Consider the following 144,179-nt stretch of genomic DNA (forward strand, 5'->3'; position numbering starts at 1 on the left):
CGATCCCAGAGGTGGGAGAAGTTTGAAAAATATGTTGATCACAGGTTTGCTGGGAAAATGACTCGTCGTGTCCGCGTTGGAAAGACCTTCGACATAAGCATTGATGTTTTCACATCTAACATGTTTTTGTCCGTGAAGAACGAGACATGGGGGGGTGGGGGGTTCATTTTTGGAAGGCCTCGATAAAATAAGAACTGATGCGATCGGTGTTAAACTGATTTGCGGTTGGGGCGGAGAGCCGGTTGCTTAAAATCTATTTAGCCTCTGTGCTCTCAGACTGTCGTCGAAGATTTGTGTCCTCCAGCGGGTTGTTGGTTGTTCTTTTGGTGCTCGGGTCGCACTTGATAAGACATCCAGCTAAATGTACAAGATTATCTCCTCAACATAGCCGGCTTTATTTCACGAATCTGTCACAGGGAGTAAAATGAGTCCCAAAAGCAAAAAGTCACTCTTCAAAGAGCAAAACGGTGGATTAGCAGCCGCTAAACTCTTCTGGTGGGAGGTGTTGGCGATGGGTAGGAGGGGGGAATTATGTTGTTTATTTATTTATTTTTTTCACTATCAGAAAATACAAGTAAGCTTATAGGTTCACGCTGTGGGTATTAGCAGGGGGGGGGGATTAGCGGCGCCGCTTCTGGACGCCACGGTCTCTGAAGCGCGGCGCCGCGATCTCTTCATTGACGAGATGTTTACTGGATGTAACACGATTACGTGTTTTATTTCAAACGTCGTCGGGGTGATGGAATTCATTTCAGTTTCAGATATCGCTCCCCCGATCGATGATTGGATTTCGGGATGGCGCGAAACCACCTCCCCCCCCCCCATCAGATTCCCACCAACGCGATCCATGCGACCGGATAGAAATAGCCCTTTTTGGATAGCGAGCCGCGCCGTTTACTGTTGTGTTCAACTAATTGAAACTTTCTTTTTTCCTTTTTGTTTTCAGCTGGTGTAGAATTGATTGTCGACGTCTTACGGTAATTGGCGCAGCCCATTAGGCTTTGGATCAATACAATACAGCGTCTTAACAAGAAGCAAAAATATTCTCTTTAACCAGAACAATTACCGACGCGCCGTTACTGTAAACAACTGTTTCATTCTATGCGCTTTAAACGGCCTTACAGCAGCTCATTCAACAAATTAAAATATTTTCTAATTAAGAGTTAACATTAAAAAACACACAGCTATCTTATAAATTATATGGGATCAGAGCTGAGAATAAAGAGCTCCAATCCTCCTTTTAATTTCAGGCGCTATATGCTGATGACTCAGAAGTTTGTGATTAATTTGCCGTTCCAGGAAAGAGAGTTAGTTCCTCCTAACTAAAACACACACAGGAGAGGTAAATCTCTTCCTATTGATCGATTGATTGATTGAATATATTTGGTACAAATATAAATGAACACATAAAAGGTATGATGTACTTATTTCCAGTCAAGATTAAACACATCCTGAGAAAAACTAAATCAAAAAGCTGTGGACGTTTTAAATAATAAATAAATAAATAAATAAAAACTGATGGGAAATTTTAAAGTTAAGCATCAGATCCTTTAGAAAACAAATACGTGTGGAGCCGCATGTGGCGCAAAAAGTAATTTCCTTCCTCTTTTCTTGCCGCAGGGTTTATTTGTATTTACATCATTCATTGTAGGAAACAAGAGGCCCGGCAGACGGACGTCTCTTTATTAAACACGTCCTCTCCTCCATCATCATCATCATCATCTCCAGCCTCTTCCTCTCTCTTCAAAAGGCCGTCGACATCACCTCTTGTCGACGTCGGCCATGTTTGCTCTGGCTAACAACACAATCAGCCTGACACTTTGTTCCTAACAGCCGTGTCAATTGGACTTCAGAGCCGCCTGTCCTGCCGGGAAACGGGCCGGCTTTATTATTTAGGACTAATATCACACCGCATTATAGAAGCTCATATTAGACCTAAAGCAGTCCTCTCAGTCCTGACCCTCTATTTTCTAATTGATAAGTTTGTTGTTAATTATTATGGGCATAATTAGATCTTCCTCACATATTCTCCTCTTGTAGAAATCCCTACGGTTTCCACAGAACAATAAAAACCCGCTTTAAATTTCCACTAGTGTCATACTTAAAGAGAATGAGTGAGGCCAATAAACCACATCCATCCTGCTAAATGCTAAGTATTCAATTGTAAAGACGCAGGATTGAAGCAGGAATGAATCGTCAGGGCTTCTCTGGATGGTTTAGATGTGGAGAAAGGAACCTCAATAATTTTGTTTCTGTTTTTGGGGGCCATCGGCACAGCAATAAATCTTGCTGCTACTGGTTTGTATAATGCATGATGCTACTCCTGCTGCTTCAGTAACCACACACGCTGCCGCTCTGCAGGATGCTCTGTACTTCAGCGCTGCATCCCATCCGTGTCCTGGCTTTATTCTTCTGCGCTCCCGTCACAAATATCACCCTGTTGCATCAGATTTGTCTCTCGCATCCTCAAAGAAAATAACAAGTTGAGTGTTTCACGGCCGTATTGTTTCTACTGTCAGAGATGATTTGATCCTGCTGCTTCGTGTTGATTTATTCAGCGTTAACTAACAAGCTGTCAGCTCTCTGGACAGGAGCTCACGTCTGAAGTCGGTCTGAGTTTGGAAGGTGGTCTGTCTGTGACCTGATGACCTTCCTTCCTTCCTTCCTTCCTTCCTCCCTCCCTCCCTCCCTTCCTTCCTTTCATCCTAACTTTCCTTCCTTCCTTTCATCCTAACTTTCTTTCCTTCCTAACTTTCCTTCCTTCCTTCCTTCCTTCCTTCCTTCCTTCCTTCCTTCCTTCCTTCCTTCCTTCCTTCCCTCCCTCCGTCCCTCCCTCCCTCCTTCCTTCCTCCCTCCCTTCCTTCCTTCCTTCCTTCCCTCCCTCCCTCCCTCCCTCCCTCCCTTCCACCCTCCCTCCCTCCCTCCCTCCCTCCTTCCTTCCTCCCTTCCTTCCTTACATCCTAACTTTCCTTCCTTCCTTCCTTTCATCCTAACTTTCTTTCCTTCCTAACTTTCCTTCCTTCCTTCCTTCCTTCCTTCCTTCCTTCCTAACCCTCCTTCTTTCCTTCCTACTTTCCTAACCTTCTTTCCTTCTTTCCAAACTTTCCTTCCTTCCTTCCATCCTAACTTTCCTTTTTTCCATACCTTTCTTCCTACCAAACCTTCCTTCCTTCCCTCCCTCCCTCCCTCCCTCCCTCCCTCCCTCCCTCCCTCCCTCCCTCCTTCCCTCCTTCCTTCCTTCCTTCCTTCCCTCCCTCCCTCCCTCCCTCCTTCCTTCCTTCCTTCCTCCCTTCCTTCCTTTCATCCTAACTTTCATCCTAACTTTCTTTCCTTCCTAACTTTCCTTCCTTCCTTCCTTCCATCCCTCCCTCCCTCCCTCCCTCCCTCCCTCCCTCCTTCCTTCCTCCCTTCCTTCCTTACATCCTAACTTTCCTTCCTTCCTTCCTTTCATCCTAACTTTCTTTCCTTCCTAACTTTCCTTCCTTCCTTCCTTCCTTCCTTCCTTCCTAACCCTCCTTCTTTCCTTCCTACTTTCCTAACCTTCTTTCCTTCTTTCCAAACTTTCCTTCCTTCCTTCCATCCTAACTTTCCTTTTTTCCATACCTTTCTTCCTACCAAACCTCCCTCCCTCCCTCCCTCCCTCCCTCCTTCCCTCCTTCCTTCCTTCCTTCCTTCCCTCCCTCCCTCCCTCCCTCCCTCCCTCCTTCCTTCCTTCCTTCCTCCCTTCCTTCCTTTCATCCTAACTTTCATCCTAACTTTCTTTCCTTCCTAACTTTCCTTCCTTCCTTCCTTCCTTCCATCCCTCCCTCCCTCCCTCCCTCCCTCCTTCCTTCCTCCCTTCCTTCCTTACATCCTAACTTTCCTTCCTTCCTTCCTTCCTTCCTTCCTTCCTTCCTTCCTTCCTTCCTTCCTTCCTTCCTACTTTCCTAACCTTCTTTCCTTCTTTCCAAACTTTCCTTCCTTCCTTCCATCCTAACTTTCCTTTTTTCAAAACCTTTCTTCCTACCAATCCTTCCTTCCTTCCCTCCCTCCCTCCCTCCCTCCCTCCCTCCCTCCCTCCCTCCCTTCCTTCCTTCCTTCCTTCCTTCCTTCCTTCCTTCCTTCCTTCCTTCTTTCCTTCCTTTCTTCCTTTCCCTTTCTAGGACCTACTAATGCATGAAGACAGACTCAGCGTTCCTTCCACGTCCTTCTTAATTCATTCAGCTGTTAATAGACTATTCAGAAAACGACCATTTTGCCTCTGATATAATTTGGGAGATAAAATATGGCGTATGAAAGTGTAAAACGAGGCCTTCCCCACATTTCTCTTCTGATTTGCTCCCTTGTCTTTTGCAGAGAGGGTGGATTGTCTCAGGCTAATTACTGGAGCCGGTTAGCCTGCGGTGATGAAACAGCGCCGAGCGTTACAGTAAAGTTTGTGCTCAAACAACATCTGAGAAAATCCCTGATGTCATTTTGTAAAACCAGCTGCCACGACGGAACACACTCGCGTGTGCGTAACACAATGTGAGCCTCAAAAATATAAATGTGTTGATTTGCGACGCACATGAAACGTTTTCTCTCTGGCTTCTCTCGGAGGGGGGGGGGGGGGGGCAGCAGAAGCGTGGAGGAAGTTAAAAGACAGGTTTTCAACAGGGGTAGGAAGCGAATAACATCTTAAAGGGGACGAATATAGAGCGTATGCCTCCTCTGGTAAAACAAGTTCAGGAGACGTAAAGGATTTTTATTCTCTTTTGGTTCCATCCATCCACAAATTCTCATCCGAATCCATTCTGAACTTTTTGAGACACGCTAACGCAGAATAGCGGCCATTGACCCAACCTGAGGAACCATGACTTTGATATTAAGTGGGGCTGTGGGTCAGCCTGTTCCCTGTCCCCTCATGTTTATTATTCTCTATGGAACATAACATGTCCAAACAAGCAGACTTTGTTTGAATAGCATATAGCTCGCCCCGCTGCTGCCGTCACACCCCACCCCCCCGGGGGCCACCTCTTTGTGTCGAATACCTTTTCTCTCCTCCTCATTATAAGGAGACGTTGACCTCCCAAGCAGCAGGAGTGGATGATTAAATATGATTTAATCACACGCTGATCAGACCGGGTTTTGCAGGGAACGTCCACATCACGAAGGATTGCTAGAAAAAAAAAAAAAAAAAAAAAGAAGGCCAGCAGTTGCCACGGAAACCATGTTTGGCGAATGTGGGGAGATAAATTGCTGCAGTATCTCCGTAATAATAATTTCTATTATCTGCACAGGATGTTTAGATTATCATGTAAATAAGGGGACGTGCTGGGCGACAGCAGGCAGGAGCTGAAGGCTGGTGAATAGAGGAGATCAAATAAAACAGTTGAGCAATCGCCACGTGCCAGCCCAGAAATACGCAGTAGAATAAGGTAAGCCACCATCAATCCTCATTATGGGGTATTTTTTTTGACTGAAATATTTTTTTTTTAACAAAAGGGAAGCTGGTGAATGGGGTAACCGTTGCTACAGACGTGAGGGAAGTTTTCAAGTTGCTTCAATTAATGCCGCTCCTTTGGTTTGTACACATTCCTCTGCAGGGTGGAAAAAACTTCCCTGTTTGTCGACAGACTATAAGAGACAAGAGTTTTTGTCATTTCAGTGCAGATCAGTTGCTAAAAGGTAAGAACATTTTTGTTTTTTTAAAATTATTATTTCATAAAAACCTTACAAATGTATTTATTTGGTTGAATTCTCATCATTATTTGTCATTTCTGTGATTCTAAAATATGAAGATCGGATCCTGACGATAAAACATCGTTCTGCTAAGCCGTGTGGTTTTACGGGACAGTCCTCTCCATGCTGTTGTTAAGTCATTATGTTTATGCGGGTCATCATTTTTCACAACATGTCCAGTATTTGCGGACATAAAGGGGGAAGTAGTAACGCTCTACGGCAATTTTTGTACACAAGTCCATGTGTCGGACCCAAACAGCAGCTCCTCATTACCAGATAATCCCTACACAAATTAAGAACCAGATTTATAGAATGAAATTAAGAGGATGCTGAGTTTATCTAATTCTGTCCTCTTTGCAGGCAGGAGTTTTGCGTATAAAAGGGACAGGAGTGTGCGCTTTAGGTGGAAACACTGTGCTGTGCGGCGAGCTAATCTCTTTCCATTCACTCTTATCAGCAGAGCTCAAAGCTCTCGAGGAAACGATGAGCGCTGGTTTATCGGCGGGGACAGGAAAACCACGCCGTCTCCACGGGTTTGTTCCGGACTGCTGACCCAACGAGGAGCCATCGCCTCTGACGGATCGAGCCTCCGTTGCGCTGCGGTGTATTCAACTCCCCCCGGGGTCGAGGACATAATGAGACACATCGCCATCCCTGACTGACCGACTCGCGCCGAAGGCCACCACCATGCAGGACTGCCACACCGGGCTGTGTCTGTCCGTCTACGTCATCACCTTCATCTTGGGGTTCCCGGCCAACGTCCTGGCCTTCTACACCTTCTGCAAGAAAGTGAGGCAGAAGCCGACCCCCATCGACATCCTGCTCCTCAACCTGACCATCTCCGACCTCCTCTTCCTCCTCTTCCTGCCCTTCAAGATGCAGGAAGTGGTGAACGACATGGTGTGGGACATGCCCTACCCCCTCTGCCCACTCTCTGGCTTCATCTTCTACATGACCATCTACAACAGCACCTTCTTCCTCACCGCCGTCAGCGTGGAGCGCTACCTGGGCGTGGCGTTCCCCATCCAACACTCCCTGAAGCGCCGACCTCTGTACGCCGTCGCCGCCAGCGTCTTCTTCTGGATCTTCTCCTTCACCAACCTGAGCATCGTGTTCATCATGCCGTTCGTCGGCACTGAGAACCACAACGCCTCAGTCAGCCCTCCCGCTGGGGATAAAAGCGAAGAGGTCTGCTATGAGAACTTCACCCAGGCCCAGCTGAACATCCTCCTGCCGGTGCGCCTGGAGCTCTGTTTGGTGCTTTTCTGCATCCCTTTCTTGATCTGCAGCTTCTGCTACATCAACTTCATCCGGATTCTGTCCAAGCTGCAGCACATCGACCGTCGCCGTCGCCTGAGAGCCATCGGCATGGCTTTGGGAACGCTCCTGGTGTTTGCTTTATGCTTCGGCCCCTACAACGTCTCGCACATCGTGGGTTTCATCAGGTGGAGAAGCCCCGACTGGAGAGACAAGGCTCTGCTCTGCAGCACCTTCAACGCCTGTCTGGACCCTCTGATTTTCTACCTGTCGTCCGCTGCCGTGAGAGGAATGGTGGGTAGCATGATGGAAGGGGTTAAGACTCGCCTAAACAGGTGCATGTCCTGTCACGTGCTCCAGGCTTTGTGGGGGGGGATTAACAAGACTGCAAAAGATAAGGAACACAAACAAGAGGAGATCAATGCTATCTAACCTGGCTGAAAGGAAACTGTGAGCAGCTGCCTCGGCTAATTTGTTATTTCTTCATCCCTAGAAGCAGGAAATTAATGACATGTTTATGTTTTCACGCAGAAGAAGACTGACTGACTGTACTCTGTTTGACTCTGGGATGGATTTCCTCTTTGGAAACGAGACAAGATGAGGAAACTCAATGAGAAAATGAATCGTTGAGTCGAAGAAAACACGTTTCTTACATAACAGAGGGATTTCATGAGGTCTCCATTTATTCAGCCCAAGCTACAGAGACGCAATCTAAACGAATATCTGAGCAACAGCTTCGGACGTCATCCCTGAGCAATGAGAGATAAAGCTCTCCACTCGGCTTTGACGCTGAACAGGATATGCAACAGCCACGCTCAATAGTTGTCAGATATCGGGGCGAATAAAAGGACAGACTAGATAAATACATAGAAATGTGAAATGCGAGGAGGCAAAGAGGAGCGGAGGGTTAAAAATGACCGCGAGATGGGCGTTGTGTATATTTTCTAGCTTATAGAGTGTTTATCTCTGCACCCCCTCCCCCCATGCAGATTTTAGCTTACACTGTTGTGTTTTTATTCTAACAAGTCATTAGAGGCACATTACTACAGGTAACATGATTTCAAGCAGGTATACGTTACTGAATTATCTTCAGTGTAAGAATATGTTTATGGCTGCAAATGCAGTTTTATTACTTAAAAAAAACAAAAACATAAATTGAATTATTTATTTCTACATTTGTCAACCGGTAAATGTAACAGTCAGACAAATACAAATACTGTAGGTACTTTTTTTTTTTTTTTCATAAATAAACCATAAAATGTTACATTTATATTAATTATTTCATTTTGCATGGGCTCCAATCAGGTAAAAGGTGTGTGTATGTGTGTGTGTGTGTGTGTGTGTGTGTGTGTGTGTGCGTGTGTGTGTGTGTGTGTGTGTGTGTGGACGTTGTACATTCACGGTACCTAAACCTTGTTAATGTAAAGGGATCTAGAAACGGGGGCAGATTTAAAGATATTTCAAAAACAGATTTAAAAAAAAAAAAATCCTTAAAATTGAAATTCCACGTTTGGATATCAAACATGGGAACCTCTGATCTAGATGAAACGTTTTCAAACACATGGCTCGGATCAGAAATGTGTTCCTCTTTTCATCCATAATCACGTTCATAAGAGTAGTTTAACATGAAAATAAGGATTAAGCTGCAGCGGGTTTATTTTTGAGGGAGAATAGCCCGTTTTGATCGGACTAATCTGGTTTGTTCGTCTATGATCCGTCATTGTCACCGACACAATTTGACGCTTGTTGGCAGTGTGGGTAGGCCTAAATTTAAAATTCACTTCCTCCAACATGCGAATCAAGATCTCACACCCCCCCCCCACACACACACACACACCGAAACAACGCTCACAAGCGAGCGCTGGCATCGACCCTAATCCTGTTTGGTTAGGATTAGACCTGTGTGGAGGTGGAGCTGATCACCACGTGTTTGACAGGTGGATCATGCGTGAAGCATTCATTCTGACACAAAGACTGGAGTGAATGTCGGAAGATGTTGCCGACCAGCCAAGTCAGCCCAAATCTGACAAAAAAAAAAAAATGCTAGTCAGCATCGCCGCGGTGATAACGAGTTCTAGAGATGAAGAGAAAAGAAATCTGCATCGTATTGATGTTTGGAGGGTTTTTTGTTTTGTTTTTGCGTGAAAGCAGAATAGAGAGAGCGAGGATTTTTACCAAGCAACTTTTGGATAACAAATGACAGATGAGATCTCATCCACCGACAGTCCAGGATTAATCGTAACATTATTTTTTTTTTGTTTTTTTAAATCTCTTTTTTAATTTTTAATCGCTCCCATTTGTGCGACACTGTTTGTCAAAGGTTGGTCTTCCGAGTTGAGCGCCCAGTCGGCCGTTCTTTTTGTTTTCCTCTCCTATTTTATTTCACGTTTCCTGGAAGACAAGAATCGGTTGCGTCAGTGTTGACTTTTTGCGATAGGTTACAAGGATAAGGCAATAAGAAAAACAGCCCTGTTGCATGTGTGTATGTGCGTGTATGTGTGTGTGTGTGTGTGTGTGTGTGTGTGTGTGTGTGTGTTTGCTAAAGGTAGAGGAGTGTATACTCACATGATTTTCCCTGTAGGCAGAAACGTTTGACCGCTGAGGAGAGCAAGATTGCATGAATTAAAATATCGTTTCCCCAACAACTTCCTGTAATTCTGGCTGAGAGGGTTTACTCACTCCACTCACCTTCCATTAAAAACACAACACTTACAGCGGAGAGGAAACACATCTTTAGAATATTCAAGTGTACAATCAGCTCGTTCGGGGAGGCATCTGGAAAAAGAGGCGAACACTGATTAGCGCCGACTTCGCACGTTATTGAGCACGACATAATTAAATCAGGAAGGTTGAACTGGCTTTGGTTGACGGACATTCGCCTCCTCCCTGGGAGGAGAGGTGTTTAAACATTGATTAGGAAAATCATTAATTTGTTCAAATATGCAGCATTCGCAGGCAAATCCGCTGCCTCGGAATGATCGATGTCTGACCCGCATTAAGAGGCCAGATTGGGGGGTGGGAGGGGGGAGTAAACGACTTGTGGTTTGCGAGGCCCGGTTGTCCGCGGACCTGATGTTGGTGTGAACGGTGTTGTTACCAAGAAATGAGCAAAAGCAAAGCAGATTTTCAAGAAATATGAAAATATCCCGATGGAATCATCGCGTCAAAGAGTTACACGACTGCCAAATAAGCTAAAAACGCGTCTCGGGTCAGACCACCCAATGAAATTCTAAAGCCGATCCGCATAGAAGGGTTTTCAGATTGCAGAAAATTAGAGGAAGTGCGTGCTTGATTCTAATTCCAGAAGGGATTTTTATATTTCGTGCAAAATTTTGGTTTTATTTACCCCAAACGAAGGTGGCGTTCAGAGGCGTGCTCATGGCGGGGTGGTCCAGCACCTCACAGGTGAAGGTGATTCCCGCGTCCACAGACGGTTTCAGAGGGAGGGGGAGCGCGTTGAGGAGGTACACATCCTGGGTTTCCTCGTCGACCAATTGGAAACACCTCGGTTGCCGTCGCGTCGTGGCGTTCACCAACCAATCAGAGGTCAGCAGGACTCCGTCGACCGTGCGGGCGGAGAGGTTGACGGCAGGGAGGATGCAACTGGCGCCTGGCGGGTGATCGATGGCGGCCGTCACTGCCGCGCTCCGGTAGGTCCAGGTGAGGGTCAGTTTGCTGGGGTGGAACCCCCAGGTGAGGCAGAGGAGAACCCACTGACCGTTCTGGGGGTCCCCCGGAATTTGAAGGTACATTTTGGGAGTGGAAGGAGGTACTGGAAGAAGTAAGGAGAAAGAAAGTTAAGCCATCAGATGGGATGATTTATGACTGCAGCAGAGAAGAATAACAGAATACAGCAAGGGAAATACTGTAGGGGAGAAAAATGAAAGGAATTAAAAAAAAAAAAAACAAGGTTCAGCTGAGATTTAACCACCAAAGATTTTCAGAAGAGGAAGAAACAAAACGTTGATTCTAAAGCTTTGTTTTCAAATGAAAACATAAAGATGAATTATCTATTCCTTTTTTTTTTCTTTTTTTTTTAAAGTTACTTTTATTGGGTATATTTGGTCTTTAAATGTGTGACAGAAAATCAGACGGGAAATATGAAACGAATGATATGATATGAATAAAAAAGAGATTGTAAAAAAAAAAAAAAAAAGTACAACTACTGAAACATTAATAAAAACGTAGCCTCTCTCTAAATCGCTATTCTGTCAGCTCATGCGTGTGTGACTATAACTAATGTCTATTATCATCTGCACCGTATATCATTTATGACAACGGCTGTAAAAAAATACCTTTCCTACAAATATTCAGCTATAAAATGAATAAAGAAGGTAGGTAGGAACGTGACTTATTAATCATTATTTGTTAAAAAGGGAACTTTGCATCCAGAGAAAAATCACAAGGAAGCTTTTCTTCCACATGAAGGATTTCCACATAATAATCCGACCATCCCTCCCTGCCTTGTTTTCTTGGTGAGTTTCAATTCCCTGGGCAAGATCAATACCAGGCAGTGCGCGCGGTGCCGGGGTGATTATTTCTTGATCTGTCATGAAACTGTTCAGGCAAAAAGATGAACTCGGGGAATTTCACATGACTGGAATTTTTTATACATCGATCCGGGCCTTTTTTTTTTTTTTTTCTTCTTCTTTTAAATCTGTGATGCACGAGCTGCGTTCGTCCGGTGCACGAAAGATTAGAAAAATGAGGCGTAATTATCGGCACGGCAACGTCAAGCCAGGACACGCGATTGTCTGAGACGATCAATTTCTCACCCAGGACGACCAGCTCGGTGCCGTTTCCCCACTCGGGATCTTTCTGCAGGACGTTCACCTCGCAGTAATACCACCCAGAATCCTCCCGCGTTACCTCGGCGATCACCAGGGAGGAGGTTTGATTCTTCTTCACAACGATCTGCTTGGATGAATTTGCGATGAGCTGCTTCTCCGGCTTCATTTTGAACCACTGAACCCCGTACTTGAGGGATTCGACTTTGAAATGACAGGACAGGGTTGCCGTTTCACCCCGCATCACACTGAGAGAGGGAGGATACTGTCTAACCCTCAGTCCCTCTGGGGTGGCTGTCAGGACTAAAGAGAGAACCATTAATACAAAGTGTCATACAATACTTTTAGAAAGTGAAACGCTGACCTACGGGGTCAACTACAAATACTTTTAAATGTGTGTTTAGTATGCCTGGGCGTCCGCTGGGATTTCACCAGACAAAGACGCTCAGACAGGAAATTGAAACAACCAGGCGAACAAAATTGGAAGTCAATTCCTCATGATGTTACAAAGAACCTAAACTTTATTGAACGACTTCCAATGGGATAAAGCGGCGAAGGCTGCTTCAAGTAAACACCGATGCATTCAAGCGCCGATGCTTCAAAAAGCCTGTGGAATATCTGTGCCATTGTTGCAACGGGCCTGTCTGGCAAAGTGTGATGAAGCGATTATTAAGTGTGATGATGAAATACTTGCGGATAAGATAAGCAAAACACTCAATCTCTCACAATTGGAGCGCAGATAACAAAAGAAAAGCGGCAAACGGAGAAAACGACGGTCGCGTCTGTCGAACATAAAGGAAGGGTTTTAATGTTTTTTTTCACCCTTAGAAGCAAAATGTTGATTATCAGCGCCGTCGCATCGATATTGGTGATCAGATATGGTGATTTTTAAAAGGATGCATCATATATAGAAATGAATTTAAACTCTAAAAATGACACGCCAGGCATTTGAAATGGATCCACGCCATCATAGAGATCATAAAGCGGTGGTAAATGAACCTGGCTGACAGTTTACATAAAGCCTGACTGACTGGGACTGACCTGGTTCACGGCATGCAAACAGCAGAAGCAAACACAGCGGCGGCAGCAGCTTCGCCATGTTGCTGCTGATCTCCTGTCCGAAGCCTGAAAGGTGAAATCAATTCTCAGAATCTAACGTAAAGCTTGCCATGCGTCAAAAAATGTGATGATGTCAGGGCTTTTTGGTGTCGTTGCAGCCTATGGTTGGAGCTGATGTTTGGTTAATAGGTCATTGTTCTACAGAAACGTGACAATCAGAGGGTCGGGGAGAGAAAAACGACAGACGCTATGAAACCACAGCGACAGTCTGCGAAAATAAGCTGCTATTACTTTTACTATAGTCGTGAAAATGATGGTTAAATCACTGCAATTGGTTTTAATTGTAATTGTATTTAGAACGAAGGCAAGAGAATATTCATGTGAAGTAATGACATGAAAACTCAAAGAGACATGAGTTGGAAAAACAACTTGAGGGATAAATTCTGTCATAAATCAGGATTTAATCTGTAAAAACCATCGATGATTTAAAGAACTGATACCAAACATATTCCCTGAATGGACTCAACGTAAGGAATGGAGTCATATTTATTCTAGTGAGGTCAAAACCTGGATGACATCATCAGCACAGCAAATCATCACTTTTCATACTGTCTTTTAATTAAAAAGTCGAGTAATCTCTGTGTACCTTTTAAACGATGCAATGACTGTATTCTGTGTTTGCGCTGTATATTAGCATCATTACATAACTTTACCTGCTGGGGCCTCTGCAAACTCTAGAGATAATGAATCCTGAGAAAATGCTGTTGATGCTGTTTGTAGTTTGTGTTGCACAAAACTACTTTGTAGGAAGTGGTTATTTTTATGTCATTTTGTGCAAAATGAAATATTTTCATGCATGTTTTTTTTTTTTTAAATAACTGATTGCAGCTTTTTTTTAAGCACATATGCTCCTAAAATCATCACTTTGACAACAAATGGCTAAACGCGCGTGGCGCTGCATAGAAGTCGAGGATGAGGAGACACAGATGTTGGTCATTAACATGAGGAGGACGAGTGAAGAGTTTGTGCTTTAATTTACTACAAGCCTGCTAGAAATCAATTAAAGTGACTCATTTTGGTTGTTAATGACCAATAATTTATGGACTTATCTTCCGCTAATAAAAAATTACAGCCTTTGTTGGCGAGCGATTACAGGCAAGCGATTTATTCTGGCAGCTTCTCATCAGACCAGACGTTTTCATAAAAATTTGTCTTTTTTAAAAACCTGCAAACGCGAACAAAAGCGAAGCCTCTCTTACTCAGCAGGAAGCGAAAGCGAAACGCGAGCTGAAGCGACTCGCCCCGACCTCGCCTCTTTTTCCAACCGCAGGGGTCAACAGAGAGGGCGACAAAAAAAAAAAAAAAACCACACACAGACGCTTCCGTTAAAAACAAAACTGATTTTTATTTTTGTCTCTCTCTCCACTTGATGTGACTTTTAACTCCATTTCATGGAATAAAAAAAAAAAAAATGACACACACACACACACACACGCAAAACTAGAAAAATAGGACAAGTTCAGCAACTGAACAACTCAAAATAAGTAGTACAATCGTCGTTTCGCAGCACCGAATGTCTGTCAGGGTGGGAGGCCAACGTTTCGTTCCTGTCGTTTTCCTGTCACGTGTTTTGTTACATCGATTAGATCTGGAGAAAACTAACAGTTGACTGGCATTCACAACTATCTCACACACACACACACACACACACACACACACACACACACCGTTACATGCATCCCTTCCATCGCTCTTGCTCATTACACACCAGCACGTACAGACCCCAATCACACAGACATTCGCACACGCATGCAGAACACGCCATTTACACGGCGGAGTGGGCAAGCCTGGGGTGGTGGTGGTGGTGGTGGGGGGGGGGGGGGTGGGCAGGTTCTTTTTACAGGTTGGTAACAGAAGACAGGATGAATACAGAGAAAATAGAGAGAGAGAGTAAGAGAGAGAGAGACGGGTTCCACGTCGAACACCGGGCCCAGCCAACTCATTCCCTCAATTATACATAGCCGGTTCTCTTCTGGTGAGATTGGTTATTAGTTTCCAAATGAGAAATTTTCCATCTCTCTGCAGCGATGGCTCATGCAGTCTGTTCACTCTTATTGCCCTCTTGAGGCAGACGTCACGTGACCAGCCCCTATCAAACATCCTGTCATACATCCCAGGCCTCTGGTGCGCCGCACGCCGTAATAACACACACACACACACACACACACACACACACGCGTATCCCACATCGGTGGCTATAGCGGCGCCCCGGTACCTCATAACCGAGACATAAATTGGCACAAAGACGTCAGCCGGCGCTGCCGTTTATCAAAAAAAAAAATCTTGAGTTCTGTCATTTCTCTAAACCGCGACCGATTTTTACCCTCCTGGGTTGATTGACAGGCTTGGTGTAGGCTGGTGATTCACAGGAGGGTGGGCTTCATGTCGGAGATGTAAGGTGGGCGACTAAATGACTGGAGAAGAGATGTGGTGGGTGAGATGCCTCCATTGTGTCGATGCCATCTGTGGTCATGGTGTGTGTGTGTGTGTGTGTGAGAGAGAGGCTTTGTGGGCCTACATCACTGCTGTAGAGCACACTTAAATGATCTATCTATCTATCTATCTATCTATCTATCTATCTATCTATCTATCTATCTATCTATCTATCTATCTATCTATCTATCTATCTATCTATCTATCTATCCTCATACTAAACAACACTATGCACCACATGCGTCAAACTCAAGGCCCGGGGGCCAAAAGTGGCCCTCCATATCATTGTATGTGGCCCACGAGAGAATAAGAGGTCAGAGTGTCTTAGAATAAATAAAGGTTCTTTGCTCTTAATGTGTTCCAGGAGGAACACCCGATTAATGAATTCCGTGACAGAGCAACAAACTATTTATCTTAATATTTACTGTAATTTAAACGTTTATGAACCCTCCCCATACTGATATTTAACCACTTTCTATCTCTATTACCTTTCCCCACACTCTTACCGACTGTTTAAAGCACTTTTGCGTCTCTGGTAAGTCCGAGACTCACGGAACGGAGCGCACTTCCGGATGCCGTCAGCCAAGAGAATGCTGGTACGGTTTGACACCCCTGCTATACCCCATCCTACCCTCTGAAGTGTGAAGTGTGGTCGTGGTGTTACGGAGACCGATTCCGTGCATCTCTCTTTATACTAATGCACTCATTAGCTGCTGTAATGGAAAAATACTGGGCTTTAATAGACTTGACTTTGCCCAAGAGAACTGAATAAGCCTGTGGATAGTTGGTAAACAATGGATAATTAGGATAATATATGGGAATTAGTGGTGCTCCTCAATGAAGGACACGGACAGGGCAGCAAAGAAAATAATTCATATATAATTGTGTCTCTGACTGCTTCCCTGATTCTGACTCTGCAGCCACACGTCTGTGTCTCCCACCATTTAAACTTTAATCTTTGACATGAAACACCGTGTGATACCGAACGCTCACACCTTATCTGTGTGTGTTTTAGCAGATATAAGCCTCTAAACACACCGTGTCACTATCTGCTGACAATGGCACCTGTAAAAATGATGCAGATTACATCTCCGCCAATACCAATAAAACATAATAAAAAAAAAAAAGCCAGCAGCTCCCTCCGAGTCCTCCTTCTTCTCCTCCTCCCCAGGAGCGTTGGACGTGGTTCATGACTCTGCAGCAAAGCAAACGGCGAATACCAACCTGGACTGACTCGATAAAAAAAAAGAAAAGAAAATCAATTGATTAATTCTGCATCGGTTGGATCTGCAGCACGGCGCTGAACACATAGTTTACCGAGCTGACGTTACGGCCTGCCCAAATAGTTTCGGAGAAGGGCTTTAAAATCGATGCACAATTAGGGGTGTCTTGTATCAGGCATGATGAATTATGCTCTCTGTTCTAAGGCCGGTCTATAGACACCTGATCAATCCGGCTTCTGGGACCCGCTACGGCAGGCCGAGGAGCAATTGCTCTATTCTCAAACCGTTCAATCGAGCGTATTGATCGGTCGTTGCATGCAGGATTGAAATTCTGTCTGGGATCTGTGCGGAAGGGAGGGTGGGAGGAAAGGGAGGCGGGAAGCAGGAGTCACATGTTAAACAAAGTGGGCAACACACTCCAACCTTAAGCCCTACACTCCTGATGGCTTCAGTCCCCCCGGCTTTAAAAGCAACGTAAATCATGAAATCTGCTTCTGAAACCACGTGCGTTATCCGTCCCGACAACCCGCGGAGCTTAATTACCCATCTCTCTCCCCCGGCAAAGGCGCGGCGGTCCCCAAAAACCGTTTGATGCATTTCAAAGTATTTCACACATTTTCTTGATGTGGTAACAACAATAAAAATAATTAAAAAAAAAAAAAAAAGAGCGGCGTAATCCACCCGTTTCTCCTGGTAACACGCATTAAGTGCGAGACTGTAAATGCGTGCGATAGTTTAGTGAGCTTTAACCACAAACCCCTCTGTGTGGTACAAACAGAGAATCTGTAAAGACATCATCATAACCTTCAGCAGCAGAAGCCAATCAGCACTTTCTCATCAGGGTGCGCCGAGGGTAATTAGGGGGCAGAGAAAATATCTTGTTTGTGTCACTGTAAACTCAGTCGGGGTGTTATTTATATATTTGATGTGAGCTGCTACGTGTTTTGCGATCAAGGCTATGTTAATGCTGTTCGCGTTACACGCTGCAGCCGTAAATAAATGCGCCGAACACCTCCCCCCCGCCCCGGGGACCAGCATATTTGAAAATGCAATATGAGCGCCTGTCTGTCTTTCCTATCCCCTAAATGGAGAGTTCACAGTCTGGTTAGTGTCACCCCATCTCCCCACCCCCCCACCTACCCCCACCCCCCCAACACGTCTCCCTCCAGCTCTCAGTTTTTGGATTTGCATTGTCAGATTATCCTCCCTCAGGCCCGTCAGACCGGGTTCTCTTTCTCGACATCACATCCTCATCGACCCTCCAAACTGTTCACCCAGGAGGGGGGGGGGGGATCTGCTGCCTATTTACCCACAATCCCTCTCTCTCTCTCTCACACACTCTCTTTCATTTACCTGCACATCACGACTCAGGAAAACATGTTATTTTACTGTTTTTTATGTACAAATGTGCACATTTTCTTCACCACCACTCTATGATTTGATGTCACATGGTCTGAATCCTCCATCGTCTGCACCCATTACCCATAATCCTCCACACAATATACAATGTTTGCTTGGGGTTTGTTTTTTCTCTCTTTTTCAAATTCCACTCATACACAGATATTGACGTGCTTTCTTTTTTTTTTTTTTTTTAACAAACTGACATTAAAAATCATGACTGTGTTTGTTTGTTTGTTTGTTTGTTTGTTTTTTTTTAAAGTTTTCTTGGTTCTTTTTTTTTTTTTTTCTTCATTGAGGACAGGTTATGCACACACAGATGTTATACGTCATGGACAGATCCGGCAGGTACAGTATGGGGGTGGGGGTGGTGAGAAATCAAAACAGGATGAATGATGGCGATACGGAAAAGAAATGGGGGGGGTTGGGGGTTAGAAGTGACTGAGACCAAACAAAGAAGGACCGACCACACAAACTGTTCTTGTGCTTGGAATGGGATCCGTATTCTTGGAGCAACACGATGCATGCACAAACAGTGTGTGTTCTGTGTGGACACACACACACACCCGACTTACATTGCAGAGGGCAAAAGACTTCTTGAGTACAACATAGTGTTTTAGATTAAGGGCCATTTAAACAGAGCTTCACAATCATTTCATAGTACTGTACACAAGTAAAAGTACAACAACAGACTTATTCGATACAGCTTGTTATGGATTTTTTTTTCAGATATCACACCACAGCTTTAACCATATCTGATACCTCTTGCACAGTAGAGTTAGGGGGTTATTGCTGGTTTGAAATAAAAATCAAACGACACATTCAGAACAATTGATTCACTACTGAGTTATCCCCCCCCCCCCCAGCCACCCACCCTCTTTTAAAAGGTCGTGGTTGTCGGGAGGGGAGGGTTTCCGGCCGAGGTAAAACTCGTCTCTCCTTGCAGGCTTGTTTATGGCATATTTGCATATAGTCACTGCATGTAAGTGAAAGTGTTTTCTGCAGAGAAACAAGTACCACCATCTGGAAATACAGGCAGACGTCCCACTGTTTGTGCTGTGCAGGGGGACCGGATGGATTATTGTGCCATGGGGGGTGTTTTTTGTTGTTGTTGTTGTTGTTGTAGTCCTCATGCCTGCATGTCACAGGGACGCCACACAGAAGGGACTTCCTGTTGCACCAAGACGAGGTTGTCCTTGAAGAGGATTCTTGACAGTGGCAGGATTGAGCTTGATTTATGGGGGGGGGGGGGCATCAGCGGCTGGCTGGAGGGACAGGTGGGGCTCCGGGGGTGGGGGGGCTCCTGCACTTAGCCAGCCGCAGGTAACGGCTAATTACATCTTTATCTCTCTGCGGACCGGCTGAACATGAACCGACTGTCGGACACGACCAGAGACTGACATGGATCTGAATCATTCATCTAGCTGGTCGAAGAGACACACACACACACACACACACACACACACCCACACACACACACACACACACACACACACACACACACACACACACACACACACACACACATACGATGATAAGTTGACAAATACGCTGCGGATGTGTGTGTGTGTGTGTGTGTGTGTGTGTGTGTGTGTGTGTGTGTGTGTGTGTGTGTGTGTGTGTGTGTGTGTGATGCAGTTAACAGAATAAGAATCCAGTACACAAACCATTACAAATCATAAATTACATCATCGTCATTCGCTGCTTCAGGACTTCAGGATGACATCGTCCCCTCACGTTGTTTCAAATGGATTTTTTAAAAAGCTTGTCATGGCAAAATTGAGCACATCACTTCGAAAACTTTACTTTTTTTTTTTTTTTTGTGGTTTTATGTTGTTGTTGTTGTTGTTTTTTTCCCACCGGTCAATGTGTGTGACTCATCAAAGTACAAAAATTACCCCCCCCCCTCCCTCCCCCCACGCACAGCTCATTTACCTTCAGATGTTCTGTTTTTTTTCTTGTTTTTTTTTTCTCTCACATGGATTTACTATTCATAGTTATTCAAATACTTATTAACATCATCGTCATCTGTACTATTATTAACACCGAAAAAGTAAAAGCAGGTAACCTTGCAGCGTAAAACAGACACAGTGCGGAGGGGGTGGAGGGGAGGAGTGAGGGTGGGGGGCGGCGGGGCGGGGTCTGGACTCACGACAGGTACATCTCTAACCGGTACATGCTATCAACAAGCGACAAAGAGAATGGAGCGGCAGCTTGGAAACAGGCGGCGTCGGTGTCAGCGGACAGTCTCTTGCTGCTTCAGGAAGTGGAGGCTCATGGGAAATGGAGTTCAGTATCTATTTACACTGAGGGAGGGAGTGTGAGGTGGGGTGGGGCGTCGACACGGACCAGAGAACACTAAAGCGATGTGAAGGGAGACTAGACAAGAGTACGGCGAACATAGGGGCGGGGTCAGAAGGTTTGGGCTGTGGGGGCGTGTACATGCTAATCCTTGGTAGAACACCCCCCCGCCCCCCACCCTCCAAAAATTACATAAAGGGGTAGTTAAGACCGACGCCGTCAACACCCACCCTTTTTTTTTTTAAAATACATTTTGACATCATTCATAGCAGCTTCACTGCTACACAGTTAAAATCCATACATGTGTGTGTGCGAGTGTGTGTGTGTGTGTGAGTGTGTGTGTGTTATCATAGGGTGTCACTTCACATGGCCACCAATTGGACAATTTTTAAAAGGTCACATGACCGCAAGAACCACATTATGACTATAATTTCCATAAATATCCACCATAATATTGTGACTGTATGTATTATTTCCATAAGGCAAACATTGCAGGTGAGTTATTAGTCTATGTCATATATTACATAAATTATCGTCCGGTTGTCAGATTATCTATTTTCTCATTGATCACTGACACAATAATCATTAATATACACTCTCTATCAACACCAGCTGAGTGGTGATAATGAGGAGGAATGATGTGAGGAGGGAAGTACCGAGTCAGATGAAATCTGCAAGGCATTCTGGGAAACAAAAAGAGAGACATACTGAGTGGTGGAGAGAGGAGGAGATGGTGTGACCTCCAAATTAAATAGAGGGTGCTGAGGTTTTAGAAGGGGAGCGACGGGGTTGGGTGTTTTATGCGATGACTCAATGGCTCCTGGATTAATGCATATTCTTTTCTTTTTTTTTTTTCACAGTGATGGATTCGTAATTAAAGAATTTAATTTCACTCTTCCGTTCCATTATGGGAAGAGGAGTAAGGGAGGGGGGAGACGGGGCTTTTTGGGGACATTTAGGTAGAATTCCAGGGCGGAGGAGCTCCACCTCTACACCTTGAGCAGAAGAAAAGCCAAGAGGGAAACCCAAAAACAAACGCTGACGCCCGTTCCTGCATGTAAGCCGGTCCCCCGCCCCTGTATGGCCCCCGGTCCTGGATGAAAACACAACGAGAGAAGAAGAGAAGGAAGGGGGAAGAGAGAAATGTGTACAGTTAAATACAAAGAAAACTACTAATCAGCGATCCCCAAACGATGGCCCGCGGGCCGGATGCGGCCCACCTCCGCATTTGGCACGGCCCCCCTGAACAGCACCAGAAAAACACCCTGATAATTATCTACTTCATAGATACTGTTATTTATTTTATTGATAGTGTTATCCATGAAATAAATAACATTTTTAATGTCTTCAGGAAATTGTGGCTTTCTGTAAAACAATAAATGTTCACATTAGGTGTCCCTGCTATCGTTACAATCAGAGAAGGCAAAAGTCATGTGGCCTTTACAGGAAAACGTTTGGAGACCCCTGGCTTTTAAAAAAAAATATATACAGTCTATATATATATATATATATATATATATATATATATATATATATATATATATACACACATACATACACACACACATATATATACACATACAGTATATATATATACAGTATATATATATATTCAGTATATATACACACACACACACATATTTATGTATATATATATGTATATACATACATATAAGTACGTCAAATCCTACAAAAATTTGTTTAAAAATTCTTTATATATATATATATAATATATATTTATTTATTTATCTATTTTTTTTGTAGGATGTGACGTACGTCAAATCCTGTGGTCAACATGTTAACCGTGATGATGGCCACGTTCCATCTAGACACGAGGCGAAATTAGAAAAAATCTATACAAACAGCCCGGAGAGGAACCGGAGAAGCAGAATGGAGAGCAGCCAGCGACGTTATTATTAGTAGCCGTGTTTGACAGGTCCAAATGAGAACTGCAGGAAAAGGTCCGCTAAAGATAACCTCCTTAATTTCAAGTTGCAAAGCCATTAAGCGCCGGCGCGTACCTGTTATGGAACCTGCAGGCCCGACCTGTCAAACACGTGACGCTAACGACGTTCACCGCGGCTCTGTTACGTTTATGCGTGTCGTGAATTGGGCCGGCGTGGAAAATATATGAAATGAAAATCCGTAACATATGAACATGGCCTTGCCATTTAATATATGATGGTGCTGAAATAAAAAAACCACACCAAATCTGGGTGGAAACCGACTCAAAACGCCGTCTGTTGTTTCTAATCATCCTCCGTCTGGCACACCGGGTGAGGGAGCGACTTAAAGATTGCAGAGCACGACAGGAATTCAATGGACTAAAGGATGTGAACCACCTTTCATCAGAGGCGGGTGGTCCGAGACGGAGTCATCAAATACTCGCTGATTAAGACTTTCACCGCCGCCGATCTGCGTTGGGTTTTCATTTTCGCTGTTTGGACTCGGTTTGACCTTTTGGCGGGCTGCCGGAGCAAACATCAAACGGTCGTCTGTCTCTTTGTGACCGATGACCCCGGTGATAAACAGCGGCGCTACGGCTATACGCTAACGCTCCCTCAAAGGATGCAGGAGTTTTTACCTGCATTGAGCATCAGGCAGCTCAAAGAATTGTTTCTAAGGCACTAACGCTTCTGTTTCAGACGATTTTAAGTCTAAATACTCATGGTGGAAAGTATTGAATTGTATAAATCAGTATGCTAATTCCGTTAGTCACAAGTTACAAAGTCATTAAATGCCATCGTGATAAAATGAGGATTGTTCTCCAGAAAGCAAGAGTAAGACAATTTTATTCAATATACCATTAAGAATATGAAATCTGGGACACTAAAATTACACCATGGTTGAAAGAACAAGTGCAACAACCTTGGAGAAAAAAAAAAAGAAGAAGAAAATTCCACTTTCTGATTTGCACCATTAGTCAGTTTAGTAGATTTTCCAAAAATCTAACCCTGCATCTTATAATGTGACAGCGTAGAGTGGAAGCTAGTGCGGGCTGCTAATGTTCTCAGTAATGGCCTCATTGGTTGAGGGTAATTACAATAATGTGCCAATTTTGATGTGATAGTGGGTTTTGTTGTCTTAAAACACTACATGTGGCACCTTTTTAAAAAATGGTGGAACAAAAGGAGAACACAACCCGGAATACAAAATCGGGGAAAGTCAACGACACCCGTGAATAAGATATGTCCAAAAAAGTATTCAGATTATGGTACGATTTTTCCGTGCGTGGTCCAGAACAGAAAAGCAGTTTGTTGTTCTCAAATGATGGCGAAGGAGGGATTAGGAAGCAACGAGGAGGCAGGGGGACAGATGATGGAGAGATTGGCTGACAGACGAGGCAGCAGCGGTGGGAAAAAAAAAGAGAGAGAGCTTGAAGATGTATGGGTCTGACGGGGAGGGAGTGAGTCATTGAAGGGAGACCGGCCAAGATAATGGGTAAAAGGAATGAAAGAAGAAAGGGGGGATAGATGAAGGACTCACTTAAGATGGTAATGCCGTATGCACTGAAGGGGGAGGACGGGAGGGTGATGGGGAAATGGACGGGTAGGAAATCGCTCATTGGGGACAGTTAATGTGAATTGGGCTTGGAGTGAAATGACAACATCTATGCGTAACGGGACGGAGGACAGCGACAGCCTGTGTGTGTGTGTAGAGGAGTGTGTTTGAACGAGAGATGGAGGTTGAAGGCGTGGATGGAAAGAGAGAAAGAGAGGAGGAAGGCAATATAGGCAAGCAAAGCTTTAATGGGGCGGAGAATAACAAAAACGGGCGAGAAAGTAGGGAGGGGATGGCGAGGAAAATGCTTCGTGAGGAAGGAGAATGAGACGGAGGCGACACGCATCGTTTTGTGGTACTTTGTCAAACTCTTCTACGTCGATGGATGTTTCACGTGAGCGCAGTTTCGTATATTGCGAAAACTTTGCTTCGCAAAACGCGAGGAAACTGTGACATATTGCGTTTAGCGTCCCGTGTCTGTTTTAGCGTCGACTTACGAAACAGCAGCATGCTGGCGTTGGAAGCCCCCAGATGGTTGGTGGCGAAGCAGGTGTAGTTGCCAAAATGTTTCTCTGTCACGTTGTGGAACAGCAGCAGCGAGCGCGTCTTCTCGTTTTTGATCCTCAGGTTGTTGTCGCTCTGTACCGGCCTGGGTGGCGGCGGCGGTGGGGGCAAAGTGAAGGAAGGAGGCAGGAAGGAGAAGAGAAAATAAGTGTGACAGAAAAGGAGAGATAACGTAGCATAACATCACACCTAAGAGCCCCCCCGCCCCCCGCCCCCACCCATCTCTCAAGAGATGAGCATGCAACACAGCCTCCCTCCACATATCGAATCTGTCTCACCCTTGTACAAATAGCGAAACCTAACAGTCCATAAATAACAGGGACCTCCTGCTGGGGCCCATTATACTCTATTAACAGCTCTCTCTGGCTGGCAAAAGCTTGTCTAAGTACTTGTGTGTCTTGCTTTGCCTCATGCCAAATCGCCCTCACTCTTCCAGGCTCTCGGGGACCTTTTACACACTTGGAAGGACAGCTTATGTGCAGGTAATAGAGAGAAAAGTGGTTTACAACAAGCTAATATTTCTTGGGAGATGGCAAAAACATAGATGATTATCTGAATCCAATAGGAGGACCAGAGGTCAGGTGAGTGGGCGGCGACCAAAGCTACAATTGCGTCATTCTGGCGAAGTGAGATTGATGTTAATGTTATGTTTTATGGCTTTTCCATCATTTATTTTCTATTTTGAAATGCAAAAGCTGCAACAGCAATCCTGTTGTTGTTTTTTTCCCATCTTCTTATGTTTGGTAATTATCTAAAGAAGAATGGCAGTTATTCAGCAGAATCTGATCTGGGTAAATCATGTTGTTCCCACCTTGTTTCAATCATCTATCTGCTGGATGCTGTGTCTGATTGGGGTTTATGAATGCTACATGCTAACTAGGCAAACCGCTACGGCTGCACATGGAATATAGACTATCAGCGACAAAAATGAATCTTGAATTCACTACTATAGTCCTAGACCACATGTGTCAAACTCAAGGCCCGGGGGCCAAATGTGGCCCACCACTATATTTTATGTGGCCCAGAAGAGCATAAAAGGTCAGTGTCTAATAATTGGCGAAAAGCGTGTTTTGACCAAAAACTACATTTCCCACAATGCACTATGTAAGCCCATTTTAACTTTGACAAAAAACAAATTTAATGTCTTAACTTGTGTTTGGTGTTATTTTACTTTATAAACTTGGATAGCACTAACTTCACAGTTATATTACATTAAGTATTAGTTACATTTATGTTACATTGAGTTACATTTAGTTACATTTATTAGTTACATCTGGCCCTTTGAGGATGGCGTTTATGCTGATGTGGCCCTCGTGAAAATGAGTTTGACACCCCTGATCTAGACTGTTTCCAAATCTGGAATGGAAAAAAAAAGGGGGAGCCAAATCTGTGGCGGTCTCACCTGTGGTCGTCTCTGAACCACTCGAAGGACGCCGGTGGGACCGCCATGGCTTCACAGCGCAGGATGGCGGTCTTCCCCAAATGCGCTGGCATGTTCTTCATATCCGTGATCATGGGGGGGTCTGGAGGAGACAATAAATGGCGGAAGGAACGAAAGGGGAATTCACCAATTAACATACATCTGCTTACAATGAGGAGCGGAATCAGGTCTGCCCGGGGGTGAGGTTGAAACCCTCCCCCCAGGTGAAAACAAAATTAAGATGTATGAATTCATAAATAATGATGCATCCATGTGATTTACATACACATCATTAATGCATCGTGGTGCTGTAACCCAGAAGGTCCGGTGCGAGTCGAATCACCGGCCCCCAGGGGACCCAGCGTGTCTCAGATGGGTGGGGGGGGGGGTTACTTACAGTTGACCGTGACCGTGACTTTGCGCTGATCGGGCGGAGCCACTCCGTTGTTGGTGATGCATTCGTAGTCCTCCGCCTGCTGCCTCTTAATCTCGGTGATGTCGAGGAACTCCCCCTCGCTGACCAAACCGTCTATTAACATAAGGCAAGGTCAAAGGTCACTCCCTATATACAGATTTATCAAAATGCGAGGAGACAAGGAGATAAAGTTTCAGATTTGACTAACAGGATTTAGCTGTCCATACTCATTATATATGCTATGAAGGCATATCTCATTACATTCAAGTCAAAGTGATCCAGACTGAACATCCATACCAGGATCCACCTCAGAATACATCCCTGCTTGGCTCCAGTCCCACTCGCCCACAAAATTGGATCTAAAATCCAACGTCGACTTTTTCAAGAATCATTATAGATTAAAAAAAAATAAAAATAAAACAATCAATCATCTCCTCTGTGATGTGATGGAGGCGGTTAAAAATAGGACGACACTGTGACATCTGTAATAATCAGGAGATTAGTGATTATACTTCTGTCATATTTGTCTTATAAATTAAATAACCTTAAGGGGCCTGTGGCTTGGTTACCGCAGCAGTTAATATAAATGCAAAGTAAATAAACATAATTCAACGGCACTGACACTCGCTTTTTTTATGGCGTCAGGGGGGAATTGCAAACTTTTCCTTTCAAAGCAGCGGTTACACCGGGGGCGACGCCTTTTCTCGCTATATTACCTAGTGTGAGAATATTTGCCTGTTATTTGATGTTGACAAAATCCCAGGTGCCCCTAAAACCAAATTAGGCGCTCTCACACTTTCCACTCTTTTTTTTTTCTTTTTTTTTTCTTCCTCGGGGCGACAAACAGCCACGGATTCTCTTCAGAGGGGGGGGGGGAGGGAGTCGAAAGGGATGGACTACAAGTTATTGCTCCTTCATGTGAGGGAATGGATGTTGGAGGTGTTATTAAATTGACGACGGCGAGGAAGGAGAGAAAAAAGAGCAGGGGAGAGAAGAAGAACGAGGCGGCGCCCCCCACCCCCCCCCACCCTCTTTGTAGGACTCAGCAGCCAGCTGTCTCACCGCCTCCGAAACCATTAGGCCTCCTCCCCTTTACCCCATTAAAGAAGTCAGACAGTGGAACACGACATAATATATAATCTCACCGACTAACAAGGAAATCCAGCTCTTAAATTGCGGCTCACTTTTCTCTTTCAAAGCCCCCCCACCACACCAAACATGCACACCACCACTGTCAATCAGTGGACCTTTACTTCCCCTGGAAAACACACACCCAAATGGCTTCCTGAGCACATTTTGCAAGGCGACACCAACGCAAACACACACACACACACACACACACACACACACACACACACACACACACACACACTCACACACACAGACAAGCGAAAAAAGGAACTAAACGCTGTGATTATTCCTGTCAGAGATTAGCATGGCGGTTCTAATTGAAGATTATACTGGAGGATTATTAGTGCGGCTACTGAGCTGGAGACGATTATTTCTGCAGCCGCTGCAGCAAGAAGAGGCTGAGCAGCGAGCGACAAACGGCACACGCAGGGTGAAGGGATGGATGTGTGTGTGTGTGTGTGTGTGTGTGTGTGTGTGTGTGTGTGTGTGTGTGTGTGTGTGTGTGTGTGTGTGTGTGTGTAACGTTATTCACTCATTCCATTAGATTAATAAATACGGCTCTCTGCTGACATCTCTGTCAAACAGGAAGTTCACCCAGCTATGCCAGAGGAGCGAAGCCACAAAGGCACACAAGTGTGTGTGTGGGGGTGGGGGGGGGGGTGGTGGGTGGGAGAAGGGTAGGAATAGATAGAGTCAGACAAGTAGCAGTGGAGAAATTACACCCAGGGCTGTTATATGACTTCCAAGAAAATATTTTTTTAAAAATGAAAAAAGAAAAAAAAATGAGAGCAACTAAGAGCGCGCGAGAGAGAGAGAGAAGATTCTCTGGGAGATAATTTTTCTACAGATATAGAAAAAAGAGGCCTGAAAGAGATTCACAGACAGAGGAAAAGAGGAGAAAGAGCAAACACACAAGCAGAAAATGGAGAGATGTCAAGGAGGATCTCTTTTATGTGTGTTGCTTCTTTCATGGACTTCTGATCCTCCAGCACCTTTAGTGTGATGTCACATGACAGTGTAAAGCTACCGTTCTCATTCTGACGGTCTTTCCCTCCCTCCCTCCTTCTCTCCCTCTCTCTCTACCGTCCCTTGGGATCTTTGGACCGGCGTTGCTCACCTCTCTTCACTTTGGTGGGAGATGATATCTGACTGGAGCGGGGCCCCCGGCGGTCCTACAATGACCTGTAAAATACAGCTCCATCAACCACTTATGGCATTTAAAGGAGTCTGACTCCTGACCGCCGCAGATAGTCGGTCTGCACCTGAGAGAAGGTGTGTGAATAAAAAGGTGTGGGGGGGGGGGGTGTAAAGGGATCAGGGATTCTGGTCCATTTCCCCTCCAAGCAAGCACTTTTTGGGGCCCCCACTAATGTGAATGTGAAACCTTAGCAATCAACAGCAAAGATATAGGAGTGAGATGAGGTGTGATAATCTCGGGAAATTAACTCCCTGGATTAAATCTGAGCTTTAAAAGTCACAGCGTTCAGATCTATACTTCAATGCGGATATGATGAAGCTGATTTGATTACTCTGCGTTTTCTGGTCTCCTAGAAACAACAACAACAAAACACAGAACAAACGTCATCTTATTTAAAGTTTCTGCAGCTCGATTATTAACGAGAACCAAGACTCCGGTTCTATTTTCTTTCTGTGCATTTATTCTACTTGATGTGTGTTATTTCTCGGCTGTGAAACACTTAAGAGCTGCTATTCTTGTTGGAAATGCACAGAAAAAAAAAACAAAAAAGTTCAATTATAGTCATCGCTTTGGCTCCTCGGCTCCTTATCGTTCGTCAAGAGTCATTTAAAAATAGATGAAATGATCGACTGACATCCGCCGCCGTCGCCGTCCCTCACCATGAAAATGACCGAGAGATATATAATTGGCGGTTTGTCCGTCCATCATCGCTTCAGCGATGACAAACTGAACATTATAGCTTCACCAAACCCGACACATTTATTAAAGGCGACAGTTAATCATTGCTATCAGGTGGCGGGATCACCATTTACTGCATTCGTTTGCAGATGTGTAATAAATACAATAATCAAGTCAAGCGGAGGGCGTTCAGGTCCGTCACACTCACTCAAGCCCCCCAACGGGGGTTTAGGGTCGGGGCTCGTTTTATTCCCAATCCACAATTCCAGAATAAAAACTTCATCCGGGATCCAAAGTGATGTGAAGCCGTGACATCTTTACGGATGTGTGTGTGTTTCTCATCGATTAAAAAAAAATAAAAAAATTTAAAAAATGCAAGAAATTTAATAATTGGAAAACAAACTAGTCAGGCCTCTGGAGCTGCTAAACAAATGTGTTGTGTTGAACCAACCTGTGCACCTGCTATTCATCTTCTCATCCAGCCACACCTGTTCCCCCTCCACACACACACACACACACACACACACACACACACACACACACACACACACACACACACACACAAACGCTCCTTTCGTTTGATCGTCTCTTTAGCAGCAGCTCCATCCAGCTTCTGGTCCTTTTTTTTTTACTCGTTCGTGTCGTTTTGTTGTTGTTTTTCCCTCCTTCCTGTCTCGTTTTTAGACTCGCCCGTTGCCAACCTCTCCTTTTCCTTTGTCTTTTTGAATCCGACTTGCTTTTGTTGTGGAGCGGAGCTTTTTTGGATCCACATAACACACACCAGCCACACAAACTCAGCCGCCACAACTCAGACTAAACCGTAAACTCCCTGTCAAATATGATAAGCGTGTATATTTATATATATAATACACTCTACTGCTACTCCCGGGCCCCCGCCAGCGTTATTTCATTCATGCTGCTTCGGTGCCTCTGTGTCTTTTAAGGGATGGTGTGTCAAATGATAAGGCTCTGGAGCGCTGGTGTATTTAACTGAATGAGACAGAATGCTTGTACGTGTCTGAGTGGTCATGCCGTCAATAAGAGGGGGGGGGGCAGGTGCGACGGATTGAATCTCAGGTGAAAAGCAAAAGCAGCTTCACCTTCTTTGTGTTGAAGGACTCCAGTAACTTTCTGGACGAGAAACGAAGAGCTTGGGACGCAACCACCCCCTTATCCCTTTCTCCTCCCACTCCCTTCCTTGATGTAATAGGGACAGATGGTTAGTAGCTTCTTGATGTCCCCCGCGCCCCCCCACCCCCTTTTTTCCCTCCACCGTTGCCGGTCTCCTGCAACTGAGCCATCAGTTGCAGGAGACTCTCACGGAATAGCAATGCGGGCCTATCTCTCTTCCTGTAAGCTGAGGGGTTACAGAGGGGGGGTGGTGGTGGTGGGGGGTTGCTATGAGAAGGCTGGGGGTGGCGGGGGTAGAGGGGAAGGGAAGGATTACTGCTGACGGAGGAAAAAAAATGCTGCGGGCTTGCAAGTGAGGATATCTGCGCCGAGTTGGTGATGCAAAAGGTTGTGTGTGTTATGCTGCAGGTGTGCATTCATGCGTGCTTTTACCTTTCTCCTCTTTACCCCCTACAACCCCCACCCCCGCCGCCTGAGGTGACGCACAATGAAGGCTCGCCGATGGCAACCGTTGGCAGAAGGACAATGAATGCACAGCGGGTTAAATAACAGATCTAGCAACAAGGAGAAAGACGCCTGAAGCTCAGACGTACAGTACAGGCTGTGTATTTATTGACTGGAGACTATAATTACATCATGTTGAGTCGTTGTTCACACTACAGATATTTATTGTTGCTGTCTGGGCGACATTCAGCCGTGTCGCCGCTGAAGTCGTGATGCAACTCAAGCGGTTAAAAAAAAAGGTTACGTGTTTTTTAAAAACGTTTTTGGACCCGACTTTGGTGATAGTGACGAAAAAAATGGCCTAAAAAAAAAATAAAATAAATAAAAAGTCCGGAAGTGCGCTGCTTTCTGAGACTCACGGAACGCAGCGCACTTCCCTGTAGTAAACACTTTTCTTTAATACAAAAATGTTTGAAACAGTTTATAAGAGTGTGGGAAAAGGTAATACAGATATAAAGTGGTTTAATATCAGTATGAATATTGTTCCTAAACGTTTAAATTATCGTAAATAACAAAATAAATAGTCTGTCGCTCTATCGTGGAATTTCGTTTTTTGCGAGTCACGAGGGATTACTGTGTCACAGATTTTATATCGGTATTAAATTCAGTCTGAGGCAAGAATAAATATAAATTACATGTATTATGATGATCGCCATGGTAATTAGGCCTGTTAGAGATCTGGGTGCACCTGTTTCCTCTGTTTGCATCCACTACCTCCTTGATAACGGGAATGTTCTCTGAAAGAGTTTGTCCCTCTAATGAAGTTCCAATCTTTTAATCGTCGCTTCGCTCCTGGAGCGCTGTTCATGACAAGAAGCCAAAATGGCAGAATAACATGTATTCTATCAGAAAAACGGTGGCGGCTAAAAACAAAACCAGCATTGTTTGCTTTAATACCAACAATTACTGCGGTAAGAAGAGGCGCTGAGGAATACTGAGTCACGGCACAGTTGGCTATTCCGTTTCTAGCAATTTTCTTGGTTTGTAGTTGACACAACACCACCATTACAGTCGTAATTATAGCTGCCGCGCGAGCACTGACTCGGGACTGGGTATTTTGAGAAAGAAAAAAAAGAAGGGGGTGGGGGGGTGGATGAAAAATGGATGATGAGAACGACAATCAAGGAGGTTCCATCAACCGCCTGGAACAAAACGATCATTTAAACCTTAAAGTCTAGTATCTAATTCCACACAGCAGGATGCACCGTTGTGCAAAGATGTCAGTCTCATGGGTCCCAGGATGGCGATTATTTCCGTCGACTGCGTCACGTGATCGCATCGAGATCCTCCAAGACGGACGCTCATGACAAATACACGAGGGTCTGTCAGGGTCCAGCAGCTGGACCAAAATAATTCAAGACTTGAGATAAAAAATGGATTCATCCACAGACTTCACGTGTTTTAAGCCATGCTCCTGCTCCGACACGCCGGTTTCAAACAAATGAGTCGTTATCAGGGCTTCTACAGAACGATGACACGCCATTTGAATCAGTTGCACTCGCTGCACTCATAACGTTTGGACACCAAGGGCAAGTCATGATCTACTTCATCTACCTGCTCAGTATGCAGCGCGGGTTTAATTTTTTTTTGCAGTCTTTTTCATGAAGTGTTAAACACGTCTTTAGAATTCAGGACGCTCGCCTGGATGGTTCGTAGAGGACAGTTTTGTGCAGCAGCACGGTTTGGCATCAAGAGCCCTCACAAAGAAATAAAAAATGTGGAAGGAGTTTAAACAGTTTGACAGTTTTTGAGAAAATAAAAAACAGTGACGGACTTCCTGGCAGGTCAGCGTACCTACAGGTTCTGCTCAGTTTGTCCTAGAAATTAAAGAAAGACTTGAAGTTACTTCAGATTTTATTCCACAATGTCAGACGAGGATGTACCTACGTGCAAAATTTGTATTATTTGGGTAAATAAATGCCCTGTTGGGGGGTGGTCAGTAGGTGGATGGATGAACAGACAAGGACAATTTGAGGAGGGTCCAGTCCCTGATAAAATAAAATAAAACATGGGATCCTTTAATAAAATTAAACGTGAAATCACACAATCTCCAGAGGCCGTGTCGTGATTAATTGCCTTCCTGGCATTAACGTTGATATAATTGAGCAGAACAGGAATAAACGCCGCACTGATAAAATGATGCATTTTAATTCATCTATCAGGCCCTCACCATCCTGACCACCCTGAACCAGCTCTGATTGCACGCGGCGGCGACGGAGGCTAAAAATAGCTGATGTGCGGCCAAAAGCGGCCGTTGGCATCGTAATGCCAGTTGATTGGGTGGATGAAGACAGATGCCGATGATTACAGGTAGCGCATTGGGGGATAATTATCCATAATGTGTGGATATTTGGGACGAAAAATATTGCGACGCTTGGAAAATGTGAGCGTGGTTTGCAAATGATGACACGGGAACGGCAGATAAAGACGAGGGCTTTGAGCCGAGCGTTAAGCCTCTGAGATATAAAAACAGAAAAGAAATGAACGGGGCGAGAGGTGAATGTGAAAGGGAGAGGGGGTGTGGGGGGGGTGGGATTAAGGCGAAGCTGTGAATGCATCTGTGGATGTGATGGGAAGCAAACAAAGAAGACGGAGCTCACACTTCTGGTCTTTCCAGGTGACGGTGGGCTCGGGCCGACCCACCGCCAGGCAGTAGAGGTTGACGTTCTCGCCTTCGTTCACCAACACGTTTTTGGAGATGTTGACGATCCTGGCCGGCACTGCAACGTAAAGATTCGCCCGCATTAAAATATGACCTCAACAATCACCCTTTTGGTTTCATAAATTATTGATAACGGTGTGGACTTACAGCCTGTTAAGCATAATTCAGAGCGCCCCCGCGCCAAAGACAGGCAGGGCAATCAGCTGATTAATGATCTGTGCTTGAGTGCTCGCTCAACTGTGCAACACTACGCTTGACCGTCTACTTAAAATGCACCGATTTCCAAATGACTCCAAATTGGCATTAAAGTTTTCCATCTCCTGACATCTAATTTGATTTGATCTTAAAAAGAAACAAATTTGTACAAGAGGTAGTAAAGCTTTTTTTCCCCCCACACCCCCTTTTTTCTGTTTCGACTTTTGAAGTGAAGGACCACCTTTGAATTCTGCATTTTTTTATTTTTTTTTTGCCCCAAAGTCACAAAGTGCTACGTGTGTCGTTAGTTTGATAACAAGATGGTGCTTGAATTTAAATGGGCCATTATCATTGTTTTTAATGAGCTTGGCCCTGAGATTGCTTTTTTTTTTTTTTTTTTTTTTTTTGGAGGGGGGTGAGACACATAATGAGAATTCTATTTTTCTCTATCTTGCTTGAGTTGAATACTCGCAGCGATAAAGCGCAGATTGGAGTGGCGGTGAAGCTGCTCCTGCTTGATACGCTGACTTGAGGGTGTAATTATTTTGTGTGATATCAAGCTAGGACTGAAATTGCAGGCAACTTGGAATTAGGTTTGTATGGTCATCTCTGCCAAGCTTTGGACCCTGCAGACAAGGCTTTGGCTGCAATGCAACGTGAAAGCTGTTCGTAAGTGGCTGACATTGTCTCCGCCACCTCTGAGCGGTTTCTGGGTTTTCTGTTGCAGCAGAATGCATCAAATATAACCCGTTAAAAGTTTTTGTTTTCACTCTGCTGGCTATGAATGGAGTCATTCTTCTCTATATGGGACCAAATATACAGGAAAATTGACACCAGCAGAGGTGAAAGTCTGAGATCTGTCCTGTAGGCAGTCCAGCCGTGATGGATCAAGTCACTCAGGATCAGTCAGACTCTCACTCAGTCGCGGTCCAGTGCTGTCAGTTATTTAGTCAGCCGGCTGGATGGCCCCCACTTGTGTGTCACAGACCCTCCTCACACCTCCTCATCTATCTGATCTGCCTAACTTACTCCTTATTATGACAAGTAACCCGAACTGGTGAGACAGAAATGACAAATGAGCTTTGGGCTCAGAGTTCTGGTTATCTGTCATCTGAACTGTGTTTGCTTCAACCTGAAGCAAACGCACACGCACACACTGGGCATTCAAGACATAATTATTTCTGATTCAAATAACCTAAATAATCCGACTCCTAGGAAAGTAATCTGCACTAAAAAATTTAAAAAAAAGAAGTTGTGAATTCAAAACATAAATGAAGAGGAAAAATTCAAATGAAATCTTTCACTTTAAAAATCAACAGTACACAGCACTAAACTTTAATTAAACAATTTAGCAGATGGATTTATTGAAGGATTCGATTATTTTCTGGGCCATAATTGTACTTCCTGTTTCAACCTGGGACCCGCCCACTTGGTTTCCTACCCAATGAAACCAGATGGGGAGGTCCCAGTTTGAAAAGATCTGAGAAGAGTCCAATCAACTCTTTACATAAAGTATTAATGTGGACATCACTTGGATTTTGTGGAGTCTTGGTTTATTGTGATTTATTAGAAACCCAAAGATTGTTGAGACACCACTGAGGAATATATCACCATGTCACCAGCACAATAATTCTACAGAACTTTGAATAACAAGAAGAAAAAAAAATCTTAATAACTTGGTTGTTTCTTCAATGAGGACTCAAGACTGTGAAGGCATTCATATTTGAGAGATGGAAAACTTATTGTTCCTTCGACTGCTCAGAATCCACCCCAAAGGGAGGCCCATAATCAGAATTTAGTTCTTTAGTTTCCACATTTACACACAACTCACATCAACACCAGAAACACTGCGGACATCAATGAATCTGACTTTGAAAGCCAGATCTTTAACCCCATTGATCTGTCTCTAATTGGCATTAACAATGCGGATCCAGACCTAATTCTATTTATTTATTATTTATTATCATTTCATGACTCTAACCACTGTGGTTTTATAATGATATTCAGCTTAATGACTTCTGCATTTCTACGTCTCCTAATATATTCTTTTGTTTTTTATCTGAATGCAAAAAGTTTTCCCAGTAATTATGAAAAAAAGTCATTCATTATTTATCAATATTCAAACATCAGAACACTCATCACAAACATGGATTTACAGATGAGTAAATAAATCTATGAATCTCCAAAATAAAATTTTCTTTTCATTACAAAAGAAAGAATAAATATGCAGGCAGAATATAACTGTTTATTCATGGAGCTTCTGTAGCAGAAATAAGATTATTGTTGGTATTATTTATCACCTTCATGTCAAATATCTAAAACATTTTTTGGCAACTTCAATAACATTTTAACCAATTTTTTATGAGATGGAATCAAGTATAAATTCCTGGATTTACACTTTTTGAATTTGTGAACAAAATGGTTTCAGCTGGTCGTGACAATATTTCTGAGTTTCTTATAAATCTGGTGAATCACTCACATCGAATCTTTTCTGTTTCTGAAAATAGGCATGTCTCAGAGGATGTGAGCTATAAACTAATTAAATCTCTAGAAGCCTTCTTACATGTGTCTCAATCAATTTTATCTTGGCATCTGAGAAAGAATAAATGTAGTTGTGTTTTCACAGGCTATCAAATACTTTTGATTAAATAACCATCAGACTCCAATAGAAGATCTTTATTGTATGAAGATAAAAGGAGACATTTCATTTGTAGTTAGGGTTGCTATAACAATGACAATAATGTACGTAATGATGTCATAGATATTTATAATAGATATGAAGTTCCTCAGGGGCCCGTTCCGGGACTGCTATTAATCCTGATTTACTTGAATAATTTATCTTTACATTAAGAATATTTGCAGATGACACAGCCCTACTTTTCTCTCATATAAATCTAAACTCACTAAGAATGCCAACAATTACTTAAACACCAATTCTTCATGGTTTAGATTAAATTAAATTATCTTTGAACATACAAAAATGTTGTTTCTTTCAAATTCTTTTACTAGATCTGTAACCTGACTGGAGGTGACATCTTATCCGCTTCTTTATTTATCAAACTGCAGCCTCCTCCTGTTTACGACATCAATATTTGTCAAGTATTTCTTTTCATTTACAAAATGAATTCAAGTAAAGGAAATAATCCTGAGTATTTCAAGACCTCTTCCAAAACAAATACCTAGGTCCATTCTCACTCAACTCATCAATCTTTAGATAAGTATATACACACTCATTCATTTTTAGAATTATACTTTTATTGATAGCGTTGTTGCTGATATTATGATACACATTTTATGAGCTCGTTCTTTATGTAGTTGTATTCTGTGTGTATTGCGTTCCTCATACGTCTTGAAGTGTTATTATAGCGGAGGCTTCAAATGAGTCCAGTGGGTTTTTCTGTCTCTCCCTGCACGGCACATTATTTGTCATTCTTGTTATTTGTTGTGTTTATTTTCAAATTCCGCACCCCCCCCCCCCAGAAAAATAAAAATAAAATAAAAACTCTTAACTCGAAGCTGTGTGCAGCACCACAGGTTGATACATATACATTTTTCAGCCACAGTGGCAAAAATCTGCAGAATCCTGATGATGCTGGGACACATCCTGGATGCAGTAATAAATATTCACACACAGCAGACTCCTATTCCGTCTCCCCTCTGCTGCTTACCTTGGACAATGAGGTAGACGTGAAATATGCGGGGAACATTATTGGCCTGGAAGGTGCAAAAGTAGGGCCCCTCGTCGGTGACTTGCACCTTTTCAATGTGGATGGAGAAGTCCCTGTTGTTACTGTTGGCCAGCGTCACGCGCTTGTCCAGCGACCACTTATCCGTCCCCGTGAAAAGGATGTTGGAGCGGTTCAGCCACGCCTTGTGGGTCACCTCCTCATCGATCCGACACCTGCAGGAGAGACGGGGAGCGATCAATAGGTAAGACGCTATATTGCCAAAAGTATTCACTCACCTGCCTTCACATGCATGTGATATTGCTTGATATTGTCCACCTGTTGCCATGGAAGGGATTTGAACACCTAAATTTGAATAGTTTGGGTAGCTGAACAAATACTTTCAACAATATACAGTGGTACCTCTACTTACGAATGTCTCTACATATGAAATTTTCTACTTACGAACGCCTCAATAGGAAAATATTGCCTCTAGTTACAAAAGACATGTCGACTTACGAAAGGTAAAAATACAGTATGGGCTGATACTCGCAGCTCCCACAGGTTCCTGAATGCAACATTCTCATAGCTGCTCTGCCATTGGCTATTACCTAGCATCCTGGCATTCCATTGGCTAAGAGGGACTTCCTCTTAGGAAGGTGTACTGATAATTTTTACGTAAATATATTAACTTTTAGAGTATTCACTATGGACCCCAAGAAAGTGACGGAGAAAAGAGGAAAAGAAAAGACCAAGAAAAGAGTTTTTTTGTCCGTACAAACAAAGCAAGAGATAATAGAAGAGAATGAAAAAGGGATGCGTTTGGTTGATCTCACCAAAGAATATGGCCAAAAATCTACAATCGACACGTTATTAAAACAAAAGGAAGTTTAAGGAGTTTAAGGCATTGTGTGGGTGGTTGGAGAAGTTCAGAAGGAGGACTGGAATTCACTCTGTTGTTCATGGTGGGATAGGAGCGCATGAACCAAAGAGGGCAAAAAACAATGGGGACAGCTGTTAAAAGGTAAATGACCACCATTATTATTCTTTACTCTAGTCTTTGTTTTTTACATTAAGCACAACTCTCATTTATTGTGTAATTAATTAATAGTAACATGTATTTGTTACATGTTTTGATGCATTTTTATGCTTTATAAAACATTTATGTCTGAATTTTGGGGGGCTTGGAACGGATTAGGGCATTTGCATGGAAAACGCGTCTCAACTTACGTAATTTTTACTTACGAAATTTCTTCCGGAACCAATTAATCTCGTAAGTAGAGGTACCACTGTAGTGTGTATACAGTACATACTGTTGCTTTAATGATGTATTTGACATCTGGCCAGAGCTTATGATTAAATCATTTCCAACTAATCAAAGCATTCAGGTACCACATCTTTTATGCTATATGGAAGCATGTGCATTCATTTTCTGTCTGCATAGGATTTTCTTTTCTTTAAACTTCTCCCAAAACAGAACTAATGACTGTGCAACAGTCCTGTGGAAGGTGGCTTACTATAACTGCTTTTGGAAGGTCGTAAAGAATTTTCGTAGTCAGAATATCAGAACATTTGAACATTTATAGCACATTTCTCACTTTGGTTTCTTAGCCTTGCTGTTTGTGTGCCTGTTGCTTTAGAATTCTCTTACTTTGTTATGTCTCTAAGTGAATGAATGTCCTCCAAAATAAACACAATTCACATCCAGAGGTCGTTGCTTGATTCCAGCAGTAGACTCTTGATTTGTGTTAATAAGAACAGGAAAAAGCAAGCAAAATAAAATAATAGCGAACATCCAGACTTGTTGCTAATAAAAAGGCTTCAAAACAGGAACATTTCAAGGTGTGACTTCAGTTCTAGCCTCCCCCACTAGATGTCCTTCCCCAGCTTCAACCAGCAGTGTGGACATTCCCCTGTCCTCCTTACGTTTAATTGATACGACCCGGATTGATGTCAGTATTGACGGATGGTAAATCACCTTCCATGTCAGTCGCTGTGATGTCACAATAAAGTCCAGCTAAGATTAGGGATCTCTTAAAAACAGGCCAGGAGGCACCTGGTCGATGTTCAGGTTGACGCGTGACTCAGGGGGGGGGGGGGGGGGCAAACTGCTTTTAACAGCTTAGAAAATAAAAGGAAAAGAAAGAAGAACAAAACAATTATTTTGATTAAGATTCACTTTGTGGCTGATGGGTTTAAACGAGGAGACAATAGAGTGAAAAATCCCACCATAAAAATTCATTATCTGTGTACAAATGCTCTATTAATCTATTTTTAAAATTAATCACTTCTGTACTGATGATGTTGCTACAGGACTGCAGGCCCAGAGGAAATGAGCACAGACAAAAAAAAAAAAAAAAAACACATCAAATGTGCCTCATCTTAATGGACCGTATCAAAGCTGGCACAACACGCACAACACAACTATTTGTGCCACTTGGGCAAAAGTGATTTTACATGAAAATGGAGTTCAATTATAAAAGTCTTTATTCTTTTGTTTGTAGGCTATCCAGTGCAGACTAAACTTAGACACACATCTGATTACAGAATCTTCTGTTATGCCTCTACTGATGAAGCCAAGAGGGCAGTTCTGTCCTGTGGAAATCAAACCTTCAGAATACTGCAGGCAGGGTTTGAAGCGTTAGTTATTTACATTATTAGATTTACTTCTAGGGGCAAATTGGTGCCTCTAATGGATGTGACAACCAAAGATTTGTCGACAGGAAACATCAAGAAAGACGTGGGAGGACATGTGACTTCAACCTGCATTCCCGATTTCCAATTTTTAGGTGAGATTTGTTCGAGCTCAGATCGCAACACCAACGCTATTAGTCCTCTGGAAGTGGATGTGGGTTTGATTTTCCCCCTTAGCCGTTTGGTGCAAGTCTTTTCCCTGACTCCCACTCCAGCATTTCTTGTCACATCTACGGCTGGCTCTATCAAATAAAACGCAAAAATGTCCACAAAAAAAAAAAAAAAAAAAGCAGCGAACTGAGATTTGTTGATGTTGACAAATGTTGACAGAACTGTGTGTGGCTGTGGAGTATCATGTTTGATTTCAGTTCTTCTATCGAGGGAGGGAAAAAAGGGGGGAGGGGGGGCGAATGTAAGCAGGAAAGAAATATCGACGTGAATTTTTTTTTTTTTTCACATTGTCAAATGAAATCCCATCTACTCAACGGGGGGAATGAAGTTGGCTCCATTCCTGTCGCGACTGGGGGTGTGTGTGTGCAGAGGTATGTTATTTGGATGCAGATGAGAGTCCGCCCACTGACCGGTGCAACCTCATTGTTACGTCTAAAAGGAAATGATCGCAGACAGTCGGGATGACTCAAGCGACATCTGACAGTATTATCATTCAATATGCTATGAGACAGTCAGAGCTGGTAAATATGGCTCTATGTGGGATGCATAATTGAAGTGATATGACAGAGAATTGGCAATTAAAGCAGCATGGATGGGGGGGTGCATGTTTTTTCATGCAGTTAAGTAGGTGCAGGTGGAGGATCAAGTGTTACCTCAAAACAACGCTTTCTCCTTCCAGCACTGTAATGTTGTCCGGTTGGTGTCCGAAATCCGCTCCCTGCACGCCGAACCCTGCCAAGGAAAAGATGTAAGAGGACACCAGTGAGCGCCCAATACTGGTACCAGAAGCTCTGCTGATGTTCATCAATCTGGGGGGGGGGGGGGGGTCAAGCTGCTGGGAGGATCGATTACCTCTCCAAAAAAAAAAAGCTGGGAGGGGAGGACACGCTCTACCTACTCCTTAGTCATTTCTGACAGGAAAGTAATATACATATACTAAACAAAAGAGCGATAATGTCTGCACTGACCCCCCCCACCACCACCACCACCACCATACTTGAATAATGATTTGATTTTACCCCTGCATTCTGGTGGTGGTGTGCACAATCATTGAACAGCACCGATAATGAGCCGAGGGAAGAGGATTCACGCGGAGCCGCCAGAGCGTGAAATGAAGGGACAGCAACTGTAACAGAAGGGATGCTCAACTCGCCCTCCATCACACACTGTCTCTCTCTCTCCATATATATATATATATATATATATATATATATATATATATACACACTCACACACACACAGAGACAGGACATGGTGAGAAAAGCGCAAGCCCACACCAGAAAACAGAAGTACATCCTGATAGAGATTAGCTGAACAGGAAATATGAACTTTTGCGATGTGTTGGAGACACAGGTGAGCGTGAAGTCATTTTGCCAACTTTGCTTTAAAATAGCTGAAAGCCTGGATATGCTGGCAGTGATATTACCAAAAAGCGAGGCAGAGCGTATCCCTGTCTAAGACACCTGGCTCTGCCACAGATCTCTGCCAAATCACAGCAAGACACCAAATACCTCCGTTCGTGTCGTCTCTCTATCTCTGAAAATCTTTCCTCCCCCTGCCTGCAAGATGACCTCAATATCTCAATAGGCATTTTCCCCTGGTCTAGCCTTGAGGTTTAATAAATGGTGACTTTATGAAATGAATCTGCTGCAGTGAAGGGGAGGGCTAAGAAGCACCTCAAGGTTTCTTAAATAGCCGCACAAAGTCAAAGACGTGTTAAGCAAGTCGATTCAGGGGGAATCGTCGGAGAGATTAAACCCGAAAAAGTCAAGGCAATGCGCCACTTAATGGACAGGAAGTGTGCCAGGAAAAAAAAAAAAAGTAGGGTTTTTTTAAATTAAAGACGAGTCTTTGTGAAATCATGGTTTGATTACAAAAAATAATGAGATGAGGTTTAGAATTATAATGAACGCCACGGAATGCTAATCAAAAGATTTCCCAACTGCAAGAGCAGAGAGAAGTGCCAACTACTCTAAATCATAATTTATCATCTTTTTTAAATAAAGACTAATTATGTGTGTTCTCTTTTATCCAGAGTGTTTGCGAACGTAAGGCCCCCGTTTCAGCATTTCCGTTGCGGACGCGCCAGGGTAAACACGAGTCGGGTTCCGTGTTGACGCGTTTATACATTCATGTGTATTATTACTGCATGTGCTGCTTGCGGTTGTGTGTCTTAAGCATCCACGTCTATGTCGCTCATGGGTGTGAACGTGTACGTTTGTTTTCCTGCCGGTGGAGAACAAGAAAAGAGGACAAACTAATGATGCCTCAAAAAAAAGGAAGGCTGACCCTGAGAATCTCCCACTCAAAGCCATAATCGCATTAATGGATGCTGCTGCTGTGCTATCTAGGCCGGCCGAGGATCCCACAACTGGCTCCATTTCTTTCCTTTCTCCATGAAAGCCTTTGTGGGGGGGGGGGGGTGTGCAACGCATTAGCCATCGAGTCCAGTGATCAAAAAGACTGTCACAAGCTTTCGTTCATCTGTCTTTTTTTTTTTTTTTTTTTAGCCGAATAACGCTACATAGCATCGCTGCGCTCACACATCCTGTCTAAGAATCAGACCGTCCTCAGTTCAAGCCCTCAGCTGTTCCCTTTCAAGTGCTCTGTACTCCAACCACTAGACTTTATTTAGGCTAATTCAATTCAGTTCCAAGGCTGGCAAAAGCTTGGAGACGCATGTGACACGCTGCATGTCGCCACTCCACATCAGCAATTACAAACACACACTTAGAGGAAAAAAAAAAAAGATGCTCCCTATCACATAATGTAATGATGAAAAAAAAAAAATTGTGATTGAGTGAATGATGAATGCACACACTGAATGTTCCAAACGGGCCTCTCGCGCTGGTTTACAAAAAAAAACCCAGCAGGGAACTATTCCCATTTCCCTACTCAATTCCCATTTTCACAGCTCGGTCGGCACCTTGCATTCTAAAACCTGTATCACTCTGCCTTCACTCCCAGGCGCCGCACAACACGATAACCGGGTCAACACATTCAGCCCACACCTCTCCTCACACACACACACACACACAAAATCGCAAGGATCAATGGCAAACGCAAACACACTCATCCGAGAGCCAGGACCGGCAGAGATGAATGTTTGTCTGAGTTTCTGTGATGGTAAACACAATAAAGATTCACTTCACATTCAAAAGTGACTTCATCCACACACACACGTGGAAATGCACATGGACGAACGCACACATCTGCAAATGCATCGCATCGCCATCCCTGATTTATGCAAACACCCACAACTATTTTCACTGTGAATGTGCAGCTCTGACCTATCGCTACACGTTAAGGTAGTTTGTGGAAATACGCTGTTTGCGTTGCACGAAAACACAAACAGGATCTCTACCTGTGTTTCTGAGTATCATCTCTGTTCTGAAACAAAACGCTCACGCTCCCTTTTGTTAACCTTCCAAGCAAAACATGGTATTAGAATATATTATATTATTTACTTGACAGATAGACTGCTTTGTCTTGGCACTGATAACATCTGAAATCCTAACAGAGAAGGCGATGAGTGCAGCCCCCGAGGCCTCAGGAACGGCGACTGGCTGCACGCCTGGAACTGATTTGATTTCTGTTTACGCGTGTCATGGATATCTGTGGCGTTATTTCATTTCAATCAGAAGAGACTAATCAAAAGAACAATAAGAATGAGAGATTTGATGTGAGATATTTAAATCCAGGGCGAAGATACGGTATAGCTGTACTGAAAGCGAAGCATCCAGCATGTAGGAAACGTCCACCTTGAGGGAGGACACTGGTGGTGGTGGTGGCGAATGGAGCGTACCGACTTAATAGCTGGATGGCAGCTGAGAGACTTACAAATATTTGGATGAAGGAGAATGTGACAGGTTGTGATAGGATGATAGGGAAGCTCCTTATAAGGCAACATGCTTCCTGGTTAGCTTCATTGCTAAAAGAGCTATCTTACTTTGGAGGAAATCATTGGCCTGATGGACTTACATCTCCAGAGCTACGCTGCTACTCTGATCAGAACTGATCATCGCCTGACAGCATCAACCCAGAGCAACCGGCCTTTTTTAAAAAAAAAAAAAAAATGTATTGGCATTGTGCAAAGGGAAAAAGCAAATGACTTAAAATGCTGTATTTACATGGAATCTCATTGATGAGACAGCGGTGGGTGTAAAACAAGAAAATGTCAACATCATCTGGCTGAATGACAGCATGCGTCCCCCCCCCCCACCCCACCCTTTGATGTAATTCACATTATTTATCCCCGTCCAGGCGATTAATTCAAAATGTTGCCAACCAAACATAACACACATGATCAAACAGAACAATAATGAGCCTCGAGTGCAACCGGCAGCCTGCTATTGCATGGCCAAAAGAACAAAAAAACAACAACAACAAAAAAAATGAAAAGAAAACAGCATCTTCAGCCATCAATTGCAATTTCTGAGCTACTTTTACTTTTATTGATCTTCATCTCAGATTCGTTTATTTCTTTTTGCTTTTCCCACTCCCCTCCCCAATGTCGGTCGGAATGCAGCACCCGCCGGGGAGGGTTTCGGGAGTCTCGCCCATTGACACTCGAGAAGAGACAGTCGCTGCCAACAGCGAAGAATAAACCACCGGCTACTCTACAGACTAAATATGGAAACGCAAAAAAACAATGTAAATCCCAAATGAAAGCCTTATCGCTTCTATACAAATAAGAAAAAAACCCCAAACAAACCATGAAAGAGAATCTCCACAAGCATTCTTTACTCAATAAAATAGACGTTTGTGCAAGAAATCTAAGCGTATGTAAAACCCAACCGAACTGGTCGTGAATGGAGGCGTGATAAATAACCACACTGAGCCTTACTGGTGAAAGCACGGCATCGATCGCTGTTGATGGTTTGCTTACAAGCCTATTGAATTACTCAATTCATTGTCTGCACCAGATTCAATCTGTTCTGGCCACTGGTATCGCTCGTCCTTGATATGACCTACAATTCTGGCACAACTATGGACCCCCCCCCCATCTCCATGCGAAACACATATGCAGTACACACTTGTGCGCCGCCTAAATATCACGCCATTGCCCCTGCTCGGTGTTTTCCCACTGGTCAATGGCCTTTTTAAAGAGAATAAAATTTTATGGACATGCCCGAGGGACCGCACCGACAGGCGGAAGCTGGTAAACACTTAATTCATCGGTACAGCAGTGGTACAGCCACGCAAAGGCATCTGCGAATAAATCTGTATTTATTACTGACCTATGAAAGACATTCAGATAATTCCCTCTACTTGTGGTCCAGCGTTCCGTCCCCCTTTGAGTTCTAGTATATTGTGTCCACTGCAAGACCACTTGCTCAATACTCACGAGACATTTTATGTGACGTGGTCTCTACACTTTTACACGCGCCTGTTTGTAATTGCACTTGCTACAGGCGAGACACTTTTGCGATGAGAGCTCCATTGAGCTGCACAACTTAGCCAGCGTCTTTGTAAACGTTCATCTATTTTACATTGCCCTTGACGATCAAACAAACACAGAGAGGAGGGTAGAGCCGCTTCTGAAAGCCTGATTGGTCTCAAGATGGATAACAGAAGAGACTATAATGAAACCCACAACAATAATCCAGTTTTAACGGAGGCTGCAGAGTTCGTAAATTGAATACAGGAAGAGAAAGGTGTGACACAATGTTGGGAGAGAGAGAATAAGTAGGCTGGGGGGGTGGGACGTAAGGGTGAGGAACACTTGTTCTTCTAATAAGGACTGAAATGATGTGACGCAGCTGTAGAATCCTAACAGTCAAGTTAACTGTAGTAGTAAGAGCAGTGGTGGTGATGGTGGTGTTAATAGTGGCACAAAGATGGATGGAGTTGTGTCAATAGGAAGTGGAGAATAGTGATGCTGATGCAAGGAGCAAAGCAAGGCAAGGACACACCCGCATAATTAACACCGGCATACTGCAGCCAATTAAATATTTACAGAGGCACTTCCCTCCGACACCTTGATGATGAAGGAAGGCAGTCTAAGGATTATCAGATGCCAACAGCCTCAGGCAGGAGACAAGGGGGCTTTGGGGAGGTGGGGGCACCAACACAAACTGGCACAGATATCCCTTTTCTTCCTCGTCTGATACCTTTTTACTCTGAACACATCGAATTTCACCTCAGGTCCATCTCTCTGAAGCCCAATCTACCTATCCTCCTCCCTCTTCCCTTTTCTTATTCACTCCATGAGCCCTTCAGCCCCCCGGTTGATGAAAACTCCCCTCCCGACTCCTTCCACCTTCAGCACCACCTGTCAGGGACGGAGCAATGGGAGAGCGGGTTGAGCGTGATGGGCGAGGAGTGAGAAACCACATGGATGCCTCGCCTAGACAGCGCAACTAGATGGACACACAGGTTGCCCGTTGTTCGCAATTTGCCGGTGAAGCAAAATGGAAGTCAGTGGGATTCCACTTGACAGGAAATGTAAGAAATGTCAGAGAAGTCAGAGCGAATGTTATGTCTGGAATCTGTCTGATAATGTCATCCCCCTTTCCTCCCTGTGAAAAAAGATGTTTTTCCTACTGAGAAATGCAATGTAAAGACAAAAAAAAAAAGTGTGTTTACCTGACTGGTGCTTATCTCAACTTTTGGACTTGTGAGGATTGGTTGTGTTTTTACCGCAGCTTCTTGTCATTAAAAGTCTTACGGCCACAGAACTGCTAACACAGCTTCATCTCACGCATGTGCCAAAGCCATAAGCATTTACAGAAAAGCAGGGCATCACCCCAGGATGTCTTGTCCTCCGCCAAAGATGTGACATCTGCCCTCTTTTATTGTACACATGCTGCATCCACATTTTTTGCCTCTGGTCGCTCAGCCTCCCACTCTCTCCCTCTCTCTCCCTCCCTCCCGTTCAGCATCTCATTCTCTCCCTCCCTTCTCTTCTTCCCATTCGCTAATCCCTCTTCACACATCAATCAATAGAGCACTGCGGAGAGCACGCAGCCATACAGCGCTCAATGCAGCAGTTGTACAACTTCAATGGGCAGCCATGGACCTTTACCACTGATTCAAGCCTGGAAGAAATGGGGAGCGCACTAAAACCAAGGAGAAACCCCACTTTGCTTTATTTTATCCCCCCCATTTTCCTTGGACTGTTGCCTAAACCCCTTAGCACTGTCGAAATCAATACAGTAGTTAAACTGTTACTCCCTTCCCAGTAGTACACACATGCACCCAGCTTACACAAGGCCCAGTAGACCTCTTTAAATACACTCAGTGCACTGGTAATTTGGCAGATTTGCGGGTAAGAGCTGCCACTGATATTAAAGAGAAGCTTTAAATAGTAAAACCCGAGTGGCATTGCATCTCACATGGTCTGGCAATAACATACTTTACAAGCAACTAAAAGGAAGGGAATACGGATAGATAATGTAGCAGCAGCGCGGTCACTTTGATGGCGAGTTGTGAATTAGACATTATGGTGTTATACTCTCGTAAAAGCTCACTGTAAAGTTACAAGCTCCTTTCCCCAAAATTTGGGATGCTGTGTAAAAGCTTAAATAAAAACAGCAGTGAACAAAAACAGGGTGAACCCATTGTCGCTTGTGAACGATTGGGTCTTTTGAGGTCGCTGCTTTACCCAATCATAATTATCCTGATCACCAATTGGGTGGTTTTGAGCATCACATAATTTTTCAAGTCTTTCCAAGAAGACCAGGTCTAGATGGACTCTTTATTCCCAACAATCCCCCAAGAGCACTTGGTGACAGCGGCAATGAAAAAACTGCCTTTTAACAAGCAGAAACCTCGGCCAGATCCAAGACTTGTTGTGGGTGGTCCTCTGCTTTAAAGGACGGCCATCATATTTTAACAAAGACTGACTTTGGTTCTGTTACATTCCAGTAATTGTAAATCATGCTGAGGTTTAACAAAACTCAAATTGCTTACATCTGTGTTGGGTAAAAATCCTCCTCTTTCCCTGCCTTTTAGTTTCTGACACCTTCTCATGTTTCTTGCTGCCTCACCAAATGTTGAATAGCGATGCTTGTCAGCGGGAATGTGTAACGGATCCATGTAGAAATACAGAAATCCATAAGATGCAAATACAGCAGCTCTTCAAAACGAACAAGTGACTCAACGGGGGGCAATTAATAAGAATACGCTCTGTTTCTTTATCACTATAAAAATAACATATGACAATGAGCAAAGCTCTGCATATTAAGTTGAAAATGATGGCATATGGCTGTGGCATGCTGGGAAAATCCACTTGTCAGTGATTTTGCAAGCTGTTTCTGACCTGAAACATCTATTGTGGTTCAGTCACCGCAATTGTTTCCTAACTTTTACCGATGTTAATTTTAGTTTTGAAACAGAATGAACAGCAAAGACATGTGTTGACAACAGTGTCTCCGCATCTCCATTGCCTCCCAATTATAGTTGCTATGGCTGCCAGAGAGTTTTGTAATTTGAAATGCAAACATAAGTGGCTCTAAGCATTTATTGATAGGAGGATTCATGGCCTTGTTTTTCTTGAAAGGATTATCCCGTAATGTGAACGGAAATATAAATAAAGAAGATACAATATGATTATATCACTGAGGGGGTCATTCAACTTGAAATCTATAAGCCATAATATGGAATTACTGCCCAATCTTAAAACATTTATGTCAAAAATAATAAGCAAATACTGAAAAGCTATGAATATGTCATGGCATTCTATATTTCTGTGGTTTATGGGCGTTCTGACAGATGCTGTGAGAGCCAACAAATATTTCCAGCCATGTGTTTAAGCTCAGTCTATAGCTTGCACTCGCATGTGTAAGAGGCTACAATAAAAAATAGCAATTACCAGGCGATAGTGACAGGAGACAAAGGAGCGTAATAGCATAGGGAGCAGTTATTTTTGATAGGACTATCGGTTGTAAAGTGGAGTCAAAAAGAACGAGCCATCAAAAAGTCAGTTGAGTGTTGGGCTGTATGTGTGTGTGAAATGGATGACATGCAACGCAAGCTGCCAGCAGTCATTTATGACATACTTGAAAAAGCTGGACAAATGAGACCAAAAAACCCCCACAAAAAACCAGAGTTTAATGAGCACTTGAGAATCTCTGTCACTGCTGTTAATCTGGACGTTAGCTTACTCGGTTTTCCATTAAAGGCATAAGAAGATGTGACGACAAGTCATTCAGCAAATTCTGAACCTCAAGTCAATATGCAGCTAAATAAAAAAAATCTCATTTGGCTTTTGTTTCATTTATTTCTCCTTTTCGGAAGCATGCATAAGCCTTTAAGGCACTACTACTGACTTGGCTTATTAATTCCCCTCCCTCAACACCATTTATTTCATTCTGATAATAGCATTTATGTGGAAATGTGCAAAATATGTAATAGGCGTACACTCAAAGAGAGTAATAAGAACGGCTAATTGTGATGACTGAATGGAGGGCTATTAGCTGATGTCGGAATCCGCCATACTGATGAGCAATCAACGCATTCTTTGTATGTGCAAAACAATTGGGGGAACAAAATGTTGGCTCATTTTCACATCAACACACACAAACACACACACATATTAGAATACATGTGTGGATCAATGAGTGCGTTGTGAGAACGCGGTCATTTCAAGTTCACCTGGGATACGTCTATCTAAGAGGATGTTGTTCCTCTGTGGGTCTCGCACCGCAGGGGGGTGACAGGAAAGTGAAAGGAGGCGATCCAGGTAAGGGGGGCAGGGGATGACGGTGTTGGGGAAGGGGAAGGGGAAGGGGAAGTATCAGGATGTGAGAGGAGGAGGAGGAAGGTGAGGGCCAGAGCCCAGGAGTAAAGGGCTGTCAAGATAATTCATGGCAGCAGTACTTGCTGCGAAGAACAAAACAGGACTACCGGAGGGAACAGAAATCAGCTAACACCTGCTAAGGAGGCTGTTCCTGAGGGACAGAAGGAGGAGAAAGGAGGAGAAAGGAAGCAGGAGGAATGGTGCAGTGCTCTAAAGATGATGCCGGCGAACGCTAACCAACTAGAAACCAATGCGAGTGTTTCCAGGCGCACAGGCAAGAGTGAAAACCTGCATGTTTGCAAGCTTGTGCAAATCTGTTTACTCTGTGCACGCTTGTGCAACAGCGTGTGTGTTTAACGGTGTTTTGTGCACATGTTTGCACGCTTCCGTCTGTTTGTGTGCAGTTGCATTACACCCCGGCTGTGCCCCGCAGCCATCCTTACAGCTGTGGATGTGGGCTTCATTTGCATTGGGAATCTCAGCAGCTCTCGCCGTCGTCGCTGCTCTGCGGTGACTCAACGCCGCCGCCGTGCCGGTCGTGATTGGCTGCAGCCGCGGTGGAGAGCTAACGGCAGACGTTCTATCCATCAATAAACACGCTCACGCTTTGGTCTGCGAGTCGGGAGGGGTGTCGTCCATGTCGTTGTCTTTTTTGAGCGACCTTGTACTTTAGGTTATAGTGTACTCCTGCTCTTCAACTAAAACTTGGCACCGCTTCCTGTTCCGTCTTACCATCCCTCCCTTGTCTCGCACCAGATGGAAGCCGGATGAAACATTGGATGGCTTTTTGGCACCACCTGCATATTGTTGCTGCTCAATTGCAGTAAAGCACCAAGTCATTCCCTCGACAGCCTGATAGCCCCGCTCCCACTTTCCTCTCGTTTCTCTCCCAATCTTGTGAATATGAACCTAAAATTTACTTGACTTTGAACACATCTCTACCTTTCGTTCACCCTGACTCAGTCCAGTATTCTTTTCTTTTTTTTTTTTTTGGAGAGGCTGGCATATTAGAAAAGTGGAATCGATAGAAAACCCATTTAATCTTTGCAGGAGCGCCGAGCTGAAAGGAGTCTCATGTATGACACGCAGGAAAACCCCCCCCCCCCAAAAAAACGCCTGAGCAGCAAGACAAGAGAGATGAGCAGAGAGGTAAACGTGGATCTAAGGGTCGTCGTCTGTATGAGAGGGAAACAAGAACCAGCCTAGTTACTGGAGGCAAAGTTAAGACGCATTTATGTTCGCCCTGGTGGACTGAGCCGTCGATGAATCTGCTGATTCGTGTTACTGATGAAGTCATTTTTATTTTTTTTTATTTTTTTCCAAAGCCAAAGGCTATCAAGGAATATGAGGAAATCAGAGCCATAACTAAAGCTGTGACAGAAGTAATGTGTAATTAAATAGCACGCCACTAGCTGCATTTCCCTTCATTTGTCCTGACACATCAGTTTCTGCTGTTTTCCTACTGTGTTTTCTTGCAGGAAGGGGCTGCACATTTCCAGTGGCGGAGGTTATTAATCTTTCAGTTCACTGTTACAAACATAAACAAATGCCTAAGTCGCCGTAACTTATTAGGGAGCCGTCTCTTCGGAGCCGTTTGAATGGGATTAATGCTCCTTCATGTGGAGCACTATGGGCTTCCTCCTTTCTCACATGCGAATGAGCTGCAAAAACAAGTTTTGCTAGTGTGTCGCAAACACACACACGCACACACACACGCACACACACACACACACACACAAACAAGACTGCAGGCGTTCCACACAGATATGCCTACATTAAAATATAACAGCACATTTTAAACCAGCTCATTCTGCCTCTGCTGTCATAAAAGCTGATAACTGCAAAAATAAAAAAGAAATAAATAAAAAATAGAAAATAAATAAATAAAATGTGGAGGATGATTTATGTTTGACGCGTCACACGCTTTACAGCATGCAATACACTACTGGACGATCACAATGCACCAATCTTCACCAGACGTAAAATGGAAATATTAATAATGACAGGCGTTGTCGCCAGGATGTATTGTAAATGTCAGCACGGCTGGAATATGAGTGTGTATGACAATAAATCTTCCAAGTGTGTCCTGTGCAAAAAGAAATATTTTCCCCTGAAAATAACACACTAACAGAAACTTTGAAGTAGCTATAAAAGAATCCCCACCCCCCACCCCTCCCTTCTCGTGAAGCCTTTTATGTCGCCTTGGTTTAGTGTAAAACACACTTACGACCGCCAGCTTATTTCACTTACATTCATTACATCCACTCAGCAAGTGCGAGCGAACGCGTCAAAGCGAGATCTCCTTTAAACACGTCATTTTCGGAAACCTTTTTAAAAGGCGTCTCATCATCTGTGCTCGTTCGGCGCCTCGCAAGGCTTCATCTGCAAATGACCCGACAGAACATTAGCCAGATGTTTGTTCCTTACATCTGCACAGCAGTCAGGAGTAAAAGAGTGAAAGCAAGCCTGTGCGATATAAGTATAGACATAAGCAGAGACATCCAACATGTTTCATCTGTCCTTAACAACTGTTTTTTTGCACCTGGTTCAAAATGTGCCTCCAGTTATCTTAATAAATCTCCATCTTCGTCTATCCTTGAGTTGGGTTTTTTTGTGCTCCTGTCACAGAAGCTTGGCCCGCAACGTTCTTGTGTGATTAAACAACCTTAAAACTTTATGTTAAAATACTTAAAAAATAATTTTCTGCTCATTTCTGCTTTTAAAAGTTTTTGGGTTGACCCTGACCTCACACCTCCAGCCTCTCGCTTTATCTCCTGCAGCAGTCGTCCAATCAGCTGGGCTTCCAGCGGCAAAACTTTATTTCTGTTTAAATTCTTTTTGCCCTAAACTTCACAGTTTGTCAGAACTTAAATTTAAATGTTGTTTTCCTTACTGGTTTCTTACTCCTTCTTTTACTGCATTTGCTTACATGCATACACACTGGACATCTAACATGCATGAATACGTAGAACTCTGAGGGCCGTCAGTCATCGACCGAACTCCCCCCTCAGCAGCAGCTGTCCAATCATATCCCATCACCCTCTCCATGTGGATAGCGTAGTCATACCCCGTTTCTCTCCTTTTGCACATTTCTTTCAGGCCCCCCCCCCCTATTCTTCCCCCGTCCCTCCTCTCTTATCTTCTCACCTCCTCGCTCGTCTCCTCTTGCCTGCGCCGCCAAACAGCCGATCCCCCCCCCGCCCCCACCACCACCACCACCTCTCCTAATTCAGCAGCTTATCTGAGCATACATGTTCCACAAAGCTGTGTGATCCCTGTCACACACACACACACACACACACACACACACACACACACCCCCAAGCCCTCGTGGGAATCATGAGTCAGTGCTGCAGATAGACGGCGGTGTAAGAGATGTTTGGGCGGGGGGGAAGGGGGAGATGGGAGGTTGAGAAGGTGAAAGTAAGTAGGAAGGAGGAGCGGGGGGATGGGGGGGGGTAGAGATGCTGAGTGAAGACGAGGAAAAAAAATTCAACACGCTGCAGAAATGAGGGCAAAGATAATGGAGAGGTCACCATTATGGAAAAGGCTCTTAGCAACGGGGGGGGGGGGGGGGCTGTTAAACGACTGAGGTGAATCCATCAATCTGTTGAGGTTTCTGGACCCTTGGCTACTTCTGATGCCCCCCCCCCCCCCCCTCCATCACCTATCACCTTCTAATAGAGCAGGAATGAATGCAGTGATTAAAACCACACAAACCAATCAGAGGTAAGAGAAGAAGAGGGATGGAGGGGTGTCACACGTTTCCTGATCTTATGTTCGACTCGACAACGCCCCCCCCCATTGGTCCGCCTTCTCCTCCTCTTCTCCATCATCTTCACTCGTCTCCGTGTTGCTGCTTCTGCTCTGCCTCATTTCTCCATCCGCTCCACTCCGTTCCTCCCGTTTCCTCTCTCTCTCTCTCTCTCTCTTTCTCTCTTTCCCTCTCGCTTCTTTCATTTTCTCAGCACACCTTCAGCTCTCTCCACTCAATTTTCTCGCTCTCACTCCGTCTCCTTCCTTTCCACTCGTTTTTGAAAAAGATGTTCCATTAAAACGCTTCAAATGTCGGCGTCTGCTGACCTCGTCCACTCCTGCCCTCTGCGTACCCTCGCCTCCCCCCAAACTCCCGCTCTCTTTCTCTGCTTGTGCGTCACCCTCCAGGTGGGATTTTCGCTCCTCATCTCCCTCGCCTCTCTCCGCTAATGAATTTTGGGCACTTTGCACACACAGATGGTGCAGCAGACAAGCTGCTGGTGACAGGGCCCCGACTTAACAAAGAGGGGAGAAAAGAAGACAGGAGCAAAGAGTTCTGCAACAACCGATCGTCTTGTCTGCCGTCGTTCCTTTTTAAAAAAAGGGAGCACAAAAGCCAAATCATCGCCGAATACGACCTCACCTAACCCCCCCCCCACTTCCTCCCTTGTTGTGTGGAGATAAAGAGACAGACATCCTTTTGTGCACATTCGCCACCTTCTCCCTTCGGATTGGTCGTTTTGCTCTTTTCCCTGCTTCCCCTCTCACCGCCCATCACTTCTGTCCTTCTTGTCAGTTCATCCTCCAAAAAGCTTTGTTTCTTTCTGGTTTGATTGAAGCGAGGAAAACAACTCTCAAGTTGTCCTTTCTTTTCTTCTTTTTATATTTATTTATTAAGCACTCACCTCGCATGATTCAATGGTTAATTAACTGGTGACTGACGGCCACTTAAAGAATGGATGAAGACGCGAGGAATGAAAGTGAGCGCAACCTTATAAAGAAAGGAAATGTTTGTTAGAAATTAAGTGTAACCTGTTGAAGCATCAATAAAAACCTCTTAAAACGGGCGTGTTTGTTGTTGCATCATTCAAAATGAATTTTATTCCACCGGGGGGGTGGGGGTGCGGCAATCCTGGGTGGAGTTAGTATATTCTCCAACGCTAAGTTGGAATCTGAGCGTGTTTCTCTCCTTCTGTATGGCTCTGCAATGACCTGGCATCTTATCTGGGGTGTACCCAGCCTGTCGCCCGTAGCCAGCTGGGATAAGCTCCGGCGTAACCCCTGACCTGTATTACAGAAAGTGACTGAAAACGATTGTGATCATCTCGTCTTCCAAGAGGATGAATGAATGCAAAATGGAATATTTGACTCTCAGGCTGTTAAGAACACACAATGAGAAAAATACTCTCGTTTCCTTGTACTCATGTCTGCTGCAAGTAGACGGCTGTTCCTTTTTACAGATCAACCTGTATAAATAACCAGAAGCAGATGATCCTAACTGAATTGCTTGGAGTTGAAAGTAACAAAAAAAAAAAGTCTATTCTTGGAAAAACTCTCTTCAAAATCTCAGTTACTGTCGTCACTGAAGACCCAACACTTCAGAGTATATGTCTGAACTAGACGACTCCTTCTTTGCAGCTTCTACTGTGTATTTTACAGCTTGATAACCTTTATCCATTTTTCACTCTCAGGCATCACACTGTGGATAGAGTGAATAGTGTAGATAGTTACATAGGAATGTAGGGAGGGACACTGGAGGGTAGAGTGTTCATATAGGGTGTCTTGTTTGGGCGTCCCTACAGGACCAGCACGTCCCGAGGTAACACTAAATGATTTATGAATAGTGTATATACTGTATGTGTGTGTGTGTGTGTGTGTGTGTGTGTGTGTGTGTGTGTGTGTGTGTGTGTGTGTGTGTGTGTGTGTGTGTGTTTCGGAGGGGTTAACAAGCTCAAACGCTACCGCTCTGCAGTATTCAGTGGTCACCCCCACAGCGAGGCTCCTATGTATAGCGCCGGTGGGTGCAGAGGTTAATTGTTCAAACTCAAGGGCGTCGCTGCTGCGGCGCCTCGTGATCGCCACATTTTAAAGCCAAGAACCCCCCCACCCTTAATTTGTCCCTCTCCACCTTTTTCTTGTTGATCTCCTGCAAAAAAACAACAAACTGCCTCGTCATCATCATCATCGTCGTCGTCATCATCATCGACTCCCCTGACAACGCCGAGCGCTGCTTTCGATGCTGCGGGTGAAAGCTGTTCTCCCACGCAGAAGAGGTCACAAGTTCAAGTCCTCTCGCTGCCCTCAAACTTTTTTTGGAGGGGGGGTGGTGGTGGTGGGGGGGATGGGCACCATCACCTTGCTGTGCTTTTGTGCTGTTGGCATTTTAGACAAAGTACTTGTGATAAAAAGGGAGGGAAAAAAAGTGCTCGACTCAGGGGTTTTGTGGATGTTCAGGGAAACAACACAGGAGTATTGATGTAGGCTTGGAAGTTATATCTGTTCTCCCCAGTGTCACAGGCTTTTCTATGTGGCTGCTGGAGTTTGTTCAGTATTACAGTACATGTTGAAATATTAAAAAAAAAAAAAATTATGTAATATATTTTTAGAAATAGCCGTCCCGTGTTTTTTTTTTTTTTTTTGCTTCTCCTTGAGGAAAACAGCATCCGTCCCGCTGCTCCCTCCAATGGCCGTTTCGCATCGGGTAGTGGGCGGCGCAGACATTATATTCTACCAAATTATATTTTCCAGATCATTACAGAGAGAGGAGAAGGATATAATAAAAAGACAGACGAGGATACAAGAAGCACAAAGAGTGTACGAAACACAAAACACAGACAAAACAAGAGGAAAAGTCAAAATAAGATATTTTCCTTGGGATAAAAATGTAAATTAAGTAAATAAATTTAAAAAAAAAAAGATTATAATCACAACAATTTGTGAAATAAATGTACGGAAACTGAGCATTTACATGAACCTACGCACTCTGTTGTAGTTAGGAGTAAACACACATTATTTGGAGATGATTAAAAATAGAGACGTTTATAATAAACATTAAACCAAGAAAAGCCGCACAAGGAAACCACCTGATGGAAGTTAATATTAGACTGTGGCTCCTGCTACAACAAGATGAGACAACCTGTGCAAAATGATCTCCCACTGCATCAGGATATCTGCCAACCTTAAACCCAACACTGGTTGGTCTAATCTTGAATTACCTGATCGTTAATCCTCCTTTAGTTCTTACACACACTCCTCACACTCTTGTCCCTTTTGTTTTTTTCCCCTTCCCAGAGGAATAAACAAGTTTCTTCCAACTTTTATTCCCCCTTTACAAACCCATCTCTCATCATCGCTCTTCCCACTCCTCTTTTCCTCCTTCTGTTGTTTTCTCATTCTCTCCGTCATTTACCAAGTGAGGCGACGGCGACGGGGGGAAACTGACAGCCGTCTTTGCATCATTTGTCGGCACGGCTGTTAATCTGCGCGGCGTTAAAAATTGATTGATGCCTGCAACCGCAGATCTATGATAGACTTTCTTCCCCTCTGCTTGCCGTCTCATTCGTTCCATCCTTTCCCCTCTGCCTCTAAATATACTGCAACTTCAATTCCACCACCACCACCACCCCCCACGCTATCAAAACGCATTTTCTAGAATTTTTCATCATTCTCTCACTTTATCAATCTACTGAAGCATCCTAATTCTTTTCTCACACCCTTATTCCTCCTCTCTCTCTCTCTCTCTCTCTCTCACACACACACACACACACACACACACACACACACACACACACACACTCACAGAGGTTGCTTTTAGCCTTCCAAGCCTCGCTGTGAAACCTTTACATCTCTGTTCTGGCTTTTTCATCCACCTGTTCAGGTTTTTCAGATGAGCCTTTTTAAGTTGCTTAAGCCGTCACCGGCGTGTGAGGCGGCTTTCTGTATCCCATTCCCAACAAACACCAACTGAACAATGCTGTGTCAATGCCTCGCCACCTGTCCCACTGTAGGCAGCGTCACAGTCCACACACACACACACACACACACACACACACACACACACACACACACACACCTTTTTCTTGACAACATAATCCTGCCGTGCTGCTGTCTGTGATTTATGAGACCCAGTTAAAGGAATGTGAGGATGCTCTCCTTCCTTCACCTTTCTCTCTCTCTCTCTCTTGCTTTCATTATATCACCAATGTGTGTGTGTGTGTGTGTGTGTGTGTGTGTGTGTGTGTGTGTGTGTGTGGTTGTGTGTGTGTGTGTGTGTGTGTGTGTGTCTTATGGGGCAAAACAAGTCGCTTCTGTCCCCCTGTGATTTCTAACCACAAGCTCATGCACCAAAGCACTGCAGTGCTCATCACTCATCTGCACTGTATATATACTGTATATGTGCATGCATAAACACCAACACGTATGCAATGTGTTAACAACACTGGCTCCGGGGTCCTGAAGGCCCCAGATTCGGTACAAGGAAGTTAGTTAGCGCTTATATAATTTCTGGGAAGATTTGACAGCAGATGGGCTCCAGCCTGACTGTCCCACCAACATGCAAATGAAGGGCGTGGGTTCTGCTTCTTCATTTTTGGTCTGCGACTTTGATTATTTTTTTATTCCCCTGCAGGAGGAGATGCTGCAGTCGTTCCTTCACCTTCACAGCCGTAATGGTCTTAATATGGTGTATTCATCCAACTATAATGTAATATATTTCTCAAGGTCCATCTGATCTACTTCAAACTTTTGCATGTGAGTTGCTTGGAAACTGAGGGAGTTGCAGGTTTGAACTGGGTGTCGTTTGGATTTTTAGCTAAACGTTGAAGGAAGACGCGCAGAATGTGAAGGTGTTTTTCATATAACACACCATATGCACTGGATGCTTTCACCAGTAAAAAAAAAAAAATCCACATAAACACCTCGACAGATAAAATAGAATACTAAAGGATAAAGCAGGATTCTCACAACCACCAACACTATTTATATGTAAAAGAAAGACTCTTTCCCTTTATGGGATGGATATCTAATAGAGGACAGAATGAGGGCTCAAGCTGCTAATATCTTCGTCGGGGTATCCCAGAATGTGGATATGACCCAGATTTAACGTAATATCCTGATGCGGTATTTCACAGCTGCAGTCAATCTAATCCTTCCATACAGATGCACTCAGCGCTGACATGTTTGGCGCCTTTCCACCCTGTAGACATATAAATTCATAATAATGTCTTAAGGCAGCCAACCGTAGCCATGTAAACACATCCAGAGGAATCCAAGCAGCAGGTGCCACAGAGTCATGTGTGTGTGTGTGTGTGTGTGTGTGTGTGTGTGTGTGTGTGTGTGTGTGTGTGTGTGTGTGTGTGTGTGTGTGTGTGTGTGTGTGTGTGTGTGTGGGAAGGCAGGGGCTTGGCCGAGGCCGGGGTCTTTGCCAGCGCTCCTATCTGTTGAAGCCATTAGTCACAAAGCTGTGACACCCCAGTCTCGAGGCGCTGCTGCACGTGTCATTAAGAAGCAGCAGCACAGCAGAGGGAGGACCCCCAACCCCCCTCCAACACACACACACACCTACCTCCCCCCTCCCCACCTCATGCACCAAAAGATACACACATGCAAACAAACACGTGCTACCTCCAAGTGGGAGCCAGCATAGCAGGAGTCAGCCAGATGGGAATCACCTATTCAATTAGTTAATTAAACCACAGGCCCCCAAAGGGGCTGGCGGCCTCAAGAGGGGGCTAATTGAGAGGACAGGATCCTGAAGTGTCGCTCCGCATCCTGACCCTTGTCCCAGCATGTTACAGAGGCCATGGTGGGGGCACAGCAACATGAGTCGATGAGATGAGTGGATTAAAGTTGGCCTCTGCTACCGGGGATTGGACTTTGAACCCGAGGTGGGCACAGCGAACAGCTGGCGGGGCAAGTGAACCCCCCCCCCCCCACTTGAGCTGAGAATTCTTGTTCTCGCCATTATAAGAAGGGGGGGGGAAATGACCCCCTTTATGGACATTAATTGGGCTGATCCAAAGATGTAATAAAAAAATAGCTGGGAAATAATCAGCATCCCAGGGAGCAGCGAGTGGCCGCCGCTGTAAAATGTTACCCGCCCACAGAGGAAGTTGTTTCTTTTAAGGGCAATGACAGAGAAGGGAGAAAAAAAAAAGTTAAATGGCTTTTAATTAAATTTTAATCAAGAGATAATTTGCCCTTCCCTATACCATTTAGAAGGGGAAGGGAAAGGGATAGAGCTGAGTGGAAGGCAAAAGAATGAGTGCCATCGCCAAGATGGATTGGATGTTCAAACCCCGCAGAGAGAGCATCTCCGGCGTCTTGTTAAAATTTAATTCATATGTTGATTCTCGATGAAGCTGTCAGATCTTTAAAAGGATGGAGCTGCTAAAGGTAAAATCCTTTAATTCAGCTTGTCCTCGCTCGTTTTCAGGTCTCCATCAGGGGGAAAGGAAGTCTAAAGAGGAAAGCTGGTGCCAATATTGCTGATTTAATATCAGGTCAAAGTGAGACAGACTTCTGTGAAACTGTCTCTATTTGTAAACTGAACTGACTGTTTTAGTCCAATGAAATTTGGATATTATTGCTTGTGATGCTACCATCTGTACAGTTGACACCTTGTTTGGCTGCAAAAAAAAACAAAACAAAAAAAAAAGCCTGATGTTCGACACAACTTTATTATTTTATTGACTTGACAGGCTTTGCGGCGCTGCTGCTGCACACAGTGGACATTTCCTTCTGAATGTCAGACTGCTGTCATGGATGCCCAGGAAGCTGCACCATCTGCACACGATCATAGCATGTAATCATCTAAAACCCTTCAACTCTGCCCCGCTTTGGCTCCACTTCCTGCTCTTCACGTCGGTGGGACCGGCGAGCCTGCATTTCTGCACCCCACACCCCCCCACCCCCCAAAAGCCTTGACCGGAACTGCATCCTACATCCTCGTAGATGTGCACCAATAATAAGACAACCAGTAATCACACGGAGTCTACATTAACGCGGCGTCTGTGAGGAGCGGTGTGTGGCTGGGAGCTGAAATGCTGCAGTGGATTACATTTCAGATGAGTGTTTCTCTCTGTTATGACTGGCTATTACTATTATCGCATGCCCTGCTTGGCGGGATGAGAGCGCAGCGGCACGTAAAAGTGGGGATGTCACAGGGGGGTTTTAGTGGTTTGGAGTTGGGGGGTGGGGGGGTGGGGGAATGCGGTAGGAGGCTCTGGTGCGCAGGGCGGAGTGTGTTTGTGACACGGTGTGCGACGAGGGGCATCGCACCGACCTCTGCTCATGAATAAGACATGGGCTGAGAGGGCTGCCGGGGCGCCACTTGTCCATTTGCCATTTGCACGCTTGGCCAAAGCGATGGAGGACGACTGGTGAGGGAGTACGGTTTGGAGTCGCTTTAGGGATCCAGTGTGGAGATGCAGAATACACAGGGTCTTACACATGTGTAAGAGGAAGGATTTGGGTTCTAATTTGTTTGGTTGGGTTTCTACGTCACTTGGGATCCTGAATGTGACATCCATCTCAAAGACAATAAAATTAGAAATAGCTGCAGGGAAATATTTAATAATGCAGTGCAGTACCCGGGGCGGTAATTGTCAATTCTTCCTCTGGATACAGATATTTGCCTTTATCGTTTCCAAAGTTGGCCTTGAGCTCACAAATTGATGTCCTTTAAAGATTTTCAGTAGCAATCAACATCTCGTGGTCGGAGCATTTTCAAGTTCAAATGAAGTAAGACTGCTGATAACGGCATCGAAATCTGAACAAGGGAAGATTTTGAAATTAAATTTAAAAGAATCAAAAACCAAATCAATTTAATTTTTCTCCTTTAGCTCCGTCATGCAACCCAGATATAGCTAATGACTTCCATTCAAAACGCATCCGACCAGTTCCCCTACGGGAGGTCGAGCTAGCATTGATCCGCTCTCATCCTCCCTGTCTTTCTTTCCCTCTTTTCTCTTCCTCTTCTCCTCTTCCATCCAACCAAGACAGATGGGAATCAATACCAAAGCAAGGAAGCCGTTGGAACATAAGTTTGTTGTGAAATGCTCGAGACCGAACTTTTACTTCAAAAGGAACTTCTCAAATAGGGGAAGAGACGAAACCCACCATTCACAAGAACTTTGAAGCCTCGGCCTCGTGGATGTGAAGCAGCAAATTGAGGTGAAGAGTCAAAGGGAAGATGCTGGTTGCTCAGACAGAGAAGAAGAGGTCAAAAAACACTGAAAACCAATGGAGGAAATGCAGTTATCTGCTGTTAACACAGCCTGACACCTGTACAGACAGGCTAAGCCTTGTTTAACATGGCTGCTTTTGACTATTCTCAGGGCAAAAGGCTTGTCAGAACGGTTTTAGGGTTTTTGGCCTGCTTTCAGAGAGACTATAATGACTGGAAACACAGCACTTGTTATGCTTCCTCTGTCTTTTTTTGTTGAAAGCCTGATTAGAGTCTGTACAATCCTCCCGTGTGAAACCTGCCTTCCCTGGTGAAGGCTTGTTCAAAGGTAAACAACTCCGGTTGGTTGACACAGCCTTTAACCTCCAAGCCCATGGGTCTCCTCAGGCTTTTAATACACCTTTCAATAGAAAAATGTATTTCAGGAGGCGGCAGGATAGTTCACAGGAGCTGTTAACCATTGACCCCGTGGTTCACAGTTCCTGTTAATGTGGCACGACACTAGACCAAAGGAATTAGGTAATAAACACGACACGACTGAAGGCACTTAGAAACAACAGGCATATAACCACAACGGCTTCGGAAGAGCATTAAATTTTCATTTGCGACCACATCCTCACCCCAGGAGAGTCACCAGAAAGGTGGCTGCAGCCTCACAACATTGTTTCATAAGAAAGGCTGAAATGAATGGAAAAACAATTTGAAGATTCAGAAGTGATTAAGTTTGTCTAGACAGCCTATGAAAGAAAAAAAACAACCCAACACTGCACATCAAATAAACTGCAGTTATTCAAGCATCCATGTTTTTAACACATATGTGCAAAAATGAAAGAGAAATTCACCTCAGTGTGCAAATGGTTGCTTTTTTTTCCAACGATGTGGAAATATTGCAAAATGCAGTACATTAGACGACATGAATAAATAAAAGCAATGCCCATTAGAGAGCCGTAGTCATTGATTATGTAACAAGTATGTGATTACAACAAACTACAAAGCAGTTGCACACTTGATGAAGAGGAAGAGGAAGCAGAGGAACAGGGAACAGGGAACAGGGGAGAGCCTTCAATTACAGGTGAATGAAAAATATGACGGATCGGGAAGTTTGCTCGAAGGGGGATGTACTGTAGGCTGGATGAAGTCTGGAGGGGCACATGTTAATGCCTTTAGCTGAAAAGAAACCCAGGCAATAAATAAAAGCATGTTGGGGTAGAGTAAACCACTGTTGGGGGATTGATTTAGAATTGGGAGGTGTAACACAAGAGTTTGAGCCACATTGAAAGAGAAACTTTGGCACAGCAAGTTAAAAGTGATAACAGTAGAAGTGTGGAACGTCACAGCAGGATGTGAATATATTGAGATGTAGTTTGGTGTTGGGCGAGTACATCAGGGGGGAATAGCTGGGTAGATCAGTTCAGTCAAACGGGAGGGCTGGTGGTGGGACAGGGGCGCCACGGGTCAGAAGAAGCAGGCTTTAATCGAGGCGGAAAATAAAATGTCAACAAGGAAGGCACAGGTTCCCCTCAACTGCACGCATGTTATTGTAGAAAAAAGCTGGAACGTATTTATTCCAACCTTTATAATTGGACTTGTTTGAATTTCAAAAATAAGGAAAAGAATTTAAAGGCTGAACTTTTTTTATTCCCCAAATATCAAAAGACACCTCCAGGACACCACATAGTTGTGCCCCAGAAACCCTCATGTGAAACAAATTTCACTCACAGAATGAGCCTAAATTCAACTTGTAACCATGGAAACACACCACAAAAAAAAACACACAACACAACAAAGGTCCCTGAATAGCAAAAGGCATCACTTCACTGGGTTGTGAAAGGTTTTGTAAAAAAAAAAAAAAAAAAAAATTGACTGGTATTTGAGATGTGTCCATGAAAGATGAAGAATGGACGGGACAAACAAAAGCCAGTCCTTTGTCCCCTCCCTTACCTTGTTCATGATGGAGATGAGAAAGTAGTAGAGGAAGTGCAGAGATGAACTTCACAGAGGCAACACAAACTAGAGGAATAGAGCCAGAATGAGAAACAGTGACTCATGAGAGGATTAGGCTGAGTGCAGTGGAGGAAAAATAAAAGTCATTTACAGAAGCCAGTCAGAGGCATCTTCAAAGTTGGAGTCAATCACAGAATTTCAAGCTAGAAGCCAGATTCCTGCTAACTCACTGGTTCAATGAGAGCAAGACATGTCTTTCCATTCAGGGGAGTGAGACAACAGAGGTGCCTGAAGCTGAAGCATAAGTTGTCCAAGTACAATTCATTCCAATTGTAGGAAAGGCACGAAGGTTGTTAGTATTTATTACTCTCTCTCAGGAGGGCTGAGTAATTGCAGTGCTGAAGCAGAACTGCGATGAAGTCCTTGATGAAAAACAGCTTTCTTCGTCGTAACTGTGGCCAGCACTCCTTGCTCAATCAGTAATGCATACATGATCATTAAATTTTCACCTGCTTCAACTGCACCTTCATATAGACTGTCATTTCATATCTACACCCTCTACTTTACCTTTCACTTTCCCCCAGGAAATAAGTGCCCAAACGTGTAAATCCATTGACAGCAAGTCAATGGTCTTCAAACAAATTTATGTCTCGCTTTAATGTATAAACAGTCCTTTGCTGCAGGATTGTGGTTGAATACACCAGTTATTTTGAAGTGTGGTCTGACAGAGAGATGGAGAAAGAGTGGCAACACTATAGTGGGAATGGCAAGGAGATGACAATGACTGGGAAAAGAACTGAAATAAGAAAGGGAAGGAAAACGATGCTGCAAGTGTGAGTCGAAGAACCATGAGCAGTGAAACAACAGAAACGGAAAAGCTTAGATGTTTGTCACAATACCACTGCAAATCTCTCCAGAGAGGACGCGAGGTGAAGATAGCAGAGACTGTGAGAGAGATATTAATATTGCACTAAGTCAAGCAGGACTTGGGTGCCAGAATGGCCTCTAGTTTGCTCGCCGGTACGAAGGCAAACCCATCATCCTGTCCCCGTCAGGCAAAGTCTCCACAACACAGACAGTAATATTGAAGGAATGAAAGAGAAGGAAAAAAAAAAACTTTTCTTGCAGCAGATAATGAAGCTGCAGTTGCATGGTGCCGCATTTATAATGTGGGTTTCCATGCTTTGGGTTATAATTCCGAACTGAAGGATTCCCAAGCACTTACACAGTCTTGGTCAATCCGTTGTCAAGACCGTAGGAGAGACATTGATAAATCCTCCATGAGACCAGCTCAAAAATGAACGGAATAATTCCTTTAGTCCCGACTGAGGATGAGAAAAGAACTCCTCGTAGAATTTCAATAGGAGAAAGATGGGCAGAAAAAAAAAAAAAAACAGACACGGGGAGGAATGAGCGACAAGCCGTCTGTATCCAAGCACCCTTGACCCACATGTCTGTCTTTGAGGCAGAGCCACAAAGCCTTCATCCCATTTGCATGGCAATACACTTTGGCAAAACAAGCTTGGACGTCAATCAGACCTTCTTGTTGAATTTAAACAAACTGGTTCAACTAAATAAAGAGATGGAGGCAGGAAGACGGCTAAACGGTTAGCACAAGAGAGATGGAATCCCTTTTTTTATTGGCTGGAATGAGAAGGGAAGAAAACAACTGACCGGCATTGGGGTTTCTACATTGCCCTAGGAGGCAACTCCATTCCTGCTGCCTCCCTCTTGAACACTAACTCTTTCAACACCCTTCTCCCTCCCATGGCCACCAACCCAATTCTCCAACCATCCTCCTGCTCGCCGCCTGGAGGCCGCTCATACTTCCTGTAAGTTTCCACTTTTCAGTGCCAGAAACTGGAGCTTGTTGCCATAGAAACAGCCTTGTATTAGATGGGAGGGAGGGGGAAAAAAATCTCTGCCGCATTGCTTGACTTGGGTGAGTGTTTTGGGTGTGTGTGTGTGTTTGTACGTGCAATGTGTGCGCGTGTGTTTGTCTGAGAGAGACCTTATGAATGAGTGTGTAATCAGGCACTAGTGAGATGTTGTGTGTGTTTTCGTTGTGTTGCAGAAACAGGCAGAAAGATAGAGGGAAAGGGAAATGTGTGCGCTTATTAATTACGTTTTCACGTTTAAACACCAACTGTCGATTATTCATACTTCGCATGCTGCGTATGACTGCGTGTTTCTGTGCATCCAGACACACGTGGATGTGTTACCGGTCCAATTTCCTGCCTATAAATGTGTATCATTAATATAAATGAGACAGGATTTCTGATTGGTGGTATAAGTTACATTCTGTGCATGCATGACGGGCTCATTAAGCACCACCGCCGAGTTTAAACCCCCTCAGCCAATCTCAGGATGGCGGTGGTGGAACTGAATCTGTTCAATTCACTTCTGGATTCCAAATACCTTAAAAGTGTCTACAGTTGGACCCCTTCCCCCTACATCTCTGGCTAAGCCCCCCCAGTGACTGAGGTGACATGTTGCATTAGACCAGCAGAAGAAGAAGGCAGCAGAGCATGGGTCTGTACTCCCCCATTCTCAATCAGGACCAGTCTCAGACTCCCTTGCCTTTCCAGCCTCTCAGCAGCCTGGCACCTACCCCCCCACCCCCCATCTTCTATTGATCCCACAATCTCATCAGGCACGTTTCCTTGAAGATGCAATTTCCACCACATCAACACAGAGGACCAGAGCACTTTGTTCTGGCCGCACCCGTCGCGTCATTGATCAGGTTCGCTGCTTGCTTGCTGGGTCCTCATCCCCTCCTTCTCGTCCCACCACCATTACACCCCTGCCAGCGTCGACTCCAGCAGCCGGCAGTCACCCCAAACAAAAACAGACACTTCCCACCATCCTATGGCTTTTGAAACGCACCTCTCCACCCTCCCTCCGCCTCAGCCAATGTCCACCCACTGTTCACTTTCCATCACTGAAGATGCTTTTCCACTGAATGCGGTTGAAAGCAGTGGTGAACCGTGGGAAATACCAAAACACAAAATGCTTCTAAACAAACAAACGCACACAATACAAAGAGACACACAAGCAAAAGTGTGTGCGAAGACAAAGACGTAGCATGAGGGACTCAACGGGGAGGTTGATGGTGAAATCTTGTTCATATTATATAGCAGACCCACCAATGTATATCGTATATATTTGCTTTATTCCTGATACGCGTCCAATTTCATCTCTTTTTATTTAACATGCATCCTCAGACAACCTCGCACAAAATATCGACACACACGCTGCTTCTGCTGGGATTCATCGGTGAGGTCATGGCAGTCTAAATCTACACCGCCGGGCCTCTGAGACCTCATCCAATTCCATGCTTTCTCATTCTCCTCCCATTTCTCCTCCTCTTTCTCTCTTGCCCCGCTGTAATCCTCTCCTCTTTTTCTTTATGTAATCTTGTCATAAAAGCATTTCAGAAATGACTAACATCCTCCTGTCCATTCTCATTTCCTTTATTCTGCTCCGCTCTTGCAGTCTTTCCATCCACATCTTTATGCCTCCCCACAGACATTGAAATTTTCATTTGTCTTCTCTACCTTTATCCTTTGCAAAACACGACAGAAGTTAGAGAAATCAAGGCCGATGCGATGCAGAAGGTCAGTGTTTTCGGGATTATTTACTAAATAAGCAACAATCAAACTGACTTCAGGTACTGAGACGGGCAGAATCCTGATTAAAAACACCACATGGTCGTTCTGCCCTCTCACAAGACTCCTGACAGTCTTGTCCTGCTGCTTCTTCTCATTTCATCCCCCATTGGATGTCAAAACTGTCTGTCACAGTTCATTGTAGCAGGCAGACAAGGCACACACACCTTGCTGCAAAATGGCCTTTGCGGCGCTAATGTCAGTGTTTATTTTCCGGGGCTACTTGACATTAGATGGCAGCGTCACCTTGAGTGATGCCATGAAAACACTTTGGGACAAATATGTAAGCAGGTGAGACATATTTTTAGGCACACATGAGGCATTTGTATGCATTGGATGTCTTCCTGATTTACCTGCTGCCACCGGAGGCCTCCTATCGGATGGTGCAAATTTCCAAATAGACGATGGGGATATAGCTTTTCTTCCGTTTGCATATCTACATCGTATTGTACACAGGAGGAATGGCTGTAAAGTGAGAGATGTCTTCTTCGGTTTGAAAGGCTGCGATGACTCATTTAAACGGTAAATATGAAGAATTATTCTCGATAAGTTGGAGTCACATATGGCTGCATCTTCTATCTGACTGGCGGCGATGACAGATTTGACAGTCTTTCTGGAGGCTGACCTGATGACAATCAATCACACACCGGTCACCAGTTTCTCTGACGGAAACTAATCGTGTGAGACAAAGACACCTATTGACCGCTTTCCCTAGCTTATGTTCCATTTACAACCAATTACCTGTAATGCTGAGAGTGACACAACTCATGAGAGTTTGTTTCGAAGAATACACTGACCTTGTTTCTCCTTGCTTATGAAGCAGAAATTTGAAAGCTTCCACTGTCTGACCAATCCCCCCAAGTATCTCATTGCTGTTCTCTTCTTGGTTTTAATCAGTAAAAGGATGGGACTTACTGGCCTGTCTGAGGTAATCAACATCAGGGCCCATAAAGCGATGCTAATTGAATGGTCTCCTCATTGTAATGCACGGGAGCCCTCTCGCCTCACTCTTTTCTCTCCCAATTCTCCTCTTTCCAATCGGAGTATCCCATCCTTTTTCCTCTGGCATGCCTCTCATAGACGTCCCTTGGAGACCCTCTGTTGGTGCTGGCTTTTCCCACTGACAGCTCGAAGAAAACCGGCCTTGTTTGAAGTGGATGTGAGAGTTCAGACCTTGTTTGGGTCCAAATTAAAAGGGGGGACAGAAGGGAGGAGTAGAATTGGAGGAAATGTTGCAAACACTGTGGAAAGCAACAAAGTGAGTGTTTCGGTGAATTACATAAAGTATGTATGTCTAGTTTTCCAAGTGGTAGGAAGAGAAATTACATTGCTTGCAGGAGAGTTTGCATTGCATTTAATCTTTATTTGAAAGATTTATCAGCATTTCTATAGCCCAAGTCTGTTATGTGAGGAATTTTTGCTTCGTCTTCCTGAAAGCTGCTAAAGCTATTGACTGTATTAAGTGTTGCTGACACAGAACCGTACTGAATAACGCAAAAACCAAGCCCGGACCGTGACCAAACACATTGGCTAAAGAAAAAGACCAATGATTTCACATTCAGCTCTGCAGATTTCAGGAATTAGGACCCCATCACATCGCAGTATATGATGACACATCAGTGTCTCATATTGAAGCAAATATTGTGGGAGGATTTGCATTTATTCCAGACTTTGTTTGACAAATTCATGTAGTTGCATAACAAGTCTTCTTAACCTGAACAAATGGCATTGCTCACACTTTGATCAGGGCTTCTTCTGCATTTTGGAAGCAATTCCTTTGTATATAAGCTCCTTCCTCTGGGCTACCATGGCATATCATATGGGAAGACATGCATGCCACTTCCAGAACCAGAGGCACCGTTCTACAGCGATGACTCCACAAAGCCGAAACCATCGACACGGCACCTCGGGCTGCAGAGCGGAAACCACACAGTTTGAGAAGCTGCCTGTGTGTCGCACAGCGGCTCACCAGACGGTCCACAGCGTGCCGTCAACGATTGATTTTCTTTAGAGTGTGTGTGCATTTTCACCTGCAAACGCACCAGACCCTTCCCACTCTCCCCCATCCTCCTTACCGACAACACCCGACTCCCTCCAATCACCAGCCACCCTCCCACCCCGCAGGCAGCTGCTGCTCAGGCTGCCATCTGGAGAGAGGCTGACCGCCGCTTATCAGCCCCTGGCTCATCACGCAGCTGGCACAGTGGCACGGCCAGAGAGAGGAGGAGTTAATGAAAGACGAAAGAATGGTGAAAGAGATGTAGCTGCAGAGGGACAACGAAAGGACGGGGGAAGGTGACGAGCAACTTACGAAAACAACCAACATGTTGTAGGGACAGAAGATGGAGGGATAGTCGACAAGCTGAGCAAAGAGAAGGCAAACCATAACAACAATTGGAAAATCAGAGTGTGAACAATAGAATTAAAGATAATCAGATGGAGGAATCTCAGGGGTCGGGGGTGGGCATTTGGAGCTGAACCAATGTTTCTGTCCTTTATGCCTCATAAATTGTTTTTCAGGGCATCATTTTATAAACTATTGATCTAAGCAATACAAACGCCATCCCTCAGGTCTAGAGAGACGGCTGCTTGTTGACTCCATTGATGATGTCGCCGTTCACTCGCTCTTTCTTTACAATTTATTCAACTCTACTAGAGAAGAGCAAGTTTAACCCACAACCTCCTCTTGTGGTCTCTCAGCATCTTGGCCTACACTTCTAGAAGTGTTGGAAGAGTAAAAAAAGCCTCATGGGTCTCCTCTCCACCTCTACCTGTAATGAGACGTGTTTTTGTCGGTAACTATGCCAGTCAGCTTCCTCGGCCGAGGCGGCCCATCTGTCAGGCAGCTACTGTGAATCATGGAGTGTGTCATGAGGGTTAAATGGGACGCAGTCCACTGTATATCTTCCCATCAAATGTCACCAAGTGCCTGACACTGACGAAGATTCAATCAAGGCCCCCACGCTTTCCCTTTCCGCCTAAATACCCCAGCCTTGTTTATGAGTTTGAGGGCATCGCTCTGTCGAAGTGGTGGACGCTGCTTGAAGCTGTGATTTCCCCGGAGGCCATGAAGACCTGTCTCCCGTCGCCTTGTGGAGTGTTTCTCCTCTAGTTACTACCCGAGTCATATTTACATCAAGACACCGTTGGAGTGCTTGCATAGCACATCGAGACCCAGTTTCAGTCCTGGAGGAATTTCACGATGAGATCAGTGAGTGGGACCGGTGAGAGATGATGTTTCATATGCTCATGCAGTCTTATTTCCGTGATTCAATCATCACACTTGGTTATAAATTGGGCCTCCAGAGCTGGGATCTCCTGCAGGGCCCGCAGCTGTGGGAGTATGTTGAGACTCCGTGGGCTACAGCATCTCATAAGAAAAGGTTAGACAGCTCCAGGTGTGGTCTGATTGCCTCCTGAGAGCCCGACTGGCTTGCTTATTTCCTCAAGACTCCTGGCCTTAATTATCAGATCTAAATGATCATTTGGATGCTAATTCACACTGCTTGTTTCAGTTGGTTTTTTAATACTTGAAGTAATGTCCTAATGAGTAGATGATTAAATGGTACCTGAACCTGCATTGCCCCCCAAAGAGTGACATAATCTAGTCTCTTGGTTGTGCCACATCAGTGAGTTGCTGGTTGTCAGTGTCAGAGCTCCCTGCTGCCTCAGAGTGCTCTGCAGAACAAGAACCCTGTTTCAGCCCGTCTATTAAAGTGGTTATTATTAACTCGCCTGAACAAACCAACAGCACAAAATTCTAATAATTTAAATAGGCTGAGGCGAAGGGGATTCATCCAGCGTTTAACTGTCTCCTTCCTAAAATCAATCTCGGAGTCTAAGCCATTCAATTAGAGCCCTAAAAACCACAGATGCAATGAAGCCGGGAAACTTTTACTTTAATGGAAGTTAATCAACTTTGTTTAGCAGAGTAGAAGCCAACAGCAGTAAAAATAAAAATAAAATGATTTAAAGCTCACACGTGTAAGACTAATGAAAGATAATTTACCATCAATTAACAATAATTATATCAGTCTTTCTCAGACTCTGGTCATTCTACTCACAACGCCATGAAATATTATGGAGGAGAGCTGTATGGAGTGATGAGGCAGACAATTGCTTCTGCCGAACCATTTTAGTCCTTCCGGCTGGAAGAAAATGGTTTGTCGAGGTTGTCAAGCCCGCCTGGTCGTGGCCTTCTCTTTGTACAAATAACTTTTCCGAAATACTGTTGTGGCCATTCCTCTTTTTCAGCTTGGACTGATTCATTGTCCTCAGGCAAACAATGGAGGCAGACTCAACTTCTGGAATCCAGGGTTGTACACATAAATATCATGATTATGTACAGGTGACTAAGGTTAACTGATATTGTTTCCAGATTTACCCTCCAACTTCTTTACTTGTGTTCTCTTGGTGATTGTCTTTCTCTTGAGTTGTTGCCAGCGTGGCCTCTCGGTGTTCACCGTGATGCCCATTCTCGTGGCCTTTTTGATAGGATGGGAAGGGAGGAAAACCCAGTTGGTCAAAGACGGACGTAGCAGCCTGATTAAATCAAAAGATTTATTTTTACTATCTTGGAGTCCTTTTGTGTCTTTGTTTCTGTTTGCTTCTTTTCCAAAAATGCTTCTGGTGGAGAAGAGGGGAAACAAAGGGGCAAGCAGCAGCAGCTTTCTTCTTCCTGCCTCCAAAGAGATTATAAGTGCTTGTGAAATGACTTCAAGGAAAACAGCATGAAACTGCCTTTTTTCACTTAATATCAGCCTGCAACCACGGGAAGACAAAATGCTTTCAGACATTTGCCACACACAGACTTGCTGCAGACAATTGACTAGCCTTGTTGCCAGCCTGTTCCCCAAACCACTGTAACCATCTGGATGGTCTAATAGCTTGTTAGCCTGAAACTACTAGAAAAGTCATTGGCTGGTGTATTGAATAGAGCTGGCTGGCAAAGGTTAAAGGTCAGAGTGCTGGACGGGGCTCATCCACCAGGCATGCACAGAAATGATTTGCAGTGATCCCGTTAATTAATCTGTTCAAGTGTGTTACCAAAGCTGTCAGGCAGAGCAGGGCTGATTTATGACACATGGACTGGACATGAAACGCCAAATGAAACGCAGGTTTGAAATCCCAGGAACATTACACATGTTTGTGAAATGTATTTATATCAGAGGCCAAGCACAAACATTCGGCTTCAAGAAAGAAAGACAGAAAGAAAGACAGAAAATGTGGTTTGGACTGAATTTAGCTGCGAGCTGATTGCCATCTGTTGTTCATGTTAGTGTGCTTCATTGTGATTCATTTCTTTGACACATTTTTACCCTCATTTTCTCCTTTCGGTTAAATCTGTCTGGGGACATGAGATGAGATGCCAGGAGTTAGCATTAGCGTAGGTCTACAGCTCATCCATCATAGCTAGTGTTTCATGATGCATCCTGCATCTGATGCTACCTGTTTCGCACCTGATCAGTCAGATAAGCCCACGCAGCCATCCTAACGCCCTCCCTTGTGAATTGCTTCTCCAATGCAAAGTGACTGATCCAATTCTCCACGTGATAAAAAAAAAATTCAGTTCTGTATCGATGTGTGGGCTCAAATATTTGAAAGTCAATTGTATTGCTTACTCCCCAGTCCCTCGGTCCCGTGATAGTCATTTCTGCTCGGTGGAAGTTCTAATGAGTTTTTGGCACGGCTTGGCCTGATGCAGGAGGCACTTATATTTGTGGAGACTTGGATGCCAGGTGGTGGATAGCCCTGTGGAAAAATAGTTGGATGTAGTCGTCCTCAGTAGAATCCTATCCAGCTGTATAAACAGATGAAATTTAATGACTTACTGTCTATTATGGATTTTTAATTAAAGTCATTTGAGAAGTTGGTTTATATGTGTGGATGAGTTCGGAAATAAAATAGTTTTTAGAAATATATACAGTGTATATTTATATATATATATATATATATATATATAAATTCATTCATTAATTCATCCTGAGTACACGCTTGTTGGAGCCTATCCCAGCGGACTTCGGGCGTGAGGCAGGGTACACTCTGGGTGTGACGCCAGTATATACTGCATATATACAGTACATACACACACACACACACACACACACACATATATATATATATATATATATCTTTTTAAATCATCTGGACAGTGTGCGTTTGGACTGTGCATCCCATTTTGCACTAACAGATGTGTTCCATGTATTAATACTACAATACTGGTAACTACAAAAGGGGGTAATTACCACTTCTACGTCATTAGTAGCTGATTTCTAACAGAATTAATGGGTGTTGCTCTGATAAGCTCCGCCATAGTTAAATGGATAATGGGGATTTCATATACAGCAAAGAAACAATACATTAGCTAAACATAAATCTTCATACAACAGTCTTTTTTTTGTGCGCAAATGAACTCTTGACAGAAAGAGGGGCAGAAAGGGGATATAGCTAATTGCAGTTATTAAATGCATGCCCGTCAGAATTAGGCTTGCTATGAGGCAAACATGATGGGTTTACTGACTTATATGCAGAAACCACTTGATTTGCCAATTATCTAAACAGCCGAGGGCCACTTATACCGCATCTTGAAAATATGATTGCTGACGTAAAAGGGTGAGTTTGCCAAGAGAGGTCCTACGCTAGGTTTTTTAGTTCATCCCTCATTTCCATCTGACGGCGTTATAAAAATACACGTGGCCTGTCGCTCAATGCTGAGGATATGAAAAAAAAACTGTCAGCATGAGCGACAGCCGGCAAGCCCACGTCGACGCTTGACTGCACTCCACAAACCACCTTCTGGGGGAAAGGGTCAAATGACGCTGAAGTCCTGACAGGATTCTTCAAGTTGGCAATGTGGTAACTCATAACCAAGTAGGATTTAAGGAAGACGACGATGGCTGCAGCTGAAAATAGCTGCTAATGAAACATGTCCTGGAGTTTTGTTGTGGAGGGAGTTACAAAGTGATGGTAATGTGATGAGACATTGATGGGACGAGAGTTAAAATGGAAAGCAAGTAGGAGGAAAATGACGCTCGCTTTCTATCTCTTTCTTTCTCTGTCATACACACACACACACACACACACACACACACACACACACACACACACACACACTAGATATAGGGTGAACACATATTGACCTAGTCAAGTAAAGCATTCCTAGTGTTGCTTTTGGTGCCGCCATCGGGGACAATTAAACCCAGTGATCTGTGACCTCCTTGCCAATCCAGACTTTTCACTGTACAGAGATTCTTGGGTTCACCAGTGTTCACTATAGGGTCTGCAGTCATATCCAGCAGAGAAACCATAAATATATGCATATATATATATACTTTTCTCTCATGCAAATGAACCTCAGTGTGATGAGTATAGGATAAAAACAAAGTAAGACCAGTTTTATGTGCATGAGTGAATGATCCTGGGTGGCAGTGAAGAACAAATGCGGCAGCATCTAAATCATTTCTCAATTGTTTTATTATTGTTCTTTATCTGCTGTCCATCATCCCACGGTCACCCTAAACGCAACACCCTGACACGAATGCAAATGGGCTCATTTACCGTTGCCCCCCTGCCTCCCTCACCCCCCCTCACCCCCCCGCTCCCCTTGCCCCAGACTCATTTGTAAGACCTGGCATCTGCAGAACATGAGCTGGATGCACACCAGCAGGTTCATCGTCAATTAAACAAAACACAATGCGGCGGTGACGGATGGAGAGCAACGGCGTTTGAGGATAATTTGTGCCCTTGTGGCGCCACTTGTGAAACGCAGGTCAAAAGGGACCTCCGTGGTGATGACGACATCACCACGGAGAGAAAAAAGAAGCAAGAACACACAAAGAGAAAGACACACTCCATGCAGCTGTGAGCATCAGCATGCATCTTGTATAACAGCCAGCGAGTTATGAAAAAGCTCGGGTGTGTGGGTGTTCTGCTTTTAGTCAAGTGCAAACATTTTAGCCTTAAGAGGGAGTCCAGTGCCAATATGAATGTACCATCAACACCCACGCCGCTTCCAGTAACTCACCTCATGCATACAAGCACACACACACACACACACACACACACACACATACACACGCAAAAAAAAACCAAAGAAAGCATGTGCATTTTCAAGTGCATTCCCACATGCCTATACACTCATGGTAATTAGTATGTTATATCACAGACTCTAGAAGGCAATGTCTGCTCGTATCAAGCCACTCAAATGTAATATGATCTAAAAAAAAACAGCTCTACCATAAATTTTGCCTCTCCGACGACGCTCGGTTGTGACTTTGATTTCTACAGGAAATCCCACTGAGATTAGGATTTTCTTTCACAAGAGAGAAGGGAGTACGGAAGCAGCCACACAAATCAATCAGCTCAGTTCCTCCATTACATCACTGCAACTCAACACAAGTGTGCTGTGATAGTGTGACTCCTTCACCATGAAAAAAGACAACCCATGGTTGCATTAAAATGCAACACATACAAGAAGTTAATCCAAAGTAGAACAGAACGTATATTGTGTTATATAATGTATCATCAACTCCATTTACATTCATAAGAGGTAGAATATTGGAAAAACCTTATATAATGCGATCCAGTCCACCACCACCCACTACAACCTTTATGATCAGGATGGAGTAGAGATGTATTATCTCTATTAACAAAAACTAAACAAAAAAAGAACCATAGAGAAGCGATTTATTATGACATAATGTATATACAGGTCAATCCAAGAGGCTTTGGAATGGAGAAAAATATGTGATTTTACCAGGTCCATCAATCGCCCTGAACCAGACGAACCCTGCATGAAACAGTTGATTTCTTAAACAAAAAAAGTCCTTTTGTTCGTTGTTGATGTTTCGTCGTTCTCACAAAAAATATAACATAATAACTGAATTTATTACTTATTCAAGTTACAGACATTACAGTTGTACAGAAAAAATATGCTTGCTAGTTGCTCTGTTATAAAACCTTTTAATTTTTGTTCGATTATGAAACCCACAGAACTCCATCAGTCAAAGATCAAACTATACAAGTAAATAAAGAAAAATAACATCAAACACAAGTTAGGTCATTAACTTTGTTCAAAATGTTCTTTTCAATGGTAAAATTGAAAAGAACATTTTAATCTTTCCCACAATGCTGAATTACTGCATTGTGGGAAATGTAGTTTTTGGTCAAAGCACCTATTTATTTTTAGACTCTGACCTTTTATGCTCTAGCGGGCCACAAAAAGTGATGTGGCGGGCCACATGTGGCCCCCGGCCTTCAGTTTGACACATGTGAACTAGAACTAGAAGGAAGGGGGGATGCAGTGGAACGGTCATGCACAGATCACTCGCGATATGTACAACAAGGAAAGATTTTCCAGCATATTGCTGGGTAATGAGGGCGACGGTGATTCTGGGCTGCCATGTGTGGCCTCTCTAGTACCCCCCTCTCCCACACCCCCACTTCCATCTGTAGCTGTGAAGGTCACTGCGACACGACGAACCCCTCACCTCGTCTCAGTGATGATCCCATAATGCTGTTGGTTCCCCCCCGCCCCCCCATTCCAGATCACCTCCTCGCTGATTAATTAGGCTCATTCCGCTAATTGAAAGTCACCCCTCACCCGGCGTTCAGCCGCCAGAGCGGGGGGCAGACCGAGAGACCACAAAAAACCGTCCCGCTCCGGAACGGCGTGCCGTCAAACTGCCACGCTTTATTAAATCAACCCAGCGGCGGCCATATTTCTCCTCCCGGTGCCTCCTCCTGTTACCTCCCCTCTGTGTTTGTCATCTGTCTGGACCCCCCCCCCCCCTTTACTTTACAGAAGCCTCAAATGAATGACAGCCAACCCACACTGGCTGCCCTGGGAGCAATGGGTATAATACACCCATTAACGAATTAAGACCTTGTTTGGGGGCCTAATGAGGAACACAGACGCTAATTTGTGTAAATAAACACAGATTTTTTTTTGTTTGTGTTTGTTCTTGCATAGAGGTCAATAAATAAATAAAAAAAAGGCCAAATAACAATCAGAGCGCGCAGGTTTCTGCCAAACGTATGCCTCGAATCAAACACAGAGCAATATGGCGATCCATTTATTCTAATGATACTGTCAACATCGGCCAAGCAAAAGAGCGGATCAGATCCGACTTATTGGGGTTGGGAGAAGGGAAGCTCTTCGCCGTCTGACAGTCGACTCACCGGCGGCGGCGGCGGCGGTATCCAAACGGCGTGGCCGCATACCAAACTGTAAACACACGTGAGGTGAATCGCTACCGATTCTCACGTCGCCCGGCATCAATCACCATCGGGGAGACATGACGGACATTAATTTTGCAGCTCCCCCCCCCCAAGCTTTTGATGAAAATTCCCCCTATAAATTAAGAGCGTATACGATGGGAAACTGAATTTCTAATGCGACCACATTCTGACTGGTCAGTGAATACGGAATCCATCACATCACAAGGCCTCCGTATGAATATTCTAATGTCAGCAAGAGTAGCCTTCAGCGGGGGTCGCCGAGATTCCTTTTTAAAAGCTCCGATACAATATCTGATTGGTGCAAAATGAAGCATGACTAACCAATCAAGAAAAGCCGAGTCGGTTTTATTAGCATTCAGTTCAATATCACATATTTCCCTCAAGAGGTCTTTCAAAAATCTTCACCACACCTTTTTCTCCTCTCAGAGATAAAAAAATTAGATATTCTCCGGCCCATGTGCACACAGTTTGCACAGCAGTGGGTTGGCTCCCTGTATCTCTCATGAAAAAGAAATTTTGCTCTTTGAAATCCTTGATTGGTTAATATTTGAAGAGTTCTATTTCAAAAAGGGGGTGGGGGTGGGGTATCTATTTTGAATGAGCAAATAATTACCTTGAACTTGAGATTAAATCTGTCCTAAATACCAAGGGTGTACTGGGTAAAATTTGTTTTAATTTGTTGTCTTACAGCAATATTGATATTCAAGCTCACGAACCTGAGTACTTAATAAGCGCTTTTTGGCGAACTGAATAAAGGCGACACGTGGAGAGCGCGAGGTGATGAAAGGTGATGCGATCGCAGAAGAAAACTATCAGGGTGAAATATTTTATTGGTGGTGCAGGAATTATGTTTGATGGACAGGGCCTCCGGCTCCAAGGAGAATACAATGAGCGGTCCGGCCTGCGCCGTAAAGCTGAAATACAGACATCTGGCTCCAGACCCCAACATGTGTTTTATTAAGTACCTGCTCTAAATCTTCAAGCCACAGATTCAACCTTGACAACCGCAGAGACTCTGATCAAGTCTGTGGATAATCCTGTATGATTGAGCCTCCAATATGGGCTGCAAACAGTAGGAGGGGACGGGAGGGAATGTGTGTGTGTGTGTGTGTGTGTGTGTGTGTGTGTGTGTGTGTGTGTGTGTGTGTGTGTGTGTGTGTGTGTATGTGTGTTTAATCATTTGTTCTTGTGTACTCGGAGCAATAGATGTGCTGAGGGACGCAGGAAGGAGCAGATGCAAAGAGGAGAGGGGGGGGGGTGTGAAAGATATACGGACGGGGAGGCAGAAATGTGAGCGCCGGGGAGGGGAATTGGAAAATTAGATCTGTGTGATGAAAAAAAAAAAAAATGTTGAACAGGAGAACAAACACGGGGGGACAGTTACATCTGATATGAGGGGGAAATGTTTCAGAGAGAGAGAGAGAGAGAGAGAGAGAGACAGAGACAGAGAGAGACAGAGAGAGAGAGAGAGAGAGAAGGGTGTGATGGAAAAGGGAAGTTATGATCATGACAGAAAGAAAGAGAGAAAGAACGAGGGAGCGAAGGGTGGAGGAGTGACCCGGACTGTTGATAGTTTTGATAATGGAGGATGGGGAGGAGGAAAAAAAAAAAGAGCTGATGGTTGATTTTTTTGTGTGTGTATATGTGTGTGTGTGTGTGTGTGTGTGTGTGTGTGTGTGTGTGTGTGTGTGTGTGTGTGTGTGTGTGTGTGTGTGTGTGTGTGTGTGTGTGTGTGTGTGTGTCTCCCTTCGTTTTCTGCCGGGAGTCAGCAGGTCTGGGCGTGGACTGCGGCCGGATCGATGCATGTTTCCATAGCCAGAATCATCTTCTCCATCTCTGGCCAACACTTTGATGGCGTGGTACGGAGGATAAAGGATGGAGGATAAAGGATGGAGGATAAAGGATGGAGGATAAAGGATGGAGGATAAAGGATGGAGGATAAAGGATGGAGGATAACGTATGGAGGCAGCAGAACACAAGGGGGAAAGAGAAGCCGACGACCGATGACGCGCACCCCCCTTTTGTGTTGGGGCTTAACAAATTTACTAGATTTAATTAAGATGGCTAAAGATCTGCTTGTACTTCCTGCTCCTGATAGATTTATCTCACCTGGGGTTCTTCATCCACCCACGCTGCTCCGCGCATTAAAACCCAGCCGCTATATCACAGCGAACGAATGAATGTAAAGTAAGGTCTGGCCTTGGCCTGCCACCCCATATGTTAACAAGCTGTATTAAGTGAGCAAAGGGAAGGGGGGGGGGGGGACTCCTTACAAGGTGGAACATACTCATCAGGCCCGAACAGGTCGTAAACATGCGTGCATAAAGTCACCTCAGTAGTCATTACCCCCCCCCCACACACACACCTGCAGACGGTCTGTGTGATGTTAATGTGAAGCCACAACTTTGTTATTTACTAGACAGCATTATGCTGGGGCTCCGGCGCGTCACCGACAGATTTATAGTTGTCTTTATTTCTAGCATCACCTCTCTCCGGGCCCTCACCCTCATGTGGTTTGATATACTTCCCATTCAACAGGAAAAAAAAAAAAAAAAAAGGCCCCGTAAACAAAAGGCGGCATTCTGGACCGGGACCAGAGACCATTCAATGCTGCAAATGAGTTTTTAGCCACCTATTGAGGAGTCCCAGCGTGAAATAGCCCTCACATACACACTTCACACTTTGATGAGGGAGGGAAGGTGTAGAAAAAAAGACAGCAGGTATATGTCTGATAAGATGAGGGGGTGGGTAGCAGTTACAGTATTCTTCTTCTTAACCCCCCCCCCCCCCCCGCTCCCAGTGCTAACTCGCCGCCACACGAAAAATGCGAGTAGCTTAAATTGCATTATATTAATGCCCCCCCACCCCCTGTGATTTTTATTTGCTCTAACTTTGTGGTAATTTATACCACAGCAGTGTCATGAGGCCACAACACACACCTGAAAACGGATCAAAGTGCTTGAGTTGCATTTTTCTTCCGCACTTTCTTCCTAGTTTTTTGTTTTTTTTTGCAGCGCCCAGTAGAACCACGCTCAGTATTTATAAAAGACAGCAAATCACAGCTAACTCACTTTGTTTCCGTTCTCTCTCTTAATCCCAAACTGCTATGCACCAAGACTTACAGCAAAGAACCTTGAGGGTAAATATAGGAACTGGTTCTGACATCATTTCATCCTGTTTACAGGCTGTGTTCTCCTCACCTTCAGTTTACAGCAGCAGAAAGCAATTCTACCAGATAGTAATTATAAATAAAGTCTGGTTTTATACACTCAGTGTGTGTGTGTGTGTGTGTGTGTGTGTGTGTGTGTGTGTGTGTGTGCGTGTGTGTGCGCGTGTGTGTAACTGATCTCTAGCACTCTAAGAGGCTGCAAAAAAGAAACTCTTACACACACACACACACATTTCTGTCACAGAGCCTTGTGGCCTACAAATGACAAAAATAATAAAGTCAATTCTGGAAATAGAGACGAGAAGGTTCGCTAAATGGAGCAGAGATCTGAAAAGGATAATTTACTCACCAGATAATACATCACTGATTGCATCTCTTAGATTAGCTCGACAATGAGGCAATAGTATGAACTGTTTTCCCCCTAGCATGAAATCTCAGCTGTTGGCCATATTTCTTTTATTGTCAATCAACTACCAGATACTTCAGGGACACAGAAAGTCGTCTTAACCTTGTACTAAAGTGATGCTGCGCATTTGAAAACATTCAAACGAGAACACAGAGCTTTAAAGAATACATCAGAATAAATGCGGATGCATGATGAAGTGTCGGTGAGAGCTGGCAGCCGGCGAGGAAAGTTCAGCTAAGTAGGTCAAGTATGGATGCTCCCACTCACCTTGAGGCTCTGTGTGTTTCAGTGTAAGCTCATAGAAATGTGGCATGAAAGCCCGGAGCCCGTCAAAAGATCCACTATCTTGAAAAAACAGAAACAAAGTTCTACAGTCGTGACGCTTATGTAACATGCAAATAGCGACGTAGTGGGAATCAGTGGGGATAAAATACACGGGATTAAAATGTGGCTGCTGTAAAGGTTTTGACCACATGACAAAATGACATGAATGTGCGATCAAAAATATGCAGACACAAATTATAGGTGACTACAATTTCATGCAAGCGAAGTGCGTTGAGCAAAATCAGTGATCGTTGTTGTTTATGGAGACAGACGGTGATGGAAAGATGGCAACCAGCTCCAGAAAGGGTAAAAATCACAGTCCAGGTCGCTGATCTCTAATACCTGAGAAGGTATTAGAGATTTAAGGGTTTTTGTGGAGTCGTTTCAGGACTCTATTCCAGTCCTGGAAGGTGGATCGCGTCCGTCTCTTTCTCTCTACATTTATTTCCTGCCTGTCGTAGAATCCACTTTACAATCCTGCAGTTTATTTCTAAAGACATTAAGTGGTTTCTATCTGCTACTCTTGTCTGAATCATCCACACACCTCAGGTCATCTGGGACAGGCCTGCTTTCTTCCCCAATAATTAATCCATCATCATTACATCTAAATGTATTTTAGAGGGGTTTCAAGTTATTTTATACGTTGTCTTAATGTCTTTTACATTTCTTATATGGAGCTCTGAAATTGCCTTGTTGTTGAAATGTGCTGCGCAAATAAATGTGCCTTGCTTTAGGGATAACACTCTGATTACTATGCAGGGGTGGGGGGTGGGGGTGGGTACATTTAATGAGTCAATATTGAGACACAACTTGATTCATCAAAATAGATTTTGAGTTGCACATCCTCCCATTCATCCAACACTCAATGTTTCAGCTTTTGCTTGATAAAAAAAAAGAAAAACAACCTTAATCAGAAAACTGGACAAAAGGCGATTAAACCACATTATCATTAATTCGTTTCCAAGTAGAAGGGCTTTAGATTGGCTCATTGGCCAGTTCCCCTTCATGATCTGATGGTCTACAATGACCTTTTTTTCTAATGAACCCCCACATAATGATCCAAAAAGCAAAAGCAGTTGTATAGTGTCTCTATGGGAAAAATGTAGTCCAGTAAAAGTGTTGCAGCGCCTGGCTGGATGCTGAAATTTGGCATTTTTAAAAAGCGGAGCGGTGTTTGTTGTAAATGTCCGGCAGCAAGAGAGACCTCATGTCAATGTCCTGCAGATCTCTGCTTGTACTAATGGGGTTTACACCGCTCCCATGTTAGCAATGTAAGCAGCATTTCAACAACAGTTCAGGTAAACCTGTCAGAAAACAATGGTTTGAAAAAAACCCCAAAAAACAACACATAACATTTTACCCTGCAGCAAAAGTAGCATCATTTATGCTCCTTCTGTGAACGTTTCAAGTCGATCAGGTGAGTAGGTTTCATGATTTGTCAGATTATAGCAAGTTTATTTGATGATGACACATCCCATTGACAAATTCATCGGCATGTGACGTTAAATGTCATCAAAAATGTAAGAAAAGGACATTGAAAAATACTTCAATGTCCATCTATCTACATGTACAATGCTCGGTTCCGTGAGTCTCGGACTTACGTGAGACACAAAAGTGCTTTAAACAGTCGAAAAGAGTGTAGGAAGAGGTAATACATATAGAAGGTGGTTTAATATCAGTATGGGGAGGGTTATAAACGTTTAAATTACCACAAATAATAAGATGAATACTTTGTCGCTCTATCGCGGAATTCATTAATCGCGTGTGGTTCCTGGAACGCATTACCCACAAAGAACAAGGGCGCACTGTATATAACCTACAGGCGAGTAGGATTGCAGTACAACATAAAACATGCAACATTTTCCATCTCTCTCCATAATTCTCAGCCAAACCATCTGTAGAAACAAGCATCAAAGTTTTAAAGCCAGCCCAAATACACCCAAACATTCAGGAAAATAAATATAAAAACAGCCCAATTTAGAATATTCCTCCGGGACGAGGATGACTACGCCGAGTCGACCCTGGTACGATGTTACCTATCAGAGCTGCTTTGTGTATTACAACCTTAAGTTATGTATAAAAACACCTCCCTCTCTCTGTTACGCCGGCGCTGCCACCAGCTGAAGACCTGAAGACAAGCAGAGATCTCTCAGTACTCATCTAATTACGGAGGTCAGTCCTCACCGCGGCGGCAGGAGGAAAACTTGACAGATTTGCATTCATGTCATGAGTGGAGTTCAGATCATTTGGAAAGCCATCAACTGGATGTCCTTTCATATCCTAAGTCTCGGCTGTCCTATCACTCCTACACGCTGGGGATCTTAATGATGGCTCTCTTATTTGCAGTTATTTCAGGAAATTCAATGACTTACTTGCCGGGGTCATGAGCAAAATGAACAAGACAAGCATCTTTGAAGATTATGATAATGGAAACGGAGGGCAAAATCGGAATTGTTTTCAAATTCACCCACACGTTCCACATCTTATTATCCATCCGCTTGGCAGCCACCCATTTTCAAAGGCGTGATAAAAATACACATTAGATACGTTCGGCGCCGCCGCCGCCGCCGCCGCTATGTAGCAGAGGATGTTACGGCCTGTAGAGTTTGTCATTTCAGGAGGAGGAACATAAACAGTCTTCACAACTAAAACTAGCAGATGAATTAAAGATCTACAGGGGAAGACAGATGTTACTCCATCCGCAAAACAGTCATTTGCGCTCGCAGCGGATGAAATACGGTCCTATGTCACGTAATTCACTCTGGTATTGACGTTTCTACTGACGTCCACAGTGGGAAGAAAATTGAAACCTTCTTTTCGTGGTGGGAGAATGGTGATTTGGTGCTTGATTCAGCACTCCACTAAGGACCAGATGGTGCAGACTAAAACATACTTTAAGAGGGAGGATGTTGTTTCAAAAAGGAAGAATCATGCAAATTAGTTCCAGTGAAGCTGTTGACTCATAAAATTTCACAGTGTTTACTAGTAAAAAATGGAATGGAACATTAGTAGTGCTGTCTGAGGAAAATGTTCCTACATGTTCAGAGGAAGGCTTTATTAGGGCTGACTCCACAACCAAGGCTACATTAACAAATTATGAAACGGCTGGTGAGAAGAGGGCGCAATGACCTCCAAAAATACACACACATTAAGAAAATGTCAGTCATGGCCTCTGATCTTTGGGAGCTAAACAAGTAGTGAATAAAACATATGCAATTACATCAGCTGGGGAAGTCTCCGAGGCCACAGGTCCAACACAGTCAAAAAATATTCATCTCGCTCTGAACCAGCCGCTGCCGCGCTTCAATTCTTCCAGCCGCGAATCAAAAATCACACAGAATATAAAGTTTGCGTAATTACTTCCAAGACGGACGCTGGCGTTGGTTTGTTTGCTTGTCTTTTAGGCAGGATTTCTGATAAACGTATGAATGGATTTGATGAGTGGTTTTCTTTTTGGTGGATAAAAGTAGTTGATGTTGAGAAGTTGATGCTGAGCCAGAACCTCATCTGCATCCAGAATTTTTTTTTTTTTTTTACCCCTTCAGGATGGAGATGATGATGATGATGATGATGATGATGATCACAAGATTCTTGATTTTAATTTCATGGATGAAACATACTCACATCCAACTATGATCTGGATCTCAATAATATTCCAGATCTGGTGATCCGGATTGTTTCAATACATGGAGCTCATGGATAATTCACTGCTGTGACATAATATATACTGGCTGAAACTGTGGTGATTAGGTTAAGTATAATAGGTGTAATATCATTTATTTTTAATACCTATCTAAACTAATAATGATATCAATGTGATTCCAAATTCTAAGGGCAGGTCTCCTCGGTCATAAAGTCACATTATGAGGTTCAAATTGTAATGGGACTATTTGGTTTAAAGTTCAACGACATAATTGGGATATCGAGCTGCTGCAGAGGAGTTTTGCACCCTGTGAATGCCACCTGGGTTAAATGAGAAAGATTTTTCTCTCAGTTTATTCTGATTGACGTGAAACCGGAAGAAGTCTTGCGGCGTGTTCTCGTACCACTTTTTCAGGTTTTATATGTTTTTTTTTCCCTCAACACCGTGTCATCTCTGTTCCGTTTCCTGGAGTTGGACATCTGGAGTGCAGCAGTAACTAAAGGAGTTTGGAAGGACGCAGCAGACTGTAGGACGGTAGGTGTGTAGTATGCAGGGGCGTGAGGCAACCGTGTGCTGTGAAGTGCGAGGCTCTGCCCTCACAGCTGATGATCAAAGACAGGCATAACCGCCACTGATCACCGTGGCCGTTGGCCAGACTCATTCCACGCCGCAGACTACAATGTCAGCAGAGATGAGCAGCATCAAGGCGACGCCGGCTAGAAAAATATTACCACTGGCGCCAGGACAACACATCGGAGCCACACAGTAACAGAAAAAATGAATAGTCTGGTTAATTAGAATACCTTTTGTCTGCTTCTGCAAGCCTTCAGTTCCCTCATTTTGTCAGTAATGACCATTGTGAGGTTACACGTTTTAAAGAGGGTGTCAGGGGGAATTCTCAGGACATGGCTGTGGAATTACAGCGAGAATATGTCCCCGCAGCCAGTCGGCCAAGATAATGTTAATGATGTCCTGTGGGAACCTCCGGCAGAAGGAAACTTGATCTAGATCCAGGGGGATCCGCTGCGACTTCTGGTGCCACTCCAGAGCACGATAACTCTACTACTAATTCGCCTTTAATAGAATTAAACTCTTGATTAAAAAAAAAAAAGAATGTTCTATAGAACTATTATCTATTGTGACATGCTATATGAGCATAGGTCTCCCCTGGTATGCGGAGAAAGAACGTTTCCCAGCCGAGAGTGACTGAGGAACCTTTGTCAGAGAGATCTCACACGCTGAGCTTCTGATGGCTGTCGTGATGTTCTAGCGGTTCTGAAAAGGCATCTTTGTGAAACGCAAGAAAAAGACCATTCTGGGAGTTGATGATGTTGTACTTCAAATGGAATCTACATCGAACAGCATGTGACCGAAATCAAGAGTAATACAAAGACTTCCTGTGATATTCACACGACGGAAACAAACTAATTACAGCAACAAACGAGGTAAGAAAAGGCAGTTCAGGCCTGATTTAATGAACAGCGTATAGTTTCCGCCGCTAGGAATTTTCTCATTCAAAACAAAACACCCAGATTGATGAAGTAATGAAGGAGAAGTAATGGATCACAGGAGTTCTTGTGTTCGCTGTTCACCAACGTGATGAAAATATGAAAATATATCTGGCTCAGACAGAAATGTCACATCGACACCAATTAGAGCGGTAATCCTACTCCCATCAGAGAGGTAATCCTACTCCTCATGGATTGGCACAACCTGTGAATTATGTCTTTCTGTGGAATATTGAGCATTCTCTACCAACTTCGTTGATGCCCTACCTCCAAAGATGGCGCAAACCCATTCATGTTGCATTAACTTTAGCATTTTAGCAGATGGCATTTTCTTTCTAGTCAGACTACTTTATTACTACATTACTACTTTATTACTTTAACAAACAGGTCGTTTGAAATAAGCCGAATAAAAGTTACCTCAAGTAATAGATCCAGACTCAAGCATACTCAAATCATTCAAGCCTATCACATAATATCACATAACCTACCCTACATATAGATAAACAACCAATTTAAAAATATCATGAAGTGAAGTCAAACGATTTATTTTAGCAGGGAAATCGTGTAAAATTAATATTCCTTGTGAAAGCATTCCACCCTGGAACCTGGCGATACATGAGTAGATGCATTCAGCGAGAACTTCTGAGCATTATCTACAACCATTAATAAAGTCAGAGCGTCATGCGGTATTAATTTGACATGCAGACGTCCTGACAGCGACGCTCTGTATTCCGCGCACAACCCCCCACTATGTGGTTTACACAATGCAGCCGTGTCTTATAGCCATGCCTGAGCGTATTCCATTGTCACGGTTGACATTCCCTATAGTAAAAGCAAAGAGAGATCAATGAATGCAGGGGCTGCACCTGTGCTGCCTGGAGCCCCACTAAAAGCCTCTGCGTCTCTGAAAACAGTGCCGGCGTCTCCGGGGACTCGGCTCTAGAGCCAGAAGAGGGAAACCCCCCCCCTCCATCATAGCTGTAGAAAGCTCCATCGTACAGTCAACCACTGCTGGGAAATCAACGCAACTAATAGTACCTACCCCCGTCCTCTTTTTTTTTTTTTCCTCCACTTGTGTGGATCGAGGAGGTCTAATTAACTTTCTGTAACAAAGGCCTCTACAGCTGTCGCCCTGCAGCCTTATTGGACAAACTTGTACCCGCTGAATGTCACGCTCTCCTTGGGCGGATCAATCCGGGCGATCAGATATCAAGACACCTGAAGGATGGCCGTCGTCCGAGATCGCTCACGCGCACTCGTGCATGTTGACGAATACGTTGCCAAGGAGGGACGCACGCTATCACAGCGAATCAACAGAGACGTGCACTAAACCGCGGTCTAGGCCAAGGACGCCAGTTTGCCCGCAGAGAGACGTGCGTAGACAGAAAGCTTTTTCTTCCCTGTTCGTCTTTCTCCCATTTCAGCCGTATCATTATCTGCGTGTCAGCTTGATGAGACGACTCCCATGTTGATAGGACCGTTGCTGCACTTGTCACATGTTCCCCCAGTGAAAATTGCGTACTTCGCTCAAGGTCACAGACGGAGGGGTTTTTTTTATCTCCGGGTGGACGTGCCAGACATGCAACTCCCTCCGTTCACGTTTCTACGTCTGTGCTTGACTTCTAATTACCCCTGTGAGGGGTTGTGTGCCCATCGGGTGGGGGTGGGGGTGTCTGCGATACAGACAACAACAACCGATTTGTATTTGCGTGTGTTAGTCATCAAAAAAATAAAAATAAATCCACAAAAACCCAGACAACAATAGTCGGTGGTAAACACTCAGTTTTCCTCCCAGGAAGCACTGATGACAATCATTCTGTCAGAGGATCTTCTGCCGCTAACCTGAAGGGATAACTACAACTCCCTTATGTCGACCTATGATGGGATGTCGTTTTACCAAGTCAGATTGAACTACATTCAGCTCTGCACACTCACAACAGACTCCTGGGTGTTGTTGACTGTGGAGAATGAATGCATTTGTCTGCATAACAAGACTGTCATCCTCACATCCATCAGGACATGATTTCAAGACAGATGGTAGTTCTGGGTTGTTGCTGTTTTTTTTTTTGTGGTCTTCACAACTCAATCAATATGGCCGACAATAACACATGGGTCCAGCGTACTTCTGTATCTCTATCTCACCTCTTCTTTCTGTCATCCGTTCTCATCCTCCCTGGCTTTTCGACTCTTACCATCTCATTATCTCCCTTTCCACCTATCCCTTTTCCCCCCCATTAACTCCCATTTGCATTCCTCTACACGAAGGCTAACAATACCCTTCAGTGTTGCCATCATCAGTGAGGTGTCTTCCCTTGACACCGCCATGACTTCTCAACTCCATTACAACAAATACTCCCATTATTCTCCCCGAGTCTGCTGTCTCTCCAGTTTCTCTCGCTCTCTCTTTATATTCTCTCTTTCACCCACTCAGTTTTGTGTCCAACAGAAATGTAAAAGAGTCGATGGGAACCCGGCTATAAGGAGGGCTACCGTGGCGAGGCTTCGGCCCGCAGTAGCCAGGGGAATCACATCAAATAGAATTGCCCTCATGTTGGATTTGATTGAAGAGAAAACAGAAGCATGACTAACAGCCCATGTAGATGTGCTTCCTGGGAGACTCGCTGTCATTAAACTGTGCAGCAAACTGGAATAGCACTTTGAGAATTACACCATGTAGGAATGAAAAGAAGAGGAGCTGGGCTGTCAGACAAAACAGGCTGAAATATGTAAAAATCACAACCCTGTAACACCGACGGTACATTTTTATTGACTGGACTGAAGGTTCAGGGCTGTCATTCAATCGGAAACTGAATGTTCTTTGTTTTTTAGGATAATTTGGTGGGCAGAAAAACTGCGCCTGTCATTGTTTTGGAAAAGTCTTTGTGAAATCATGACACTAATTGGGTTAAATTTAATATATTGTTAACACAATACAAGATTTCATGAAGAGTGTCGCGGAAAAAAAGTACAATTAGACAACGTGCTCAGTTTCAATTGGCTGGTTTTTGATTGGCTAACACATCATCCAATGGGGTTATTTACACACACTATGCTTTTGACATATACATCCAGAGTATTCACTATCTTCAAAAGGCACAAGATGCAGTATTTGGATTCAGATGAAAATAACCATCCAAACATTCCTTTCACAGAGGAACCAAAATAGATAAAGAGGACCTTTCCTTTCACATTACTTCACACCGCACTGTCAACATATTGATCAAGCTTTTTCCTGGATAGTACTGTAATCTAATCAAGGTGCAGAGTGGGGGATACCATTATGCACTCATGCTGCATTCACTCGGCAGAATTATGCAGAAATAAATAGCTTGAAACCCTGCACTCAGCTTATTCTGCTGGAGAGCCAAATCATGTACACAGAGGAAATCATATGCAAGTTTTGTTTTGAATCTCACCGCTGAAGAAAAAAAAAATGCTCCTACTTAGCCTAAGTGTGCGAGGAAGGTCATATCATCAATTTGAGTTTGGAATGGTGTCACACAATTCGACTGGGAAGAGAATGAAATAGCAGAAGATGGTTTTGAACCACATGAGAGATACATCGTTTTTGTTTTTTGGTTGTTGTTTTTTTTCTTCTTCCTCTCATTCCCTTTCTGAAGGGAAATGGGCTCAGAAATTCAATCAGGTTTGGAGACCAAAATATATGTGATCCAGCTCCGTCTTGGTTGTGTGCATAAAAAGAAAAGAAATAAAAACAAAATGATCAGATGCCTCCAATCAGATACACACTCCGTTTCTGAGGAGATGTGACCAGATTTTATCTCCTTACATACATACCAATGGATGGATGGACGGATGGATAGACGTGGGCCACACCAAATGGCCCCTTCAGCAGACGGATAAAGATGTTCAACTATATAGCAGCAGACCATAAACAAAATATAGTGTTGTTGCAAAGGAACCGAGCATGTCCTCACTTTGTGCACCTAAATTACTCTTTCACAGGGAGATGGAAGCAAAATTAAACCTACAAAACTTTTTTACAAGACCATGTATTCTCGCCACCTGGCTCAAGAGTTTCAATCTCAGTTACACCTTTATGCTGTTGGCTGAACACGGACGAGAGCTGTGGTATTGATCCAATCCTACACCCCTTTTATTATCTCTTCTCCCATCCAAAGGCGGCGGCCCCTCTCTGCTTTGATGGCGCCGCCGTTGTAGAAAAGCATAAATTCTGGAGCCCATTTGCTGTGTGGAGGGAAATAAATGGATGTGAAATCAAGCCATGAAAAGCTAACATGGCATAGTGGAGAATTTTATCCTGAGCTCATTAGAAAAAGCGTGGTTTTTTTTGCAGTCGTATATCGTAATTATGCACCAAATGCTGATGGACAATTTTCTTTTTTTTCCCTTCTGCATTTTCATGAATGTTTTCTTTTTCTTCTAATTGCAAATGTCTGTTTATGTTTGGGGTTTTTTTTTTTTTGTTTTGCAGATATTAATTTGGCACTCCGACCGTGGGAGAAGTCAAGCTTGGTTTCAACTTGTCAAACTCACAGCGGGGGGCCGCAGACGAGGTGAAGAAGAGGGGTCCTGAGGCCTCTGATGCAGCGTGTGGTCGCTTCGCTGCATGAGGGCAGAATAAACGGGAGTTGTGTGGAGTCGGAAAGATGTTCAAAGAAGTCTAATTTAGCTGTTTCTAAAAAGTTCTCTGCCCACTTGACTGGCTTGTAAAGCTCCTGGACAAATGGAAATGTTTAACAGACTTAAAACAAAAATAAAAATCAGAGGACACCGCCTGTAATAAACCCCATCGCTTTGTGTCTGAGTCTGCAGGTGTCATGGGTTGGAACTCACAATCCTTGCTACCTCACGCTGCGTTCCAAGCAGCAGTAGGTAACCTTTCAAAAAAAAAAAAAAAAAAAGCTTCTTGTCATGTTTTCTAAAACTGTCACCGTGTCCTCGCAGCAGTGCAGCACAGATAATCTGGGAAAGCTGACTCCTTTAGCCCCATCTAGTGCCCCTAATGCTATTTGCAGGGATCTGCCACGCCTGACTTGGAATCACCAATCAGAGCCAGGGGGGCATGTCTACCATGGGTAACACCCCCCCCCCTCCCCCCTGGAAGCATCTAAGGAACGGATGCTTCCAGTACAGGAAAGCCATCAGACATCCCGCTTCAAAGCGGTGATGTATTGTAATTGTCAGTGTTCGTGTGTTGGTTCATCCGTTTGTCCTTCCGTCCGTTAGTCCACCAAATATCTTCAGAACCGTTGCAGATAGAAAGATGAAACAAAAAGCACATTACTGGGGCAGCAAAGGGGATGAAAATGAGATGATGACCTTGATCTTGAGAATTTTAGGTCAAGGTCAGATTTCAAACTTTTGTAAACTCAGGAAGCAGAAATGATAGAAATACCAGGGAAGCCAGTGTGAGTAGGACCATAGATCAAAGCTAGTGCTTTGATCTATGAAAGTAGGTTAAACCACTAGACACATGCAAGTAGGTCAGAGTAAAATTTTGAATTTAGGGGTGTCATGGGATGTTGCGGTCTGTGACTGCCCTGGTTCTATTTGCTGGTTTAGATTCAGGCGCGGTGACATTTTAAAACGGTACGCGTGTGTTTGAAATCCACATTCAGGAGATTTTAAACGCGCTTAGGCGCTGCGTTAAAAAAGAAGGATAAAATCAGCTGAAAATGTGTTTTGGAAATGGACGAGACGGCGCGATGCTCAGGGCGCCCCACCCCACCCCACCCCACCCCGCCCTGTAGCGCTGAGGATATCAGCCGCTAAGTAACACGGAGGGTAAATTATTCTTTTGGTCTTGTTATTTCATTGTTTACAAAGCGCTGATGTAAAACGGCGCTCTAGACGTTGATGCCGTGTCACACGTCATGTCTCTTTTGCTTGAAGAACCGCGGCTTGCGATGTAAAAATCACACACTAGACGTGCATTACGCTGCCAGTTTTTTTTTTTTAGTTTTTTTTTTATTTGTAATCCAGTGAGAAAAACAAATTTGGCATTGAAAGGGGTTTGTTTTTGTTGCGCTGTGGCATGATCTCTGTGCAAAAGAGGCTTTTGTTCTAAGAAAACTACACGTTAACGGCCCCGGAGTGTGTCGTTTCAACAGGTATGCTAATGAGACTGAGGAGGAATTTCTCTTTGAGCGTTCTTTCCTCATGGACGTGCCACACCTCAGGGGACTGATATCCATATATTACATTACCGGTCATGGATTAGCATGAATTTATGGATGGGATATGAATATGCATGTCTTATTCCCATCCATGTGTGGATGCGGAAAAGCTCTGTAGCTTGACGCATACCATCAGAGAAACAACGTACCTGCAAGAAAGATGCTCTGGGAGCTTGATCTACCTACCCATGACCCCCCCCCTCCATCTTCCATATGTATAATTTACAGAGCTGCAGGCCATCTCCACTGCTGCACCACAGCAGCTTTACCTCAGTGTGCATAGCTTTACCCCGGTGCGATCGTGTCGAGTCGACGCGTGACGGCTCGTGATGGAGCCGTCTTTAACTAACAGGTGCTATCATCTCTGCAAAACCGTTGCCATTGCCTCGCATTTGCTGGTCCGTCAAAAGGCGTTAAAAGGAGTAACAAACGTATAAATTATCCGATCGCAGAAGACTGGCAAGACTGAATATCAACTGAAAGTTGCAGGTTGGGCTTCAGAATAAGAAGTGTTTTAGAAGTGCAAGTGGTTTCCTGGATTTTTGTCAGTAACCCCTGGTTATTTCCAGCCCTCACGCCCCCGCTGAATCCGTCCAGTCTGACCACTTTGATGAATTAAGTAGTCCAGCTTTTAAAAACCACTGTCCTTGAAGTCAGATGCATGTTGGGGGAGTGTTTGCTCCCACCAGGCTCCTTAAAACATCCAAAAATAACCCGGAACACTCTTCATTTATCAGAATGACACGTCTCTGTTGGCTTATAATTTTAAAAAGAGGGATGGGGGGGTGCTCTATAAATCTCCCAAGATGGCCGGTGAGAGCTTGGCTCAGTTACCTGGATGAGGTTGAAGAGCTCCCCCCCACCCCCCTTCTCTTCTCTTCTCTTAGTGGCCTCCTTCTTATCGCTTTCCACACATCGTCACTGCATCCTCCTTCACCGCAACGTGCCTCCAACCTCCACCCCCCCCCACCCCCCCACATCAGAGTGTTTGCACCTGTAACCCTTGGGTGAGAGATGATTACACCTTCTGAAGCAGAAATTGAACTGAGAGCTCAGGCTTGACCCCCAACTCGCACACTCTCCACCCTCCACCCGTCTCCACTAACAACACAATAACCACAAGCATTAGAGAGGTGAACGCTTCCAGATTTGAAAAAGAGGAGAAGGTGGGGGTAAATATTTGCTGCTTGAAGTGCACTAAAATGGGAGCGCCTGCCTTTTGAGATGAAAACGCTTCCCTCCCGCCCCCGCCCGAACCCCGTCTGCTGAGGACTTAAGCTCGCAGGACAGCAGATCGGTTTTTAATTCATTTAGCCCTGAATATAAATCAGGGTTTGTCAGTGTCCTTTCTCTCTGCACGCTAAATCTCCAAAGGAGTTCGCAAAGTGACTTTATTCCCGACTAGAAGGAATTACAAAGACTTTGTTGGCAAACGAAGAGAGGAGAGACAGGAGTACGTATAAACAGCTAGGGGGGGGGGGAATTGAGATTGAGGGCAAGTGCCAAACCAAAAAATAAATAAATAAAAAATAGGGAAAGATGTGATGGATGGAAAAGAAAGGGAAAGGTGGTTTGAAGTGAGACAAGATAGGGTGGAGGCGGAGGTGGGGAGTGGGGGAGGAAATGGGAGGGAGGGGACTGAGAAAGCGACACTTTTCTGGCTTATTTACACGTAGCTGCCAGTATGACAGGTAATTTGGGCAAATTCTCCACAGAGCCTGGAGCAGACGGAGAGGGGATAAAGAGGAAAGGAGAGAGCAATAAGAGAGAAAAAAGGAGAAAGGGAAGGAGAGATCAAGGGGGGGGGGGCAAGGCAGGGAGTTGGGGGGGAGGACGTGCGCCGACTACCCGACACGGCCGGAGTCGGGTCTGAAGCAAGACAGCAAATGGGTTTCCAGATTCCAATCAAGAGGAGAGGGGGTGGGTGAGGAGCTGGAGGTGAAGAGATGGAAGGAGGAGGGTGAAACCGGGGCAGGAGTCATCCAGCTGAGTCTGATCATTTTATTTATCTGCTGCGAGCAAAGAGGTATCAATAGCAAGGTTTTAATTCAATTTCTCTCTTCCTGTTGAGGCTGAAAGATCGAGCAGAAGGCAGGGCCAGAAGAGACAGAGGAAAAGAGGAGAAAAAACACATATCCGTGTCTCCGAATTTATTCAGACACGGATTTATTCACTTGTCTAACTTGTGTTTCTGGGGTGTGTGTGTGTGTGTGTGAGGGAGCTTGATCCGAGTGTATTTATGGAAACTTCTTGCTGCTGTCCATCAATCGCTCAGAACCAATTAGAAAACACTTGTTACTGGATCAGACACTCCTCTTCCCGCTGCCATGTGTGTGGGTGTGATGACTTAATTCTCTCTCTCTCTGTCACGGTGACAACCACCGACAGTAACAGACATAACAATGAAGGAGATAATGAGGTGTTTGTACCCTGTGGGTGGAGGTCCCCCCCTTCCAGATAAGGGGGTGCACAATGTACCGAAGCCTGCACAGGATTCCACTTCCTGTGTCGACTCACGATTTATACGAAGAGGAACTCTTACTCGGGGGTTGACCTTTTAACCCCATCTCTGTTGGAGACGCCTCAGGCACAACATCTATGACCCGTGCTCCTCCAGTCATGCACCTTTCACGTGTGAGCCATGATTGCCTGCTGCTCACACACGCATGTGAGTACTCCAGTGCGCGGATGCACACATGCACAGACGCACTTCTAATGTAAGGATTCTGGGGGAAAATGCATCAGGTTTGCAAATGCATCCATATGCATAGATGAAAATAAGCACACACATACACACATGTGCAAGCACACGCATGTAAAATCACAGCCCAGGCTCCAACACGGTAGGAAATGGCCAAAATATAAGAAGAGAGATGGTAAAAAAAAATTTAAAAAGTGTTTGCTTTTCGCCTGCAGTGGTTAATTGAGTTTAACCACTTTCTTCAAAAGAGCGTCCAGGATGAGATTTTTTTTGCCAAACCAGCAGTTTATCCCAGGACAGGGTGTGGAGTGTGTCGCCGATGAGTGTGTATGTGTTCTAATCACAGGTCATCAATATATCCTGTCAACGTCCTTCCCACATTTTCACCAATTGTATACAATTCGGTGACAGCCAGATGTCCCGGTTTCCCACCGGCACAGAAGGATTTGTCAGAGCTGGACGTAATGATCTCACAGCAGTACATATAGATGTAAACTGATCCACATGGGTCACACACACACACACACACACACACACACACACACACACACACACACACACACACACACATGACAAAAAAACAACGCATAGATTTCAGACATTTATAAAAAACCTTTTCAAAGAGAATTTGATCCAATCTGTTAAAAAAAAAAAAAAATCTGAAAAATATTCAGGGTTTAAAAAAAGCATCAAACATGAATAATTGATAAGTCATAGCTGCACATAACTCAGAACATATCTGACACACGTGACCGTTTTCAGACTTTATTTCACTCTGGTTGAAAAAGGAACGCTCAGCGAACGAAGAAAAAACGAATGAGAGGAAAACGAGAGCAGACATGATGCAGATGGACAGAATGACAAAATGGACCAAGGACAGATATCGACATGTGGTGATTGCTGCAAATTCCAGAAGTGGATCTGTGTGTGTGTGTGTGTGTGTGTGTGTGTGTGTGTGTGTGTGTGTGTGTGTGTGTGTGTGTTTGTGTGTGGGGAGGCTGAAGAATGAGTGCAATGAAATATAATCAAAGACACAAAGACAGTGCGAGAAAGGATTACCTCCTTTGCTTCACTGGTGGATGTAATTGTGGTTAAAAAAAAAAAAAAAAAAGTAAAAAGAAAAACAAACTTGCTGTGACAACAAAAACACAATCGAGCCGCAGAGAGCCGAGCGCGATGCTGGAATTAACAAGAGTGATAAAGATGGAGATAACAGCGAGGAGATGGGGAGGAAAGATTTGCCTGATTATCAGTGGTGATGATAACAGTGTTGGTGGTTATTATAATGAAGGTGGTGCGGATCAAACGTGGCATAATGTCTCGCACACAAGCCAAAAAGATGACTTGATTAAAGCTGCTACTGATACCAGAGATTACAGTGGCATTTTGTTGGCACAATTTTAATCACACATTCCATATTTTATATATTCTGTCATAATTCAGCATAACAAGAAGGTTGTTTTGCATCGTATAATTCCTTTTGCTTTCTTTCATTTTCAAACGTAATCCCCCCTCTCCCCCCCCCCATCCCACATATGACTTCATGAATATTCAAGCACAAATACTGCCCTGGGGTACAAACGCTGGTGTCACTCACTCGTCGTTATTTTAGATCTACTATGACTGCAAATCCTTAAAAATAAATCAGAGCTACACGGCGTTTTTATACCAACAGACGTGGATTATTTTTTTTTATTAAATTAAAGCTTTAAAGCTTGTCCAACATCTTTCCCTTCAGCCAGCGAAGGTTCCGTCACCCATACTGATGAGCTGTCCAGCCTGTAGCCTGAGGCTGAGGTGATCGCCATTCATCAAGGCTGGCATGTAGGTAAATAATTCCACATTCAGAAGAAATTCTATCTGCTGTTAGAATTATGTTAAAAATTCTACCAATTCCTATCTAATAATTAGAGACCAAGAATTGTTATCTAGACCTTTAATGCCGCACAATTCATCTAATTTAATTTTTTACTGATTCTTTAGTTAAGAATGCATAAAAAAAATAATGGGGAAAAAGTTGTTTTCGTAATCCCTCACACATTCGCGCATTAAAGAGCACGGCTTCACAACATTGCTGATTTTTAGTAGGTAATCATGTGATACTGTACACTCATTCTATTGGTCGACGGCATCCGGAAGTGGGCTGCGTTCCGTGAGTTTCGAAACTTTAAAAGTCTATAAGAGTGTAGGAAAAGGTAATACAGGTAGAAGGTGGTTTAATATCAGCATGAATAGGGTCCATGAACATTTAAATGACCGTAAATAACAAAATAAATAGTTTGTCACTATATATTGCGGAATTTTGTTTTTGCGGGTGGTTCCTGCAAGTAACGTGGGATTATTGTCATATCAATGCCAAGTCCATCCTATATGCTCCAGATTGCCATGATGTAATCTAATTCTACTCTTTTTAACGCTAACTGGGAGCTCGGTATCCTCGAGTACCTCCCTTAGACTAACAAAGCTTTGATTAACTGGTCTCTACTCTGACCCCAATCTGAGAAAAGCCCAGATATGCACTAACTCTGCATTGCTTTACACAGGTAATATATGCCAAGGTCGTCCGTCAAACCCCGTGCAATTAACGGGGGCGTCTGAAAGCGCACCTTTGGGATACCATTAACCCTTGCTAGCCTAACAAGACTGCGCAAACACAGGCTAAAAAAGATGCCAGCAAACACACATCAGCGGCGAGACCGAATGGAAGAGCAGAGAGAAAAATCCATTTCATGAATATTGGATTTCATTATGAGGGTGAAAAACAGCTTTGTCGTGGATCATTCTTTAATGACCCAAAGTCCACATGCATGAATCTTTTAGTAGCGGCTGTCTGTTTGATATGAGGGGAGGAAAAAGGAGAACTAGAGAGGGGAGAACCATTTCCCTTGTGTTTTGAGATACAGTTCGATGAGACTAGAGCATCTGGATTATGGATTATTGCGAAATCATAGACATCTGATGATCATTAGAAGTTTTTTTTTTTAACCTTCAAATCATTTATTTCCATGGAGAAACAAAACATTTGGGGTCCAGATTTCAAGTTTGTGTTGAATTTTTTGGTTGGACTTGATTTTTGTCTCCTCACTGATTGCTCAAGGGGTCACATTAACTCGACTCACCCACTCTCTGGAGCCTCCGGACCACAACACAGTTTGGTTTGTCCATTGCTGTGCAGGAAAGAGCCCCTCCCTTTCGACTCCAGAGGATTTGCAACGACCAAACGTTCCGATTTTTTTGACAAAAGATGAGAGATGATTTGTTTTCAGCTCAAATCCAACACTAGATTATTCTCTTTGTGTCTTTTTTTCCTTTAAATGACAGGCTGACATGTTGGATATAATTGGTACTAAGACGTGTTTTATTCGCTAACAAAGTCTCCTTCCATCAGAGGTGGCTGACATCATCGGGTGAAACTGGAGTGAATGCTGGTTATATTGGCAATAAAATGAACGTACCAGGGAACATGAGGTAATATCAGTGCAACACTACAGTCGTCACATTTAATTATGCTGTGGCTCCTCTGCTGTTTGTGGTCAAAACAAAATACTTTATAGAGGCCACAGAGCAAAAGAGATGAATACGTACCCCAGTGGTATTAACATATTTATTTATGGCGCTATGTACAATAAACAACATCAATTGGAGATGTAAACGTGACACAAGTCAGACACACACCTCCGTCTGCCTCTGATAACTTCATCCTGCTCGTCTTTCTTCCCCTGCAGCTCAAAGTTCATCCCCTGAGTGGCGTTACCCTTTGCGTTCCACACAATTAACACAACTTTAATCTAGTTCTTTTTCGTACCTTTTGTGGCGGCATGCAGGAGCAATTACATGCATCACCATCTCTTGACCTTCTTTCAAACAAGATTCACTCACCAGCAGACGCTCCGTGTCATCTTAATGTCAGAGGTTTTTTAGCTCTTGTGTGTCCGTTTGAAAGTTAGAAATAGTAGTCTTTGTTCAACACCACCATCGAATGTCTGTTTGGTTCTAGGGTGAGTGTAGACGGTGGATCTCTTTCAATGCACATGAATAACTCAACAAAAACCATCAACATTAAGAACTGCATGCAGCCAAAGCTACATTTTCTGCGATCAAAGATCAAACCTGTGGCTTGGGAGGGTTGGAGAGTTTCTTTTTTTATTCACGTGGTCGACACCAGAGCACAAGAAGAATATCCTAAGCTGTTTAAATCAATCCACTGGACTCTAAGAGAGTTTTTTGAAGTTCAGTTCAGTTCAGTTCTGAACTGAACTGAAGAAGCCTCTTGGATGAGACTTGAAACTTCTTCAGGAAAAATTCTTAAAATCCAGTGGATTTATTTAAACAGCTTTGGATAACCATGACCTGGATAACTGAGGATCTACACAGACAACAAGAATATTAATAAAGCTCATTATCATTTAGCCGCAATTTCTCTTTAAATAAATGCAACTGATAAAAATGCTGGGTGTAGAAGAGCTGACACTACAACATTTTGCAGATTTAAAAAAGTTGAATAAAACCAACAGATGTAAAACATTTGGGGATATTTCCAGATCTATTGAAAGAGGCAAAGCTGCACTAAATTACCAGTTTTATTTTCTTGGGAAAGTAAACTGAAGGAGTGTGAATAGATGTAAAAGTGGTGAGACAGAAAAGATTGCAAACTATCCAGATCTGTGTCTTTCTTTTTCTGTATTCTTACTCTTGCGAGATTGTGTGCGACTCATAACAAACTAAAAGGCAAGAAGAGATTTTGATACACTTGAAGTCTGTCTCCTTGTTCAGAATTGGTAAAGTTGTCCATCTGGATGTTGTGTAAAACTCATGAATAGACAGCCAGAACTAAGGATCACCTTAGAAACACTGCAGCTTTCATGCAGTTGGGGGCCTGATGACAGAGTCGACAACAGAAGAAGTCCTTACAGTGGATTAGGAATGTGAAAAAAACAAAAGTGTCACTACAACAGCAGGAAAAAAGGGAGCGAGAGCCTCTTTCAATAAATGTAGTAATAACCAGAAAGCGCTCAGAGAGCACAAGCCTCTGCAGAGGAGGCTCGTTTTCCCACACTATGTTATTGCACCTAAAAGCAAAAGTCCCATGATAGTCTGACCTGCAGAATATGACTCCTTGAACATAAAAAGCTCAAGCAGCATCTTAACACCCACAAACTTTATTCACCCTCGGCCGCCAGCTCCAGATCAACCTCACACAAACACACACACACACACACACACAGTCCACAGAGGGGATTTCTTCTCCTGTATGATTTATCATTCATTCATCTTCTGAAAGACGAGACGATTGTAATCGCCCCGTCTTCAGCAGCTTATCCATAATACGGATCACAGGTTATGCAGGAGCCTATCTCAGCTGGGAATTGCAGAGAGGCAGGACACGCCCTGGATGAGACGCCGGCTCATTGCAGGGCCACACGTACACAAATATTCACACTCATATCCACAATTATGGACAATTTAGTGTGTCCATTTTGCTGAAGTTAATATTTTCTGAGAACTCGGAGAGAGCCCATGCAGACACGGGAAGAACAAGCAACCTTTGCACAGAAAGAAATTGAATCCGGAGCCTTCTTGCTCTAAGGCAACAGTGCTACTCACTGCTTGATCATGCTTCAATTTGTAAGATTTATTTACAATAAATATCTCATTTACTTCTTATTTTAATAAAATTTTACTAAACTTGGATGACAAAAGTGAAAAGCTAAGAAAAATTCCATCCATTCATTCGATCAGCAAACCTGAAATACTTGGGGGGGGGGGGGTTACAGCTGCTTTGTCAACATAGTCAGAATGCCAAGTTGATGTATTCTTTTGCAGGGGTAAAATAAATGTAATTAATTACTGTCAAAATGTAAAATTCTCATCAATACCTGATGCTACTACAGTATTGCATATTTTGCCATATGGAATTATTCAAAATGGTGGTTCTAGCAAGAGAAACAAAGCAGAATATTAAATATAAATGACCACAAAATGGGATCCTCGAGTATAATAATAATAATACTGTAAAGTTACTCATGTTCAAAAGCACTTCCGGTTTCCGCGGGTCCCGTTACATTCTTTCTAGTGCTGAAACAGCGGGATGCTTTTATTGTGAAAATCAACACACTTACGCTACTTCCGCCGACGGAGTTTTCAAACCAGAACACTAAACGGGAACTGAACACTATAAATATTTCGCTTGAGAAAAATAACAAAAAAAAAAACATCAAACAACGCGACGAACAGGAAACAAGTGTCTAAACAAAAACACTGACGATCAAAAGGAACAGGAACAAAATGGACACGCTGCTGTGCTCCACAGACAGGACGATTGATCAACACGTGAAACTAGCCTAAATGCTAACACAAACAGAAACAATATAATATAAACGCAAAAAATATCACGTCAAATAATTACTCACTGTTCCCGGTCACTCGAACTGCACTAATCAATAACTTGATTACGAATGAGTAAAAGAAAACGCCATTTTTTTTTAAACTGCGTGACGTCACAACTTAAGACACGTTCACTGGCACCGACTAAACTACAAAAATGGTTGGATTGTTTGTAGTCTTTTCTGCGCTGATTATTTTGTCTTCTCTGTAATTCAGAGAAGTAGAAATCAATGCAGATTAAAATATTTGCATACATTTGTCATTTCAAGGCACTTAAAGATGGAAAAGAAGTATTTTTAGCATTATTACTTTAATTAATAGTCTTATCCACTGCAAAAGAGAGACTTTATTCTGTCAGGAGAATATACTGACCATTTTCTACTGCAGTCCAATGTTTTATACTCATTTTATTATTGGAAGAAGTCAACGTTTCATGAGCATGGCACTCATGAAGTTATTAATATTTGCACACATTCCCATTAAACCGTCTGCACAGAGCGAGTGCATTAGAGGGGGCAGCAAAGCAATGGAGGCACAGCTTTTATTACAGCTTACCAAAAAAGATGTGGTGTCCCCCAGGTGATCGGGGCCCGCACACAAAGTTCCATGTCCATAACTGTATGTTATGCCCCAGAAAAGAGAAAACAGTTGGCCTTAAAGTGCAGGAAGTGGCAACGTGTGAGGGTGCAGCGCCGGAAAGCCCCGGGGGGGTCCCAAGGGATGAAAGCATAACTTATTGAAAATGAACTGACTGGGTTTGTACTATAATAAATGCAACTGTACTGTAATGCCGCTCTACCGCTTCTACTTTTTGGCTGTGTAATTGCTGTCCTCTGAGTTGTAATGTTCCACTTTCATAGAGACAGAATTTCAAAGCCATTCAGTCTTTATGGCTTGACAACGTAGCTTTCAGCCCCGCAGTGCACACTTGTATAAAAAGAAAATCTCTTTTCATTTAGAAGTCCCCAGCTTTAAGAAAATATCACCGGCCTACATCAAAACTGCACTGTCAAAGTGCTGACAACGGACATCTATATATATTGGAGTATGAAAACCTCCCCGTGATGAAAGGAGGAGAAATGAGGCATTAAATGGTGACTGAATTGTCTCTTATTCAGTGTGTGATATCAAACATATTTGCTTAAGTGCATCATTTTCAACACTTCAATCCAATTTTCAGAGATGAAACATATTAAATCAAATGCAATAATTTACACATGTGACATCATTGTTTTAACTGCCTGGAATAATTGAGCCTCAAGGCAACTCTCGCGCTTCTTAGTTCTTCAAATGTATTCACCACACAAAAAATAGACTGATACAAAATAAAATGTAATTAAAGGGAGAATCAATAGGACCAGAAAAAAATTCCTTCCAACATTTTTCGATCTATTAATGCTTTCTGAATTGAAACGTAACTTCTTCTTTTTTTTCCGGGTTGACACTTTTCCTGCACTGCAAATCGATGAGCTTCTATCTTTTGTTTTCTCCTTCCCATCCAAAAACAAAAAGAAAAGCAAAAACAAGCTGAGGTCTCTTGTCAATAAGACTTGATCATGATGAATTCAAGAGAAGATCAATTATGTCGGCCTGATTGAGAAAACACCTGCACTATCTGGCCCACATTTGTCATTTCTGATTTAGCTGCCTCCCTGCAGTACACAGATCAATTGTGATTACAGCCGTCCAAGGAAAAATAACCAACAAAAGTAGCTCACATTTGATAAAGCAGGTATTTATGATAAAACAGCCGACATGAAGAATAATAGCACTTGCTGAATTGGGTTGTTTATCTTCTTTAGTACAGATATCACATGATTTAAATCTTCTTGTTCTGACATCACATTGATTTGTTTTTCGGATTTGCAAAACTGCAGAATTTATACCTCAAAAGTTTTACACATTTCCCATATGAGTGGCCTCACTTCACACCATCGCTCAGATTATCAGTTTCATTTTACGGCACGATTTAAAGGCATCCTTATCGCACCGTGTCTTTTTATCCAATCAATATGAGAAAAACAACAAAAGTTTTTTGTTGTTTATTTTCAAACTGGGGGTGTGTGCTCTGAGATTTCTGATTTAAAAGGCAATTATTCCTCTCTGAGAGCTGCTTGCTCACGGAGGAATTGTTGGGTCTCTGTAAAAGTGTACAGTCTAGATGCTCTTTGGGAAAGTGCCACATGAAAACTTTTGCTGTGATTTGGCACAAAATAAATAAAATAGATTTTATTTCCAATAGTTCCCATCGTGTCTAAAAGTGCAGCAGTTGTTATCAGGAGCGGATAGTGACTTGTCAGCAGAAATATTTTGTGGAAGAGTACTTCTGCCCAACATTAAGCAACTTAATTGCCCTTTTCAGACACCTCCATTATTTCTTAATGAAATTGGAGGTCCGCTAGTCAGAGAAAGGTCACGTCGATAAAGTCTGTGACCCCGCCATGAGGAGTGAATGTGATCTTCTTGCTGTTTTTGCTTTATCGTAGTAAATCTATCTGGCAGCTCCAGCGATGTGTTTGATCAGTATATCAAGCCTTAACATTAGGCCGCAGCACTTTGGATGAAAAGGTAATGTGGGCTGGCAATAAATGTTAGTGAAACATTTACATGTGCTCAAGCGTCGCAATAGCTGCCGTAAATAAGATTGAATAAGAGCTCAGTAAGAAGAGGAACTTTAATTGGATATCAGGAATAATACGCATTTTATTGGGAAATATTTGACCAAATTACCAACATCGTGTTTAGCAATGCTCTAACAGTTTGGATAGCGGGGGGAAAAAAGGACTCCACATGTGTCTTTTAAACGACCCACAGCTTCAAAATGCATAAAGACAAATATTTCTGATCAGTATTTAAAAATCACACCGGAGTCTCAGGAATTATATTATAAAACAAATTAGATAACACCATGCACCCACATCCCATGATGAAGAAATGAATGAAATGTGATTGGAGCACGAATCCAATGGCGCACCATACCCCCGGAGATGTCTTAAATAATGACTGAGTGGAATAACGTGCTCGCAACTGCCCCCACCAAGGTCCAAACGCTAATGGAATTTCACTGAATTCATTACAAAAACCGAGAAGAGCAGCTCAAGCTTGGCTTTCAGTGTTATCCACTCATCTAATTGCTGAAATATCCTAATACAATAACACAGCGGTGTCTTCTCCCAAACCCAATTAATGCTCTATTGCGGTACAAGTGTTTGATGAGATCTCACCTAACATCCCAATTACCGCAAGGGGCTGCACAAATTTGATATTTCAGTCCAAAAAAAGATTCCCGTGATCTCTTGTTTCAGGATGGGTGATGCAATTTTATTTTATTTTTTTTAAATTTTCACACCATCCAGGATTCTCATGATGAGGAGGATGGAAATATTTTAAGACATCTGTGGAACATCTTCCGGTAAGTCCATTAATGGGACGTCACAGGCAAAATTCTCCTTACTGTCAGGGATGCTGTGCTAATGCGGACGTTTTATCATAAGATATCAGGTGCCAGGGCCCCCTGCCCCTCCCCCATCCTGGGCCCTAATCACAGGAGAAAGGCCCTTAGTGCAAGGGTTACAACTGTACCAATCAGTCAGGCATCAGCATGGTCCCATCCAGCAATCTGAGTATTCATCCAGTGTATGCCGACAATTTTAATGAGTCTCTAAATATATTTTATGTAACCTGTGGATTTTTTGACAAACTCCAAACCACTTGTTATGATGTGGGCACACTGCATGAGTGCCTAATTAGAGGTGTTCTGCTTCGCTGGAACGACTCCCTAACCAGTGGCATATCACGTTAGCAGCAGCAGCAAATATCACACGACGACTGACCCCGAAACAATTGTACTACTCCCCAATCATAGCGATACCACCCAAGCACCCCGCTTTTTTTTTTTTTTTGTATCCATTTGCAGAATAAACCTGCAATAATTATTCCACCTAGTCATCTGCCTGTGAAATCAATCCATCTCCATCGCTATCTGTTGCAGCATTTTTTAAATCCTTCTCCCCCCCCCCCAACACTCCCTTTTTTACCCTCACGCCATCTGTCTCAATCTTTTTTTTTTTTTTTACTCCTCCATCTCTTCAGCTTGTCCACCTTCAAGCTTCTCCACCTGTCACTTCTCATTTTCCGCGTTAAACGTACATACAAGTCATGCTTGAATGCTTTTCTTTCTTTTTTTTTAATTTTATTTTTGGTGTGTATGTGTGTGTGTGTGTGTGTGTGTGTGTGTATGAAAATTTCCACCAAATGTGAGAAAATATCCGTTAATGACAGACCCCCGCTCTCTTGATTTGGAAGCAACACGTTGGCCTTCTCAGCATGCTGACCGGCTCATTATCATTTAGAACCGCTTGCTGCACAAACAACACACCCACGCGGTCTGTTGCCAACTCCTGCCAGGAATTAGAATTATATGAAAGTCAGGATGAGAGATATCCTTACAGTCACTATTATGCACTGCCAAGTCCAGCGGACCCAGCCTCTTGTACGCCTTTTTGTGTGTGTGTGTGTGTGTGTGTGTGTGTGTGTGTGTGTGTGTGTGTTCCCATAGGAGACAATATTGGTATGTGGTGCTCATTAGCACACCCTGTGTCTGCTCTACACCCCTCACTCATGCCGCCTCTCTCTGTCTATTAAGTTCTGGGATACAATTATCTCCCTCTCTCCCTTTTCACCCTCCATCTCTCTCACTCACCATGAATGAGTGTCTGGAACACAATTACCCCTGTTCTCTCACTCTTTTTTTTTTTTTAGCCATCCCTCCCTCTCTCCCTCCCCGCCTCTCGTGGCTTCAAGAAGGAGTCTGCAGCCGCTGAAATATTTATTGATCTGTTTTCCTCAGTTTTTATTTATTTCTCCTCTCTTCCCTTTTTGCCCTCCGTTTCCCTCAGCGTCGACCCACGAAACACCTCCAGCGGCATGAGATGTCAGAGGCGGCGGCGGCGGCGACAACGGCGACGACGGGGGCCTGGAAATCTACAACATGAAACCATTATTTAGCATTTGTTGCACCTGGTAGTTGTTTTTTTTACCTGTGTAAACAGAATGAAAGGTGTGTGTGTGTTTGTGTGTGTATGTGTGTGTGTGTTTGTGTGTGTGTGTGTGTGTGTGTGTGTGTGTGTGGGTGGGTTCAGGGGGCAACAGTTGAACAGCAGCATCAGCTGAGGCGGCGCCGGATGGAGGAGTGAGACGGGTGGATTGTTCATGAGTGTGTTCTGATGCCGCCGTCAGCCGCAGGGGGGGCTGGTTGACAGGAAACACAAAGGTGAGCTTCTTGGGGTTTTTTGGGGTTTTTGGTTTTTTTTTTACATCAGCGCAAAAGGAAATTGTACACAACCGCGGGCTATGGAAGTAATCGTCGTCATGGCAACAATGTCACAAGAAAATTACAATGCAAACAGTTTTTAGCGCTGGATGAAATGGATTACACCGACGAACGCCACGGTAATGGGGACAGGGAGGAAAGCGGGACCCCTTCGTCCCTCCCGTCTCCCCCAGGGATGAGTCGCCTGCACTAATCTGAATGTGTTCCCAGTGATGCCAACTCCTCGGCACAAAAAAGGACGAGAAGGCGGAGGAAGAGATGGAAGCGAATCACACAGCGTTCTCCTTCCACCCTCAGACAGCACTCATTCTTCATAAATGTGTAACATCTGTACATCAAGGAAACACCCCCCCCCCACCACCACCACCACCACCACCCTTTCTAACAGATGGTTCAATCTGCAGAGTGGACTTAATGCTAGAAAGCAAAGAGGAAAGGAAGAAAAATATGCTCTGAGATGGTGAATTTATCTATTTACCTATCCATCCATCCATCCATCCATCCATCCGTCCATCCATCCATCCATCCATCCATCCATCCATCCATCCATCCATCCATCCATCCATCCGTCCATCCATCTGTCCATCCATCCATCCATCCATCCATCCGTCCATCCATCCATCCATCCATCCGTCCATCCATCCATCCATCCATCCATCCATCCATCCATCCGTCCATCCATCCATCCATCCATCCATCCATCCATCCATCCATCCATCCGTCCATCCATTTATATCATTAGTGGGAGAAATGATCAAATCCATCTTTCCAGTGGTAAAAAAAAGTAAAGGAGCTACTCCACAAGTATAAATGCATACATTCATTTCTCTGTGAGAGTGTGTAGGTGTGTGTGTGTGTGTGTGTGTGTGTGTGTGTGTGTGTGTGTGTGTGTGTGTGTGTGTGTGTCAGCACCACTTACACCTGCCTCGACAGCCTCTCCGCTCCCTCTTCAATGATCTGCACTAAATAAAACATGGCCCTCTTTCATTTGTCGCATTGAGAACTCACAGCTAATGTTCATATCCACACCTGGACCCACACGGGTCTGGTAGCTGGGGCCACCACACAGGGGGGGTGGGGGGAGGCTGTCACAACGCCTATTACTACAGTAATTAATCGCGGTGTTACTACCTGTCCTCGGGTTGTTTTATTCCCACGTTAGACTCCATATATTGCAAACAGATTTGGCTCCAACTATTATTTACAACCTTGACACAACATACGTGTAATTCCTGACCCCTTCCGAACCAATATGTGAGGCCCAGAGAAGTGTTTATCAGAACCAACAGAAGAAATCTCCAGTGTGTGTTCCACCCTCCTTCTCTCTAAGCGTCCTCGTAGGATTTGAACCTGTGACCTCTCCGTCGCCGCTCCGGTCAGATATCCTGCTAACGCTACGAGACGCGGCATTCAGCTCCAGCTTGACAGGTCACCGGGGTCAGCAGCTCAGAGGTTATTCCTCTCTGTCTAACCGGTAATTGGAAATGCTGCAAAAACACACCAAGAGAGGGCAGAGCGATGAATTTATCTCAACAGCTCTCTGTGTTCTTGTGATTTTCGTACCGTCACAGGTAACATGTGAAACAGGTGAAGCATTCTCCATTAGTTTGGTGGTAAAGACTCCAATTGGACATCTTTGACCCAGATGATGGTTTCACCAATAAATAACACAGCCAATGAAACACAGGAAGAGAAACTCCTCCTAGTAATAGATAGCATCGAGCGGCTCGTAAAAATATTGAGGAAAAGCACAAGAACTAATGGAAGTTTTTTTTCTGACACAGAAAAGTTCAAATGTCAAGGCAACAAACACGCATCAGAGGAAGAAGCGTAAGGATTGGATGAAGGGCAGTGAACCTCAAGGCGACCCTTTCTCAAGGCGACCAGGTTGGACATCATCATCATCATCCCAACAGGTGTAATCTCCTCGGGACGAGAAGGAAGAGGGGTGGAAAAGATTACCCAGCTTGCACCTGAGCTGCTCCGTCTTGACCCTGAACCTGCTGTGTTTTTGTGCGTCTCAGGCTGCTGTTCCTTTGAAACTTACATGAACTCATTTTCCGCAATTAGTACCGTTGATGGAATTAGCAATGCAACGTGGGCAGATGGAATCTGACTTCCTGTTTGAGTCACCAGTGTGTTGGGTTGGATGAGACATTTATCCGTCTGTCTGTCTGTGCCTTACATGTTTTATGAGGAATATAGTCTGTCTGAATTTCAAACATAAATGGACGGAATCCAGTAAATTTACATGTGTTTTGCCGCCTCCCTAAATGTGTGCAATTCCTCGTTTTTTTCTTATTTGAACAATTTCAGACAGTCAGGAGTTTTTGTTCCTGTCGGAAAGGAAAGGTTAAAAAAAAAAAAAAAAGGTCGTGGTGTTGGGTTTGGAGAGGGATATCATTGCAAGCGTCTGCACATCTGTACCAACACAAAAACAAACAAAACCTTGTAACCTCACTTTGTTTGGCTCATTCCACAAAGAGCGGCGTGTTGAGTGCGTTTGAATGAAGGACAACGCAGGATATCAAATGTAGGACATGAAAAAAATAAATCTACATTTTCACTGGAAATGAAAAGGAAAAAGGGAATCCGACATAAATCCAATATAAATAGACAGACAGAAGTAAAAAATGACACCTCCCTCCTTTCTTTGGGAAGGACAAGGTGTAAGACCATAAAAGACGTGGTAGAGAGAAATCAAATGCTGAAAAGTAGTAACAGTAGTAAGTCAACAGATCTGCCGGATCTCAGCAGAAGGGATTTAACATTCCCAGTGCAGTAAAACAGAATGAAGACATTCTTGTCATAGAACAGACAAATGCAGGAAGTGTCTGGAAACATGTAGTGAAGCTTAGCTTTGGAAGTGTGTATGGATGAACTGAATGGAAACTCCCATTTGATGAAGCAATCATTAATCTCTTGAAGGCTTTCTACTGAGATCTAATCAGAGATCTGCATACCCGGCTCATTTGGCGTGTTGATTGCTGTCATAGGTCAATTGTAATGATTTATTTTTTTAAAAATGGTGACACCCTTTCTACCTGGACTCACATTTTTGAAGAAGCCAACTATCCAGAACTAAGCTTGAAGCACCTTCAAAATAAGATTTTTTTTTCTTCTTTGCAGAACCCTGAAAGAAAAAAGAAAGAAAAAAAACCTCTGCGTGAGTTCATACATTTCTTGGCAAAGACTCCACTCTGCTAAAGGTCACCAATTGAGCGAATGCCCAAGTCTCTCCACTTCAAGAATCTATTATCAAGCCAGGCTGGTGAGAATGAACATTTCTCTGCTATAAGGTGCAAGAAAAAAAAAACTAATAGGAAGTTCATCTTAATTTGCTTCCAGCTTCTGGTCATGACATGAATAATAACACATACATTGTAAACAGATTTATCTAGGGCCACTGGAGACCGGATTCCTGCACCCAAACTTTATATTGGCCACTGCTGTTGCAGCCAATGAAGGAGTTTAGCTGGGTTATCCAACCTCGTGCAAAATTGTTCTGATATTGGAGCCCAGTGATAGAGACAAAAGTCAATTAAAGCAAACCCGTCAGCCAGCAAAGATTAGCAGAGATGAGGTTCTTTACGTCGACAGATTTTATAATGTCAAAAGGGAGGATAGCAGAACTTCAGGGATAACTTTAAGGATTTGGAAAAGAACCCTTGAAAAGTTATAGTAGCTGAAATATTATTTGATCTATGTTGGTCAGAGAATCAACAAAAGAGGGAGTCATCTCAGAAATTAAATATTAGCCTGTAGTTTTGAAAAACCGAAAAGTCAATGACAGTCTTGAGCCCTCGAAAGATGAATTCCTGACATGAATGTTATATAGTAAATATATGAAAGGAAGGTCTTTTAACCCAATGGGAATCACCTCAAGCAGTCCTGTAACCAGACAAATTTATTTTTTTTAAAGAATAGCAGGAAGAATAATTTGTCTCTATACAAACAGCAAAACATCATCTGCATATGAGGATGTTTTAGCAGCTGACTTTGCGACACTGAAGCCATAAGTGGTGCTATGAGTGCTGTTTAATGGGGTTTTTTGGAATATTTTCAAATGTTTCTGCTTCGACGAAACTAACAAGATAGTTCTGACTTCCTGACTTCATTACCATAGCAACACTTTCTGCATCGCTACGCCCATCCATGCATTAAGGCGTCACCTGTCTGCCAGTCGCAGCTGGAGTCAGGCTGCTTCTCCATCTTTTGCACCGTCTCCAGTATGTGTGAGGAATAAACCCAGTATAAGATCTTGCATTCACAACGACACTGACCACCAGAGAGTAGCAAAGAGATATGACGAGGTGGAGCGCAGAGGGATGACATCCGGACCACAGTCCTCACGCCGAGCCTTTTAAAACCTCCAGCCAACGTCCCAGGGGCTTTAGCCCCTCTGAATCCACCTCTAGCAGACTAATACACCCTGCCAAAATGGCAGAGCATTTCTAAGTCAAACATGGAGAACAACAGCACACAGGACCCACAGATTTCAAAGGGAGGGAGAAAAAGCAGAGGCCCCTCCAGAGTAGGAGCGCAAGGCATCTGTTGATGCTGGCATCTTCCTTTTGCCTCATCCTCAAGCCAAGACTGGTGATCCAGTCGAGTGTGTACAATCGTGAGTATGTGTGTGTGTGTGTGTGTGTGTTTGTACATGTGTGTATATGAGGAGGCAGGGAAGAACGGTGGCTACATGCTAACATGTGCGATGCGCATTGACCCCACTTGGCCCCCATATGTTGCTGAGACAAGAGGGATGGGTGGATGCAAAGCGACGCCACCTGTTTCCAGCCTCTGTTCCTTCCTGATACATCACAGCAGAGCACATGTTGGAGATCCATACAATGCACTAATTGACCATTAAACACAAATGGGTCATACAGTTGAGCTTTTTATCCAATAGTTATATTAATGGATATCTGTAAGGCAGATTTCAGTTTCTTTGGTGTCAAAATGCGTGGTAAAAATATCCTGCGTCATATAACCTTAAACGTCGTCCGCTGTGACCTCATGTATCACCGCCAGCAGAAGCAATTCCTCTTGTCATCTTCACTTTTCACTAAATCAATGACAGCATTATTCTCATTATCAGATCTTGCTTGTTTCTGCCACAACAGAAATCCATTGAGCAGAGGGTAAATTGTTTAATTTTGTGTGGAGTTCTGTGTGTGTGTGTGTGTGTGTGTGTGTGTGTGTGTGTGTGTGTGTGTGTGTGTGTGTGTGTGTGTGTGTGCGTGTGCGTGTGTGTGTGTGTGTCAGAGAGAGAGAGAGTGAGAGAGGAAACATTCACAGCCTTATTGTTTCATCATCAGGAAATCAGCAAAGCCTCACCCCTGTCTGGTGTAAAGGATGGAACAGGTTTTGATTAATCACACTCAGCATCCGTTCCAGATATTTGTAGACGTTTTACTGCGGGTACCGGTCTTTGCTTGACCGCCTGCCTTTCTAGAGTTGAGCTTCTAAGACATTTTAAGTGGAACAAAAAAGGGAAAATGTCTGAGGAAGAGAGAGGCAGGATGACATGCCAGGAGCTGGCCCATCACACCCATGGAGTGGTTTGTTGATTCACATGCCAAGCCGGTGGGAAACCTTTGAATGGCCTTGTGTTTTGTAGCATAGATCCATTTTTTCTTTGTTGAAAACCTTGTTGGCACGCCATTGAACAAATCTGAAATGCATTTTACGATCTGTTTCTATGGGGATGAAAGATAAAATGGTTTTTTCCATCTAAATAAATATGTGCTGTGCACACTGTGAAGTCGCTAAATGAGCAATAATCTGTCAAGAGAAATAAATCTCTTCACATGAGTAAAATACTGGACGCTCATTAGGCCTTATACATTATTAACCTGACAATGAAAACTCACACACAATCTATTAAACAATGTCAGAGGCATTTAAGCGTTCAAATACTGCTTTTTCCCCGACTTTCAGGGGATAAAACAAAAAGTGCTATTCCGCAGATGCAGGATTTACCAAGCAGTGGACCACAGCCTTTTAACAGTCATGTTCTTCCTTTATAATGCATGCTTTGTACCTTTAAAAGACGTGCTGTGGACCAGAGAGAGTGGCAGGCAGGATCCATCTGCAATTGCTGCAATGTGCACTGCACATCAATATCCAATCATTCCTCCAACTGTGGCTGACGGGAATGGTCGCATCTTCGCGTCACCAAAGAGCCACATAGGTCAAAGTGTCAGAGGGTGCACAATCAAGGCTGAGGACGGGTTTGTGTAGCATTAAGCTTGTTGTGATTGTGTGCTGCACGCATCCTGCGGGGCTGTCCGTCTGTTCTGTCCCCGGTGAGGCCACGGGCTTGCTGTGGCGAGCCATCCGTGACCGGCTGGGCTCTCCCGCCCACCGAGTGACTCAAGAGCAGGAGGCAGTGGCCCCGTCTGCATCTGCAAGTTGTTAACCTCACATCTTATTGCACTGACACATCAATTACTGTTATTATTGGGCTGGAGTAATTTATTTATATACTGATTTCCCACAGGATGAAGGCAGGACTAATTGAGCCAGGTGTGTGTGTGTGTGTGTGTGTGTGTGTGTGTGTGTGTGTGTGTGTGTGTGTGTGTGTGTGTGTGTGTGTGTGTGTGTGTGTGTGTGTGTGTGTGTGTGTGTGTGTGTCAATACTGGATGGGCGAATCATTGCGCGCAACTCATGCGGGAGCTTTGTGGGGGATCGGATGGTGTAAAATGCAGGAGGGTTTTTAAATAGTCCCTGGTTGGTCAGCGGGACCTGTGGGCAACAACAACACTGTCTGTGTTATTCATAAGTAAGCAGATTAAATGTCACCTCAACCTTCCGGTGCTGTAAGTTATCTCAAGTCCGTGAAAAGGGTTTAACTGTGTGTTTTTGTTGTGTTTTTTTGAACACATGAATGAAGAACGGGCGCTTTGTGGAGCCGACCTTGGGTTTGAAGACACTACAAAAACACCGTTTCACTCTCTCTGCATTGCCTCCACACGTACTAAAGTTAAATGCGCGCCCCTCCTCCTCCTCCTCCTCCTCCTCCTCCTCCTCCTCCATCCCCTCCAACCCACCCTCCCTCTGCGCGCCGGTGGTGCGTCATGTGCGTGGGACACCAGACCATTCATGTCACGTAAGGGAATCTTCACCGACGACTGAGGATGAGAGTCTTCTTCTTTTTTTTCTTTTTTCCCCCCTCCACCCTCCCTCCCCACCACCACCACCACCATAGTAAACATCTTAACATGCATCACTCGTTGCTGAAGACTGAAGCTTGGCTCGGAGATGAACCTGCGCTGCGTTCTCACGCACGCGTAAAACGCACAAGCGCGCATAAAGCATCCCTTTCTCTGCATCTGTATGTGTCTGTGTCAAGCAAAATAGGAAAGAATAAAATAAATAAATAAAAAAAACAACAACTACTAATCGCAGTGGCACGACAAGACACGCGTGATTCAGGTAAACCCCCCCCCCCGCTCCCCGTCATTAGTATTCACCTCCATGAGCGGTTTCAGAAAATGAAAGGCGAAGATAGAGAGGCGCAGGCAGCAGCAGCGCAGCGCTGGAGGAGCCTGTCACAACTTACCTTTCGAGAGCAGAACCAGGATGAAACCAGCCAACGCTTTCCACAAGAGGGGGCAGCCCATGATGGAGTTCTGATGGATTTTCAGATTGTTGTTGTTGTTGTTTTTTCTTCTTCTTTTTAAGCCTCGGTATTCCTCCCTCACGATGTCGTGGCGGGGACCTGTGAGGACTCAGTGGATGACTGTCGACAGCAATAGTCCAACGCTTCTACACGTGATGGGATGAAAACATCCAGTCTTGTCCGCCAGACTTTTTCCTTTTGATGCCGGAGAGAGACGCGCAAAGAGCTGTTTATCTCCCTCTGAGTAAGAAGAATCTCTCAAGCAGAGTAGAAGAAAAAAAAAAAACCCAAAAACAAATATTCCACACACTTAGTAGCGCTCTGGGTTGCTTTGAAAGAAAAATATAATATTCTAGAGATCGCCTCAGAAGAAAGGGAAAAATGGAAACTGTCCAATAACTTGACACAAATATGTTTCTGGTCAGAGAACAGGATGGAGTGTGTGCGTCCTCAGCGGTCGCAAGTCGCCACTTCAGCTGTAATTAGCCTGCTCCCGTTCGTCTCTGTTGGTATGCAGCGCGTCTCGTCGCTCCGCACTCCGCGCGTCGCAGTGACCAGCGTTGGCTGCGAGGCGCACCAGAAAGAGCATGATTGACAGCTCAAGGAGACCCCCTTTCCCCAATCACGGGGCCCCTAGGAAGGAGGAGGGATTTACGATTGCACCGATGTCCCGCAAGCAGAGGCCGGCCAAAGATGCTGCGTCGTCCAATCGCAGGCGCGTACTGGGCGGGCAGAGAGCGAGGCGAATCGCGCCGCGGTGATAATATAATGTGATTTATAGCCAGTTCGGTGTTGCTGCAGTACTGAGAGGAACGGTCCACAGGGGGGGTGGGGTGGGGGGCAGGCTGGCATGATAACTACGGGGCCAGTGATGGGGGGTCGGGTTGACTGAGGGGCAAGTGGATCCACATGCGCTCTTGTGCGCAAGTTTTTAGGGCAGATTGAGGCAGATTTTCAGTCAAGAGCTGAAGACAAATCTGATGCGACCAGAGGGGGGGGGGGGTGGTCTCTGTAAAGACAGTGAGAACATTACCCAAGATGCATTTTGACTGTGGGTACACTGGGTGAACTGGAGAGATGGTTGGGGGAGAGAATATGCAAATGTGCCATTTTGTACCATATTACTTTCTTCATCTCCAAGCTGCATTTTTCCAGCCTACTTAAAGTGTGAATCACCTAATAGTAAAGATCCAACTGTCTTCAAAAAGGCCATCACTAAGGCGAGCATTATCAAATGTGACAGACGTGAGAAATCTGCACATCTCAGCCTCTTGATTGCATAAATTGTACACTTCCTGAACATTTTGTAGCTCATTACAGTCATATTGCCTCATATCAACAGCAGCACACCATACAGCTCATGCAAAGTCCACTGGGTCCAGTTTTTTTATTGCATAGTCTGCGTGAGATGATCATTTTCATAGCAGCTGATGTATTGTTCCTCTTTATTACTTATGCGCTCCGCAGTAGAAAAGCATTAATTAGGTATTTGAGGAATAAACGGCCGTTTCCTGATATATGGCATTCAAACAGAATTACAATAAATACAGCCGGGGATTAAGTGACGTCGTATCTGTCTGAAATGAAAGATGGGAAAGGGACAAACTGGCAAGCATGAGAGAAATAGGAGTGATTAATGAGTCAGATAATCAAAGCCCAGAATTAGAAACTTACAGTGTGTGATTTGTTTGTGCAGACTTATTATCCAATATTAATTAATTTTTGACACTGGAATGAATCAGGAGCCAGTCGTGTTTCTGGTACTCACCACAGGCTCATTTAGTCATTATGTTTTAGCACTCATCATACGTTGTTTTGTTTTTTTAAATTTATTTATTTAAATCTCGCTAACAAGTTTCATTAAAGTGTGTCGAACAGTTTATGTGTGAGTAAAATAAATCCAGACACACTGTGGAACGTAACGCTCCCGCCACCTTTCGTCAAAAATCCATCAAGTAGTGTTTGTGTAATCCTGCAAGAAGACAATGGAACATACGCAGCCTTCAATCATTAGTGAAGGCTGGGCTAAGCATGGGGGAAAGTAGTGAGTGAGATTTATAAGAGGGTACTTGAAAATAGATGCAGTATTCCACTGACAACCTTTTTTATTTGCTGAAGGGTCAGGTGTGACGTACCCCCCCCGGGGCTCCTGCGGCTGAATTCTAGACATCCTGCCATCGTTCTAACTCCTTAGAAGGAGAAGGACATTAAAGTAATCTAATTTCTGCCACGGAAAAGGTCTAGACTGAAGATGTTCTCCAGGAAGAAGAAGAATGACATCATAATAATAGTTCTGATTTGCGAGTCAAAGCGGGAGGCTGGAGCGGAAGACAAATTTGTGATTTACGATTTAAAGAGTGAGAATGACAACGAGCGGAATAATGAGAATGGATCTTGTCTTTGTCCTGAGAAGAGAAAACTCACTTCAACACCCTTAAGCATACGCCGAAAAAACAATTAAGCAGAGCACAGTGTGGTACGAGGCTCCTCTAACCAGCATGTCATCCTCCTCCTCCTCCTTTGGACATAGAGCGCTTGTGCTCAGACGCCACAGGACAGTCATTGTACAGCCTCCGCATCAGCATGGAGACATTCCCTCTGACCCAAAGGAGGCTCCAAAGTATCGAGCTGCAAAGCTTCATTAATGATATTCATGATTGCAGAGAGTAAATCAGACATATTTATTTATAGACCTGTCACGAGCCGCTGTTTGTTTTGCTTACTTATTCTCTAAAAGTCTGCGAAAAACGTTCACGTAAAATTTGCATTCTGACTTTTTTACAAAGCTAATTATCATCAGACCTCGTCAGCTGCCATCGGGGCCGTACAACATCCGGAGCGCGGCGGAAGTAGGACGAGATGGGAACGCTTCAGATATACTGACGCGCATCGGCACGTCGGAATAGCGATTAGACTAAACTGTGGACGCATCGCATCTTCACATATACGTTCACGCTGTTACTTTGAGCGTCCGTCAGATTGTCCTGAAGATACTTTCTTTTCTATGGCTCCATGCTGTTGATGGGTGGAAAGAAGAAAAAAAAAACCCTGAGGAGAAAAGATGGAGTTTATATGAAGATGGAGTCACCTTATAAATCCTAAAGAATAGACAGGAGCCAGTTATTATCACCTTAAATCTCCCAGCTTCTCTGTCTCCTTCAAATTAGACTATTGATTTAATTCTTTGATCCGAACATATTATTGCTTTTGGTGTCCTATCTTTTGCCTGCGGCAAAACGGCAGCGGATGACATGAACATTCATGTTGATCCTGCATGGATGTGCAGCATTAATTTAGAGAAAGCACGTGAATAGGAGGAAGCATGTCGCGTGTTTAAGGTTGGGAATGAAGGGATATTTAATCACTGGTAAATTCAAATGGAAAAGTCAAGGGGAAGGGAAACGACTCTGGATGGGGTAAATGTTTAAAGAGGATGTCATGTGTTTAACAGATCACTTGTTAAAGTCCATAAAAAAGACTGTGCAAACTGTACAGTAATACCAGCTTTATAAGCGCTATAGAATACCATTGTTGGGAAAGACACTTTTAATAACTTTGGAAGCTAAAGGTTATCTCAAGCTGGATGAATGTGAACTGTAAAGCTGACCTGAAGGGTGAAGTCTAATTTGGTTAACAAAAGCTTTTTGAAAAATGTACTTGAATTAAATGTGGAAAGAAAAAAAAAATAGATAATACGTATACGACTATAACAAAGTCAAATATCAATAAGGAGCCACTCAGTTGAGTTTATTGCAATAAAGTGCTCATTTATTCGCAGGTCACGCGTAAACAAGTCATCAAATGTCCCATTCTTTGTGTTTAAGAGCAGAAATATCACTTCCTGTTCGGTGCAGGTGGGGGTGGAGAGAGTCAGGGTGGCGTCAGGTTTATTTATGATGACAATAAGAGTGAACATCAAATGCTGATGAAAAGGCTTTCTTTTTGGAACAACAGTAAATGGAAAATAACGCTGCATGGTGCACATCGTCAAAAATAGCAAACAAATGATGACACACACCCCGCTAGGAACCGGCAAGGGCAGGGGGGGGGCGCTGTAATGCTGCCATGTAGGATGTTCCTCCCTCTTACTTGGATCAACTCCATCCATCCATCCATCCATCCATCCATCCATCCATCCATCCATCCATCCATCCATTCATGACCAGCAGTGGCCATTGGTGTTGCTGGTACCTATCCCAACTGGCAACAGCAAAAGGTGGGGTACACCCTGGATAAGACGCCAACCCATTGCCAGGCTACAAGAAAGACAAACAAACACACACACACACACACACACACACACACACACACACACACACACACACACACACACACACACACACACACACACACACACACACACACACACACACATACAGGCTCACACCCATGGAGAATTTTGGTGTGATCATTTCACCTTATCTGTGTGTTTTTGAAGATGGGAGGGAACAGGGGAACCTGGAGAGAACCCACAGAGACACCACGAGAACAAAACAAACCCGACACCACTTGGATCAACTGCGCACCACAAAACTGTCAGTAAAAACATATTTCAGGAGAATATTAAATACCATAAACTTCCTCTGTCTTGGGGAACGCTGAGGACCTGTTCAGTAGGTGGAGTTAGACACAGAGACGGAACTCTCCAGCAGCACAGAGCCTCCCAAGAACTAACAATTATTTTCAAATAATAACATGAAATGTAAAAATGAATTTTTAATGATATTTGGGATATAAAAAATATTGTTTTGCCTGTTGCCTAGAGGTGGGTCTCATGAGCTTGTATAATAGTAAGGGTAAAGAGAACTACCGGACCTCTAACTCTCCCTGTTAAAATCGATATAGTTGCTAGCTACCATAGATCCAGGCGTTGCTTTATTTAAAAAGGTGTTTCAGCACACAGGTTGGCACAGACGATCAGGGCATTCCTGACTTACCTTCAGTTCAAACCTCTATTTCATTTCTGCTAAACAAACTTCTACCCATCCCAAAGAATCCGTATCGACCACTGGTAGCCAGACAGGGTCCACAGGGGCCGATGGGATTATTTTAACCCCGTAAAGAGTCTCATCTTATAGCAGGTGCACGGAAAAGACCGAGCTTTCGCTTCACTTTACAGCCTGTTGGAGTGCATCCCCGGCTACAGTGTTTAAAATAAGTACACGGATAATGTGTAAGTAATTATAGTTTAACCATCATGCAAATTAGAGTTAATGTACCAACAAGCTATTGCAAAAAAAAAAAAAGCTGCTAGTTTAATTACAAGTAGTTCACCTCCTTCTAAAACTGGAGGAGACAAGCCTGGAGTTTCTCCATGACCCTCCTGGAGAAGAACAGGAGACTTATTTCTGAAGAGGAAGGACCTCATCATCTTCCGAGGTAATGCTAATTAGACTGCTCGTTTCTTAGCGCCGACCTTTTGTAGATTTACTGTTTTTTACCTCCATGCTTTAATTTCTTGAAGGTTCTTACAGCTACGTTAAAGAAGTTATTGTAATTAATGTTTGACTTAATGATCCCAATAATTTAAAAAAAAAAAAAAAAAAAAAAAAACGCCCCACCTTTTATCGGTGTTCTTCATGACCTTGATGAGCGTCCCTTTTCTCCAGGTCCCCCCATCTTTTTTTTTTTTTGGTTGGAGATATCAGCGGCTGTAGCATTTAATTGTTTTGCCCCCCCCCCCGGTGTACGCGGTGAAGTCACGGCGATCAGGGTTTTTCTTGATTTATGAAGGGGTGATGATGCATGTAAGAGTGCGACTGGCCGCTGAGTGCATCATTACTCATCATGGGGGGGGGGTTGGTTGGTTGGTGTGATAGTGTTTCTAAATTAAGTACACTTTTTGCAGAAAGCTTTATGAAACCATGAGATGTAGGGGATTACGTCGTGATCTGAACAGGACGTACGCGTAAGAATACGGTGTCGACGCTTTTTGCTGACTCGGCAGTAATTGAACAACCAATTAAAATCCACGCCCTGATGTCACATGTTGCCACCGTGATTGTTGAGGACGAACAGAAGGACGCCTCGCTGAGCTGGGGCGGTTTATGCAAACATGTCTGACTGGGAATGTGCTCTAGCTGGTGACGGGGGGTGGTGGTGGTAGTGGTGGGGGGGGGGGGGACGTGTCCCTGAAGTGTCTGATGTAGAGCAACCAGTTGGGCCGAGACGCCCCACCAGCCTCTTTAGTATGGTAATCTATGGAGATTCAGGGTACGGGCACTTATTCCCCTCTTTCCCCCCCTCTAGCTTCGTCTTTAATGCCCCCCCCCCCCTCATTAAATAGCATGGCAGAGCAGCAGTCACTTTGTTGTAATCACCGTCCCTCTGAGAACCCGACAGAGAAGGACCGAAGGAGAGAGGAACCCAATCTTTGCTCTTCAACGGCCTTTTTCTTCTGGGAGATGCCGCCCCCCCCCCCAAGAGGAACAAGGAGGCAGGAAAAAACACGGGAGCAGGGAAAGTAATAGAGGGGCGAGGAGGGGTGGGGTGGGGGCTACGCAACCAGGATGGTAAAGAAAAGCCAGCAGCTGAAGAGGAAATTTTTTTTTGCTCCTGGAGAAATGAAGGACTTCAGATGGAATGTGAAGGGGGGAATTGGACAGATTCATGTAAGGGGGGGGGTGGGAGGGAGGGATTATGTATGGATGGAGATTGGACAGGGTTTGAAAGAGAAATCAAAAGAAAGCGGGTGACGGGTCCGAAAGGGACGGCTGGGATCCAATCCTCTGTAAACTTCACAAACTGGAATAAAAAGTCAGGAAGGAACAACCAAAGCACTTGGTGTTCAGGAAAATTGATTTATTAACCATAACCTATTAATTTGGTTCATTTCCACACCCCGATACGACGCCGGCTGTTATTGCCTCGCCAGCCGATGTCGTTACATCCACTTTAAGCTCACAATTGTTTTTCGCCGCTGATTGCCGCCGCCGCCGCCGCCGCCGCCACGCTTGTAAAGCACCTTGAAATTGAAAGAAGTGCATCAGAAATCCGAGCAGCGGATGACGAAAGAGAGGCGGGAAAGAGAGACGAAAGTAGGGAAGAAAACAAGGGAGGAATCGAAGAAGAAAGGAAGGGAAGAAAAAGTCAAACATGGGGATTGGGGGGGGGGGGAGAGAAAGAAGTTTTTTCCCTTTAAGGGTGAATTGTAAATGTCGTACTCCATCTTGGTCAAAAGCTGCTAATTGCTTTAACTGAAGGATGAGTGTGCGGGTAAGTGTGAGTCGGTGTGCGCAGGCGTGTATACATAGATGTGCTCCCACCCCCCCCCACCCCCCCATCCATGAGTGAAGAATGATGGATAGTAAATAAATGATGAAACACAGCAGGGGGAGAGTCACCTTTTAAGAAGTGAAGATGAGCCGGAGTGCCTCCGAGATTGTGGCCTTGAAGCCTGATCAAAGCTGAGAGACGAGCCGCTAGTCGCCGCTAGTCGCTGCTAGTCGCCGCTAGTCGCCGCTAGTCGCCGTCCGGTCACATGGGAGGCCTCTGTTTGGTCTCGGTCCACAAAACCTTCTCTACTAATTAAAAAAAAAAAATCTTAGTAAGACTCCGAGAGCTTTTCTTGCATCATCATTAATCACCCGCTTGCGTAGATCCTGAAATAAGTGATCGGTAAAAAAAAGCGGAACTTTTTTAGTGGTAGAGTGGGGGGAAAAAATAATAATAAATGGCGGTCTACTTTCGTCAAAAGCACTTCAGCATCCATTTGTATCTGTAACTGATGCACTTCAGGCCGCGACACATTCATCAGCGATGTGTTGGTGGGTTTTGCTGAACTCTGACTCAGTGCTAGACGAGTCCAGAGACGCAGAGTCTGAGAACGCTTAGAGGAAATAGAACAGGCGATGGAACACAGCCTGGATTTGGTATTCTCCCCCGTCAGCGCAGACGTGTCTCTAATGAATAACCGGTATCGGAAGGTAGATATCCATCATGGAAACCCACGCCCGGGTGCCGTGGATCTGAGCTCCGAGCGTGACTGCTTACGACCGGCTCACACATCATCTTTGCCATTCCAGAGTCGCCTAATGGATTCTCTGCCCCTTTTGTCTAACTCATTTTTCCTTCTTTTCCATTAAACCCAAACCTGCTTTTTTTTTTTTTTTTGGAAGGGGGGGGTTCTTTCCAGTTGTTTTCTTCTCTCTATTTTTTTTTTTAATTTTTCTCTCTGTCACCCGACATGACAACCTCCTGCCGATTTGTCTGTCTTCTCCTCCTTACTCTTCCTCTTCCCGGCTTCACATTTCCATCTCCCCGGTTTGATTCGGCAGTAATGAGTGCAGCTTAAGGTGGGGCTAGCCTGAGGTGAGCTGGAGAGAGGCAGGGAGGTTAATGAGGAAAGCAACCTCGCTTTTTGCCCGAGGTGGGAAGAGAGAGTCAATGGAGAGAGAGAGAGAGAGAGAGAGAGAGAGAGAGAGAGAGAGAGAGAGAGAGAGAGAGAGAGAGAGAGAGAGAGAGAGAGAGAGAGAGAGAGAGAGAGAGAGAGAGAGATTGACGAACTGAAACGTGGCACTAACCTCTGAAATCATGAATTTCGCTGACACACAAATGCACTCTTGTCCGGCAGGCGCTGCTGTCAGGTCAGAAAAGTGTCCTGATGGGTTTGAGCGAAAGTCATTTAAAATTCATCAATAACTTATACCGAAATAGATGCATAAACAGACGTTACACTCAATAGTAATGTATTATCAATGAATGGATTTATCTAATGGATTCTCTCTGAAGGAGGCGAGCGAATGCTTCCGCCGCCGCCGCCTCCTCATTGGGTCGTTTCTCATCCATTCAAAGGGGCCGCACAGGATGAATCTACTTATCAGTTGGTCAGCAAAAAAATAAATAAATAAAAGGAAGAAAAGAATGATTGATGAGTGGATAAATAAATGATTTAATAAGTGATAGAAGCGTTTTGAAATCTCAAAAAATCTCATTTAGGCCCCTGAATAGATAAAATCTATTTTACCAGAAAGTAAATTTTAATTAGGAAGCACACAAAGAACCAGTTTACTTCTCATTCCTTACCTGCAGCATCACTCTTTCCTTTTGTTTCACCCCCCAAATCAATCTTTGTCACTTCACCCAGAGCTGATTTCGCCGGCTCTTATCATTGACACAATCCCACAATCCTCTTTCACGACTTCATCCACTCTTGCCCCCCGCCCCACCACCCACTCCCTCTATCTGGTTCTTGATCTTTCCCACTCTGCATCCCGCCATGACTCATTACAAACGGCGCTCCTTTGCTCCGTCCTCTCCCTCGCTAACCTCCCCAGAGGTCTGGAACAATGCTTTGATTGGATGTGGTCGGCATCGCTAAGCGTCCTGCGCCGCACAACCTGGCGCCATGCATGAGAAATCATGTTGACGGCAAAGAGGTGTATTACCACCACATAACTGATATACAGTACTGTGATGACAAATTTGAAACCAATCAGGACGGTTGTGTTAAATTATATATTGAAACGCTGCAAAAGCATTTCAGTGTCTCCTTATGAATAATTCAGGATCGCATTGATCGTAAAACTTAACATTTGAATACCTTTTATTAGAACAGCTGCAACTCTCTAATTACATCTCTGAACCACATGTTTGTGGAAGGTAGACAAAATATTTATTAACGCTCAATGCCTCATTAACGTGGGTACATAAGGCCTGCATATGCTACAGACTGTGATAGCATTTTACAAACACTCCCAGACACACAACTGCTCTGGCAGCAGAATAATCACATTTGTCGACTAGGCAGAGCCAAAAGAACCGCACCCCCCCCGGGGACGGGGATGAACTGTGGTGATTTTGGCAGAATGGGCAAACTCGCGAGGCCTAAGTCGTGTCAGGCCTGGGGGCGACGAAGACATTTCCTCCAATGAAATGGTTTCATAGAAACAGCTGTGAAACGATGGTGAATACATCTTAGGCCCACGTGATCCAGAACAGGAAAACGGCAACACGACGTCTGGTTGATTTACACGCTGCAGTGAGAGACTAGTCAGTCTTACATTATCACCATGCCTCCGAAAAAGATGCAAAAGTTGGATAAAAAAACACAGCTTGGTGCAGTGTCCACAGGACAATGTATGAATTAAAGGCAAAGAAAACTACTGAGTGAACAGTAAAAGTGACAAAAACTTTATTATACATCTTTCTTTATTTCTAAAACTGTTTTTATAGAATGCTTTAACATTTAGAAAAAGAAAAAAATATATATATATATACACACATATATACACATATATATATATATATATATATATATATATATATATATATATATATATATATATATATATATATATATATATATATATAATTGTACTCTTTTGTTTTTCTTTTTACTTAAGCAGTTATGATGTTGTTATTAATAAAATCATTCAAATTAACAGTTTAGTTTTTATATTGTACTACAGCATTGGCAAAGCTCCATCCTTGCATACGCTTCTACCGTATATTTTGTCATTACTTTTGGGATGCGTAAACATTGGGATGCACAAATTTTTTTTGAAGCGCATCCCAGGGATGCACTACTTTCTTAAGGTAAAATGAACTTTGCCATCCCAATGGGGGGAAAAAACACAGAGAGCCTAGCAAGTGATCACGGTCAATTCTGAGTGACCTTTTCACCTCTACTGCGTGTTTTTGGTGGTGAGAAGAAACTGGACTCCCCAGAGAACGTACAAACTCCTCACAGAATTTGATCTTCTTTAAAAATAATAGTTCCACACTGAGTGGAAGTTTTTGCATCTAATCTGGACGACAGAAGTAGTCAAATTTGAAGCTTTGTTCTTTCATGGAGGTTGGTTCACATGAGGAAAGCACAGAAACGATTTCATCTTCCTTCACTTTGATACTGAGTGAGCACATCACAGATGACCCGGACAAAGTTCAAAGGTTATAGAAAAAGTAGACATATTTAAACCCAGGAATGCTTTGAGGCTTTATTGGAATTTAAAAGGTGGCCTTTAAAACACGGACATCAGTGCGGTCGTTTTGGGACCAGCGTGATGTTCTTCACTTTCTGGTTCTTGTCATCACAAGAGGCGAAGCTGCCTTATTGATTTTCCACTAAGGCCTGTGAAGGCAACATGAAAATAGTCTAGCCTGCTAAAAATAAAGGCTTCCTGCTGCTGTAGTCGGAAATTAGCTTCTTCTTTTTTTTATTTTTTAAATAGCCCAATGTTGTTGCTATGGGAGACAAATACAGCTGTTGGTACCTGAACACACTGGTGTGAGTGGCGGGTATTCAGAGATGGGTGGAGATCAGAAGGGGAGATAACACCGTCACCCAGACAAGAGTTCATTTGCAACCAAACTGACTTCTTATTTGTTGTTGTTGTTTTTTGTTCTTTATCTAAAATCGACGGTCGGACCGTTTCGTCTCGGCAACATGAAAGAAAGGCTTTGTGGCAGGAAGACTTTGTTGTACACAGGTTTTTTGCACATCACAGAAACCATCACGGCGTGTTTTGTGCGTCTGGATGAGATGCAGAGGAGCACCTCCAACAGGGAAGTCATGTGTCTGATCTGGTTTGCAGATTGGAGTGGATATTCAGCAGACTTATAGAAAATCCACTCGGTTCATTTTCATGAAACTCGATGTAAAGGTGGAGCAAGGGTTAAGAATCAACCTGTTTTTATTTGTTTTTAATATTTGACAGCTGATTTAAATTATTATAGGATTCATTTGGCACAGGAGAGAGCAGCTGAAGAAAAAAAAAAGGCAGTTGTGAGCAGCGACAAAGCAGTGAATCACAGAAAAATAAAAGTTCTTCTCTGATTGTGTTTACGGCAGCGCTATCATTATCTGGATTCACTCAACCGAACAACTGCACCCTGGCAGAGCAGTCGCAGGAAGGTGGTTATCATCTCGCTAAGTCGACCAAGGATTTACCAATCTGACCGTGAGCACATCCACATGGAGTTGGAGGACGCAGCAAACGACCAATGGCAAACAGGGATAAAACGAGCTGCAGTAAAGAGCGAGCTTTGACATTCAACAAATATGGAATTAAAGTTGTAGAGTGAAAAAAGAGGGGAAATGTGTGGACGAACTAGGTTCAGAATTTCATTACTCATTATAACTGCATCTTTATCTGTTAAATTTATTTTGTTAGCTGTGTCCTTGTGCCTTTTTTTTTTTTTGTTCTATATTTTCTCCTGCAGCTGCAGCAACATTGTCTTACAGATACAAGCAAATAAAAAAAAAAACATTGGAGAGAAACATGAACTGAGGAAGACTGGAGGCGGCTCTTCCTCACAGAATCCAACCTGTCATGACCCGCATGCCGAGTTCAGGGGTCTTTGATGATAATACCGGGTTTTTTGGGGGGGGGGGGTTTCCCAAAGGAACTCGGGATCTGTAGGTGATTTGTTTCCTCAAACATTACCTGCTCTGGTGCAGGCATCATTTGTAGCATCAGTTACCATGGCGATGAACCCAGGTGAGGTGTGAAACCTGTAATTAGTTCATTGTGCGACCTCAACCATCAAAAGACCGATGAACAGAAACTCACTAGAAATGAACAGTGATATTATTATTACTGCTAATGATAATAAAAAGAGAGGAAAAAGGATTCACTCATGGTCATAAATGATGATTAAAATGTAATGCAGTCTTTCAGCATTTGAAAATACAAAGCCTTGGCACAATTAAAACCCTTTTGAAAATAAATATTTTTTTTTTCACATAGAGATTAGCATATTATAGAAGAGTGTTGGCCTTGGTAGAGGGATATACTCCCCCCCACTACTCTTCTTCTATTATTCATGAGTTCAGATGTCTGGCCCATCTACAAATGCATTTGCACGGATTTATGTTATTAATATTAATATAAACCATAGTTTCATTTGTTATTTTAAGTTCCTTTCACATCTATGACCTGCTGCTTGAAATTAAGCTGGACGGAAGAAGAGCTTTGAATCGCAACACAGACGAGAAAGTTTTGCTTTTTATCAACTGTAATTCCCATTGTCCCCCAACAATAAACAAGTGTTTTTGTTGTCGAGCTATAACCATGTTTAATTTAAGAAAAGCACACTTTCTCTGACCAGCCGTACAGATTATAGGCAGAGTTTTTTGCGGAAAATATCAAACAAAGCTAAGTTTTATTGGAAAGATTATTCAAGAAATGTGGAATTCCCTGCTTCCAAGTGATCTCAAAATGTTGGACAGTTTCACTATAAATTAGAAACACAGCCTTTGCAAATGATCACAATTCTATCGCAGACAGTTTGGAGGAAATGTGGTCAACAAGATTGAAAAAAAATCTGCATAATCCTCAAACATCAGCATCCAAGATGCATGAGAACGATGAATCTGCTGCTCTGCCAAGAGCTTTGCAGAAACACATGGAGATGGGTTCATTGCAGAAGAACGATTTGTTCAACATTTAAGAACCATATTGACTTCTGTCAATGGCTCACACACATTTCTACTTATGCCAGACTGCAAATACTGGTCAAAGGCATTCTAAACAGGCCATATGTGATTCCTCTTGAGGCATTACAAAAACATAAAAGCAAATTTCATCAATGTCTTTTGGCTTAGTTGTACAAATCTGACCAAAGAGATGATTTATGCTTCTAGAAAGTGTTCGTAGTCCAGAAACTACAATCCTTAAGCAACCCCAGAATCACAAATCAGGCTTTCAACCCCACAAAGGCGAGACAAACACGCGCTCACTTGTTTTGTAGTATTAACTTCAGTGCTACTTCAATGTATAACAAACAACCATACAAGTATGGGAGAGGGCAGATATTGATTCCTTCGAGTTGACCATCAAACCCTGGTAGAGAATCAGATAAATGGCCCTGCACATAAATGAGTTGTGATTTCATTCTGTCTCTTTGATAGTTGCCTCTCATTAGGCTGTAGCAGCGGTTGCTTAGAAACACTTTTCCCCCTGCAGAAGTACTTCAGAGTTGGACGTCTGATTGATGGATTTAAAGAGATTTAAAAAGCACCGTTTGGATTGACTATCAGACATAACTATGTATGAAAACATACACCCATCATCACATTTAAAGTTCTTGAGTTTGTGGATTTCATGCATTTCTTTATTTCATTTGCATTGCAATTGGAAAAAAAAGAAAAAAAGAAGAAGCTACAGTCAGCTGTTTGTGCAGCGCATTCAGCCAAGCACATACTTGTAGATTTCTCCATCCCCCCTTCTATGCTCAGCAACATCCCTACAATGCTGTGGTCTCCCATGTATTAGCAGACACCTGTAATCAATCCGTGCCAAGTTGTGTTTTCGTAAAAGTGGTTTCTGCTGTGTTTGTAATGCTCGGAGAGGAAGGAAAGAAGGAAAATAACAGATGAAATTGAGAAGTGACAGGAAGTTTTCAGAAATGCAATCATTTTTGTTCACAGTTGAAATCTTAAGGGCTTCAGCATGATGGTGATAAGTCCACAGCGCATTAAATCTACCCCAAAAACAGATCCTGTTCTATAAAGACTTAATGCACTCTTAAAAAATGGATTATTATCTGCTAACAGAGTAGCTAAGTGGAATGAAATTACAATTAATTAATTGTTTGACTATTTATGACACCAACTTTCATTTTACTGGCCGCCTCTCAAGGGATTTACGATCCATCAATATGCATTTAAACAATCACGCAAGAGGATATGTTTCGCTGTTAGTGTCACTGGTCTGGCACGTTTTTCTTTGCACTTGGAATGATTCCCGGAGAAATCATTAATCAAAGCGGGACTGTCAACAACATGTCTGTGCTATGATCACACACTTTGTGATTAAGGTATTGATTTGCTAACCTTCTCTACAGTTTTTGAAATTGTTGCTCATCCCTTCTGCTCCTTGTTTATTCAACACATTTCACACATTCAGAAGGGAACTTTTTTTTTAGGCGATATGTGATAATTAGGTCTTATCAGAAAGTTCCTCTGGCAGTCCAGACAGTAATGGCGGCAGTGGCTGATGACTCTGCAGAGACTAATGAAATGATTAAGCAGGTGCTGGGGAATGCATAATAAAAGCATACACTAAAGACTGAGGGGAAAATGTATATTAAAAAGAGGGCAGCATCACTGCGGGCTATACATTTTTTTTAAAAATAGTATGATAAAATAAAAGCTAAAGAACTAAACACGTGACTGAACGGTTAATCTGACCAAACTTCACCAGGTCACAATTATGCAGATGATTTGAGACTGTTTGAAGCAAAAACTGATGCTGAAACAAAAGTCTTCTCCTTGTCACATCTAATTGTAATGGCAAGTCAGCAGATGTTACACATTTAATAAAAAGTTCATTGACTTTTCAGTGATTTCACTTTCATTGTCATGAAGTTGCAAACTTGCACCAATTTTTGGGATTTTCCCTGTTCATCATGACAGCCTGCTGTTTGTTAAGAGGAAACAAAGCTACACCCTATGGAAGCTTTGTTGTGTATGTCAGAAAACAATAGTATGGGTGGATTGCAGTAATATTTAATATATCATGAACAGAAGTGTCCTCTTTGGGGCTTAGATCCAACTGGAAGTAGATCACCGAAGGGAAACTGGTGCTTCCTGTATCTTCCGGCGGGGGGTGATTGGTGGAGATCATTTGTCATGGTCCCAGTTCCACTTCTCCCTCCTGTCCTCTGTATCCTGGGTTCGCTCCAACTCAATCACTCATGCCGGTCACCTGTGTCGCTGCAGCCACCTGCTTCCCATCTCCAATCAGGCTCCGCCTACTTAAGCTCGGCTCAGACTGCATCCACAAGCGATACGGAGGGTGAAACCTGACTAAGCCATTTCAGTAATTATTCACTTTATCCCGTATGATCCCTCATGAGCGCTGATAAATTAATTAGACAAATAGCCCAACAACACAGAAACACACTGATTAGACGGAATTTTTTTTTGTGTGTATTTTCTTTTCTGTTTATTTATTTTGTCAGTGCTTTCAAGGGATCGCCGTGACTCACAGCCTGATCCTTTGTAAAATGCGCTTTGCTTTGACCCTACATCAAATGCAAACTGAAGTTGGGGAGGGAAAAATCAACACAAGGGACACGGGAGGAAGAGAAAGCCTCCTACAGCATCTATTGTTGCCACTGCTTTCATATGAGCAAAGGCTGTTACATTTTTCTTGATGTTGGATTCAGTCAGCGAGTTGATTTATGGCAGGGTTTCTAGGCAAAACTCCTAGTGCATAAACAACTATAGAGACTGCTGATCAATGTAAATCAGTGCGTGAATGGGCACCATGACCTTTGGAAAACTCCTCGCTGGAAAGTAGAAGCATTTCACTGATTTTTGCATTATGTCCTCTTTTTTTTTTTTTTCCTCCTCCCCTCTTGCAGTGCTTTCAGAAAAATCCTGCCACATTGCAGAATTGTCCTCCAAGTGACTGAATATCAAGACTTCTGTGAGTCTTTGTCTTTGAAGCAACACGACACATGGCCTTGACACGCTGAAATGGCGCTCAGAATTTGACTCTGTACCGAAAAAGAGGATGGTGACAAGTAGCTCTGGCAGACTGAATGATGGAACTCGTGTTCAGTCCCAAGCACTTAACGCTCTCAGTGAAAAGCTCCTCATAGTGGGAGTGAAGGCTACGTATTGAAAAAGATATCGTCTTTATTGAATTCATCACAGTGCTATGCTGATTGCAATGTGACGGAAAATCTCAACACTATATTCTCTATATTTACCTCCAGCAGGCAGAGAAGTCAATCGTTTGTTGCGTAATTTGTAATATAACGCTTTCTGAGTCATTTCTTTTTAAATATCCATCAAACTGTTTCGTATCCCCCACCCCCCCCCACCCTCTCATAACCTACATTGCATGACAAAAGCAGTTCCTAACATCTCTACATCTCACATCATACATCAATTCGCTTTAGTCTGTCCCAGATCTTTGTGCCACGAAGCTGGTCGGAGGAGCTAATGCCCTGCAGGGACAAGCGGCACCTGTAACCCAAGATTGCAGCAGGTGTCGGTTGCTGAGCCTGCTTAAGGAGGCCGAGTGCCAATTTCCCCACAGTACAGACTGAGTATGAGAGTGGAGCGGTATAATTCTAGCTTCAGGCACCACTTCTGGGTGGCTGCTTCCAAAAGCTTAGCTTCAAGATGCACTGCTGGTCTTCTCATCCAAGTGGGATGCATTTCTCTCCTATGCCCAGTTCTCTCCTAATTCTTTCTTCTGGAAAGTTTTAGCCTCAGTATCCTCAGAGAACGATAGGAATCTATTCAACATTCTCTATTTTTTTATATGTATCTTGGCTCTGAATTGAATGTTAAACCAGTTTTGAGACAGGCTGTTAACTTCCATGCTGGACGACCAAATGTTTGGCTGACAAAAACATGTACAAAATGTTCTTTATTACATTTTTCAACAATCCAACACAATGTTGGTTATATAATGATTCTGAGTCATCTGTCCCTGTATAATGTTAAACATTTGAGAGGATATAAATAGTGTGTGCAGCTTTTATTCCACTTGACAAATGGAATTTTACGAAGCGAGGCAGGCTGTCATTTGGAATGTGGAAGCTAGTCAGTTTAGCATGCTAACATGAGTAGTAATTGCCATGAGGTGTCAAATCAGAGTTTCTCACCTACTTTATTTCTCTCTTCCCCTCTTTCACCCTACCTGTTAAACCAAAAAGATGTCCACCTTGAATCTCGGTTCTGCTCGAGGTTTCTGCCTGTTCAAAAGCAGTTTTTCCTCACCACTTCCTCCAAATATTCGCTCATGATTATTGGGGCTCTACAACATCTACATCTTATAAAGTCCCTTTGATATAACCTGTATTATGATTCAGAAATATACAGAAATTGATTGTTGCACTATTTTAGGCTTAACTGTGGTGAGAGAAAAACAAGTAAAACAAAGTACAGCAGGTCGTCCTGCAACGCTTTTAATTACTGAACAATATTAGTGTGATATCTTTGTATTTAAAGTAATTTCAATTTGACTTTCAGGAACCAAGAAATTCAATTCACGATTAGTGAAATAGGAAAAAAAAATTTTTTTTCCCTTTTGTTGTTATCACTATCTGTTATGGAAACACATCAAAATCCAAAAGGGATCATTTAAAAGTACAACAGCAGAGCTGTGGGGAAGGTAAGACGTAATCTGTGAATAAGCAATCAGCTCACCTGTCCATTGGCAAACTGATTTATCAGGGGATTTAACTAAAGCTCAGTGGTGACGAGGCAGGTGACACATTTTAACACCTGTGCAGAATATTTCTCCCTGATCTCAGCTTGACAATAAATAAAGGTGAGCTGCAAGGCCATTTTAACGTCACATCTGGTCAGAAATGCCTGATCTGCATGATGACATGCTGTGCCTCGCGGCAGAAGGGAAATAAAGAAGTTAAATTTAAAGAAAAGATAAATAGGCTGACATGAGAGGCGGAGGCCTCTGTAGTCAGAATAAAATGTCTCGGAGCGCCGTGATGGAGGTGAGAACTTTTTTACAAAAGTTTAATATCGTCCTCAATGGACCAAACTCCCTGAAACTTTAACTGTGGTTATAAAGTGTCTTATGGTACCTAATAAATCTTTAAAGTCACAAATTGGTCTTTTTTTAATGCATTTGCGGTAAATTAGGCATTGTGCTGAAAATTTGATCCTTCTCCTTCTGGATCCACCTTTTTCAAACCAGTTTGCATGGATATATTTCAAAGGTGAATGGCACAATGCATGTATTAATGTTTCTGTGTGTTGTGCTCACATTGAGGTGGGATTAGTTTTACTAGGCTACCTCACTGCTGAGCCATCTCCCTTTTACCTTGATTACAAAAGGTAGAAAAGGAGCATGATAGTTTGTAAGTACCTCAAATTCTATTCATTCTGCTGCTGGATGATAAATTGAAACTCAAGAGTTGCTTGTTAGGTGTAGCGGGCAGAAAAAGACCATGTGCCATGTGAGGGTCTGGATTTGAAGTTTTTTTTTTCATCAACAAAGAAAAAAAAAGAAAAGAAAAGGACAAATAAAATGGGAAATTGCCTGCATGATAAAGCCCAGCATCGGTGTGCTTGAGTGTGTGTGTCATTTCTTGATGTTCTGCTCTGCTGAATGCACTTTTTCTTTTTATCAGCCAGCTTTATCTCACCTGCTGAAAGGGAAACTTTTCTGCTGATTACAGAATGATGCTGATTTTGCGGCAACGGCTTTTGTTCGACTTGCAATCTACAAGTAGAGATAATGTGGCAACCAAATAAGTGGGGAAACAATTGTTCTCACGAGGTGAGAGCTGACCCTACTCCTTTGATTGTCTGTGATTTGACACTCTCTATTCTTTACTGGAATTAAAGTGTTGTTGAAACCTTTGGCTCAAGCCTTAGCATAAATCCAACCGTAAACAGACCAAATTATAAAGCCCGCTGATAACAGATTTTGGATTGGATTGGGAGAACTGGAACACAGCACCAATATCTTTTTAGTTGATTTGGTGGACTTGCAAATAGCCTATCTACACAACTAGTATACACAGAGCAACAGTACCATTCATTTGAAATCAAGTTCCAGGTCCCATTAACTCATTCTAGATCTGGCTTTACTCTCCAACAGTTCCTGAGGGCAATATGTGGCTCTTTTACCGTTAACTGTTGTGCTGTGTTCACCAGCTGGTTGCTAACTTCATCTGTTTGCTATTTTGTGAGGGGATAAAGTGGCTTTTATTATTTTTTCACTGAAAAGGGCAGCCTTGACACAATGCTGTGAATGACCACTTTCAGATTATGGATGACTTCTAGGTAATGCTAATGCCCTTAGAAATAGCAATTTGTGGTTTGGATACCTCTGAGTCTCAAATATGGGTCCCCTAGATAGGAGCAAGGGAAGATCAGAAGAAATGCCTCTGACAAGACTAAAAACATCCACGTCGGGGCTTGAAATGCTGGCGGAACAAGTCACAGTGGGCACGGACCATGGAATTGCACAGCAATAAAAAGAAGCTACTGTCACAGCTGGAAAATAAGGGGCTTATACATGGGTATGAAATCAAGAATGACACCCATGGAGAAGAAGGTGAAGAAGGTCAAAAGAAGTGAGCGGCCAGATCCTGGATGGATAAAACTGAGCAATAGGGGGAAAGACATGTGTAGAAAAAGAAGCACTGGTGCCACTGATGTGCCTTGGAACAAACCATGGCAAAAACAAGTACTGGTCACTACACACATCTCAAAGGTCGAACATGAAAAGCTGGACTGCCCAAGGACAAGACTTGATGTATTCCTATGATCGCCTAGAAGATAGCAAAACTCCTACCAACAGGCACTTAACCAGATAGGATAACCTGGCTAGCGAAGGGCAGAACAGTCCAGATAATGAAAGACTCAACAACAACAATGACTTCTCTCAATGATGTGAAATCTCTCTATCATATCAACAAACATGGATGGTGATATCGTCCCTCAACTTGTGTCAAAGCACTATCCAAGTGTGGCCTATACAAAGGTGATCAATACAAAGCCACCAACATGTACGCCCTACCAGCCCTGAGACATGCAGCTGGAATAGTAAGTCGCCCTCAGTGGGCGATGAATGGAAAGAATGGAGGCTTCAACACAAGGTCCAGGACTGTGAGATGCAATTTAAGGTGAGAGGTGAGTGTTAGTTCCACTCTCCCGGATGAAACGGGGAAGCATCCCTGAATACATCAGAAAAATGGCCCCCGGGATGCATTGCTGAGAGAATGCCTCAGGCAGCAGGAGGCAGACAGTGATGAAGAAGAATTGAAAGACCAAGGCCCTCCATGGGACGTGTCACTAGCTGGTAGAGGAAGTGTCTGACTCATACCAGTGGCTGGAAAAGGTTAGCCTGAAGGATGTCGTAGAGGCTCTGATCGTGGTAGCACAAGAGCAGGCCCTGAAGACCAGATCCACACAGGAAGCGATCTACCAAACACACAAGACACAACATAAAAATTAAAGACACCCCAGAGGAAGTCCAACAGATGGTTAAGTGGGACAGCACACAGGGAGAGGAATAACCTGGCTGTGGCTGAAATTGCATTCTGGAACATGTAGATGGATTAGAAGAATAGAATAGAAGTCCCCAAGCCCCAGTGGGAGACGCCATTGGAAGTAGAGAGTGATACAGCCTAGATCCTGTGGGACTCCAAGGTCCAGAGTGACAAACAGCTACCGGCTAACCAAATAGACATAGAGGTGACACGGAGCACAAGAGGGTAGTTGAAATAAATATGGCAATCCCAGCTCAGTGAGACAGAGGAGAAGAACACTGAAAAGCACCGGGGGCTGTAAGGGATGTAGGAGGTGAGAGACAAAGTGTTCCCAGTGGTGATGGGAGCCTTAGTGTCTGTGACCCCCGTGACCACCACCCCCCCAAGCTGGAAGAGTAGCATTGTGTATAGTAGGATGTTTTTACACAAAACATCCTACTCACCTGTTTTGAAGCTGTGTGTCAGCTCCAGATTATCAATTATTCCAGTCGTGATATTCTGTGAGCGATGCACCCCCTGTTTTCCTGCCCTCTCCTTTGCCCTCGTCCTCCTCACTCATCATCCTTTCTCCACTTCCCCTGCTGAGCACCTATGCCCCCCCTTTCTCTCTTTCTTTCCCTTTCTCTCTCTCTCTCTTACATGCACACTTGACTGTGGCGACAGTTGACACCAGAAGCAATGGGGCTACTTTGATAGTCTCACCCCTGTAGCTTAGCATATGCCAGCGAGCCTCTGCACCACTGCAGCACTTACCTATCAGATCCTTCCTTAGCAGACCAAGCAGACAGAGCTCCAGGCATTAGCAACTTTGCGCTAAACTGTTTGACTTTCACTCTGCGTGCCAAGGCTGTCCATTTCAGGGATTCAGTGGGCAACCTCCGTCTTTGTCTCTGTCTAAGCGAATTTAGCCGAAGCTGGGGAGGCACTCTCATTGATATAGACTGCTTGCACACCGCCATCCGTCAGGCAGTTCTGTCACACATCAGTGCTTCCTCTCGGCGCTGCGTGGCATTAAAGAGCATCTGCACACTCATATCCATGTAGTCCGGAGCTGCGGTGATCGATGGCAAAGGTCTGGATGAAACGAGATTGCCTGTATGTTATATACCAAGACTGATCTTTTGTGTCTGTTATATTAATGTGTGCATTACCTTCTTTGTGTGTGTGTGTGTGGGGGGGGTAAATTAAATAGCCGTGTTTAGAAATGTTTAACACTAGTGGGCAGAAGGCAGACTGCAATTCACAGCAACAAGTGTTGATGAACTATCAATGTATCACAGGACTAACGAGTTGGCAAACAACTGCTAAACATCACTTACACATTAAGAAGAGGTCTTCAACTGGAGCTGTCTTTCCTCATCACCTGTTGAAAGACGTCCAACATCCGTTGGCGGTTTCTCCACGATATTGTCCGCCAAGTCAAAAACATCTGGCTCTCCGGCTTCCTGGATGTTTGACTGTGTTCATCAGCCAATCAGTTACTCTGGCTCGCACAATTTCACGCCGATGAGGAGGCAATCAGCCGGAACGTGGGCACGAAAACCGGGATTGACTACCCACAGTTTAACATGCGCGACTCACGAGAGCTGGATCGACTTGAAAATACAGGAAAGCAAATTCAGCGACTTGAAGGAGCTCGAAGCAGCCTGCTGTGAAATCCACAGTCGTCTCGTTTAATGTACTGAATTATTACTAAACACATCATTAATTGACATAATCACACCTGAATATTTAACTTTTTGCCATTATTAGCAAAGGGAAATATGAGGATCCTGGTAAAAGATATATTCAAAGCCCTTTTTCCATTGATTCCACCACCTACTTCTACAATTTTCCATGACACAGGGAAGACCGAAAAAGTAAATGCAGCAGATTCCTTGTGGATTAAACCCACTATGGAAGACCATAATTATTACAAATCACTTGATACGCTTTAGCGAATTTCATCCCAAGTGAATGATTTTGCCGCCTTTGATCAGTCTTTGTTCCGTATTTTACACTTAATCATAATATATCAGTTTGTAGAATGTGCTGGTTCTTGCAACCATTGTGGCTTTGGAACCTCTGCACCAACAGGCATGATATTTTTTTCTTTTCTCATCTCCTGAAACAGTATGTTCTAGCAGATTTAAAGCAATAATCTGTGGTGGTTTTATCTTACTATCGATCTGTGCTTCACTGACAATTTATTTTACCCATCGATGATTTCAACCTCTAGCTGAACAAAGACGTTTCCACAGGGCACCGTGTGACGCAAAGTCACAGCTACTGGGAATAAATAAAAGAGCAGACAAATAAAGCAGGAGCCCATAAAAGCTCCACTTAATGAACATATATTGCAGTTAAAAAGACATCAACCCCGGTCACTGACTCGCAGCTTTTTAATACAAAAACAACTTAATGTTGTGTTCTTTTTCCTTACGTGTATACATGCGTCTACTAAACCGTTTGGCAAGATAAGATGAAGAGCCTTTTATTCAGCTCGCGACAATCCATTTTTCAAGTCTGTCCCCCCAAGAAGATCGACAGCATCAATCATAGCTTTTCATTCGAGTGACAACACCTCAAAGGCCATGGTAATTAGTAATTATTAAACAGCAACAGAGTCCATGTAAGGGAAGGGTTGAGGTGGATGAATGAGTCAACAAATCACTGAACTTTAACACAAAATATTACAAACAAAACCCCATCAAACCCAGACAACAAAACAGGCAAACAAACACACAAATAAATGCGGATGACCACAAAACCTCCTCCATTTGGCAAAGGCAGTAATGGTATCCAAGCTGATGGGTGCGTCGGATCAGAAAACACTCCAACAAGTGAAATATTGAGTGGTTTAATTAGGATAACCTTTTGGAGTTTTCACATTAGCCCAATGACTTTTTAATTTGCTCATTAAGCTCAGGAAATCATGCAAAAGGAGCTCTGGATCCTTCAGTTTATCTGAAAACCTCCAAAGGTTCATACACGCAATTATCTTCAGCTTAGACTCCACATGTAAACATGGATAAACGAAAGTAGATTTTTATCAAAAGTGTTTGAGTCTGTGCATCATCGGAAACAATTACCCATGATGTGAATGAGCACTGTTTTGCTTAAACATTCTCGTCCTCTCCTCCGTCGGCGCAGATCGAACCCTAACCCCTCCTTGGGTGATCCCGGTTAGCTACTATCTCTGAGTTAATGGGCCCTATCCGTCGCCTCTCCTTCCCTTCAGCCGGCTCTATGGACCCCGCCTGCTGCCACAGCCGAATCCTCCTCTCCCTCACCCGGTCACGCATATACCCAGGACACACTCCGCCGGCCCTCCTGGCTCTATTCATTTCATGCCCTTCAATCTGCGGGGCACAAATCTCTCCCTTTCATTCTTCCGCCACCTCTCCCAGCGCATACTATCTGGATCTGCTTGATGTGCGCTGTCCCATTTACACTACCTGTGATGTCAGTTTCTGTCAGCGCTTTGTTTGTATCTCCTCCATCTGCTCCTCCTTTCATATTGGCTCTTTCTTCCTTCTTTATTGTCCTTTTTGTTCCTCCCTTCCAATCTTTCATAGCTTCCCCTATACTTTCCTGCACAAACACCTTATCTTCTCACCCTTCGTCTCTCTCTCTCTCTCTCTCTCTATCTCCAAATCCCCCAATATGCTTTATTGGCACGGTGTACAATTCATTGCCAACACATTTTTCATGGTTGAGGTGTTGCACCACATTCAAATATAATATAGGATCCGTCGTGCAGAAACATCACGGGACATAAATATTTATTCTCCACTCTTCAGTGCTGCTGCCTCCATCTTCATCTTCCTCTGGAGGACCCCCCCCCCCCCAAACACACACACACACACACATCTCCCCTCTCCGTCTTGCTATTTTCTTAATAATTTCTTTGACTGCAGCTGTTCCCAACCTGAACTGGTTTGGATCCAAGCCCGTGCACACACCCAGTAAGAAGAAGGCTCTTATTTATCAAAGAAAACGCTTCAGAAAAATTGATCCACCGTATCAAAGACCTCACCTCTTAATGAAAACCCAAAATCCATTTCTGAGGTGCAGGACAGACCAAACAACCATAAAGCTGATATGTTTTTTAGGGTTTGTTTTTTTTTATTTTGGCAGTCCCTGTGGGAATGGCAGAAACAGAACATTTAAGTAGATAAAAATAAAAGCGAGCAGCAGGAGAATGCAATCTCTCCTCCTCCTGTATTATTTCACATATCTCTTTAATTATCTCTTTCATCGTGGCCTTTGAGGAAAGGCGACCCTGGCGGCGCACCTTCAATGAAAATATAAATTATGTTTGAAAAACAATAGACGGAATTAGTCGCCTTGATTACATTCGGTCACTTGCTTTGAATTCTTTTCCCGGGCATAAATGAAAACCCTCCGTCGCTCAAACTCAACTAAAAAATTCAACGTCGAGATAATTTGCTCATTAAGCCAGAAACACGCAAACAAAAGCAACGAGAACAATTATAACCCACCAGCAAAAGGCTTTTGTGTAGCAAGAGTAATTAAAATGTTTATATTTTATCTTGATCTCTTTGTGGTAATATTAAAATAATTGCCTTTTCATGATTTACCTGTTTCCTGGTCGTATCTCTTACACCAATCTCTATTTTGCCTCTCGCTCCCGACTGCTAAGCTAAAATATTTTCATAGCTCCTCAACTTTTCAGAGGTCACGTACCCGTTCCTCTCACCCTTTCACCACATTCCGACCCCCACATCTCATAGATCATTTAATTCCCGAGGTCGACACACACTGATTAACTTGTTGACAGTCACAAGGGAACGCCGCTGCCTCGCAGGAATGAAAACCAGTGATGTAGTGAGATAGTTTCCACAACGCCTGGATCTCTGAATCAGCACACGGATTGGCGAGACAGGGCATCAATCACAGCAATTGTCTTTGTCAGCCTTTACCTCCTGTCCACGTAGTTCTCTGCTGGATCAGCGCTGGTCCTACAGATGAATTAGTGGAGCGATAAAAAGCCCAATGACAATGGGTTTGACGCTCGCTACCACGCCAGGTTTTTATGGTGAGATTGCTCAGCTGGTTAGTTTGATAAAAAGTCAAAATATGATTGATGATGACGTGTTTGGAGACTGTATGCACATCCTGGATTTGCAGTTTCTGTATGTATATATGCATTGAGATTTGCGACTGATTCTTTTTGCTGTAAGAACCTACAGTGGAGTTTCATTATTTTTTTTTCTCCCACTCATATCCAGATGAGGCTCAAACACATTAACAGGATCCACAAGTTCTAGAACCCCGAGATGTTTTTTTTTTATTTTTTATATTGCTTGACGCTCGCTTCCACATGTAAGAGTGACTGCGTCGAGAAATAAGTAGGTTTTTGCTCTGATGCTTCCTTGTTTGTCAGAGGTGTTTCTCCTCTACCTGTCCTTGTTACAAGACTGCCGCCTGTAGCCGGCGCCACCTACAAGCCTGCGGTAATTAAAGTGTTTGATCTCCCTTCCCTCCCCGCCGAGACACACATCTCCAGACCCGGCAAACACTGTGCTACTGCCACCGTGATCAATGACTGGAGGGGAGGCGAGAGCCACAAACTGACAGGGATTGAACAAAAAGAGTGGGGCGAGGGGGGGAGGGCACGGGGATAGCGAGGAGAAGGTGGATGGGGAGCTGGAGGCAGCTCCTGCAAGAGGGAGAGGATGAGGAAGAGGGAACAGGGCAGGAAGGTGAAGTCAAATAGATTGTGGACCTAAATGTATTTGCTTTATGGAAAGTTGCACATTTAGAAAACAACTAAATCAGATTGTTTATCGCTACAATCTTTGCATTACAGCATTTTCTCCTTTCTTTCACCATAAACAAGAAAAACAATTGCTCTGCTGCACAACGGCCCCCCAACGACGCCAAATCGGGTGTCACTACAAAAGAAATTCCCATTTCAATTTAATGCATCTCCCAAAAAGGGACGCATGCAATTTTTAATTTTTTTTGAAACAACTGCGTGTCCACATGTGTCCCATTTAATATTTCTATTCAAACCACATTTATTCAGTGACACGTGATTTGCAGGCCAAGCTTTGGCTCCCAAGCTTAGATTACAGGTTTTAAAGTGGGAGAAAAAAAGAAAGAAATGTAATGTGGTTTTTTTGTTACCCTTATGGGGCACAAAATTGATTTTTCTGAGCTGTACTCACTCAGCTGCATCCAGAAAGAGATGATCTGGTGACATTTATATAGTGCGCTTATGAGGCTCGCATTCACACACTGACAGTCAAATGCACCCGCTAACATGTGCACACACAAACAAACACACACCAGTGCACAAACTCAACTAAATGTGCAATTGGTGGCTGCAAAAAGCAAAAGCTGAAAATGACAAAATGCCTGATTTCAGGTTTCAGAGGGAAGCAAAACGTTCACTGTGCATTAAAAAAAAAAAAAGCTAAAAAATAAAATAAAATAATAGATGTTATCACCGTTTTCATTCTTTGAATAACAAGACGTTTTGTTTTTGTCCAGAAAAAAAAAGATTACATCTCCAAAAATTTGGGGGGGCGCTAATTTATTTAGATGGGTGTCAGGGAGCGCCTCTCCTTTGCCAAAGTAATCCATCCACCTGACAGTTGGCAGAATATCAAGATGCTGATTAAACAGCGTGATTATTACACAGGTGGGCTTTGGGCTGGTCCTCAATAAAAGGCCACATTAAAATGTGCAATTTAATAACACAACACAATGCCACAGATGTCGCACGTTTTTGAGGGATTGTGCCGGTGGCGTGATGAATGTCAAACGCTGGAATGTCAACCATAGCTGTTGCCGGTGAATTGAATATTGATTTTACTGCAATAAGTTCTGACATTCCTGAGAATTTGGGAGGGGGTTTGAGAGGAATGAGCTTTATGTGTGCAGAGAATAAGAAAAGTCAGAGATCTTTAACTTGTGGAACAAATGGAATGAAGACAAATGCGCTCTGTGATTTAAAGGAACGGTTCAAGCCACAGGTGAAGAGAAAGAAGGAGAGAGGATGATGGAGTGAAACAGAAAAGAACAATAGAAGCAACTGAGTAAAGCATCATTCGTTGTGTTCATTAGGACCAGCCACATAAAAGTCACGTTGGCTGTTTATGGCAATGATAAAGTGTTTTAAGGCTTCCATTGTCTGCAGATATGAGCTAAACGTTAGCATCTCAACTCAAATCCACATTCATGTCTGTGTGCACAAGGAGTTATTTTAGATGAATGACTTTGTTGCTTTGGCCATTTTTGTCTTATTTATGATTAAATGCAAACAAAAGGCTTCTGAGACATTTAATATATTTAATGTCCTGCCATCCAATAGCATAGCGACTCACCTTCATCGTTAGCCAGTCATCCTGCTGCTGTCTGTCTCAACATTATTCTCCCTCTACCTCCACTTCAGTCATTGCACCCATTTTGCACCCATTTTCACCAACTTCATCGCTTTATCATATTTTTCTGACTCAGCAGAGTCATTGGCCACCGCCGCCAGCATCTGGATTCCATAGATATCGATTACAAAATCCCCTTTAGAGCGGAAGACAAACAACTTTCTGATGAATTGATCATCCGCTCTAATAAATAGTCACGTTTGCTTTTCTCACTTCTCTCCATTGATTGAATCGTTCTTTAATTATGATGCGTCCGCGGGTCACGGGTCTGCAGGAACCCATCCCAGCGACGTGTGAAAGGCGGGTCACACACGGTGTATGTCTAATCTTAACACATATGTGCTTTTAATGTGTAACCTTTAAAAGAACACTGCATGCCTGTCCTGTTCATCCGTCGCCTTGACCACAGCCTTAAGATTGAAAAAGACTTTTTTTCGGACTCAATAACTTTGCAGCGAGCAGTAATGTGTCAGGAATAAAAAAAGCGCACTGAAGTACAGGTGAGCAACGCAAACTTCCTGTTGGCACGCTCCGTCTGTGCAGCATGCTGATTGGATGGAATTTCCCTCATCTTTCATTCAACACCGCAAACCCAACACACACACACACACACACATAGAGGACACACAGAGGGCACGGACTCACCTCCTCAGACCCAAGTCATGCACCACGCTTGTAGATTCCCTGACATCTGTATACCCCTCTCCTCCCACCTTTGACCCCATCCCATCCCCCATCCTCTGACCTCCATCTCCTCTCCTCCAGCCGGCCGGGCAGCCAAACCTCCGCTCCCAGGACCTGCATTCCCATTCTCCACAACTCTACAGCTGGCTGACCTTGGAGCGATGAGGACGGATCGGAGACGGGCAGACGGAGAAGGTGCCGCCATTCATCTTCCGCTGGCGTGCCAGCGCCGGCCAAAC

The 144,179-nt window shown here is 43.6% G+C and overlaps 3 protein-coding genes across 3 annotated transcripts; 1 reads left to right on the plus strand and 2 right to left on the minus strand.

Moving 5' to 3' along the window:
* The first annotated feature begins 6,216 nt into the window (after window positions 1–6,216).
* LOC137601786 (free fatty acid receptor 2-like) lies at window positions 6,217–7,389 on the plus strand. The gene has a single exon (XM_068324190.1). It carries the CDS (start codon window positions 6,388–6,390, stop codon window positions 7,387–7,389), a length of 1,002 nt encoding a protein of 333 aa, XP_068180291.1. The 5' UTR covers window positions 6,217–6,387.
* A 2,129-nt stretch (window positions 7,390–9,518) lies between these two features.
* On the minus strand, window positions 9,519–11,988 carry LOC137601491 (uncharacterized). Its single transcript, XM_068323694.1, has 4 exons — window positions 11,733–11,988; window positions 10,304–10,729; window positions 9,646–9,732; window positions 9,519–9,532 (listed from the first exon to the last, which is right to left on the minus strand). Exons 1-4 carry the CDS (start codon window positions 11,986–11,988, stop codon window positions 9,519–9,521), a joined length of 783 nt encoding a protein of 260 aa, XP_068179795.1.
* Window positions 11,989–20,049: 8,061 nt separating this feature from the next.
* Window positions 20,050–115,471, minus strand: iglon5 (IgLON family member 5). The gene is made up of 8 exons (XM_068323820.1): window positions 114,875–115,471; window positions 40,801–40,879; window positions 37,286–37,518; window positions 33,361–33,480; window positions 26,101–26,232; window positions 25,686–25,806; window positions 24,217–24,368; window positions 20,050–21,311 (listed from the first exon to the last, which is right to left on the minus strand). The coding sequence occupies exons 1-8, from the start codon at window positions 114,933–114,935 to the stop codon at window positions 21,208–21,210; spliced, it is 1,002 nt and encodes a 333-aa protein (XP_068179921.1). The 5' UTR covers window positions 114,936–115,471; the 3' UTR covers window positions 20,050–21,207.
* Between the last annotated feature and the right edge of the window lie 28,708 nt (window positions 115,472–144,179).

Source organism: Antennarius striatus, chromosome 9 (assembly GCF_040054535.1).
Source record: "Antennarius striatus isolate MH-2024 chromosome 9, ASM4005453v1, whole genome shotgun sequence".
In the NCBI taxonomy this organism is placed as follows: Eukaryota; Metazoa; Chordata; class Actinopteri; order Lophiiformes; family Antennariidae; genus Antennarius; species Antennarius striatus.

What these genes read in the sequence shown, in the direction of transcription:
- LOC137601491 (XM_068323694.1), bottom strand. Translation starts at nt 11,988, where the DNA reads ATGCGGGGTGAAACGGCAACCCTGTCCTGTCATTTCAAAGTCGAATCC. An exon ending in CACCGAGCTGGTCGTCCTGG is followed by an intron (nt 10,730 to 11,732) that starts GTGAGAAATTGA and finishes TACTTCTTCCAG; the next exon opens with TACCTCCTTCCACTCCCAAA. An exon ending in GAACGCCACCTTCGTTTGGG is followed by an intron (nt 9,733 to 10,303) that starts GTAAATAAAACC and finishes CTCTTTTTCCAG; the next exon opens with ATGCCTCCCCGAACGAGCTG.
- iglon5 (XM_068323820.1), bottom strand. Translation starts at nt 114,935, where the DNA reads ATGGGCTGCCCCCTCTTGTGGAAAGCGTTGGCTGGTTTCATCCTGGTT. An exon ending in TGGTTCAGAGACGACCACAG is followed by an intron (nt 24,369 to 25,685) that starts GTGAGACCGCCA and finishes GCCGCCACCCAG; the next exon opens with GCCGGTACAGAGCGACAACA. An exon ending in CGCCAGCATGCTGCTGTTTC is followed by an intron (nt 21,312 to 24,216) that starts GTAAGTCGACGC and finishes GTTTTCATCCAG; the next exon opens with GACCGGGGGCCATACAGGGG.
- LOC137601786 (XM_068324190.1), top strand. Translation starts at nt 6,388, where the DNA reads ATGCAGGACTGCCACACCGGGCTGTGTCTGTCCGTCTACGTCATCACC.